This window comes from Melozone crissalis, unplaced genomic scaffold (assembly GCF_028551555.1).
Source record: "Melozone crissalis strain CALT ecotype California unplaced genomic scaffold, PUWL_Pcris_2 ptg000004l_1, whole genome shotgun sequence".
Classification (NCBI taxonomy): Eukaryota; Metazoa; Chordata; class Aves; order Passeriformes; family Passerellidae; genus Melozone; species Melozone crissalis.
Genome location: NW_026535782.1, coordinates 10,635,954 through 10,780,132, shown reverse-complemented (window position 1 = coordinate 10,780,132; position 144,179 = coordinate 10,635,954). Strand labels below are relative to the sequence as shown.

General features: G+C 39.7%; 3 protein-coding genes across 3 annotated transcripts; 1 reads left to right on the top strand and 2 right to left on the bottom strand.

Moving 5' to 3' along the window:
* Nucleotides 1-83,236: 83,236 nt before the first annotated feature.
* CRELD2 (cysteine rich with EGF like domains 2) lies at nt 83,237-96,309 on the bottom strand. Its single transcript, XM_054274930.1, has 10 exons — nt 96,096-96,309; nt 95,000-95,082; nt 93,712-93,822; nt 91,383-91,474; nt 90,169-90,345; nt 88,873-88,971; nt 87,190-87,267; nt 86,338-86,433; nt 85,359-85,499; nt 83,237-83,807 (listed from the first exon to the last, which is right to left on the bottom strand). The coding sequence occupies exons 1-10, from the start codon at nt 96,264-96,266 to the stop codon at nt 83,749-83,751; spliced, it is 1,107 nt and encodes a 368-aa protein (XP_054130905.1). The 5' UTR covers nt 96,267-96,309; the 3' UTR covers nt 83,237-83,748.
* Nucleotides 96,310-96,706: 397 nt separating this feature from the next.
* Nucleotides 96,707-111,761, top strand: ALG12 (ALG12 alpha-1,6-mannosyltransferase). The gene is made up of 10 exons (XM_054273802.1): nt 96,707-96,772; nt 100,500-100,689; nt 100,835-100,967; nt 101,486-101,659; nt 103,002-103,196; nt 104,522-104,625; nt 105,077-105,300; nt 106,023-106,192; nt 106,377-106,452; nt 110,450-111,761. The coding sequence occupies exons 2-10, from the start codon at nt 100,525-100,527 to the stop codon at nt 110,679-110,681; spliced, it is 1,473 nt and encodes a 490-aa protein (XP_054129777.1). The 5' UTR covers nt 96,707-96,772; nt 100,500-100,524; the 3' UTR covers nt 110,682-111,761.
* Nucleotides 111,762-118,888: 7,127 nt separating this feature from the next.
* Nucleotides 118,889-143,921, bottom strand: ZBED4 (zinc finger BED-type containing 4). The gene is made up of 3 exons (XM_054273288.1): nt 143,818-143,921; nt 137,175-137,251; nt 118,889-123,362 (listed from the first exon to the last, which is right to left on the bottom strand). The coding sequence occupies exon 3, from the start codon at nt 122,963-122,965 to the stop codon at nt 119,447-119,449; it is 3,519 nt and encodes a 1,172-aa protein (XP_054129263.1). The 5' UTR covers nt 122,966-123,362; nt 137,175-137,251; nt 143,818-143,921; the 3' UTR covers nt 118,889-119,446.
* Nucleotides 143,922-144,179: the final 258 nt, after the last annotated feature.

Here is a 144,179-nt window from a genome sequence, read left to right as displayed (position 1 = left end):
GTCACTTATTATTTCTCGTGATTGAACAGAACACCTCTGAACTTATAACGCCTGGAAGATGACAGTAATATTCTTCTGCAAATTATATACTTTGGATATCTGTACACTTCCTCCTTTAAAAGGAAATGTTCACAAAGACAACAAATCACAGGAATTTTCTGGTTTAAATGAAATACTCCATCTTCAGGATTCCAAGGAAAGTGCTGAGGTGAATCCATGGCTTCCCCAGAGCACTGCAATGATGAATAAAAACATATATAATCTAAACTCCCTGCCTTCACTCCATGGAAGGTTACATTTCTACTCCCAGTCCAAGAGATGTGAATAATTTTATTATCTGTGCATATGCAAAATCCCACTGGGAGTCAATGCAAACATAAATTTCCCCACGTTTTCCAGAACGTGAAGCTCTGCTCATATCCATGTGCAGCCAAAAAAGATTTTGGTAAAGAGGTAGTAATTTTAAATCAAAACTAGAAATTAATCCATCTGTTTCATATTTCCAATCAAGTGACAACTGTCCTTATTCACAAGGAGAGAAGCATTCCAGTGGCATTATACTCTGTGTCATGGACAAGATCTTGTTCTCCACTGTAATTTTCATTGAAAACTGTAAAAGATGCTGGGAAAAAAAATTTAAATGTGCTATTATGAAATACTTAATTTATTTAATGGCTAAAAAGTGCTTCTATAATTAAAACTAGATGTATTCATATTGACATGTTTTTAGTGTGAGAAGTATGCTTTGCCTAGTACTTCTTTTCAGACAAAAGGAATCCTAGTTTGACCCTCAGTTCAACATTCCCATGCCTTCATTGCTTACAGCAGGCCTTTGAAATTCAGCGAGAAGAAAGCCCTGAGGATGAATACCTGTAGTGTCTCATGAAATTCCATTTGTCTATGTCCCAGGTACATGTGTGGTGTCATTCCCATCTGTCAGCAAAGCCATGGCAGCATGCCAAAATAGCAACTGAACAGGAATCCTCGGACGCACAAGAAAATAACCAGAAACACCTGCTACACCAGGAGCTCTGTGCAGGAAACCTCCCTTGGTAAAGAGCTGGGAGGGAAATCTAAACCACCTTCCCTGCCTTGCAGAGTCTCCCTCAGATGTGTTGCATGGCCTCAGGGTCTCATTCTCAGCTCTGAAGGAACCATGTGAACAAAGAGCTTTCTCACCTTCTCCATATAAGCAGACACCCAAAGCAGGATTTTTCAAATATTTCACAAAGCCAGTACAAGGCACAAATATATCTTCCCTTGCTAAGATATTCCTCCAGACAGCTGCAGTAGTTATTCTGAGTTCAGGCTAACTGTGGATGCTCAGAGCTGATAAGACTGATAACATTTGATAATAACATTGCCACATGTACTAACAACAGAATTATTGCCAGCCCATGTGAGAGACCTAGGAGATGTATCTAACAACATTAAAATAAAACAATGGCACTTGTTGAAAACTCAAAAATCTGTCAGCTAAAAAAGGACAAAATTAAGATCATCTGATATTTTACTTCAGTCCTCTTATAGCTCTAGCTGAGACAATCCTTTATGACATGGCATGGTAAATTCAGGAGTCTTCAAGTCTCTGTCCTCTTACACAGGTGAGACAGTGCAAAGAATGTCTGAGATTGGGATGACCGTAGTTGGTTACCAAATGTTTCCCTGCCACACTTCTTCCAGAAGGCTGGAAGGATTCTCCAGGAGGAAATCATCACTTTTGTGGCTCCTGCAGATACTGCCATACAGAAGAGCTCAGTGTCTGGAGATCTACAAGCAGGCATGTGGAAGCTGGTCTGGCAAGGTCTTCACAAGGACCTCTTGCTGGGAAAAGCTCAGTAACAGTTGTTATTATTGAGCACTTAAGGATAAAATAACACATTCCCATAGTAAATGGCTGCAGAAGGAAGAAAATCTTAAAGAGGGCTGGGGGGTATGTTGAATTTTGCAGTTAATTTAAACAATTTTCTTCCTGCAGATACATTTGGAGTTGATTAAGGTATACAGAGATATTTGGCACCCTGACTGCAGTGAATTTCCCTTCAAGCAAAGTAACAGTTCTTTTACTTCTTTTCATTCACTGAGTTCCACCAGATATAAGAAAACAAAGTGTACCTGGAGCCTGAAAAGGGCCCCTGTGTCTTAAAACAGTGCAAAAGCCCTCTTCATTAGCACACATCATTAAACATTTCATACAGAAAGGCACCATCTGCTCTTGAAAACTCTGGGACCTCAGCACAGAAGGTACTGATTGCCCTCGGCAAAGAGGGAGAGCATTACTGACTGAACCTGATAGACTTGGAACTGGGGTTACTTTGCCAGTATTAGGGTTTTTCTTTGTTGTACTGACCACTTCTCCCCTGATCTTGCTGGATATCAAGAGCAGCCTCCAGTTGTTGCTGTGTTCCTGAGGATGGGAAGTCATGGACTAGTTGGACAGTAGTGTTTGAAATTCATCAATTGTGTGTATCCATTTTCCCCCTGTAATCTCACAGCATCAGGCAGCTGCACCCGTACACCAAAGCAGACGCTGGGCTTAGTTCTGGCACTGGTTTCCCATTCACCGCCCCTGATTGCTACCCCAAGAGCAAGAAGGGCAGGGCCAATGTCACCAACATTGGTGCCCCAGCTCTGAGCTGCATCGCTGTGGCCACGTCAGCAGGTGCTGCAGCTTTCAGGGTCACACTGCTCGTGAGCTGTGAGCTCACAACACCCTGAGAGCTCCTCAGAACTGACTGTATGTAAGAGTTGTAGCTGAGGGACGTGGCTACTGCCATCATTTTGTGCTGAATAAGTAAATGCCTGGTTTTTCAGGAAACTGATCACACAAAACAATTTCATTACACAGAAGAAAACACATTCATGAAGATTTTGTATTTCCTTAATGTCCAAGAAACCAATTATGATTAGGGATAAACCATAGTTCATAAAGATGTGAATGGATTTGTTTGGAATATTTGTATAATATTTAAATATCCATAAGCTTACATCAGATCCATAGTATATACTGGTAGTGCACACTACAGAATTCTGGGAGTTTGCCCTGTATTTCTGTAAAAAATAGTGTCATATTTTTAAGAAATTCCACCCAAAAAAGAAAACTCCTAATAAGGTTCACACTATTGTGTTTAATGGTGTACATTACTGAAATAATACTGTTTCAAAAATAAAATCAGTATTTGAAACTTGTAAATCTTTTATCCTAACAAAACAAGATAGTCTTAGTGAAAAAACTCTAAATTTATGAAAATAATTTTTCCATATTTTGTACAATCATGCTAGAATTACTCATTTTCACAACAAACTAAATATTTTATCAAAGATGTGATACTATTTGAAAACTAAGAGATATCATGTCTAATGCCATGAAAATTACCTTCTCTTATCACAATTTATAAAATTATCAACTAGGGGTTGTATATCTGGCAATGCCATCTAACCCACAGTTTTTTCCTATTTTCCAAATGTGATAATTTTAAGTTTGTTCATGGTTATCAGCCTAATTGTCCCTGTGTTTTGCTCTCTTCTTTAATGCAAGACCAAAAGATAGATAAAGCTTCTCAGCAGCTCTTTTGTTCTACCCTTCATCTGCCCAATTACTTGTTACAAACTCTGGGACTTATCTGAAATGCAGAGAATGTTTTTTCCTACATCATTAGTGTGAAACTGCTTTATATCCCTCAGAAATGCTTCATTTATATTGCTTTTAAAAAATCATTATTGTAGACTGAATTATTTCCATTTGTAATTCTGGAAGTACTTATTGACCACCAAATTACTGACATCCCTTTCTTCTGAGTGCTTTTGCCTGCCTAACATCTGATTGCAATGATTCCAGCACTGCTAGGCATTTCCAGTGTTTTATTCATAACAGTTCTTTATAAAATTGTGGGGCCATGTTTCACAATGTAATATTCATTTTTCTTATGTGCCTTTACTTACTAAAGTATATTAACACATTTGAAAAAAAAAGGTTCATAAACTTTCCTGTAAAAATAAGTTTCTTCAAGACACTTGGTATGTTGCTGTAGTGCATAGTCATTCCTCATCATTCCTGGTAAAGAGAGAATTAGCATTCCTTCAATCACTTATCTTTATAAGAATTAAAATTCTTTCCAGGATATTTGGTTCTTAGGGCATTTTATCACAGCACGTTTATGTTATAAACATGCGCTTTCTTGTTAGAAATGACATTAATTTTCCAGTTAGTTATCAAAGCAAATTACTTCTAAATTTACAGCAGTCTGACATAGATTTACAGAATTAGAGCATAAATCTTCCTTGCTATCTTCAAAAACATAGGATGAAACGTGCCTTTGCCCAGTCACAGTATGTAACCAGATGTGCTTGTTTTTTTAAGAAAAAAATATTCTCTCCCTATCTAAATCATATGTGTCTGTGATTTGATGAATATGTTCCTTCAATTGCTTCATCACCTTCCCAACAAAGTTATTTTCTAACAGGGAAGACAAGGCACTGACAATATTGAACTGTCACTCCCCAAATTTGCACTGCACACATGAAGTGACCTTGAATTAGCGTCCAAAGCAGCACTGCTGCTTCCTCAGAAGCACAGAACTAAGGAAGTTAAGCTGCCATGAGGATAAAGAGCATTCTACAGGGCAAGTCTAGTGCAGGAATAACACTCTTTATTATTTTAGTATCAAGATGTCTATCTCTTGATTCCCCATTTCTCTCACGAGGTTGATTTGGTATTTGCTGGTGATTCATTATTAGTTTTCTCTTGCTCAAAGCAAGGAAAGCTCTCTCACTCCAGGACAGAACAGAATTCAAGCAAAACACTTCTCCAGCTCTTCTGAGTCTCAGTTGCTCTTTTAGCTGCAGTGCATCTCTGGCACTGTGCTCACAGTCATGCCGCTGCTCTATTACTAATTTTAGCCTTTGGATACTTCAGCTGTGAGCCATAGCCTCTTTTTAACCACAAATTACTTTCTGGGTTCCTATGGGCCTGTTCATGTTCATGTTTTTCTCTTCTGACTCTCCTTTCTCCCAAAGGGGAGTGAACCTCTACTATCCTTTCATGCAATGGCCTTTCTTCCTTGATAATTGTTTTCTTATTTTCCTACCTCCATTTCAGCCTATTTTCACTCCTCAGTAATGTAAGTACTGACTTTTTTCCTTAAAAACATTTTTGCTAAAAATACCCTCCAGTGGATAGAATTGACTAGAGTTTTGACTGAAAATTTTCCCTATTAAAATTGAATTGGTAAACTCAGTAAAAAATTAGAGAGACAGAGAGAGGATACAGAAAGCAACATATGAGACACGTTATTTAATATTTTCAGGGGGATATTTCTTATGCTTACCTTAGAAATGTCTTTTGGAGAACATTTGTGCATGATATGAAGTCAAAGAAAAGTGAAGAGTTATTTCAAATACTGTAATGGTCATCTCCAATATTGATATTAAATAGACAATATTGATGATCAACTGGCCATGTCATACTGAAGCCTAACCCATAAACTTTTTTTTACATTTCTATTTTCTTTTTTCTATTTTCTTTTGCTTTTTTTCATAAAAATATCTGGTGCATCTCTGATTAGTGCTATAATAATACCTGTTATTGTGATTATATGAAAGCAAGGTTTATAAATAAATTATGATAAAGCCCAAACTCCAGCAATTATAGATATAATGTTTTGAAAAATGGAAGCAAGTCAAATATTTGACAAGAAGTTAATCAACTGGAATCTCTATGGGAAGATTTACTGTTCTATTATATGGAAGTACAGCCACACAAGCACCATACATACATGTGTGAGTAGGTATCTATGCAACATCTGAATATTTAGAACATTGAAATTCCAAACAAAACATAGAAGCCTCTTGATCTGTCATCTCAGGAAGCTCAGAGCTTAATGAGTGAAGCATGAGATGCAATGCAGAAAGTAATTACTCAGAAGAGGAAATCAAGTATCATTTCCCTTCCTGATGTAACCAAAGATAAACTGACAAATGTCACAAAACTTTACTAATGTATTAGGATAATTTGCTGCTCTTGAAGCATCATTATACTAGTGAGTCAAGGGGCATTCTAACATTAAAATACAAAATTTAATATAAAAGCTAAACTTTGCAGAGACTTAGCTTCCAACCAATTGTGGCAGTGTTAGCTTTATGGTTGTACACGATGGTCTTAAGGGTGTTTTCCAGTCAAAATGATTCAGTGACACTACTAGAGGTAAATAACTAAAATGGCATATCTGACATATTTAGAGAAGATTTGAGTGGTGAGCTAGCCAGCAATTTTTCATTAAGGTTATTTTCATTAAAACAGAAAATATCTGTTCCATGAAACTGAGATCTTCTAGTGGCTGTCTTCGTTTTTCTCTTCTATTACTGATGACACCTACAACTACCCATGCCACAGACCCCTGCATTTCATTTTGGGAAAAGCCGCAAAGCTAACAGAGCTCCCTGAATGGGCGTCAGCAGAGAGAGCAGAAGGGCAAAACATTTCACATTTAGCTGCTGGTAACCCCAGCTGAAGACTAATATTTTCACTTATGGAAAGAAAGAGGAAAGTGAGCAGTACCTTCTGGGCAGGCAGACAGCTACCAGGCCAAAACTCTCTCCAAATACTTTTTCTTTTTTTTTTCTTTTTTTTTAAATTTTTTTAAAAATATCCTTCTGTTGAAGTAAATAAAAATATAATATGTGATGTTGGAAGCTGGAGGAGGGAGGGAGATCTGTTCATCATACTTTTTACCCCAGTTCTGGAGGCCAATACATTTTAAACATTTTTATTAAGCCAAGTGGATTGCTGTTTTCCAAATATCTGGCTATTTGGTCAGATTTCCAACCACGTGCCAAACATATCTCATATACTTACATGGGGTTTCACTAGAGAAAGATTTGCATGGTTCACAAAAACCAGCCCCTCCCAGAAATCACGTCCCACCCAGTCAGGGTGCTGCTCTCCATCCTCCCTGCTCATTCCTAGCTCCAGGAGGACCTGACCCTGCTCTTCTCACTCTCCCATGCTCATGTGGCCCAGCCCCCCCATTCCTTCATTCCTCTGATCTTTCATAGGCATTTACTTGTGTTTCCCAGATATCACTGTTCTTTACTGATAGGGAAGGGTTACTCACTTTTTCCCTTTTGATTTTTAAGGGAATATCAGTGGTTAGATGGAAACCAGAAACGAGAATGTGGTTTATATGACTTTTATAACAGACTTTTCTTTATATACCAGTACCATTTCAGTGTTTCATATCGTGTTAAATTTTATTCTACTGAAAATTGTGATGCATTTTTTAAATATTTGTTTTATTTTATTTTATCTTATCAACATGTATATGAACTTAATGTAGATGAATTTCTGTCTGATCATTAGCTGTCAGAATTATTCTTTTGATAAATATAGTTTATTTTTGAAATCATATTTTTTAAAAGAATTAACAATGAGGAGAACACTGAGGGCAACTTATACAACTTTTTGGGCAAAATAAATCAGGGGGCTTGATGATTTTCCACAAATAACATTTTGTGTAGTACCCACTGGAACATGAGCTGAAAAGATGCCTTCCCTCAAAGTAGCTGCTGTGCTCTCCTCTCAGTGCAGGAAGAAAAGATCACCAGCTGCCAGAATCAAGCTACCACAGTAAGAAGTAAATTTTTCAGCACAAAGATGTTATTTATTTAGTTTATCACCAGGCATGTAGAAGAAAAGAAGATTGTCAGGAGTAGTTATCATGGATTCAGCAAGGAGGAAGCATGCTTGACCAGTCTGAGCCTTCCATGATGACTTGGCAGGATGGGTCAGTGAGGGGAGAGCAGTGGATGTTGTCTGCCTTGACTTCAGCAAGGATTTTGTCTCACACAACATCTTTGCAGGCAAGCTTAGGAAGTGTGGGTTAGCTGAATATACAGTGAAGTACATCAAGAACTGCCTGAATGACAGAGCTCAGGGGACTGAGATCAGTGGAACAGAATCCAGTTGGAGGCTGCAGTCTGTGGCATTTCCCAGGGATCAATACTGGGTCCAGTTTTACTCAATTTGTTTGGCAATGACCTGGATGAAGGGATGGAAAGAGCCCTCAGCAGGCTTGATGATGATGTGAGGCTGGGGAGAGTGGCTGATCCATCTGAATGCTCTGCTGCCATCCAGTGGGACCTTGGTAGGCTGGAGAGCTGGGCAGGGACAAAATGAGGTTCAACAAGGGCAAGTGCACCTGGGGAGGGATAACCCCAAAGATAAAATGAGGTTCAAAAAGAACAAGTGCCCCTGGGGAGGGATAAGCCCAAGCAGCAGCTGGGGGCTGACCTGCTGGGGAGCAGCTCTGCTGACAAGGACCTGGCAGCCTTGGTGGATGACAAACCCTCTGTGAGCCAGCAGTGTGCCCTTGCCACAGGAGGGCCAGTGACATCCTGGGGTGCATTGGGAAGAGTGTGGCCAGCAGGCTGAGGAAGGAGATCCCCCCCTGTACTCAGCCCTGGTGAGGCCACAGCTGGAGTGCTGTGTCCCCTTCTCGGCTCCTGAGTACAAGACAAGCTACTGGAGAGTTTCAGCAAAGGCCATAAAGATCATGGAGAAGTCTGGAGTATCTCTCCTGTGAGGAGAGGTTGCAGGAGCTGGCTTGCTTAGTCTATAGAATACTGAGAAGGAATCTCTTTAATGCATATAATATCTCAAAGGCAGGCACCAAGACAGTGGTGCCAGATTCTTTTCAGTGCTGCCCAGTCACAGGACAAGGAGCAATGGTCATAAACTAAAACACAAGAAGTTTTGCCTATCACAAGGAAGAACTTCTTTACATTGAGGTGGCAGAGCACTGGAAAAGGCTGACCAGGGTGACCACTTCATGACTCTCTGGAGCCATTCCAAACCCACCTGGATGTGCTCCCTGTGGCCTGCTCCAGGTGACCCTGCCTTGGCAGAGGGTTGGACCGGGTGACCTGCAGAGGTCCTCTCCAATCCTAACAATTCTGTGATTCTGCAGTTATTAGCACAAGCTTACTGTGATGACAGAGAAAGAACTATTAGAATTTCAGAGTGAAATGGTATTTCTACAATTTGTGGACAAAATATCAGTCAAAGAGCTTGACATTAAATGATTTTCCCCAAAGCTGAAACAAACACAAGGTCAGTTATGTTGATTCCATGGATGGGTGACAACATTTTGGTTTACTCAACTCTGTTTGGCTGTGAGCCTGGTCTTCCACTTATAGACATTGTGTTTCCACCTGTCCCACTCTTTGTATTACTAACTTTTCAGTGATGCTATTAATATTTGCTATTAATGTATGCTATTAATATTTTCACTATATAAACCTGCCACCCAAATAGTACTCACTCTATGGAGACAAACCATTCCAGTGTACTGGTGGAGAACATCAGTAGCTGTCACATTTTATGAGCTTCAAATTCATTATAAAGTGGGGTATTATTAGTTTATTTTATATGTATAAAATCACTAATTCAGAAAAACTAGTGATGTGCATTACTAATGCACATAATGTGCATTAGAAAAACCAGTAATGTGCATTACTGTGTGTTTACCAACACAAACAGATAGCTGCATCAATGTGCAAAAATAAACATTATGTCTTGAATTTTTTATGGAAATACAAAATTTTTATTCCATGTGTTTTATGTCACAATACCATCCTCAGAGAATCTGTTTCTTACAGATTTTAGTCATTCAGTTGAAGCTTAGAAAGCCTCATCAAAGGCTGTAAACTAATGAGTACACTCTTAAATAAGGCAAAACCAAACAAACATTGGCTTTTGCAGGGGGTGTGAATATATTCAGAAAATAATTATGCTTGACACTGCCAGAGTTTGACCTCCTGGAGCCCCCAAAGCAATCATGTACATGACAGAACAAGGGAATTCTGACATAATCTCATGAATATAACAGTTTAATAAATTATAACTTGTACAGCCACAGCACATGGGATTTAGCTGCCCTTGGTTATATATTTAGAGCAACTCAGGTTAAAAAAATACAGCTCAGCTATGAAAACACTCTTTATGTCTTGCTCCTGTGAATCAAAAAAAAAGGCTGATTTTCTCAGAACTTAAGGAAGAGCACACTACCAGGTAGGTTCACCTATCCTGAGCAAAGTACTTCCTAACCCATCTCATCTGATACTACTGTTATCATATTAACTGCCACAGTCAGATTCCAAGAAAAAGACAACTTCAAGCATGAATCTGTATTTAAAACATCATGTCCATTAACCCAGAAAGTAAAAAAGAGATACCAAAACAACTTTTGTAAAGTCATTATGTTCTGTATTTGCAATGTTAAGGCAGTCTATAATTAGAGCACACAGGGACCAGTGACCAATGCACATGAAGATACTGTGAATAAGCTGAAGTGTTGTCATTATTTTTGCTCATAGATGTGAATACCAGGCATTGTGATGCTGTTCTCAGAGTGCAAATATTGACACACCCTGCTCAAATACAACCACAGAAAGAAAACACAAAAGAAAGAAAAAAAACCTCCAAGTGTAGATGCCGTATCTTCTCTTAAAGTATTTACAATTAATATGTTCACACCCAGCATGACCATAATTGCAACATACACAAAAATTCCATGCCTCCTCTGCAGCAACACATTTATGTGTATGACCACTAACAAAAAGGCACCCATTTTTTACCTGCTCTTACATTGACTTTACTGCCCTCTCCCTTGACTTTCACATTTTCCCCATCTACAAGATCTTTTTGGTATCTTGGAGCAAGGGCTGAACATGGTAAGAAACATTGGATTGTTCTTATTATTATTCACTAAGACCTGAAAGAATGTCTTTAACTCTTGCTTTCCTCTTCAAACCAAACAGCACCAGCAGTACTAAACACTCAGCCACTGGACTGTCAGCTTCTTCTTGGTAAAAAAAAGCTGGAGTAAATATAATGTATTTGCAAAGAATATAGATACAAGTAATAATATGTACTTGCAAATAAGATGTTTTAACTAATTAAGTGGGAGGAGGGGACAGCTGGCTTGCAAATATAGTGCAAAATATGTGAACACAAGACAAAATAAATATACATTGTCCTAACAAAATCAAGATAGCTCCTGTGGATTGCTAAGTATGTCTGTATCAGAACACACTCTATTATTTTTACACAGATATATAAAATCTATCAGCTCTCATATGTTTTAGAGTTTGGTGAAATCCAGCTCAGTGCCAGGAGCCAGTTATAGGATCAATGCACCTTTGAAGTAGTGCCTAGGTTTGTGCTGACCTTTGATAAGAGGATAAATTTCACCCTGTGTCATTAGTGCTGCCCACAAACATAAAAGGGGTATGTTTGCCTTGCCTTAACATCTTTGATATTTACCCACTGCTTTGCTTGAGATATCAGGTATAAAGATGACCCTATCTTTCCTGACTGTGCTGAAAAAGAGAGATATTTGTATTTAAAATAAGGTTCAAACCTAGGCTGGAAAGATAGTGCCAGCTTTTGCTGAACTTTTCCCTAGCATAGTGCAAGAAGCCAGCAGAGGTGAGCTGATGCAACTTTGCTGTAATAAAAGACTTCAAAACCAGACATTATTTATCAACCTAGAGGCCAAAACTTAGCCCAAGAGAGAAGGTTATGATACCACAGAGGTCAGACATTACCCAGTGACCGTGATACCCCACCAAGAGGAGAGGAAAAGCTCAAAGCCAGCAGTTTTCCAGCCATTTGAGGGCGTGGGGCACAGTGGGTGAAGGCTAGCCCTGTCCATGGGTGCAAACCTCACTGTCCTGCTCTGGTCAGCCCACTGAAGCAGGTGGCTGGATTTGCCTGATGCAACTTTGGGCTGACACACTGAAATGGGGAGGAGAGGGAGTGGGCTACAGCTTAGGGAGTGGAAACACACAAAAAGAAACACACTTTAGATACAAACTCCTCTGCTGTCCAAAGGATACCTGGAAGTACTACCAGGCATCTCCACTGCTGTCCAAACAGGTAGGTCCCATCCCTTAATCTCAGCCCTGCCACTTCTGCTCCCTACACCTGCTCATAAGCCAAAGGACTTGGGAAGGCTGCCTGGTGTGCTGCAGGCAGTGCCAGCTGCCAGCAGAAGAGGAGTGACTGAGGCCAGCTCTGCTTGTCAACAAAACAGGCCTTGACCCATCCTTTCAGCCTGGCGTGTGTGGGGCTTCTGCATGTGACTGAGAGACACATAGACAGAGAGAGTGAAAAATTAAGCTGATTTGGGGAAATTGGTTCAAATTATGTTTGTGATCCTTAAGAAGGTGAATAAAGGCTAAGGTTCAAATTCCCAGTGTCCCACACACAAACACAGACCATGATCTTCTTAAATGTGGAGTCTTTTTTGACAGAAAATTAAATACAGGAATATGAAGGTACAACTCTACATGTTTCATAATGTGGTTCCTTAAAAACAGTTGCTGGTAAAACAAGATTTCTGCTACAAACAATGTGTCATATTGGTAGTCAGTTCTCTATTAATTTATCAGTCTCCAATTTCAAAAAGTAGGGGCTATGTAGGGCCTATGTCCCCAGGAGTTCCTCTGGCAAAGGGGTCCCTCAGAATCTGGAAGACTGCCCAATTACAATTTAAAGAAATTTACAGCAAGGGTGACTGACTACAGACAGAAGTCTCTAACAGCATCAGGAAAACAGAAAGGAAGGCTGTAAGAGGGCGATTGTGTGTGTCAGAGCACTTTGTTTTCTCATATGAGTGAAGTGAGGACAATTTTTCTTGTTAAGTTTTGGAGTGAGTGGAACCAAGGTCCTATTTGCTTTTTTTTTTTCTTTTTTCTTTTCTTCTCTCTCTCTTTTACTGGGTGCAGACTCTCTAGTAACATGAAAAACTTACATTGTTTATTATGGACTCTTTTTAGGCTTACATGTGGTAACAAAAAGGGGCCCTTAACTTAAAATTCTTCTTTGAGCAGAATGGGGAGAAAATACAACATTGCTATTAGATCTGGGCTTGGGAAGCTGTAGATGTCTTCTTCCCTTGGGAACTAAAAGGAGCTGCCAGAGAGCTGTTGCACTGGAAATTCCAGAATTATCAGAGAATTGTTTAGGTCAGAAAGGACCTCTAATAACACTGAGTCCCAGCCATTAACCCAGCACCAAGTCCACCACTAAACACTGTCCCTAAGTGCCACATCTACGTCTTTTAAATATCCTCAGGGATGTGATTCCAACACTTCCCCGTTCCAACACTTGATCACTATTTCAGTGGAGAAATTCTTGCTAATGTCTGATCTAAATCTCCACTGGTGCCACTTGAGGTCATTTTCTCTCATCCCATCACGTTTTACATGTGAACAAAATTCAACTCCACCTGGTAGAGCCTCCTTTCAGGTGGTTGTGGAGATGAGGGTGGGTGCTGCAGTAGGGTCACCCCTGAGCCTCCTTCCCTCCGGGCTGAGCACCCCCAGCTCCCTCAGCTGCTCCTCAGAGGATTTGTGCTTCAGACCCTGCACCAGCTCCGTTGCCCTTCTCTGGACACACTCAGCACCCCAATGTCATGTAGAGGAGACAGAACTGAACACAGGGTTTGAGGTGTGGCCTTACCAGTGCCAAGTACCAAGGGACAATAATTGCCCTGGTCCTGCTGGCCACACCATTTTTTCACCAAAGAAACCATGCACCTCTCCAAGTGCATCAGTTAGTTTGTCCAGGAGAATGCTTTGGGAGACAGCTTCAAAGGCTTGAATAAAGTGCAGGTAAACCCTCTTCCAAGGGTCAATTTGTCATAGAAGTACCTCCTTCCACACCTAAAGGGGGCTTGCTGGGAAATTGGGAAGGGACTTGTAGGGTCTAGGAGGGTCAGGTAGTGATAGGACAAGGAGAAATGGCCCCAAGATGAAGGAAAGTAGGTTTAGATCCAATATTTGGAAGAGATTCTCTACTGTAAGAGTGGTGAGACACTGGACTGGTTTGTCCTGAGAGGGTGTGGACTCCCCATCCCTGGAGGTGTTCAGGGCCAGGCTGGATGGGGCTCTGAGCACCTAGTCTAGTGGAAAGTGTTCTTGCTCATGGAAGGGGAGCTGGAACTAGATGATTTCTAAAGTCCCTTCCAACCCAAACCATTCAGTGGTTTTACAATAGCAGAGATCAAGATCAGAAGATCAGATCAAGTGTTAAAAACGTTTTCAGGATCCAAGTACTTTTCCTAGCTCTCTTTCTAGTTTCTGGGAGTTGTCCATAGAAAGAGGTTGTACCATTGTGCCTGGAACAAGGTTTGTTTGCTCATGCAATCCCATCCCGTGGCCATCATAAGTATTCCAATCCAGTATTGAACTGGAGCAGAGAGTGGCCAAATGATTCAGAAACATCTAAGATTGATCATAATCAAGTCTATTTGCTCTATTTTATTGCAAATATCTCCTGCCCGACTCACCTTCAAGTGTGGCTGAACCTTACTGTTCTGCCTTTGCAGCTTCCAATCTGACCTTGTGCCTCAGTGGTGTGGCTGTGAGTCAGTGCCCTGCCCAGGCATGCACTGGGAGCTCCTGGCCACCAGGCTGGGAGAAAACAGGGCAGCCCAGGGCATGGTGCACAGCCAGGAACCCTCACCACCCTAAACTGCATGGCCTCACCCATGAAGGGAATGGTCTTTGGCCTGTGCTGTCCCATGAAAGGCTTCTGGGTGTTATCCAAGGCAGTGTAAGTATGCCAAAACTCTGGCCTGGGACTTCAATAGTTACAGAAAAAGTTTGTTTTCAAGTATGCCAAAACCCTGGCATGAGACTTCAACAGTTACAGAAAGAGTTCATTTTCATCTAAATGGATTCCATAAATCCTCACAAAAGCACGTGAAAAATTGCTCAGTTAAAAAATTTATTTGATTTAGGACAGCTCCCATGATTTCTCAAACAGTAAGGGAGAAATTATGTAGAGCAGTTAATAAGCTGACCAAGTAGATAAATGAATAAATAGATATGTTCACACACTTCTCAAGTAATAATAATGTAACAAAGCTCAATACTCATTAGAAATATCTGAGCTATCTACAGGTCAAAGAAAAACAGGTCTTCAGGTTGAGTAATAACATTATTAGAACTTATCAACATCTTAAATATTAATCATAGAAATATGACACTAACATTATTTCTGGAAAAGGAGACTACATTTTATGTAAAGAATTCTGTAGCTTTATCTCTTTCTTCTTACATTCTCAATTATTTGCTCCCTAATTCTACCCTCCACCAAGTTCGACACCCGGACATGATTCTACATGTGATTAAAGCAATGATAGCTTGAATTGCTCTGCATATCTTCATTAGCATCAGATCAAAATAATTTCAGATCAGTGTCAATTCCCGAGCAGTATCGTCATGATGATCTCACTGCCTTGCAGGAGAACCTGAAGTGGTTGCAGCCAGGTCCAGCCCCCAGTGGAGTGGTGTCATTTTCTTCCTCTGGCTCACCTGCCCACCTTTCACCCTGTATTACCCAGGCTTCTTCATCTCTTCTAGGGCAATAAGCCCCCTGAGTCATACATGACAGAAATAGGCCATGGGTTATTCTTATGTTGGAAAATGGGTTATTCTTATAAAAGCGAATCCAAGTATTTCTGACACACTTTGGATACACACTAGCTAAGGCACCAAACATACTGTTTTTATGATATTGGCAAAATACATAATTAGAATTGTGCATGTCCATGTTTAATTGACTGCTACTAATTTCCTTTACAAAAACAACATTAAGAAAATTATTTTGTGGAGGAATTGGATGAAGTGTGTCATAATATTTAATGATCTTACTTGTTCCAGTGCCTGAATTAATGACATGTCACCTTACTGAAAGATGGATTTATGAGTGATTTAGCTTCAGCTCAGTTCCTCTGTTTATCATCTTTCACCACAATGGGAAATATACCATTCAAACAATTCCAAAATTAGAAAAATAAATAAAATTGATGATGACAGTTTCCCAATATAATTGTCCTGAATGTTTAATATTTTGACATCTGCATTATTAAACCAAATTGCTTCATTTTCATTCAGTGACTGCGAGTGGAGTTGCAAATCTTGCAAATGTCAGTGAACAGCATGCACATGAAACCTCCACTTCTTTGTGATGTACAAGCATCTCCTTGGGCAGATTAACTGTACCATGGGCATTGGCTGATTCAGCACCATGAAAACAGCTGTGCTGCTTCTTCAGCTGTCTTGGGTCTGCTATTAGTGTTATGGTTTTCAAATTATAACCTGTCTGAACTAATAATCTGTCCAGAGCTTTACTTGGCTTCAGGAAGGATGGGCAGACCTCATGTCCCTTCCCAGAACAAGGAGTCCATAAGAAAACAAGGTGCAGTGAACCAATGGCCTCCAGACTTAGTTACTACAGGTGAGCTTTGGTTTATTAATTTATTAACAGGAGCTGGATTTTGATCCTTGTGGGTACCTTCAGGAATCTCTGACTCCATGGTTATGGTTTGTATTAGACTTCAAGGATTTGGTGTTAGAGTGAGAGCTGCTGCTGGAAGCAAATGAAGGTGACAGCGTTGGTACCGTGTTGTTCAGGGTGCACCAACTCAGGTGGAGAGCAAATCTAGTGAGGAGCCTGACCTGGAAACCGATGCTGCACTCATCTCTGGAACTGGAAGCACTGGGAAACATGGGCATGTGGAATGCCACAGACATGGCTCTGCATAGTTATAGCTTTACAGTGAGCAGGAACACAAACTCAAACAATTCAGTTTAGAATTGTACCTGGAAACCTTTTGATCCAAACACCTCAAAGCAGGGCAGTTTGAAGACAGTCCAGGCTGCTGAAAGGCAGACATTGCATTGCACCAGTCAACACTGGTGGTGTCCAGAATTTTCCAATTTCTAGATGTCCAAGATTCTTTATATTGAATAAACCAGGAAAAGCACAGAACAAGTTCACTCTGTCTTTCAGTCTTATCACTGACAGACTGTTTCATGTTAAAATATAATCAAACTTTCCTTATTCCTATGGAAATCAGTAACAGATTCAGTAAGTCAATAGTACTTCCATAGTGTGAAATGGGTATAAGTAAAAAGAGAATCAAAGCCAGAAATATCTTACAGTGGTGATTTCATGGGAAGAAGACTTCTGCCCCATGACTTTTTTTTCAGTCCTCTTCCCTAAGGCAGAATCCAGTTTTCACTCTATAGCTCTCCAAGCCAAGAGTGGTGGGAAGGAGTCCACAGCAGTGTGTATTGATCCTTCCTGAATGAAGAAACTTTATGATAAGTTCATTCCTCTTGCTTCATTTTACTTCATCTGTCACCTTGTCAGGCCTGGGCAACACTTGATGAGCATCCTGGCTTTCAATGTCCTCAGGGAGAAGGTGTGCTGGTTCTTTTAGGATGCAACTTTCTCTATAATAGAGGTCTCAAAACACCTAAGTGTGTCCTGTCATAAAGAATAAACATAAAGAATAAACTACCTTTGTATAAACACCTACACAAAGGCATAACTGAATTCTAGGTTTGTGCAAAGTAGATCCAAGGGAAAGATTAAATCTCTAGTTAAAAAAAAAAAAACCAACAAAAAACAAAAAACCCCCACAACAACTACAACAACTTAACTTGATACAGTTAATTAGAAAAGAAATAAAACATTTACTAAATGATAGTTATGTGCAAGTGTATGTAAGTACAGCACACTAAGATAACCCTTGGTAAAAGAGCTGGGAGCAGTCTTACCACAGCAGCCTGGGGTACCACATAATGGAGCTTACTCCTTGCAGCAGCACAGCAAACCTGGCTATTCCTGTCCTCCTTACAAAACAGAATGCAGACAAAACATCCACCTGCATCCTTAAGTTTTTAAATCAAGACAGATTTATGAGGTGTGTAGACTTTCATTGTGAAGTGAAAGGCATCGTGACAATGCAATCCAGTCCTCATAAAATGAAAACTATACATAAAAGTAGCCCCAAATCCCCTCATAGTTAATTAAGGAGAGAGCTTCAAAAAAAAAGAAAAGAAAAGAAAAAAGAAAGAGTGGCAAAATACCAATAACTTCAATGGTGCAAACTAAATAACTCCAGTTTGAAGAACTACAAGTAACTCTATCGCAGGCAAAATTGAGATGAGGAAATCTGTTACGTCTGAGTCTGTATGCATTTATTATTATGTTTTCAAAGAAGTTTTGAGATCCTTCAGAGTCTGGTTTTGGCTCTCTTTTTGTCGCCTCACAAGTTACAGCAGCCAGGAAAAACTCTGACTTTCTTCTGGACAAGGGGTTTTCCAGATATTTGTTGAGGTTAAGAATCAGTTTTGCATGGATTTGGCCTAGAGAAAAGTGTTCAAGAATAGAATTTAAATAAGCTAGAATCCCCAAAGCAGAGATAATCAGAAGCTAAGAAAGTGTTGTGGTTTAAATAGAGAGTTTGAAAAATCCAGTGAGAGATGTCAGGCACATCACAAAGTCTCTCTGACTCCATTCTCCAGCTGTAAAATAGAGATAATATTTCTCCTCTAATTCTCCAGGAGGTTATAGCATAAATTCATTAACATTTTCAAGGCATTCAGATGTTGTGTGAATATCTGAGAGCAAAAGAGGAAACTGTTGTTGGTGAATGAAGGCCTTATAACTTGTTATATAGATAAGTCTTGATCCCTTTTATATTTCCCATGGAAATTTGAACTTAATTCTGGAAAAGAATGCAAGGATAGAAAATAGGTTCTTTGAGAACTAAAGCCAGGGATCATTAATATCTCTAAGGGTGAAAAGGACTAATAACCTCTTAATGTTTGCAATCTCAGCTCCTATGCCTGTTCACATTCATATTACTTCAGCCTTTTCTGTTGCTCTTCTATTCCCATTATCTATTATGAGTGGTAAAAGAACCCTTCTATGTAATATAATATCAGGTTATTTTAATGAGACTGTCTGAAATTTACTCTTGTTATTAATAAGGAAAGATAAGCAATGGAATATTGGTCTCATTGAGACCAAAAGGGTTTTGAGTTTTTTCCTTTGATCTCAGTAGAACCAGAACTTCATGCAGGAATCAATACTGACACCTTAGACACCTTGACGGCTCTGATATATCTTGGAGTGAAAGAGCATTGACTTTGTTGCAGATCCTAACAGGAGAACATGATTTCAATATAACCTTTTGGGGGTTTATTTTCTACCCAAGAGAAATAATTGGTACCCAGGATAAGCGTTCATTCAGCAGGAGAGTGGTCTCGTACACACTTGTGTTCTGATTCCCTCAGTACTCGAGTCAGAGATGAAGGCAAATTTGAGGTGACCTTTTGGTCTCTTTCCTTCTATGGTTGAATGACTGTTCATAGGCAAATAGTAGAACATATTAAGAACAAGGAGTATTGTCTGACTGTAAGAAAACATCTCAATGTAGCTGCGAAAGGTCTGCCTAGTCTTTTTAAATAATTATTTTAAAAGCTCAGAGATTCTTGTATTTGGTCTGAAGTGCTGGCTTATAAAACCATGTGACAGTCTGTAAGATATAAACAGTATCTACCATAATGAATAAGTATTTGTATCAGGTATTTACAAGGTCAACAACCAAAGGAAAAGAGGTATAACATCAAAACAATGAAACTGGAAAACAGTGACTAAAAGGTATTAACAGCTTTCCTTACATATTCTTCTTTCTTTTTTGCTTCTGTATCCAATAACATACATCAAGCAATGACTTATATAAATTATTGTTTACTGTGATGCCATTCTTTCAAATACAAGGAGCTATATGTACGGTCCACATCATAAAGGGCAAGCAGGTTATTGTTCTGCTTTTGATGGAGGTTCATTTCCCAGCAACTATTTGCTAGGAAAATTATTTAAATACAGACATTCTTTAAACTTGTCAGAATGAAAATGTCTCCAGCCTTCAAGCACCTATTGGATCAATTTGGAGATAAGTAGAACTCAGAGTTGTGACTGACACAAACCAAAAATGAAAAGTATTCATTTTGTGAATATATATTATTTACAAAATAAGAATGGATTGTAGGAGTTTTCATAATTGCAAAAATACCAGTTACACTCACAGGAAAGAGATAGTGTTATAGTACATTTGATGCTCAAATTTGATCTTTCCAGCACTGTAGATACCTGGGGCCCAAGGTATTTGCTGTCATTCCTTAGAAATGTTCCAGTAGAAGGACACACTTGTCACCTTACTGAACTCTTCTCTGTGTCTTGCAGGTTTTCTTCCTGATTTAAATGTAAAACTCTTTTTTCAAGAGTTTTACATTTAAATCAGGAAGAAAACCTGCAAGAAACATTTACATTTACATTTTTCATGTTCAAGAAATACATAACAACTCTGGCCCCTTTTATTACATCTAACTTTGTAAGCATATGAAAGAGTATGATCAGCTTTGTACAAATAAATATGTCAGTTTTATCTTTATTTGTTGACCACCAGAGATCCAGTGAAAAATATTGTATATTTTTTTAATGGATACTCCTTTGATTTCTTATTACTCAGATTAATTCAGAATAGAATTTCCTATCTTTTTTCTTTTTAACATAAGTGCATCTCTAAGTTCCTAGTGGTTTTGGGGACCTGATTTGCCAGCATTGATGATTATGAAATGAACTAAATTTTGCCAATAGAAATACAAGAGGAAAATTTAAAGGGTACTAAAGGGTACATTTACTAATGTGAAAGGGATTGGTGTAAGATTTGTCCCTGCTGGTGAAAGGCTGAGATCAACTCTATTTTGACAGATTTCCAGTGACTAAGTTTTGTAAGGCTTACTCACGAGTACCAGATGACCCCAGAAAAACCTAAAATCAGTTATGACATTCAAATCAGAACACAAAGTTCCCATGGATCTGTGCCCAGAAGCTGCTCCTGTGGATGCCCAGGAGTGTTTTGGTCTGGGGACCAAACAGTTGCCCAAGTTCTGTAATAGCACAATAATGCCTTGTTACACTGTAAAGCACAGTCATCGTGTTTTTGTGTACCAAAAATCTTGTTGCTAGCTCACTCACCATTTTGAAGTTTTGCCATAAATAATTTAGTGTTTATTAATCACTCTGCTCTGCTAACTGCTGCCACTATCCCACTCTTCTGTCCCTTACCTTAAATTTATTTAATTTGCCTTCCTAAGAAAAGAACTGATGATTAGGATAAAAATATAACAACTCATAAAGAGGCAAAAAGAACACATACACTAAAAGATGTCAAGTGTTCAATATTTTGTGAATTGATGAGCAATTGTAGAATGGTGGCCTACTCTAAGAAAGGCTGAAAGAACTGCCTGGGCACCACACGACTCAGTCCCAGCTTGCAAAGTGAGGTTCCAATCAAAACCTCATAGCAGTATGTAGATCATATCCTGAGCTGAGTTCTATAAGTCAAATGAGCATTTTAATTAGCATCTCAGCTGCTGAGAAGTCAGCTTCTCTCCCAGCTGATTGATCAGCCTGAGGATCTTGCTTCTCCCTCCCTGTGCTCCCCACCTGCAGTCCCTGAAGCCCCATCAATTTGGCTTGTGTTCCTTTCATGACTCACTAAGGGTGAGTCAGGAGAGGGCTTGTAGTGCCAGCAAGCACACTTGAGAGACCAAAACTGCTCCATGTCCTTCTTGCTAAAGCATGGTTATCTATCCTCTGAGAGAGACTAGAGGGGAAAATACCTTCTCTATGTTTCATGAGAATTCCTCCAGCACCAGGTAAGAGTCACTGGGAAAAATATATTGGCAGGAGTTAAAGAGGGAATTAGCTTCTGTCTGTCTCTTTCTCCCTCCTGCCCCTACACATGGCTGACTTTTCCTTGGTGGACACACAAGCCAACAAGGAGTTCTGGTATGCTCTAGCCAGGGCTATGATCTAGGTGAGACAGAAAATAGATCTGGAGGGTATAAGAAAGGTTGGTACAGCCATAACTTCCATAAACCATCTGTAGAAACTCTTCACATCTACAGCATGTGCTGGACAGGAGGGGAGAGCAGAGAGAAGTATAGAAAGGCATTGACAGCAGCCTTATCGTTTTTGGTTTTATTGGAAAACAGTTTGGCCAATCCCAGACAGTAGGAACACCAGAAGGAAGGGAGTAGCAAATCTATAAAGTCTGTCAACACAAAATAAAACTATACCTGGCAAGGAAGAGTAAATTTCCACATCCATACTTGAATTCAGTGTCATTTCAGCTTGCTGTGGTGGACATTGTCTGGGAAACAATAGGACATCTTAACATCCTTTACAGCAGATAGCTTAAAGCCAGTGAAGGATTCATTTATTTCAACTGGTATTTGCAAAGGACTATGAAGAGGCAAGTGAGATACTTGCTAGGGAGGCAGCACTTGGAGTGATGGTTCAGTGGGGGTAGTCCCTTGTGATTTTTAAAAATCATTTAGACAGCTAAGAGCAGCAGGTGCTCAGTGCTAGTGAGCAGACAGGTTAGATTGCACTGCAAGAAAATAAAATACACATCTGTGAGGCAAGGTCAAAGCAGACTGACAGCACACAGATGCCCAGTGCTGGTCCCAGCTCTTGCATCAGCTAAGCCAGGATTCATCCCTAGAGAATTCAGCAATTGTATCTTGTGACATTGGGCACTACACTTGACCTATTTAACATTACAAAATAGATGTAAATTGTATCTTTAGGAAATCCTCCCATTTGCTATTGACAAAGATCAAAACATGACTTCTGGGTCACATGTAAAAACCTCTAAACAGAACCTTAGACCAGTTAACACCAACATGAGCCAGCTGCTATTGCACTGTTTCAAACAAGCAAACAAAAGCCACTTCTAGTTACTTTTTTATAAGGGTTTAAATAAGAAACCATTTAAAACACAATATTTTACACTGAAAAAGCAAGAGAGCCATGTTTCATTAGGAGCATTACTTTTTGTAGTCAGAAACAGCACCAAACAGATCAAAGATACAGTTCTTTATTGATTAGTCCTGTGTGTGTTTAATCAGTGGCTGGCCTCTTCCAGGTAGGCTGACAATAAATTAACAGAGACACTCATCAGTTCTTGGAAATACCACTTTGCTGGACATCAGAAGGTTCTCTAACTAAGGCCAGTGTTTTTAGTGAATTCACGTGACCATAGTCGAAATTATCAGCACACAGAGGATTAAAGATGTGTTAGTTAGAGATCAATGAACAAGCAAACAAAAACTATTTGCATTATATTATGATACTCTTAACCTTGATAGTCACCTCAGTCTTTTTTTTTAGTTATTTTCCATAGCTGATGAAACCAAAGCATACCTTCAGCGGAATTTATTAGGCTCTGTATTGCTGTTTCTATTTTGTTTCAGCTATAGGAAGACCAAGAAGGGATTGTAAATGCTCAATCAGAAAAAAAAAAGAAAATAAAAGAAAATAAAAGAAAATAAAAGAAAATAAAATCCGGTCTGAGTCCCTTTTAAAAAGCTTTACTCTTAACAAGGTGTTCTCCATTCCACAAGTTTTGAAGACAGCTCCAGCCTCTATTTTCAAAGGCAGTGTAGCTGATCCACAGAAAATGTTCACCCACGTTTCATCGACCTGTGTTACTATTCTGATACCAGAAAGACGCTTTGACTACACTGGCCACCAGCAATCAGAGTACAGATGAGCACTCCCCACAAAGAGCAGAAGAGCCCTCTCTCCACGTGACAGCGTACCCAGGACTCGTGTTCCAGGAATCAGGCTTTCACTGCTGCATGGCACCAGGGCAGGTGGGCAGTGACCCAGGCTGGAGGGACACAGCACCCTGACCCTGTCCCCTGCAGCTCTGGAGGTGCCTGGCTCTCCCTTCACTGCTGCTGAGCTTGTGCTCATCATCCTGCCTGAGATAAGTCTGCACCTGATGATGTTCATGCTTACCTTGAAACCATTAGTCAAGCTGCAACAGGTGCTCTTATAGTGGTAAGGGAGATTATGGGTGGCACAGTCTCTTGTTATCCTACAAATGTAGAAAACACAATTTTCTATGAGCTGAAGGACAGGCCACAAGCCCATTTTACTGCTCTTAGCTATCCTGCATGCTCTCATCTGATGCAGCCTCACAAACTAACTGGAATTATATCATGTGTTTGCCATCGGCTGTGTTCTGCTTGTGTTTCAACTGCATATATTTGCAACTGAGGTATTTTTTCCCCCAAACTTTACAGAGTAGTTTTCTTTACAGAGTAAATTTTCTTCACACTTTTTAAATGTGAACTACCTCAAACTAGAAAGAAGTTTTGTAAAAGTTCCACCCAGTAAGGTCATAGATTTTCACATTCCAGTGAATAAGGCAGGGTCTTTGTGACCTTCTGGGTCAGAAATAGGAGCGAGGGGAGGATGCACATAAATGAGGCAAAAATACAATCTTTATCTGAAAATTAATTTGGTGCTTTTGAGACAAGAGTATTTTTTAATGTCCCTAGGGGGGTTTCAATCTTCAGGACATATTGCTGCTACTGCTACAGCAGTCCGCTCACCAGCTAGTCCCTGGAGGAGATGGCAACTGCTTCAACTGCTTCAACAAGAAACACCACCCAGACCATCCAACACCTCCTGGATCTGCACACAGCTTAATCAAGACACTGTGGGCTAATTTTTTGCTGTGATAGGGAAATCTACAGTGCATGAGCTGATATCACTCTTGCCCTTGCCACAGTTCCACTAGGGAAGGGTACCTGAACATTTCATAGCCTGACAAAAGTCTGCCAGGGAGGAGGGTATTACTCCCTGTTTTGCAGCTCAAGACCTAAGACAGAGACCATGTGGAATGGCCTGCATGACAGAAAATCTGAATCTGAGCAGGGATTCAACCTTCCATACCAGGCTTTCCTTGTGTTTTGGAGGGGGCTTTTTTCTTGCATGGTTGGATAGTAACATGGAATTCCATACATCAGACATAAAAAACCAGGAAAAGGTAATTAAAACACATCCCATAAGGAGATCATTATATTCTGATTGACCAAATCCTTTCTTGGGGAAAGAATACTACCTGGCTGCTAGAGAAGACACTCAAAGGGACAGTCATACTGACCCTGCCACACTGAGTGGTTTTCGGGAAATATTAAATGTAATATAATCATTTCTAGGGCACTGTTTTGGCTCAGGGCATAGGAAGATGAGAAAATCTGAAGTTGAAAAGCCAACCCTTCAAATGATATAAAACAGCCAGTTGAATTTGCATCAGTCAAGGTGACAGTACAATTAATAATATAGGCAGCACTTCATTTGAAAATCAAAGCAACTGTGGATGTATGATTAGCAAAATACCTGTAAATCCTGTTTGAATAGAGGAGGGAGCTATGTTTTGTCTTATAAATCAGGATTTTAGTTGCTGTGGTAATGTTCCTTGTATAACTTGTCTACATAAATGAAACTCAAGCCCTGTTGTCTCAAGCCACAGAGGATTATAGAGTAATGAAAAACAAAACTAAACCAAAGGAACCCAGTCAACTGCAGACTTAAAACTAAAATTTTAAGTAAAAGTTAAACAAAAAGTTACACCAACATATTAACTCTTTTTGATGTTTTCATTTCACTAAGAAAAACAAACTTTGGAAACACTTTACAACTGAAAAACACAGCACTGATGGTAAAACAATCCTGTGCAGCTGTGTCTGCCTCCTGCACCTGCCTCTTGGTGCACATTGGTCTTTCAGAAAAAACATAGAGGTGCTGACTAACAGCTGGGGATGGTCATGAACAAAGGCTGAGGGGGAGCATTATAAGATAATTGGGCAGATTTGAGGTCAGATAATAGCCCAATGTAACAGTAATCAATGAACACATAGTAATTTTATTTCTTATAAAACTTCAAGGCAGTTGAAATTCATTTATGCTCAACATTCTGGAAAGAGCAAAACATACTTTCATAGTTTACTAAATATAGCTACACCATGGCCTATGTTTTACTGGCTTTATCACTATATGCAAAGTGTTGTACAAACATTGAGCCAGTGCATAATAAAGCAACAAGTCTGGACTGAGCATAACTGCCACCCCACAGTAAACAACCCTGGTCTAATCACCAAATATTATGAAGCCCTGGGAACAGCTTTTGGAAGACACAGCATTGCACTTTTTCCAAGTGGCTGAAGCTGTTGGCTGTGGCAGGGCACTAGTTCAGGGTCCTCAGGGAAATCCATTTGCTTCCCAATGCTCACGTCTTACTAGCTAAAGAGGGGCCAAAAAAAGCAGCAGCAAGTGGACAAATGTCCGGATTGTGTAATCTACCACGTTATTTTTTCCCTCTTCAGGAAAAAACTAGAGAAATTAACATAATGTATGGAAGCCATGAGATAATGTATTATTTCTCTTGATAGAGGGCATGGATTTAACTGTCTCTTACTGTAGTAGGATTTCACAGGCCATAGAGCTATGCTGACATGTAACTGAATCTTTAAAAGAAAAGGAAAATCCCTCTACTGCACCCCTTTGTAAAACACAAAATCTCCTGTCCTCATAGTACTTACCCAGAATGCCTGGGGTGCACTGATCTGATTTTGCTATTAATCATTATCTCCCCACCTAATTACCTGCCTGTCTGACTAATTGCATCTGGGAGGCCAGTAACTGCAAGGCAGGGAGGTTTGTGTCTATTTATCTCATATTTGCACCTGACAAGTAGTTTAAACATGGGCTCCTCCCATGGCTGACCTAACATGGCATTATGTGCCTTGCCACAGGAATCACATCAAGAAGCTGGTTCCCTTCAGACTGGGTTATCAGTGTTGTACATGCTTTTTCCTTCTTTGAATTCAAAATTCTCCAGGTGTCCCTTGATGCTGGGATCACCTGGTGGCTCTGTCCAATGGTTCATGCAGATTTCCCAAGAGGAGCTGTGCACATAGGCAATGCTTGAACCCATATTTGAGCAGTTTTCAGCTATTTCCAGGTGAACTTCAGACTGTTGATCTTTGGTCTGCAACTTAGAGGCAACTTTAACTGCCAGCCACACAGCGAATAGAGAAGTGGAGGCAGAAAAGCACAGGGAATCCTTCTCTCCTCCCCCATCATTTAAATTGGATACATGGTATGGAAGAGCTGGAGCTGAGTTATACCCAAATTCTGACTGAATGGAAGAAATTAGTGTGCTGCAACATCTCACTGAGAGCTGGAGATAGTGCAGTGGGGCCAAAAAGAACAAGAAGAACATCTAGCAGAATTACCTCCATCTTTGGAGGCAATAAAACCTATACTGTAACCCCAGGCCCAACAGAGACTGGTCTGGCTGCTTGTTGAGGGGGAGGTGGGTGGCATTTCAGAGCTTGCTGTATGGAAACTTTTTTCATCTATTTTTGAGGCTGTTGAGGGAAGCATGAGCTAAAGGCAAAAGACTGTGGGGGGAAATATTTGTAGAAAATATTTTATAGGAGCTTACAGGATTTTTAAAAAATTTATGTGGCGAGCAAGCAGAGACTTATATAAGTGCCAAAGCTGCATTATCAAAATGTTAGTAGGTAAAACATATTAATAAAAATGCTGTGAAATGAAGAATCATCTGAATTTCTTTGAACACAGGAGAGATGTTAATAATGGTCCCTCAGCCCACTGCCAATATGCTTCAGGGCTCAGAGCTGCACATAGCTCTGAGCTCCACAACTCATCCCATTTGTCCTTGCTTCCAGACTGCCAGAGTGCAGGTCAGTTCATGGTCAACAGCACTGGAGGCAGCTGACACATCCAGAAGAATCAGAAATGACACCTCATCTTCATCCATCATTGACAAAGGATTATCAGCCAACACAAATATGTGCTGTGACTTCTGTTATCAAGTGGTTTGTAAACAATCATGTATTACAGACAGGATTTCAAGGGAGATCAGTGTTGCCCTCTCCAGAAAGAAAAACAGAACAAAAGTGTGCTTACATGAACTGATGCAAATTCAGTGCTCATAGCATACTGAGAGTGGGATTATCCAGCCATCTACTGAAGGATCTGGGATCTGACTGAAGGATTTGGGATCAGTTTCCTACAGAGAAGAGATATTTAAGGAAATAATGAAGATCAAATTGAAGTATATCCCTGTGTGGAAGAGTGTCTGGTTTAAAACTGGGATTTATTGGGTACTTTTTCTGTGTGAAACAAGTTTAGAAGCACTATGTTCCAATCTCTTAAACTGGCTGTCATGCAGAGAATTTTCATATGGTGCAATTACTCCACAGATCAGTCAGAATTCATGTCATTCTGACTTTAAAGGTAATCTCTGGATTGTTCTGTCCAAAATAGGGCTATTTTAATTTATAAAAACAGAGAAAAAGGGAAGGGCTTTGGACAAGGGCTTTGGGCCTTGTTCTTTGGACAAGGAGGCAGTTCTCTCTGTGCGTGCCTCTGACATTAGAGCCCAGAAAATAATATTCCCCCAAATTGGTAACCCTAACTTCTCTCTCACACCATACTTGTCCTCAGTCCCTTCTGTCCCAAGCCTTAAATTTCCCAGTCCTTCCTGCCTAAAAGCTCTTTCAAATGCCTTCTGTGTTGAGGCTTCCCTTCCACATTGTCCTTTCCCAAGGCCTCTGCTGTTTCAAATCGCCTTTCTCCCACACAAAAGCCACTCATGTTCCTCCCCATCTCTCCTTGCTTACATTTACTTCATCTCTGACAATTATTTTCCCATAACTTTCACTAACCCTGTTCCTCCAGAGGCAGTCCTTGCAATCCCCAAACCTCTAAAAGCAGATAAATAAGGCCTTCCCAATCCTTTTTGAAACCAAACTTTTCTTTCCCATCTGTCACCTTTCTTCTCCAAACCCTTTATCGAACAGCTCCTCAGACTTTTAGTTCCCCTTCTGTTCCCAGTTCCCATTTCCTCCCCTGCAGCCCCTGTGCTCCACATTCTTGGTACTCCCAGACTCATTCCCACCTCCTGAGCGGTGCCATTCATTTATAATTGTGTATATCAGCACAGCCTTCTCCTCCACCCCTGCCTCCAGCAGAGCCCTCGCGTTCCTTCTGTTGTCTCAGAGAAACTCTTTGGAGAGGCTGGGCACACAATTGGAGCCAGCTGCATTGGTTCCATCAGACATGAAGGAAACTTCCAGCAGCTTCTCACAGGACCAGCCCTGCAGCCCCCCAGCTACCAAAAGCTCGCCATGGAAAGCCAAGACAGAAGTAATTATTCAAGGTGTGCATCAAGTTTCATTTCTCTCCTCAGCCACTGGGAATTAAAACTCATTTTTCCTCCTGCACGGTGCTCTCCTTTTCATTTTGTTAGTCTTCTTTTTCCTGTGACTATTCCAATTTCAACTCAAGAAGATGCAGCAAAATATACAGAACAACCTGTATCTGAAGAGGTCTCATGCTCAATCAAGCAATGAAAGTCTTGAAATTGAACTTTCTCAGTCAAGCCAAGAAAGGCCTAGAGACAAAAATGCAGTTTTCCAAGTATTAGAAAAAGCTATTGTATCATATTATGAAGAAATTTTATAACCTTCTTTCTGCTAAAAAATTATCTTTAACTGTGTTTTTCAAGCAGCACACTGTTCTGTGTCTTTGCTATGAATGTTCTGAGAATATATTCCAATTTAAAGGGATACTTAGGAGAGAATGCCTATTTCTGAAACTTGATCAAGTGTTGAACCAGCTGCTGAACTTCTCATACCAGGGCAATTTGAGACGGGCTGCAGAGAACTGAATTCTCACAATAGTAGAGTTAAACATCAAAGAGGGGGGTCCCTGGTGAGTTTAGGTGTCTATGCTGGGTTAGCTGCAGCTGAGCAGGGGAATTCAGGATAATAATTACACTCAACTACACCCAAGTTTGTCCAGAACTTTCTCAGCCTTGAGTTCCTTTGCAGATATGACCTTGTTTTGACTTTTTTTTCCCTTTTAGTGCTCCAAAATCTCTTCCAGATCATTCTCAGAAACACAGGAGTTTGAAGTGGTTTTTCTGCTTTTTTCCTCCATACTTGGAAACAAGACAATGGTTAAATTACCTCAGAAAGCTTTATGGAAGGGATTATGAGATGTTGTCATAGCAAATTACCAGCTCCTGATCAACACTGGTGTTGGCTCCTCACAAAAGCAAGAAACTCACGAGACAGGAAAAGCCCCTCCAGCAGAAGGGAGAAAGGAGACTCCCCTGCCAGAGCACTTCCCATAGTGCAGAGAGGGTCACCAGCAGCTGGGCTGGCTCTGTCTGTTGTCCCCTGTGAGGGTGGCACATGAGGACACTCCAGCATCCCCTCCATGTGCCCAGGGCGCTGGGATTCCCTCATGTCCTCAGGCTGGGACCTGCAGCCTCTCTCTACAGAACTGTGTCAGAAGGGATGTGGGTTTGGCAGCTGGACTGACAACTGTCCTTCGGGAAGGGACTCAAATGGAGCATGTCAAAGTTGTCATGCAAAGGGTGACAACTGTCAGATAACCATTGTCACTGATTTCTGTAGTTATGTTTTTTACAGTTTACATAATATTTTGACTGTGAAATATCATCTAATTGCATACTTCCTAGTGGGAAAAATTGTTATTTTTTCTCACTTTTATTCCATGTGCTAGAATTTTTTTTCCCATAGTCTTTTCTTACACCTCCAAGCCTTGCTGTAGAAATTTAATAATTGATTAACAAGCACTGAAAACAGTAGAACAATTTATTCCAACTGTGACATCCACATTAGGGGGTTGACTTTGCGGGCAGATTTGTCTTTCCCATTTAAAGTTTTAAACTCAGTTTTTCGGTTGCAAAATAGACCTTTTAGAGCAGCCCCCATACTGTCTAGCAAACTTCTGAAATAAAGCTGCTAGTCTTTTAAAAATCTGTTTTTTCTAAATGGCATTTTTAATGAGGTAATTTTTTTTTTTTGAGACTAAAAGCAAGTGTGAGTAAAGAAACATTACACTGGGCTGTATCACTGAAGTCCCTATTTCTCTAATCTGCTTAAAGCCTAAAGAAAACTATTAAATTGAACCTCTCTGAAATAGAAACAAAATAATCTCAGCAACAATTATCACTCACTTCTGTGTTACTTTCAAAAATAAATAAGGAAATATCTACCAGAACCATGATGTGCTGCAAAGAACTTTTCCATTTGTTACCTCTCCAAACAGGATTCTGTTGCTTTTCTAGTCAAAGTTAAATTAAATGTTCTATAAATCCTTGCAAATGGTTTGCTTTTATTTCAGTACAAGAAAGATATCTATAGCAGCAGTCATGAGAATAGGCCTTATGTGCAGTGACCACTTCAGACAGCACTCAAATCTCTCACCTTTTGCTTCTGATTCAGGAAATGATGACATGAACTCCTAACTGCCTATCTGATTCCTATGCATGTGATTGACTAAAGAGCTTGATGCAAAGATGTGCCAGGGCCCATCAGTAATTTCTACACAAATTGCAGTCCTATCCAGAAACACCTGTTCTCACATCTGCCATTCATTCAGCAGAGCTCTGGGGTCAGAGGAACTGGGGATTCAGAGAAACCATTTAGCAGGTGAGTAAATTTGGTCATTTCAAACTAGCCTGTGCTTTGCCACACAGAAGATGCAGACTACCAACAGAACTGGAGAATTAAGGCTGGTTTATCAAGCCTCCCCCTATTTTACTACATGGCAGCCAAAGGTCTGCCCTGATGTATTGGTTATTTGCACTGACCAATGCACTCTGAAACTTATGTGGTGCCAATAGCTCTGCTGGCAATTAAAATGTTCCTCATATGGACCCTGGAGTCTCCTATTTTGAGCTGGTGGCAGGCAGACACTGGGCCAGCAGCGTGATGAAATGGGAGGCAGGAATGGGAAGGCTGTAGACAGAATTCATCATGAACTGAGTGTGTCATTCTGTGCAAAGCACAACCACACATGCAAAATGCTGATTCCATCCAAACCCATAAAGCCTGACTGTAGGCTGATTTAGCTCTGCCTTTTCTGCTCCTTGTTGAGTCATCACAAGGCTTTCTTGTTCAGGATTAGACCTAATCCTTGTGTGACATCACCCTTTACACCCACTAATGTATAAAGTGAGGGCTGGACCCTGGCCACAATAGCTCCCAGATATTTGTAAGTCACAGCATACATGAGACAGCTTTTTCCTGTCTGTGTTATAAAGATCAGGTTTCTTTTTTCCTTTTCTAATTTCTGCACAACGTCTTGATGTAATTTGTTCTACTTTGGTGTTTTTTACAAAGTGATATATAGCACAACCCAACATTTACAAAAATCACAATGATTTGTATTTTCTACAAAATATTTGCATTTCAGCTATAACCTCAAAGTTAAAAAGAAATGTTTTTTTTTCACATCTTACACTGGGGTTCATCTACCTTAATTCTAACATCTAGAAGTCTATCACTTCATGTAGAGGCCCTTTGTTCTTCTTCCTCTTTTCATGCTTCCATTGCTCATTTTCTCATTTTACATTGTTCTTTTTCTGTGACTGCTTCCATTTCTCCATAAATTCTCTTTAGAATTCTCTCATTCCTGTTCTGGTTCTACCATATCTTTTTCTCTTCTTTCTTTCTTTCTTTCTTTCTTTCTTTCTTTCTTTCTTTCTTTCTTTCTTTCTTTCTTTCCCTTTGGTCTTCTTCCTCCTCCATTTCCCTCTTCTCCTCTGATGTACCAGCTCCCTTATTATCCCTCTTTGTCACATTCCTACTTCTTCCTGTCTTTCTCCTTTTCTGCAAGATACTCCTTCCCCTTTTCTTCTTCCTCCATTACCACCTGCTCCTCTGTGTGTCAGTTTTCCACTTTGATGTCTTCTCACTCTCACTGCTCTCATTCCCTCATTTCAACCTGCCTCCTCTAAGTCCCTGTGTCTCCCAGCATTTCTGTGTGCTCTTGCTCTACCAGTTGAATTTGCTTGTTTTTTTTAATGGCTTATTTTCTTCTTTCTTTCCTTCCCATTTATAAGTGATTCTCCAGTGTTACAGGTTTTACCAATTCTGTGTGAGCACAAAAAATAAAAATACCTGTCCTCGAAATTTCAGCTACCCAAAGCTCCTGAGAGGACATCTTGAATGGTGCCAAAGCTCTTTGGCTTCACTAGGCCAATACATCACTAGGCCAAAACAGAATTTTGAGTTTAGGTGGAAGGATAGTCCTTCCTTGTTCCTGGTCTTCAGATCAGGAAGGACCTTGTTGTGTGATCTCCCACCTGTGCACTCAGGTTTTCTTTGGAAGGAGTGCTCATTGTGCTCCAGCCTGGACAACAGACTAGGACTGCATCCATTCAGCAGAACACATGGACACAGCAGGATTTCCAGTTTCCCCAGGCTGGGGGATAGGAGGGTGTAGAACTCAGGTAAGTTGTGCTTTGAGTTTCTCTGAGATGTACAATAAATTCTGCTTGTTTCACACCATATTGTCCATGTCCTAGGCAGTGTACAGGACACAGGAGACATCACAGCTCTTGCTTGAGAATATTCAGGTGTTTCAAAAGTAATTTCTCTGAAGAATAGGAAAGGGAGAATCAAGAGGTACTCTGGGTTATGTGAGTCTGAAATTGAGCAGTTTTCCTTTTTGAATGGGCCAAACAAGTCAAGAAGCAGACCTGTAAATCCTGGAAAGACTGGAAGGCTGCAAAACCCAAAAGTCTAGAGCAACATTGGCTTTGCATTTTACTGCTGTGGAAAACAATGCAGTAATAGAGGGGTTTCAGCTCCTAGGGCCACTTTCCACTCTCTTCCTACATTTGGAAGCTCAAACTGCTCTATCCATTCAACAGTCAGTCTTCTATCAGTAGGGAAAATACTCTTGGTTTTATTTGCTGCAGCCTTATGTGAGAAAGAACAGAGTCTCACTTCCAGCAACCATTAGGAGCTGCTGCCTGTCCTTGGGTTAAGTGTTCTCAGCCAGCAAAGAGAACTGAGCTCCTCTGTCAAGGCCCACTCTTGCTAACTGCTAGGTTATTGCAATCTGCAGGAAGAATCTGATTCTTAGAAACAACCAAAAAGCAATTTGTCATCCCGTTAGAGTTTTAAGACAAGTTTCTTAAGCCAGTTTTGCATATCACCCAAAAGCAATAAGACATAGATAGACATAGATCTTCAAATATATTTAAATTCCTAAATCCCATTTGTTTTGGTATAAACTTCATATATAATGGAAAGGACCCAATCTGCCCAATTTTTAACAATTCCAGATCTATTAAAGAGTAAATAGATGCAGATAAGTAATTCCATTATAGCAATGGGAAAAGGAAGGGCTTAAAGGATAAGGCTAAGGTCTGAGACATGAAAATTTCTAGTCACTGGAACAGGATCAATTCAACTTATCCAGGGAAAAACCAATGAAAGAAGAATTGTTGTGCAAAGAAAGAATCAAAGAGGAGTCTCAGGCTAGAAAAGAGAGCAATGTATGTGGCATGGCAAAACTCACTATTTTCATACTACACAAAAAGCCAAGGTAGCACTAGAAGAGGACAAACAGAATAAAAGGCCAAACTACAGATCCTGCACTAGCAGTCAGTAGGAATTTCTTCTCAAGACAATCTTCTATCTTTCACCCTGTCAGTTCTTGGCATAAAGACTGCAAACACAGTCTACAATGCTCAGGGCTGATGAGCTTCCAGGCTGGAGACAACAGCTGAGGAGTGAGCTGCAGATTGTCCAAATGACACCGGAGACTTCTGAACTGAAAGGCCTCAGCACCTCTTCAGCACAGTATGACCACTTTGAACTGAAAAACTCTCAAAACTGATCAGACAACTGACAGCTCTGATCACGCAGACAGGTCTAAGGAGGCAGAGCAGTTCCCAACAGCAACCAGCACACCCAGAAAAAAGCAGCCAGGAAAGCTTGGGACCAGAGAGCTGGTGATCCTGTATTACTGCCAGGTATCTCGGGTGGATGCATGTGCTGCCCCTTTCAATAACAGCTTAGATGCTCCTCTGGGCAGATGGAGTCGCTTCTTCGGACAAAAGAATGAGCACATTCCTTTTGCTGTTTGATTTTATTATTGAAATACTACTGGATTTTGTCTGAATTTCTCGTGTAAATACATTTAGCTGTGCTCAGCAAATTCCTTTTTGCAGCCCTTCTAAACGAGCCCTCGTTAACGCCTGGGCCTCCCAAGAATGGTGATAATGCAGCTGATTAAGTAATAGCAATACTGAAGCAAATTCTTCTGGAATTACCTTACTTTAGAGCCTACTGCTACTCCTCAGCATGTCTCTCCTAAAGAGTTATTTGGACTTTCACTCAATTAACTCAGCATCCCCCGAAGTGAGTAAGCCTCCAGATGGTCTCTTCTTTTGAGGTGGCTAAGATATTTTTACTGGGAGGGGGATGCAATTTCTTTCAGACTGCATCTGTGAGACATTTAGGAATTTATATTGGTACTCACAAAATAACGATGCCTGTCCTGAAAAATCATCCTGCTCTTTTATGACAGTCTGTTTTAATTGGCTGCCTACCTAGTGTAGCTGTCTTCTTGGCCCACACTTCTGCCTGCTCTGGGCTGAGATGTCAAAAATGGAAGAAGAAAATGAATTATTTAAACCTTCATGTAAAAAAGCACCCAATTCTTTTTGTCATTACACTCATTTTACATTACTTTGTAAAGTTTACCATTTATATTAGTGCATTTTACGAAATCACTTTTAATTGACAGCACTGTGAGATGTCAAATTAGGAGGTTGCAGTAGGTCAAGCATTAGGAGGTTGCTCAAACTTAAAGATGGCTCTTTATTCTAATATTTCTAATATTTGGATTTAGCACTAAACCTTTTTGAACCTCGATGTATTTGAATTCATGGCAAAGCTGATTCTGCATCATGGAATTCGGATCTGAATCAGAACCCTCAGTATCTACTGAAACTGCAGACTCAGTAACTATTGAAAAGCATTGCTCATTTTTCTAGAGGGTCTTCTGAAAGCTGTCAACAATTTTGTTTTTTTTGGGTAATTGAAAGCAGCCTCCAATATGGTTCCATCCTTTATTTTATTTTGGTTTTTTTTTTTTAATTTTTTTTTAGGAGGGAACATTAATTAAGATTGACAAAATTCCTAAAAAAATCCTAAAATTCTCTACAACAGCCTTTGGCATATTTTAAAATATCACATAATATAATTTCCCACAAAACAGTTAAATTTACACTGATATTTACAAATGTCAATAACTCTTGAAAATGTGTATGTAAAACTCAATTCATTCTGGCTTTCTGCCAAAAGTTTGAAGTAATTTTTTGTTACACTAACTCAAATGACAAAATTTGAATTGTTTGAATAATTTAAAATATTTCAGTTTGAATATTTTAAAATGTGAACTCTTTCAGTTGAGATTGACAACAGAGAGAACTAAGTGGAAATGCTTTTAAAAAGTTTCCAGGTGTATAATATTATTTTAGTTAGATAATATTCTTTTTCAAAGTATCTTAGTTTACCAGTCCCTCCATCCTCTATTTCAGAGCAACATCACTTTAGTATCACCTTGGTACTAATGAAAAGAATTACAAAAGGTATCTTAAATACTCTGATTCATAATTTAGAATATTTGTCAAACTCCAGTATGGCCCCCATATTTTACACTGAAACCTGCACTAAATTTACACCAAACAATCTTTCTACATTCTTATTTCTGTGTTCTTTCATTTTTCTTTTTTCTTTTTCTTTTTTTTTTTTTCCTAATTTATTCATCTCTTTGCTCTTACCTGTACTCAGGCTCCTCACCCTTGTTCACAGAGGCATTAAGAGCTGTTCTGACATTTCCTGACTGTTCTGGTTATTGTGGCTGCCTTCTGGTATATCAAGGACATATAGAGATATATTAGGACAGAGTATTTGGCTTGAAAGCAGAAGTTTCATCATCAGTGTGAAGAGTAGCACACTGACTTCCTCCACCTTTCCAATTGTAATGATACCATGATTGCCAATTTGAGAATCACAGGAACTATTTTGAAAATATAATCCTCTGCTGAAAATATACCTGGCTCTTTTTTTGGCTAATTGCAACACAGAAACAGAGGAATAGGTTGAGTATTCCATCTCATTTTCAGTTGCATAGCATTTTCTCCCACACTGCAATTTTCCCAGGTAATAATATCACCCTCACTTTGAAAGGGAGAGAAATATTTATAAATGTGTCAGAGCCCTAAAAGACAATTCTTTATTGAAAGCTAAAATTTGCTCAAGTAAGAACTTCAGTCATCAAATTTTCTGTGCCTTCTGCTACAGCACACTATTATTAAACTTCACCAGTGAGTATGAGAAACGTGACACAGTAAGCAGTTACATAAACCATACAGATGCTCCCGATGAAAGAGCTAATCACAAGCCCTGGTAAAGTATGCTGAGGTGAGGGTGTTAGGATCCCTATCACTGATATAGAACTCTTCTTGCCGTGGGGATTGTGATTGTAACCTTTGCTGTAGTTTTCTGAGTGGATAACTGGTAATGATGGTCCCTACATGATGGCAGCAGGATCCTGTCCCCACAGAGCCTGTGAGACAGGGGGGATCTGCTCCACTCTGAGTCTCAGGGGACACTCTGAATGCCTACCATGATGCTAAGGTGGATACAGGTGGAATTTAATATCCACTCCCAAAGGAGAGAGGGATGTCAGAAACCTCTATCCCAACATCAAGCTTTCTCACACCAAACAAATCATGGAAATTCAGTACTGAGTTGATTGAAAAGCATTTCCTAATACTGCAGGCAGCAAGTTACTCAAAGGCTTTTCACTGGAGAAGTTCAAACCATCACTGTAACACTAAATCTTCAACTCCCTCATCTTATACTATAATTAATGGAATAATACAAAAATTGTTATTTTGCTTCCTCTTCTATCCATGTACAAAAAGAAAATTTTTCATCTCCAGGGTAATTTAGTTTGTATTTTTAGAAAAGCAGAATAAAGGTCTAGATTAAAACATGCTCCCATCCTCAGCATGCTCTTTTGGTTAGTGATGGGTAGCAGAGCATTTAATGTATTTGTGGGTTTGGAATTCTCTCCACAGCAGTTAAATGCCTAACTGTGAGTTAAAGTATCCATTCAGAAGGCCAAGCATTTGTCTGTGAGCTCCTTTAGCTCCTTTTGCTTATCTGGCCTGATGAATTTCATGGTGTTTTTTAGGGAGATAGAGAGGTAGGAATCTCACAGGGATCACTGGGAACTCAGCATTCCTGCAAGCCATACCAATTACCAGAGCAAACCCATTTCCTCACTAATGCAGAGCTGCTATTCACTTGTTTCAAATAAACATACTCTCCTGCCCTTCCAAACACTTTGCATTATTCCGCCCAATTTTGCTGTACTTCTCCAGGAGGCACATATTCTGCTCTTTCACCTATAGACCTGAAAGGTAGAGCTGTGTGACTCCAGACATGGATGATAAAAGAACGGGCTGTTAGTTTCAGATTTTTGTTGTTGTTTGTCAGGGGCTCTGCAGTGACAGTGCATCTGTCTTTGGTTTGACACTGCTCTCTGTAATCTAGCCTGAATCCCACAGCTCTAAACCCCAGCAATTTGTCATAAGCAAGTCCTTCATATTTGTCTTCTCATGGAAATTTGCATCATTCCATACCAGTTCTCCCCTACAGATGATCTTTGGATGTGATATCTAGAATCATCACTGTGTACTGGAGAGAGAACACAGTTCATTAGAACAAAATATCAATAACCATCACCTCATGGACTGGAGTGACAGACTGTAAATTCTGGAGTTGTCTACTTGCAGACAGGAATTGGTGGAATTACCTTCATGTCCGTCTTTCACCCAAACAGTAAGGGATGCTGATATGTTTGGAAGGAAGGTGTCATATTGAAAATAAATAGCTGTGTGTTCTTGCAATGGAGCTTTTGAAGAACCACTCAGTCAGGTGCAGGCTACACAGAACTCTGAGGAATGCATGGGAGCAGTGCTCTGAGCTCAGCATGGGAGGGCAAATGGGACAGAGGGTCACATATCCCACTCTGCCTGGATAAACCCTACCTGGTGCAGGTCCCTGGAGGTGGATCAGTGGGTGCACCAGCTGACATGCTCAAGGCACCCAGAGTGCAAACCAGAGCTTATTTTCCTTAGATATTGTGTTAAGGAATTTGTGCCCAGTGTGCCACTGGAAGCATTGCAACAGGACAGGCCAGAGGAAGATCTCTTGGTCAACAAGGTAAGAACCCCAGAATTACTGTGTGAAGAGAATCGACACTGCACTCATGTCCCATCTAGTGAGCGGGAAACAAGGCTTCTCCTGCAAAATTTTCCTGTGCTGACTTTACCAGGAAGACTGCACTAAGCGGCAGTGTGATCACTTGGCAGAGAGTACACTATTCCTTCTATCCTTTCCAGGTCTCATAAAAATAAGAGTGACTTGTTGGTTCGGGTTGTCATTGCTCAACCATCCCTAAAAGTTGGGAAAACCTACCCATAGGGGAGATACCAAGAAAAAACTTTGAAAAAACCCAACCTTAAAATAACTTGCACCATTATCACAAGCAAATACTTAATAAAAGCAAGGATGCTTTTCTTACTTTTTGTGTAAGTACCAAGCAAAATGCATGCCCATTACCTTGTCTTCCAAAAGCAATGAAAGAAATTCAGAATAAAAACATGTCCATTCTTTTAGATTAAAAACACTGTATCATTTACTATATCTTTGAAAAGGTCTGGTTTCCTGGAGATTCCTGGTAATTCCAAGGCTATAAATTTACATGTAACGAAATAATTTATAAAAACATGAGAAGACATAAGGTATCTTTTTTTCCAAAGAAACCATCAATTCCAGCTAGATTTTTTACTTTAAAAATGGAAAATTAAACCAAACCACAGTCATTTAAGGTCATTAGGCTGAAAAATTACATTTTCTTGGAAGTACTTCCAAGTGTAGTAGCACAAGATATGAGGCTCTTTCCTTGGCTGTTTCCATCAAGTGCTCAAAGGAGCTCTGCAGTAGCAAAGGAGAGGAAACTTCCTGCAGCTTGCTTGTTCAAGGGGTTGCTCTGTGCTGATTCCATGCCCATTGTGACCTGGATGCATCTCAGGGCTGTTTCACCCAAGCTGAATGGCCAGGGCACCTCATCACAGCTCCTTACAGAAACTGCCCCAGAACTCACAGGCAAATCCTCTGTCCACAAAAGGATGCAGCCAAAGGCAAAGTGTAGCCTCAAAAAATCCCCAGTAGCTGCTCATGGCAGCCTCTGGCACCCTCTGCAAAGCCAGCAGAGCACACAGGGCTCCAAATGTGGCTGCAGTTGCTGCCTGCAGATTTTTTTATAGCAATGGTTGTGGAAACAAAAACCCAGAACTAACTTCATAGAAATAAAATTCTCTCTCTCATTCTCTCTCTCTCTCTCTGTCATTTACTTTACAAATCTTCTGGAATGTGGTAGGATCCAAGTATTAGTCGTGCATCACTATCAAGCTGAGAGCTTGAGTAAACATGAAAATAAAAATCACAGATAAGCTCATTCTGACTTGTGAAAGCCAAAAGTGAGCTGGGCTGTAACAAGGGCTAAGTGTGGCATGTCCTGTGATAAGGAGGAGCTTAATCAGGGAAGGGCCCTTGTTTTCAATTTGCTAATTTCCTTTTTCTACAACATTGACAATAACAAGGGCATAGAGGGCCTTTTTAACTGGAAAATGTCTTATGTCTTCACTGATTCAGGTACTTGCAGGGTGTGGGTGGGACTTTCACCATAAGCACTACCCAATACTGTCCCAGTGTTTCAAAGCTTTCTGTCTCTCTGTATCCTGCATTGAGAGGTAAGGCAATCTCATCATGTCACCCCATATTGCCTCCAGGGAATATAGAATAAAGTACTAAAAAGGAGATTAACTTGGAAGAGAGCTGGCTGAATCTCTAAGCATGGGGAATGACTAATGCCAGTGTGTAAACCAGCTTCATTCTTAGTGGCCAAATTCTGGTCTGATTTACACCTATGTGGATCCAGATAAACTCTGTGAAAGTGAAAGGAGGTCCTGTGGAGCTGCATCACAATAAGACAGAAACAGAAAACCCCTTTGCTTAAATCCATCATGGTTTCAGGACTACAAAGAATTTGGGAAGACCCTTTTTTTAGGCTTATGAACTAATGAAAAAGTTAATCCAGAAAGAAAAATTTTTCTTAGGACTCTTAGCCAGTGACCAGAAACACAAATAGGGTGCTACTAGATTACTAATCTCAGAGTTGCACTCCTGGGAGAACAAATCAAAATAAAATAATTTTTAAAAAAATCAAACTCTGAAAGAGAAAAAGAGAAAATCAGAATAATAAAGTTTTCATTCTGTATAATGTAAACTTTTTATTTGTTTGCATTTTTTTTCCACTTGGAAACAAGGTGTGCTTTATAACATGTAAAGAACACATTAAAATCATTTGTGTGAGAGACAGTTTCCTTCCCCACATTCTGCATGGCAAGAAGCATGATAAACTGAGAGCTACCCACTGGAAGCGACACTTTGCATCACCAAATTCATAAAGTATCACTTTTTTTTTTTTTCTATGTGCAACACAGTACCAGCTTTCACTGCTTGTTTCATCATACTTCCAGTGGGACAGAAGACCAAAGAGCAGAATGCCAGGGCTGGTATAATGTTTTTAGCATAGAAGGATGGGGGAACAAAGGTCATTGCTACTGGAAAAGAACAACCTACTTCACAGAAGCAAGACAGAACAGGGAGAACTGGAAACCAGTGGCTTTGTCTCTGGCTCCCATGCCGCACACACTGATGCTGCCTGTGAATTGTCAGTGACTGGAAGTCCCCCCTGATATCAGGATGTGAAGAGAGAGATGTCACCATCTTTTCCAGGGAAATAAAATGAGAAAGCTAAATCCAGACTAGTGTAGAGATTCTCTTCAGCAGGAGGAGGAAAGGAACTGCAGTGTTTCAGAGGGATCATATGTTTCTGTGAATTCAAGCTGTGACAGCACAGCAGAATGACCTGCTCAGTCACAAAATGGCCCCAAAATCCCTGGCTGTTAGACAGAGCTGACAGATCTCAGCTTTCCTGCAGAAACCAGCCAGATGCTGCAGTCTCTCATATGGCTAGCTATGTCAGGCAGAACAGGGTATGTAATCCATGAGCCAGGAAAAATTTTGCAGTGTCTTCCTCTGCCCCACTTGTCTTGGTTTCCAAGGACTGAAATAGCTTCTTGTGACAGAAACAAGTACAATCCTGAGACATAGGACACAACCACAAGAATTTGATATTCCCAGCTTAGTTTCAATGCCAGTTCTCTTTCTGCTCCCAAAATTTAGACATAATCAGTTCTGGAGAAGTCACGTCCACTCAGCTTCGCTCTCTGCCCCTCCACAGCAGAGCAGTCCCATCCTTGATGTCCCAGTTCCAGGATCACTCTGTCCCTGGAAACAAGGCCAGGTGCTTGTTGGTAGAGTCCTGGGTGGGCTGACACACACCAGAGGCTGGGCTGTCACAGGAGGGACCCCAACCCTCCCTGCAGCTCTGATCCTTCCACCAGTTACTCACGGCCTCCAGAAGGCCAAAGGAGCAGGAGACTGCAGCACTCAGCAGCAATGGCACTGACCTGTGGTCACCCTCTGTTCCCTGCAGCTTCTCCTCTGTCCAGTCACTGCAGTGCAGACCAGACTGGCACACAAAGTTACTGTGCTCAGAGGAGCTTTGGCTGCCAATGTGATTGACTTTCCATAAAACAGTCCCAGTCAAAATATTTAAGATGAACACAAAAGACAGACAACAAAAAAATTCCTGTTCCAGAGGATCCAGTCCAGGGGTAACCTTCCAAAGAAGATGAACCAAATTTTCTTAAGACACCTTCCTAAACATCCTGTCCAAAAAACAACAATGCTGCCACAACAAAAGCCTTTGCCCAACCCCATGGGAGAATGGCCAAGGGACCCTGTAAAATCTGCTTCTGGAGAAAGAACATGCTCAGATCTGATGCAGTGTACAGACTTCTATAGATTGCTGAATAGTTTTGAAAATTCAACTAAGTTTAAATTCAACTAAGAAAAAGACACATAACATATATTTCTTGAACCCTCTTACCAATTTCCTTGCTTTATTCATTCAGGGCTCAGCTAACCAATTTCCTTTGTATTGCCAGCAGTTTCAGGATTTCAGCATCAATAGTAAATGCCAAGACTTTCATGGTATCTGATATTTGAAACAGAGCTTTGGTTATGAGCATTTGTTTATAGAGTGCTGTCACTCCAAACTCCCAAATCACTGACCACCACAGAAATCCCTGCTCTGGTACTAACAGGAATCCCTTCACTGGTCCTTGGCTTGTTAAAACCTCTGGCAAGGCAGCAGCAGCCCTTAATACAGCAGCTCTGTGCTGCAGTCTGAGGCAAGAAAGGAATAATAATTTATCTAACTAAATTACATGCAAAAGTCAGCTAGACAAAATATAGTTACCCACATGGAATTTGGACAGAGCACTCGTGTTAACACCCTAGCTCCTGGCCAAAGTGCCAAAGCACTTCTGGAAGTTAAGAGTGGCCAAGAACTTGGTTTTACAGCTCATCCAAAAGCCCATAATGTTTGCATTAATTAATGGATTATAGAAGAATTACCATTTTAGTGACAAGTTACAGCTCTTCATATGATGATTTTTTTATTTTGGTGCTGGTGGTGGTAATGGTGCCTGACTTAAAATGATCTGTTATTCACTGCTGTTGGTTTTTCCCATCCTGAGTGGGTTTAGTCCATTTAAAGTCCTGCAAGCATTCTTTCTTTTCTGTGTCTCTGTTGATAAGAATTCCTACAGGAGTTGTTAATTCTGACAAAAAAAATCAAGACATACAGGTCAGGTAATTTTTCAGAGAGGAACTCTAAGATTTAAGGGAAATGCAGATTTTGCACTCATCCGCAAAAGTTCACTGCAGCTCAAGGAGATTCTGTGTGACCTGCTTGTCGCAGATTTTAGCAAGTCACCCTTCCTTCCTTCCTTCCTTCCTTCCTTCCTTCCTTCCTTCCTTCCTTCCTTCCTTCCTTCCTTCCTTCCTTCTCTTTCTTTGTTATCAGGCAAGTACAGGTGAAAAAAATATGTGAGCAGCAGAATTTATTAGAATCTATTGAGCACCAGGAGAGACTAATTATACAGCTTCAATACAAGGCTGACACCATCTGGCTACTACAAGAGTTTGCAGGACTTAGAACGTTTGTTTGAAATATTCCTTTTATACCTGGAAAACGACAGTATTTTGAGATCCAGTTCCAAGTGGCAATCCCCAGTGAGCAGTCAGCACCACCTGTGTGCCCCCCATGGAAGCTGGAAAAGCAGAGCACCCTCCCGCTGGTCCTGCTGCTCCTCCATCACTGCTCTCAGGGCAGGTGCAGGTATTTTATCACCACAGCTCTGCAATGTTGCCAAGTAAAGCTGTCCTCTAGTGTAAGCAGTTTCTAGTAAAGAAATTGATTTAGCTTTTTTTATAACTGCAGGGTGAACCTCTAGCTTTTGTAGTACTTTCCCAGGAGCACAGAAGAAAATGAGGTGAGAAGCCAGAGTGTTCTTTGAGAAACTGCTGCGTTTCTCCCAGTAAATCACCGGAGGCTTAAGCCAATGCACTTGAACAATGTACCAAAGTCAATGAAATTGTTCATGCTCTTAAACTGAAATTACTGGATAAGCACCTCTGAACAACAGCTTGAAAAACAAATTTAACTAAATGCGACCCATTATTTACCCAATTCCTGTACTGAGCCTGGATTCACAACCTACAAACTTGATTCCCTCCATCAGGAAAGAAAAATAAGATAATGATCAAAATTACACTGCAGTTGAATATGAGATGACAAGAAGTAATTTCTCACTTCTCTAACTGCTTTTCCCCAGATACTTGCAGCTGACTTATTTGCATTTATTTGGAGCAGAATTGCTTTTTCTTTGCACTTTCCCAGAAAGGAGTAACACTGGCTGCTTTCTTGAGCTGAGTGAGTCAGAATGAGTCAGACCACAAGGCGAGAGAAGGGTCCCTGGCACAGAGCTCCCTGCAGAGGGTTTCAGGAAGAAGGGAGTTTCAAACCATACATGGAGCTCCCTTCGTGGAGCTTTTGCCAGGATGCCACAACTGCAGCACATTTCCCCAGTCAGATCAGAGCAAGGGGAAATGGAATTAAATCCTTGCCGACTGACAAGGTGAACAATTGCGCTTTTGAGGAAGGAGCAGAGTTATGCAATAAACAATAAAGAATATGATCCAAAAAAACCATCATTGCAATTATACAGAGAAACACTTCAAAGATATTGCAAGCAGATGGAGAAATAGGATTTTCAAAAGTACGATGTTTCCTTAATAAGAACTCCATCTGGGATTTAAAGTCTCCAGCTTTTTCTAGTTTCCATAGAAAACTATTTGCGTATCTTAACATACTATAGATTATTACCGTGTGTCCACCAAATTTACTAAAGGAGTGTTCAAACTCTACCCAGAAAAGGAATTTTCATTCTTCACATTGCGTGTTAGGTTCAAATTTGTGTGTTCAAATCAAAAAGAGATTAATTTTTTTTTCCTTCCATGCAATCCTGAAAACTGCATACAAGGGTAAATAAGCAGGAAAGAATTGTGAAATCTCAAATATACTTCCCTTCCTAATAAATGGTCTAGCTTCCCAAATACGGCTTGGAAAACAGCCATCACCAGAACTACAAGCCAAAGCTATGTGAATATCTGTTTGTATCGTTTGGTTGCCAAAAAATGATTAAATAATGAAAAAAAACTACTTTGACCTAAAATGAACTTTTGCTAATTCCTTGGAAAAAACAGACAAATCAGTGAAAACTATTTGAGGACAACAAATTAAAAAAACCCTTTTTTTAAACTTTATGTTTTCTTCGTATACTGAACCTACTACAAATGTTTACATTTGTTAGTATAGGAATTTTTTTCTGAAAATGAGGTAACTACTTTTTAATCAGGTTACCAGATTAAATACAAATGCTTCTCCCAGAGTTTGCTGTTCTGTGTCCTGTCCTTAAGAGACTTCAGTGCTTCTGACCGTGCCCCATTATTGAGATTTCAGCAGCTCTGAGATGGAGTTAAATGCTGCTGTGGGGAGCTGTTATTCTGCACTTTGCTGGAGAGCACTGGGCTGGCCTGCACTCTGCTAGGGAAGCATCTCTTTTCTGTCTGGCAGTTCCTTGCTGCATTTATGTGCTGTTTTCTACCTTGTATCAAAATGGTTAGTGACAATTTATTAAAAATTCACACAAGTGTTTCCATGAGTTCACACTCTGTTCTTATCACAGATGGACCCAAATTGCAAAATCTGGATCCTGAATTAAATATTCTTTTGCTTTGGTATGCCAGATGCAAGGTCTTGCCTTCATTAAGGTAAAAAAAAAAAAAAAAAAGGAAAATAAAAAGAAAAGGAAAGGGTGTGTTCTCATTTTGAATGAGTTAACTAAAGGTTAAATCCTAGCAAAGGCATAGAAACTCAGATTTTATTTGGTTTCTCTACAGTCATCAGCTCAATGTGTCACTTATTTGAAGCCTATAAACTGCCCTGTCTTCAGTGGAGTATTGCTATGCATCAACTGCTCTGAGTTATGAGTACCTATTATTTATCTTTAGTGAGAAAAATACCCAGGTACCTGAGCAAGGCCCAGTTCCAACCTCAAAACACCAGAAACACTAAAGCACTGGATGCTAAGGTATTTATCATTTAGTTGTGCTGCCAGCACACTGCACATTGTCAGAGTCTGTGGTGAGGAAGGATCCCAGGATGAGAGACATCACTCACATCTCCAGCACCACAGGAGAGAGAAGGAATTCTGCAGCAGATGTAGGGATTGTGCTGCTTTGTATGCAGTGATAGGATAGCATCACGTTTTGCTTATGCTGGTTTGTGACCAGGACCACAAGTAATAGCATTTTTCACACTGTTACTTTTGGCTGGTCTGTGTGTTATAACACAAGGAAGAGAAAATGAGGACCAGTCAAAATGTAGCATGAATTAGATTATTATGATGAAAACACTTAAATTTTGCCATGCGCTCAACAGTTCTTCTGCACCCAGCAATGCTGGAAATAAGATGAGCATGTTTTTCAGTGATGCCAGATCCCATAATATCACCCAGGATCAGTCATGAGAAGGGCTGCTCTCTCTGAAGATTACTGCAATCACATCTTTCCACGGAAGGTTTAATGCTCAGCAGTCTGTTAGGAAGAAAACTGTTTTAAAACAGAGTTGGAAATAGAAAAGATGATTATGACACAATTATACAGGAAGAGAATGGCACAGAAGACTTCATAGAGAGCAGTCTGGGAGAAGTCAAAACAAACAAACAAATAAAAAATGAAGCCTTTTTTTCTGTGTTGCACCCAGCTTCTTAACAGATACCTCAGTGGGACTGCTACAGCTACTTCTCTGTATTGGTGTTTCTTCAGTCACTTTAAAAGATCCTTCTGTCCCATTCTGAACCTTTCAAATGGTAAAATACATAATGCTGTGTACAGCTAAAATTCAGTGGTTCAGAAATATTGCAGCCAAGGCCAAAATCTTTGGATTGCAGTGTCAGCTTTACGACAGTACTTTGTAGCACCAAAGTTATCTCTTTCCACTTCATAAGCATTTTCTTATTTGTTATGCTTTTTTGTATGCCTTTTGAAGTCCAGAAAATATTACAGCACAGCATGCTGCACCACCAGACAATTTTTCCTTTAGAATTCTCTTTAGATATTTCTTGGAATATTGTCATCATGAAATTTGCACTGTTCTATGATTTATGCTTTTTCCCTGTGCCAAATAGTTACATACTAATATATTACAATATATGCTGTTAGTATCACCAAGCAGAAACACACAATCTATTAAATGTTGACTAAGTTTACTACATGAGATCATTTAAATTATGTTTAAGTGACTTCAATCCTCCAAATTCATTTAAAACCCAAAGAGCAGGCATAAGTCCAGAAGCAATCAAGGAATCCAAGACCTACAGGAGATCGAGATAAAATTTAAAATTTAGAGTCTCTGAATCCAAACTGCTGACAAAGAACTCAAGCTCAAAAAGAAAAAAAAAAAAAGTAAGGCAGTTAATAGCTTTTCTAAGTAAACATCTAACATTTTTTATCATGCAATGAAGCTTTTTGATATATGCAACCTTTGCTCTTTTCCAGCTACTATCTGTCAATGGAAATGTAATCTTTTATATACAAACAGATTAATGTTCTCAAAAGAAATTTTGAAAAGGCAAAGGAATGCGCTACAGCAATCACTTTTTAGAAACACAGTTAACTAAACATTGAACATTTGACAGAGGATACCGTGAGGACAGACTTTGTGTCAGGACACCTTTTCCTTGTTTTTGTTTTTCAGCAGTGACTAACTATAGAAGCAGCACTGCATCTATGCTACCACAGTTAATGTTGTGACAGCTTTTCCACTATAAATTTCTGTTTTCAGGGGTTTGTAACTCATCTGTGGAAGACTGATTCCACAGTTCCAGGCAAAGAAAAAAATCTTTTTGAAGTGCAAAGATCAAAGATCACATTAAACTACATGTTTAAAAGAAAACTGTACCTTTTTTCCTCAGCACAGCAAGCCAAAAGTTCAAAACAGCAGCAAAAGGATAAATGGATCTGGTCTGCTTTATTTTGACTTCACACTGGAAGAAGGGATTGAATTTATATGTCTAATAGTAAATATCCATACTAGAAGAACATTACACTGATTTTGAAGTAGCCTGGAGGTTGGCATGCACTATCACAATTTAAATTATTACAATTAATTGCAAGACAAGAATGTGTCCTAGGAGTTTCAGAAAAAAATATTTTAATTTAAATTGGGGTAACCCTTGATTTAAATTTAGTTTAAATTTAAATCAAGGGTTACCCCAAATTTCATTTGAATTTAATTTAAATTAAATTTGGGGTAACCCTTGATTTCATAAGACTAACTATTTTGCCCCCTGCAGATTGTACACAGCAAAAATTCAGTTTCATCAAGGGAATGTTTGGGAAATAGGGATAAATAATGTGAAGGTTTATTTAAGTGTTGAGAAGAATAAAAATACTAAATCAAGCAGAAAATTTTAAAAAAAAATTACCTGAAGTATATTACCTGAATCTTGTCACAAAAAGCAAAACAACCCTTCTAAAGCACTTCTATGTGTTGGTATTTCCATCAAAGTCTGTACTTTTACAAGGTAAAACTGAAATACAAGGATAGCTTGAAAACAAAATCAGACAGGCATGAATACCAGAGAGACAAACTATCAGAGATCTCTGGCACTAAAAAAGCATCATCAACCCATCACACTATGCTATTTAGTCACTAATATTTTTATAAGCTTTTTTTATTTGCTTTTTAAATATGTGCAGTAGTTTTGATGTTACATGGTATATATTAAATAATAGGTTATGAATCATTAAGCCTGATGATAGTTTTTCACTTAGCATTTATGTTTTATTGGTGTGATGGAATTTTTTTGCAGTCTGTCTCTAATTATAGGAAGATTTTTTTTTTCTGTAGTATATTTGTATTCATTCAACACTTCTCAACATATGCCCTATTTAGGATGTGATATAACTAAAATTTTGTGTGAAACCATGCCAGTTCTTCCATTTTAAGGCCAACTAAGGAGTGTATCTCTTTTAAGTAAGTGTTTAAACGTCCTTTGGTTAAATATCATAATTAAAATAAGTCCAAGAAGACCACCTCTGTGGAGGTAAAATTGATGCTGCTTGTAGGATAGGGCTTGGGCAGGTCATAGGATACAGACCACTGAGGGAATTCCTTCAGGGTGGGCATCATTGCTGGGCTTTGCAGAAGAAACTCAGGAACCTTGCACACCAATTTTCTGTGTGTCCAAACTAATCCTGCATCTCTCCTTCTAGAGTGTGTCACTTTAGACATTATTTATTTATATATTATCTATTAATATGTGAACTTTAGACACTATATATTTGGCTCTTGTTGGTATTCATTTCTAAGATATGATCAGAAAAGCACAAATAAAACCATTTTAATATTTTTTAAAAATTATATTAGCTCTAGAAAATTCTTGGGTGGAAAATCCATATTTAATTTTGGCTGTTTCTTCCCCTCTTTCTGGCTGATAAATTTATGAAATATATGAAAATTCTGCATCCCACCTGTGTTTTATAAGCACAAAAGAAATCCACCCTCCAGATGCACACAAGCCAAACCCTACCACATCACTTTCCTGCCAAAGACTCATGCACTTCTTGGGAATCAGAAGCAGAGCCCAGAACAAATCTAAACCATTCACTTGAACAATAATGATAATAATAATAAATATATACAGAGTTTGTAACTCCTCTTGTTCAATTGAAAAGGTCAGATTACCTAGTCTGTGCTCTGACACATTTCATGTCATTGCATTTTATCAATTTACCCTTCTCAAATGTTTAAATATCTAAATTTAGGACTCTGAAAGAAATGCTCAAAGGCCCTGAGTCAAGTTAATCTATTTTTCACATAAAATCTTCTGCTCTCTCCTTATCCCAAAGTTTCCTGCTCCTGTAGCCAGGCAAAGGGGTAATTGTCACAGCCTGCATCCTGTTGCTCCACCTCTAAACAAGAAAGAGGAGGTGGGAATACACAGCTGAATGTACTGTCACCTCCAAAACCAGAAACTGGATCCAAATCTGAGCTCATCTTTTCACCACTTGGGTCAAAATGCCCTGAAGCTAATCAGTGATCCTGTTTACAACAATATCAAAGACTTACCAGTGTCCAAGGCTCTTTATATGATACAATACTGAAATTATTTCTATTGCTAATCTTGATGTTATTCTCTGCATTTCCTGTGTATACAATAGTGGTTTCAAATACAATTCAAATGTAAATAGAAGACTCTTTTATCTCTGGAGTAAGGCTATTTTCCCAGAATACTGCAGAAGTCAGTAGGAGAATTTGCACCAAGAATAATTTTTGGTCTTTCCATTGTTTTTGATACCTCAAACATATGCAATTATTTTTTTCATGTGGAGCATGTGAACCATCTTCAAGATAAAATGGTCACAGAAGGCCACTGAAGCAAGTCCTCCACTGGTACGTGCCTTCCTGTGACTGGAGCAGTGCTGTCTCTGCTGCCTGCCCTCCTTCAGCTGCCTGATTTTTGGCAGGTGATGCTTTGGGAGGCAGGATCCGAAAGGCATCAAGTGGGAGGTAATGTAACTTGGCAAATCTGGTTTTTCTAAATTCATGTGGAAACTTTTCTTCAGCAGGTACCCATTAAAGACTCCTGTTTTAGCTTACACTGGGACCAGCCATCCTGAAATCAGTGCTCTGTCAATCCCTGCAGCACAACAGCCTGTTTGTGTAAAGCCATGAGGCACAGCACACGGGCCAGCCTGGGTAATCACTGCCTAATACTGAGTTTCCAGGCATGAATCAGGGACCCAGACACCTTGGGGTTTGCTCATGGCAGGATGGTCAATGTCATCTTCTCTTTGCCTCCTCTTAGGTTCTTGAGGAAAGTTCTCTATGAAAAGCCACCAGGAAGAGTTATTCCTGTGAGAAGGCTGGGTGATGTAAACTCCTGATGTCATGGCAACAGGCTAGTGAAGTTTTATGCTATTTTTGCTTTATTTCAGGACACATGTCAATGCAAATGAGGATTTGCTCCCACTGATTAACACTGTCTGATTTTTGTTGAGTCACCTCACAATAAAACTACTGATTTCTACTGGCTTAGTAGAAAAATAAAAGACGAAGCAAAATTCCCATAAAAGTCATTTATATTAGCCCTGTGATTGAGGGTGGCGCACAGAGATTACAGAAATTCAACTAAAATGTTTTGAACCAACTTAGTCAAAATCCATGACATTTCCATATCCTTAGAGAAATTTATTTGACTAGATGTGTATTCATTTTAGGCACTGGGACAGATTGATAAGTTTTTACAAAAGGAGTGAGTCCCAGATTATCCAAATGAATTTACAAATTGAAAAACTCTATTTTCACATTGGGACTGAATCTTACAAATGTCTTTTTCTCATATATTAACTGAAATGATTACATGAAAGTTACTGAAATTAAAGTCATGTATCCCTGATTACTATAGAGAAAACAAACAGCTTCTATGTTTACAGTGCCAAAGAGCAGAAGTATGGTGAGGCCATTTCTAAAAGATTTCTCATAAATTACCACACAACTTTCTCACAAATCCAGAAATTATTTCTCTTATCAACCCAGGATTATCTTGGCATTAGGTCCGAGATTAACTCAAGCCCTTCAAAAGTAAAAAGCTGGAAGAGAAGGGAAATGTCTGGAAAAGTAAATCTGGTTGACTCCTGCTAAGTTTCTGGAATGTCAACTATTGTTATAGTTGTACTTTGTAATGTGTGTCTCATAGGTGCCACTGTTCTACATTCTAAATGGAAGATGTGATCCCTGACCCAACAAGTTTATATCTGCTTTTCTGTGTTGGAGCACAGAACACACATAAGAAGAGGCCAAAATACAGAGCCTAAAAATCTACAGCAACCAGTCACACCTTACTTTGATCATAACAAAGAACATCAAAGATTAGGTTTGGTTTTTTCCTAACTAAGAAAAGAAACTGTTGGAGTTTTTAACTCAGGTGTTAGACCAGGTGAATTAACAAGCTCAGATAAAGCACTTGCTCTCCTGTATCCTATGTCAGAAGGATACATGAGCATTGCAAGAGCTTGCAATCTAAAAGACCACTTCTTTCTTTGGCCCTGAAGCTGTACTGTACATTATTACCAACTTAATGGACATTGTAATGGTAAGAAATTGATGTTGTAATGGTAAGAAAGAAATGCAAACCTGGAAGGTCCATCCTTTCTGATTAGTGATCTGCTTGTGTCCTTCCCTTTACACTAATGCTGCATGGACTCCCATGTCAGTGACTGCTTTTGATGATAGCAGATATTGTAGTTTGTGTTTAATTGCTTATTACTGTCAGTAGAGGAAAACATGTGTCACCTTGTTTTTTTAAGATTTTCTAAGTCTTCTGATGTTGACATTCTTGTAGTGAGCTTTCTCACACACTTTCTGTAAATAACTCATTGTTTTGCATTCCTTTATGGAAGCGGAGAATGTTGATAGACTGTTGGTTTGACCAGTGTCACTGGAGAGGTGGCACTGTCAGCCTCCAATTCGCTGTCACTTTTAGAAAACTATAAATGTTAGAGTCAGAAAATAAACTTCCCTTTTTTCTTCACCTTGAGAACAGTGATGTGAGTTTGTGTTCTTTCGTGTCCTATAGTGACAAACATGGGAGAGATGAGTTTCATAATATGAAACTGGGATAGTTTCAACCCATCACTGTGATGGTGGGTTTGTTTAAGCCAAAAGGTTATACCCAACTAGGACACCCTTAGGCAGTAACAGCTTCAAGTCTGTGCTCGATATTTAGATCCCCATCTTCCATCTTCTTCCCTAGGTGTGAAGGCATTGGACTCTCTTAATTACTTCAGTGGTGTTAAGGATTTACCAGCTCTGAGGAGAGACCAGAAGAGATGTCTTACATGCAGATATGGTGTCTCACCACTCAGGCCATAGACTAATCACAGAGGCATGGGAACGTGCACATCTGGGTGTGTGAACACAGGCACATTTGCAAGTGTTTAGGGAAGTCACATCTGTACACCATCAGGAGTCAGTGCCTCACTTTGAAACCACTTCGAAAATCCATGAGCCTGTCTCACGAGGGTGGAGGACTAGCTGGGACCCCAGGGAATGTGATATGTGAGTATTTGTTCATCATTCTCCTCATAGACTGTCTGCATTTATTTGTTTATTCTGCTGGCATTGCTCATGGAGGTCTTAAATCATCCTAAATGAAACATTTGAATAAAAATGCCTAAGATCTGTCAGCATGTAATTCCACTCTGTATTCTTTTCTAAGCTTTGCATCCAGCCTTCACAGTACAGATGCTTGCAGTCTGGTGTGTTATAACTTGCTTTTATTTTCAAATAGTGCATTTTTCAACATTTCAGAGCCACACAACCTCCATCAGGACGTAATGACAGCTGAACACAGGTTTTAAATAGCTACCTGATATTTAGAAATACAGCTTTCTAGGTGTCCAAGATTAACTCAGTGATTCATTCAAGGTTGAAAGAAGGAAGGTAGTGACTCTTCTCCGATGCACCGTGGTTATGGAGAGGATCTATTTTTTAAAAATCTCTGACTAACCAAATTGTAAAGCAAGGGAGAACAGCTAGTGTGCTAAAGAATGACCACTACATTGGCAGGTCAGTATTGACATACAGACAGAGAGCCATGGAGTTGTCCTTCACCAGTGCTCTCCATAAGCTAAGGCTGCATTGTCTACAAAACCTTCAAAGAGCGTTGGCAAAAAAAGACCAAAACAAAGCCCAGCAAATCTCTCTTTCTTGTCCATTCTTTGGCCCACAACCAGAGGCAAGTGGAGCTGTACAGACTTGCAGCAGCAAGGTCTGAGGCCAGCAGAGCACCCAGGGTGTGCTGGCAGTCCCTCAGGACACTCAGCACAGAGCTGCTGCGCAGCTGATCCTCACAGGCAAGAGCACCAGCACTGCTGGCTCTGCAGCCCTGCCTGGACCAGGCTGCAGGCAGAGTTAGTGCAGGCTCAGAGCAGTGCTCACAGCAATTCACTGCTGCTGTGGCCACGTCAGCCTCTGCATGTAGTGCAGCTGTGGGCAAAGCCGTCACTCAGAGCTGGCTTAGGGCTCTCCTGACAGCCCACCAGTGCAAAATTTTGTCTTGCCTCAATAGTGGCAGGTTAAAGATCAAGAGTCAGGAATTAAATGCTTTGTTATGTCTGACTTACTGCTTCAGTGACTCACTGCTCACTGCTGAATCTACTGGAGTCTCCCTCACTGGAGATATTCAAGAACCATCTGGACACAATTCTGTGCCATGTGCTCTGGGATGACCCTGCTTGAGTGGGGAGGTTGGTTCAGATGACCCACTGTGGTCCTTTCCAACCTTATCCATACTGTGATTCTGTATGATAACTTGATTTAGTTCCACAATATTTTTTACAGAGGCAATTTTTAAAGAAGGAGCATAAAAGTAGATATTGAAATCAAATTTCCTAGTAAGCTTTGAAAATGGAGGTAACGTTACTGAAGCAAATGCAGTGCTTTTTTCTATGAAACTATTGTGAAATGTAGCTATTTTTTATAATTGACTACTTAAGAAATGTAGTACAAACAATCATAGCTGGCCACCTGAGACAATAAATATCAATCAAGTTTATTGTAAAACTCAATGAGTCAAAATAGTTGGTCTGTCGTATTTTAACTGAGGTATTGTAACTAATTTCAAGTGTGGTGGTAAGGAAAAACACTGCTTATATAACTTTTCTAAACCAACTACTCTGTTTATTCTTTACATAAATTATATCTGAGGTCAAGTCCTAATGCTTCATTACATTTCAGCTTCACTTTTTTTTTAAATTTAGAATGGTTTTAATAACTGGCAGGATGACCCATTATCATGTTGCTCATTTACGCTTTGGTGGTCACTGAAAAGAAGGTTTTGGTGCCCATCAACCAGGAGAAAACTGGCTTAAATTTTGTTTAACCAATCACTGGCAGTTTAGAGACAGGAGCTTCTAGTCATCATGCACATCTCTGCCCTTAATTCCTAGATTTAACAGGAATTGGTACCAATAATACATTGGTACTGTATCTCTCACCCAACTTAAATATCTTTCTAATGTCCTCTGAAAGTGTCTAGAATGCCAAGAAAAACTTGTCAAGTTGCTATGATCATAGATAATAAATGACAGCTGACTGTAACTCCAGATACTGTCAAAATCCTTTATTAAAATCTCCTAATTTAGCAAGCAGTATTATCCATATAAAGAGAAACACCAGCATATCCTGCACTATTCCCTGAACTAAGGGAAGACCATTCATTTGTAATATTTGCCAGGATGTTTTTGGATTGGTTTTCTACCAGAGAAGGACACTAGCCATTTGATTCACTGACTGATTTCACTGACTCCAGTTTTCAATAGATCCCATGGAATACATGAGTAGCACCATGAGTATGGTTTGGCAGGGACATAATTAATGTTAAGCATCACTTGCCTTGATTGCTGAAACCTCTTGAGTCTTTCCAAGAGGAGATTCTGTTTTGAAGGACTTCTATCCATGCTGAAATGTGGACAGGCCCAAGGAAAACTCTCCTACCTGGAGATGAGAAATCCGTTCAGTTTCATGCAGCCCCATGGCATATCCAGCTCTACAGGCTGAAAACCCTGTGTGTAGAGCCCACCTGCCCCCGCTGCCTCCAGCACACAGGGACAAAGCTTCTTGCATGATTTCAGAGTGGCTGTGGGGTGCAGAGACAAGCACTACCATTATATGACCCAGCCTGAGATATGCAGCTCCCAAATGAAATGCTATATATATTAAAAAAGAAAGATAAAACAAAGATTAGTTGTCTCCTCAGACATCTGCAAGGTCAGTGTTCTCATTTCTTACCTATAAAACCAGTTCCCACTGTGCTGTTCCTCATGTTAGCACAGGCCATTCCCTCTGCAAACACCTGGGCTGACATAGCTCCATCTTTGCTTTGCCTTCCTATTTGTCCAGTGCCTCTTCATCCAGCAAGAGTAGCTCTCTCTTCCAGCATTCTCAGCACCAGCCTACATGTGCTAACCCTTTGTTCTCACCCCATTCTTATGTCTGAACACTCTTAACTTACGTCTTCCCAGATTCTTCCCATCTGGGAAGGACCTATCAGCAGTAATTTAACACCAATCTCCAATCTCACCGGTCTCTGGCTGAGAGAAACAATTTAGGAGCCGTGGTGACTATTGATTAACATCACAGCTCTCCACACTTTGCCATGACTGCCTCATCCAACATAAAACCCCTGCCAAGTGTGTTGAATTTACCTCATTATAGGTCACTGGATCAAGCACACAGACCGGTGTGGAAGCAGGAAGCAGAAACGAGGATTTCTGCTTGCTGAGAATGTATCTATAAATAGTAGCCTGTAGATTTAGACACTTTTCTGCTTTCTGTTCTCTCATCAGTTTCACATTCTGCCTGTAGAATAAATGACCATCACCACAGTCTTGTCTGTAGGCTGCCAAGGAGTGCAATATCCTGGGAAGGACAATCTGAAGCTCACCAGGATGAGAGGCATATTAAACCAGATCTCCCCCTTTCTGATTAAAATCTATAGTCTTGCAGTACTATCTGTTTTCCTTAGCTGTTATTTGGAAAATTCTGGGGTTTTTTTCTGTGCTGAACTCAATACTGTGTGATATACAGGTGTAATTTGCTGCAAAATTTTCCTAGATTTAAGACAGGTGCCAGCAAGCTCCCACTAGGTATCACAGCCAGCCTCAAGGCACAAGCCACAGAGCCCTGACCACCCCTGCAAGTGCACTGTCACCTGGAGAGCCCAGGGACACTGAGCAGCCTGGCTGAGCTCTGCAGTCCCTGTGCTCTGTGTGGGCCAGCTGGCATTGCTCAGAATTAGCTGAGGCTGAAGCCTGTGAGCAGGGCTGAGCAGACACACCAGTCTGGGGGGCTGCTGATGGTGTCAGGAGAATGTAGCCCCTCCTGGACGCTTCCTTCCCCTGCAGCAGGGAGGGCAAGGGGGCACAGCTCACACGGCTGGGCCTCAGCAGCTTGAGTGCTGGGACAAACCCAGAGACAAGCTCAGATGTTCAAGTGCAGTGCTTTGGTCTTTGTCCAGCAGTGCTTTGAATGTCGTTCTGTCTCTCTGTTCGCATTCTCTCCTTAGCAGGGATGGTATGAGAAAAAACACTGATTATTGTGAAGCTTGTAGACATTTGTATAATGGGGCTGTGCAGCATCCTCAGATGCATTGTTAGAAATTATATAGCACACTGGTGATTTCTTAGAAAATATTAGGTTTTCATTATTTTGTCTACATAGGTACATAAGTATATAGGGGTTAACACCCCTGAATCTCACAACAGGCTAAATCTTTCTTTTCTATTTTCTGTCCCAAGGTGAAACCTTTTTTAAAGATGCTTCAGTAAATTACTTCATCCATCCCAAAGTTCTGTCAAGGTAAAAATTACATTTTGTTTCTCTCTTTTACAGAATTAGAAGAGTAGTTTTATCATGACAATAACTCAGGAACATTTAGAGAGGAAGAGACAGACTGCCACCTACTAAACACACCACGCAAAATAAAAATACATACCCTATACCTCATAGCTAGAAATATGGGGGTTTTTAGTTAAAGGTTTAACTCCATATAAGCAATAGCATCAGTTACTATAGACTAAATGGCCTAAATTAAAATGGCAGTATCAGACTATGAAGTGCTCTCAAATAAGGTAAAAACCAGTGTGAAATACTCTTTCATCTGTGTATATGGTTGAATGAACAAACAATGAGCTTTGTTAGAGTCTGGCTACACCCAAGTAACTGGTCTGGATGAGTGCTTTTGTATACAAATGAGGTCCATCCTAAGAAACCATCTGCTTCACAAAAACCACCATTAGTTACCTGACAGCATCCTGATAAAACCCAAGACAATAAAAGGATGAGGGGTAAAGGCATAAGACTCTTCTCATGTCAAAGGATTGGAGTTACCAATGGTCAAATGATGAAGTAGAAGCAAAAGTGTCACAATGGACACCATGAAGCCTATTTCATGTGTGGTTCCCCTGAACATCCAGAACAGACTTAATAGATGAACTGTGGCGTTCAATGGTGATATGGCGGTGAGAAGTTTATTAACAATGTTTATTAACAAATTAAACTTCTTAAACCATATTTAGCTCAAGCTAAATATAATCATCACAAAGCAGTGAGGTGACCCCCAGCAGCCGTGTTCATGTGCACATTTGGGGAACAGGACACCTTGAGGTGCTCCTCTCCTTTGTACTTCCCAATGGAACCCAAGCCTATGTCTGTGTCTGAGACCTGTGCCTGGGCAGTTCTGTGCCACACTGAATTCTTACAGCACAGCAGATTTTACAGATTTAAAAATCTTTTAGGGGTAGTTGATCACCTGGCAGTACTATGAAAAAGGATATTATGAATGCCACGGTAACGCAATGAGCAGTGCAGAAAAAACTAACTAAAAGCTCTTCTGCATCAAAGACTAACAAGATGCCACTATTCTGGAAGAAGCGTTTGAGAGTTTGAGAGCTGGTTAAAAGACAGAAAGCAAAAAGTAGGGCTTCAGTTTCACTTATAGGATGGAGAAAATACTGGACTATCTCCAGGTAGAGATGCTGGAACTAGTTTTATTTAATATCTTCATAAATAACCTGGAAAAGCAAGTATGCAGTGAAACCCCCAATTACCCAGACCTTACTACCACATGTAGTGAAATGCCACACCAATGGAGAGGAGACACAGAAGGGCTTCCCTGACCTGAGCAAAAGTGTAAACTTCCCCTTACAAGAAAAAATCCCCTTCAGAACCAACTTTATCCACACTAGTGCTCTGTACTGACACAGCTGTGCAGGAGAGGACTTCTCACGTGGGCAAGGATTTATGCCTTCATTGGAGAGGCCATTATCCATGAGATTGTAGCAATAGATGTTCTTTTTTTCCAGGGAAAAATATCAGCCTTCATTTTGCTATCAATCACCAATTGCCATACTTCAGAAAGAAACTTAAAACTCAAAGAGAACCTGCAGGTCTTTCTTCCTTACTGGATGAAACTGAACGAAAAGAGGTTCCAGAGAGGACTCCAGTAACATCTCCAGCTTCCAGACTGGATTCAGTAAGTGATGACATCTTATTAGGTGTGAGAATACTGTGTTGTTCCATTCATCATTATAAATAAAGCAATATTTTTTACTTTCCAAATTTGAAGAGTTATGAGGCTCTTTTTTTCCTTCGCCATTCAAGGAAGCAAAAATCTAACACCTTCATATTTTCAAAGAATAATGAGATCAGTTGTCTTCCATCTTAGTTCAAGGCTACTACAAGTTACTCCTGCCCAAAGCCTTCATCACTACTAACCCAGTGTGATGCTGGTAGCTATTAGTGCAGAGCTGAGGCCTTGAAGTCAACATGTTTTATTTGGAACGGATGTCACTGAATTTTCAGGAGTAGGATTTAGCTTTGGTCATGGTGTTGAAATTGTGCAAAGTATTCAAAGAATACTTGTAAGTTCTTGTGCTACTTTGGAGAACTTAGGTACTTCAAGCCATTTGGCAGTAGCACAGGGCTTGCATATGACGCCGAATTTGCAAAATATTTGACGTTTCTTGGAACAGCAGGTGGTATGTCTCACAAGCATTTAAAATTACACAGGATCTACATTCAGATAACTGAATCCAGATGCACATGAGTCTACTCTAGAATGAAATAAACTTGAATTTTGGCAGCTTAGATTTAAACAGCTAACTTCTTGAGCAACTGGCTTCAGATGAACTTTGTTTCTATCATATTTGTTCATGTAATGAATATAGGTTTCTTCCACATTTTCTTATCACCTCACACTCATTACACTATGACTTTAGCTGTCAGTGATCTCCTGTTCCCAAGTGCCCAGGCAGAGCATGAGATCACAGCCCTCAGATTCGCAAGCATTAAACATACACACCCTGTATGTACCTCCAGCATGGATAGCAGTTGCATGACTGCGTCTGCAGATATCTTTAGTCAGATCAGCCATTGCACTGAAATAAATTCACAGCAATGTTATCTTGGCTCTGGGCTGGGCACATGCTTACCCCAGCTGCTGCCCCAGCCTCCTCCCACCCAGCAGAGGCTCCACGAGTGGGCACGACCAGGCTGGCCGGTGGCAGCTGGCATTGCACTCACACAGCAGAAGGAGGCTGCTGGTAGGGTTTAAAATACGTGTTCTACAGCATGCCAGTGCAAGGCAGGAGCCAGTTTTATGACATTTGGCTGGTATGAAATGTCTATCCTCGATGCTTTAGGGAACGAGAAAATAAACAGCGCCAAATATGCAAATTGAAATCATTCTATTCCATACACGCATTTTACTAGTGTGAGAGCGTGCCTGGCAGCTATGTCCTCAGCTAACCCTATAGCTAGGTAATTTCTCACTCCCCAGGCCGAACCTTTCTGATTTTCAGTTATGAAATTTGTGTTTTGCACTCTGCCTTGAAAATTTTTAAGTTGGGTGTTGCTTATGCATGCCTGCAACTCACTGCAAGCAACTTGGAGAAACACAGTAAGCAAGAGAAACCCTGTCTTTCCACAGTGGTATGACTTGGCTACAATATCACTCGTAAATTGACATTTATATTTCAATAATGAACTTTGTGTTGATCTTTCTTGAACTCTTGCACTATAAAATATGTATACAGGAGCACTTATGTGCAATGACTTTTTTATAGTTTTAAACTTTCAACCTGCTAAAAAACCTGCTGTAAACAAGTTCTTGGACTCCTGCATTTTTCAGTACTACATGATTTCCGCAATACTATTAAATGAAGTCTTTCATACTTTTATCTGAACTAAAAGTAATATTTACTGGAGCATACCTCTGTGGAATTTTTCAGCAAAAACCTCTTTTGCAAAGACTCTGAAATCCACTTCACACAGAGATGCTTCAGCAGCTTGGTACTTCACTATCGGATGTAAGAGGGATGTTGTGTGACATCTGAGGTCATGAAGCAGCTTACAGGCAGCATTCAAAAGCATGTATGAACAAATCCAAACTGTATGAACACAAGCACCCTCCATTTACTTGTGAGGCCTGACTGTGAAAGAGTTCATTGTATCTGTGTGTGTACGTGTGTGCAGATACAATCACTGGCAACTGGCCCTTCATGGCAGACTAAATTCAAACAGCAAGTGAAAATGAGGTCATGAAAAACAACCTGCTCTGCAGTCACCTCAGTTCTTCCTTTTTTCAATGACGGAGATCAATTATGCCAAACAAGCAAGAAACCAACCATGGCAATTATTCACAGTCCAACACAAATATGTAACCAAGCAGCAGAGAAATCACCCCAATAAAAAGGCACAAAGATAAATAAGTGAAAAAAGGGAAATGGTTCCTGTTGTTTAGCGTGGATATGAGTAGGATGGGGTAGGATGTGCATAGCACAGGCTATAAAGCACCTGCTCAAAGACAGGGGTTGGGATTTCTACCATATGCTGGTTACTCAGAAGTTGTTTTGTAGTGTGGCTGGTGTAAACTTAAAGCCACCATGACACCTGATGGTGACTCTGAAGCCCTGTCAGGAAAGAGAAATGACGATATCTGGGACTCCCTGGAAGTGGAAGTAGCACATTTCCAGCTGGACTCAAGAGGCCAGGATGTGGCCTGCAAGAATGGAGATTTCATTCCCCTTCTACCTGGGGTGATTCACCTCAATCCCCATCAGTGAGAGACAGGGTTTATTAGAGAGATGTGACAGCTTAAAAGAGTAAACCTACGTGGATGAAATCCACTGACTGTGGTCATCTAGAGTGACTTAAAATGTCGAGTCACCCTAGGTGACCACAGAAAGCCACAGAAGCCCTGTTTCTCACTGTGGCTGGACCACAGTGCTTGCTTCCTGCCTTCTGGAATTTCCTTATATAAATTGGAGCTCAGGGGATTCCCTCTCCTATTGCTTTCATAAGAACTGATCCTAGGCTGTCCTCACTTTCCCCTTCCTGGACACACTGCTGCCTATTATGACACTGCACTTTTGACCTGCAATCCCCTGCCTTTTTTTTTTCCTTTTCTTAAGAAAAGGAATTTCCAGCTGATTTTCTTATATCATCTGGCTCATAAGAAGCTTCTAAGCAATCTTGCAGATTTCTCCAGTACCTTTGTTTCTCTGAATATAGCCCACAGATTAGAACTGCACAACCAGAGAGAGTGGGAGTCCCTGTTTGTTGGTCCCTTACCCCATCTGAGAGGCTCCCACCCATCAGCCAGCTCCTGACTGGGAGCCTCCAGCCCAGGACCACTGTACACTCTGAGCTCCCATAGCTATGCCAGACCCTTTGAAAGCTTCACAGCCAGACACCTCACCCATCACACAGGTCAAACTCAGCCAGAGCTCAGATGAAGAAACCTTCCAGTTGATTTATACAAACAAACAAATCTCCAGTATGATCTGAGGGCAGGGAGGGTGCTCTTGGAGCCTGGCCCTTGGCTTTGCTGCTCAGCTGAGATTTTGAGAGTGCTGAGGCAGTTAAATACTTTAAAGCCATCAGCATGATTCTCCATCTCACAAATGCTTGAAAAACATAGGACAAAGATTACAAGTTTTAAAGCAGGATGGAAGGTTTACTCAGGTTAACTTAAATCAGTGAAACATTCCTCAGTGACTCACTGGTTTGTAAGCTGGACTATTCCCAAAAGTTTTCAAGGCAGTTTTAGAGCTTTGGGGAGCTATAGGGAACAATACACCAAAAAAGTACAGTAAAGCAAGCTGTGAGGAATTAGGAAGGTGACAAGATTTCGGGCATTTTGGACCATGTGCCAGGGACTTGGCACTATACTCAGCCATAATAAAATATCCCACAAACAAAAAAGGAGGAAGATGGTAGCATTTACCCTGAAATAAATGGCAAAGGTATTGTTGTTTTTACTACTCTATCTCTGTGCTCAGTGCCCTTCTCCTGTCCCCAAGGGAAGCAAAGGATTTCATCCACGTGGGTTTACTCTTCTAAGCTGTCACATCTCTCCAATAAACGTACGGGACATGAAAACAACAGTGGACACAAACCAGGTGTCCCAGCTCTATCCAGAGCCCACTGGATTAAAGTAAAGCTTACTTTATCCACTGTTTCTGAATAAATATCATAACTGCACGAGGGAATGCTGTATCCCAAATATATCCAGATAATGAATACAATTTTAAGCTTTCTCCTTTCCATAAAAACCAAATTAGCAGTTTCTTTACCATTTAAAGAAGCATCATTGGATGGGCCCTTCGTGAAGCTAATTGTGCGTATACTTGTCTTGGCATTATGGAAATGATGGGGATGTGCACGGGTTAAACTTTGCCTGACCAGATTTCATGTTCTCAGCAGGTTTTCCCGTGAACTCCACTGGAGCACTTGCAGGTCTCTGGAGCCAGGTGCCGAGGGGACAGGAGGGGACAGGAGGGGTTTTGGGGCCCCCCTGCCCTCCAGCTGTGCAGGAGGAGCTCCCACCGGGATCCCCGTCCGTGCCCTCCGCTCTCCAGCTGGGGCAAAGGGAAAGCTCCAGGCACAACCTGCTCCTGCCTGTGCCGGCTTACCACGGACACAGGCCAGGCCTGGCAACGCAACATTAAACAAACGCGAATTAGCAACAAAACTCCGTGCCCGTGAGCCCCTGAATGCCGCTGCTGGGCACGGAGCCGCGCTCCCCTCTGGCGGCTGCACCGCTCCCTGGGCACCTCAGCATCAGCTCGAAAACATCAAAAATCGGGTCCCCTCCCCGCAGGAGTGTGTGACACAGCTGTACGGGCAGATACACCCATGTGTGTGCCGTGCAGAGAGAGGTAAAGATAGCCACGCGCAAGAAATCTTCAGTCAGGAATGTAAATGGTTTTGGCCCGAAGGATGATTATTTTAGGATCCGTCACACACAATGTTTAATACATTTATACACATGCATATACTTGCATCTACATACAAACTTCTCAGTGCTGTTCCATCTGTGTTGGTTTTTAAATCAGCACCCTACTAGATAGCTTTTCCTTTTTATTTAGGCACTTGCTGTTCATAGACAGACATGAGCCAGAAAGAGATCAGAACAGATAAACATTGCATTCCCAGACTTCTTTCACTTTGCAAAGGGAAGTCCAAAAGCTCCCCAATAACAGGATGTAGGTTTCTCTGATGGAAAACACCCAGGGAAGTCCCTGAGCCTTTCAGTAAGCCAAAAGCTAAAAATGACCTGATGAGCAAGTGGCACCTTCAGTAAGGGAAATGGCAGCAGGGGTGCCTTGATGCGGCCCACACAGTATATTTTAAGCATGGATTTGTGCATGATGTGAAAGCCATGCCAGGGAAACTCATCAGCCTTGATTTCTCCCACCCCCTGGATGCCACAGGTCCCCGATAGCAGATGCTGAAACATTCGAGGATGACACGTCATACCTTCCTGGCACTGCTCAGCAAGTGCTTTTCAGGTAAAAGCACATAAAGGAAATAACACATAAACACTGGCTTTTCCTCTAGTTGAAGAGAAGGAACAGAAAGAAATTTAACTGGGAAACTGAAGTAAAAAATTAGATTTGTGCCTGTGTAGTGACTTTGTGTCAAAATAAGCAGTTTAGAAGGTGGACTCCACCCATCAATTAAAAATGTAGCACTGCTTTCTGTTTGCTTACAACACAAAAAGGTTTTGTGCCTTGCTGTCTTGGAAGGCTGCTGCATTTCACATTATTTGTGAGTTACATACTTTTAATAGCAGCTAATGAGACATCTTGTGCAGAATCCTCTGTTCATAAATGTGATCCATTCCTTGCATGTGTAGTATTACATACCAAAAATAGCTCACAGCTCCTACCCATATTCTGAATATATCACACAATAGAAGCAGCACAAAAATAGAACTCGTGGGCAAAGTGAAAATGATTCTTGTAATTCAGGCTCCTGTAAGTGCATTGGCATTGTCTTTCCTTACACGGTGTCATCCTATTTTTAGTAAGATTCATATCTTATTTAGTACTTGCAGTTTGAATGAGATGGAGACAGGTGAGAAAAATTGTTTTTCCAAAATGGCTGTAAGCTTCCAAAGGAAAAAAAATCTCTTGCAATTGAAATTAACCCTCACACTTTTACTAAGACTAATGTGGGGGCTTAATATAAAACCTAATTCCCTAAATTTATAGAAGAGAGCGAGAGATTTTCATGAGATTTCAAGAAACGGGACCAATTCGTACTACAAAAAGTGGTGAGGATGCATGGTGAAGGTCAGGAGAGTAGTCATATGGTGAAGAATGTTTTTAGTGGTCACCGCTTCTCACCCATTTTTGCTAGGGCTCCCAGTCCATCTGGGCTGGCCTCAGTCTTGTCTTTTCCACATCCCAGCCTCTGAAGTTTGTTCCTGATTTCTCCCTGGGCTGGTCCTGTTCTCCGTCCTAGAAGGCTGGGCAGCAAGGGGTTAAGTTACCCCTGCCTTGGCGTGTTGAGGAAGCCTGGCTCCACTCTCACCTCCCATCCCTCCTCCTCACCCACAGGTCTGGATCCCAGGAGCACAGATTCCTGATTTCTTCTCCAAACTCCTCAGCCAGTTCCAACACCCTGGCTGGGGGCACCTCAGTCCTTCCCCTCGTGCCCCTGCCCAGCCCATGTCAGAGTTCCACCTCCTGCCTTGGTTCTGCTGCCCCTGCTCCCCCTCTGTCCAACCTTATCTTGCACTTTCTTGGTCTTTCACTTTCTTACTGTTTGTTTTCTTCCTTCAGAATTCATGAGCCTCTCTACTATCCATTATTTCCTTTCTTACTTTACAGTCCCAGATTCCTTATGCAACAAATTCCAGGTAAAGCAGTAAATTAATCCAGCCATCATAGCAACCTTTATCCAAGCTTTTAAGTCCTTAGGAAAGCCAGGAGAAGAATGTCAAAGAAAAAACTCCTAGAGATCCAGTGGAGACCTTGTTTAGCCTCTTTAGTTTTATTAGGAGAGAGTTTTATATGTCTCAGGGGAGCCTGCCAAAGAACCCCTATGAAGAGGAATCACTTCTCTCTGCAGTCCTGGAGCAGAGTTGTGGAAGAATGAGTCATTTTGCAGATCAAAAGGTCTGGGAATTGTTCATGTTTACAAGAGACATGGATTCCAGATCTAAGCTGAAAACACACTGATTAGACAGGAGATCAAAGTAAGAACATCAAATACATCTGACCCAGATGTAACATGGCTACAAGGGCCTTTATGTTTTGTCATGTTATGCCAAGCCATATTTCCATTTAAAAACAAACAGTACCTTATCTGAGTGGAATGGGACATCACAGACAAATGCAAGTTTCACCATTTTGCTTAATATATGTAGTTTCATTTCTTTACCCAGGTGCTTGAATGCATAACATCTGTTGCTTTCATCCCTAATTCCCAAATGATCCACTGCCAAGCCACTAAGGATGGAAGTTTTACTGGTGCCATGTGCTCCTAGTTCAAGTATATGTCGTTTCACTGTTGTTGCTGAACTGCTTTGTCCCCCAGGGAAAGCTGACCAGAACTGCACAGAGACACCAAACAAACACACCCTGCAAAGCTGTGCTGGCCACACTCACTCACCTGAGCACTCACCTGAGAGCCACAGGAGGATGAAGGGAAACCATCTCTGGAGAATCAAATCACAAACTCATTCTACCCAGTACAACAGGCTCCAATGCCACAGCTATGAAGCAAGAGGGATAGCTGTGGTTTTAAAGCAGATATGAAAAGCAGATTTTGTAACATTAATGCTTAGGTAACTATGCATGCTTCAGAGTGACAACATGAATGTCAATCAAAAGGAAAGATCAAGAAATGCGAATGTGTAACATTTTTGATGATTTCTAAATTGCTAATCAAAATTTTTGAATGATCAATTAGAAGATACTGTATAACAAACAATTACATACATAATGTAAGTAGCATAAAGTCTTCTCAGAGGTAATTTCTCCAGCATCTAAAGGCCTCATCCTATAAACTGATGCAACCTTGCTGCAGTTTTGCCAGCTGATGATCCACCCAATGGCAGTGAAAAGGGGTTTATGTTTTTATTTTACTTACTCCATTCCATTAGGTTAATTAAAATAACAAAGTATAATCAGTCTAAGTTATGAGGTCTCGATATTTGGAGACATAGTGGTTTCAAATATTAGGGCAAGAATCAGCTGCAGCTTTAGGAGCAGCTAATTCTATCTGTTAGAGAGAATTAATGTCTCCTATCAGAGACATCTAATACATGTAAGGCACAAACCGCAATGTGCAACATCTGAACCTGGCATTTATGAAAACTAGTGCTTGAATCATCCTGGTAAGGACAGCAGTAATAATGACAGCTACCTATCAAATACCTGAAAATGTTTTTATAGTATTTTAAAGGATGTGAGGAGAATAAAGTTTCAAAACACCTCAGTATCAGTCAAGAGAGGAGAACACAGAGGATGAATGCATCATCTGCTGACCAGAGGCACTAATTACCCAGTCAGTACAGATGAGATCAACAAGCACTGGTGGGGCACTCACAAGGTAAAGCACCATTTAACAACAGTATTAAGTTTGTACCTAAGCAGGAGACCACAAGAAAGTAAAGCTCTTGTCATGGTCATTACCTACCCAGCTGAGTGAGAATGAAATTTATTTTGAGCTCTTCAGTGATAACCCATTACCATTTTCATCATTAGATTCCAAACCAAACACAACCCAGTTAATATAAAGCCTGGAAGGAATCCTAAAACCTAACAAAATTCTACAGATAATCTGACTCCAGGTTGCAGTAGGTGAGGCTTATCATCTAACAGGCTGAAGTTATACAAAAGATAATGAACACAAATGCTTGGATTCAAAGTGGAAAAGAGAGGGATATGCCATTTCCTGCTAAAAGTGTTTTGTCTGACTCATTTGCTGAGAGTCATCTGCAGGACTTGCTGCACTCACTGTTTCGTGTTTCAAACAATGTAGATCTCCCTTTTCTTAGGGAGGAAGTGGAAACAGATGGCTTCAGTTACTTTTGTGGGTTACATTTGATGAATTGATGTATTCTGCAAAAATCTAAGTATTGTATGTATGTTATAACATAACATACAATGTATACAATACAATACAGACATACATAGATACATACATACAATACAACAATGATGTATTCTAAAAATATAAGCTTTTCTTTCTGTTCCTTTTTTTAAATGAACACTCAGCAAGTGCTGGATGACAAGAACATGGTATTTTTCCAGTGTAGCTTAATTACTCTGAATTCTGATAGAACAAGGACTCTCCTTTTCTCCTGTAATTTCAGCAATTTCTTGTCTCACTGAGCAGACACACCTACCATGGCTTTGCCTAGTTCTAAGTGCAGGAGAGGAGCATATCCTAGGAAGAAAGTAATTTCCTGCTCTGATTCAATATAAGCAATGAGTCTCTAACACTTCACAGGTGGTTTTTATTGGTTAAACTATTCCTAAATCTGCCCTGAAAACAGCTCTGCGATACAGAGGTCTATTTCTGACTGAAAATGCCTGTGTGGGTAGGGGCCATTTATGGGGTTTGGCTGACTCATCCAGGGCCTTGTGAGGAAAAGTTCCACTTGCCATGAGCGAGGAGTGGGCAGACTTGGAGCATGTGGAGAACAGGGGTGTGCTTCTCCCACCACCTTTACCCAGCCAGAGGTCAAAGTGGCTCCTACCAGAGTTTATAACAGCACACAGATTACTTCCAACTCAGCAGGGCAGGACCTGCTAAGTAAGTAATGGTTATGTTTCCAGTTAAGGAACAAACTTCTCCTGCTGCTATGCTGTATTAATGCAGTTTTGGTGGTTTCTGTGCAAAGGGAATCACTGTCTACCCTGATGGGTAAATCAACACCCACTTGTCCTGGCCTGAGTGCAACACAGACAACAGAAGTGCCTAGGGCTTCTGAACCCAAGGTTTTGGTTTTGAGTGAGGTCACAAACACTCAGGTGAAGATTTCTCAGACTCAGCTGCTGTGCACAGATCAAGCTGACTTGAGGTCCCCATGGGTCAATGCCAAACACAAGTGCTGACCCAGGGCCAACACATGTACACTGAGGAGTCCCTGGGCACCTCTTGACCCTTTCAAACAGCCCTGGCAGGGTGGCTGTGGGCTGTGGCAGTGGGCAGCTCATCACACAGTGCACCCAAGATATTGTAAACTGGATAGGACAGCAACACTTCAATCCTTTTTGGAGAGACTTGATAGAGGAACAGGTAATTCCTAAATAGTCCTAAAAGCCATCACTCCTGGACACCACAGATTTTGTAGACACAAAGCTGAACAAAGAAAATTCATACTTTTTATTTAGAAGACTTGGAAGATATTGAGCAGGTGTTATCAAAAATACCAAAGAATTTAATTGCAACATATAGGTCTGATCCCAAAGGATATTCAAGGCATTTATCATCTTGTCATAAACTATCCTATTGTAATTACATTTTTTGTTGGTTTTGGAGAAACTACTAATCTGGTCCAGAAAGCAGATTCTCAGAGACAATTATTACCATTGATAATTGAATAGAAAATTATTTCATTAATAATAATGGAAAATTATTAATACAGTTTACTGAATTGAGAGACATAACCAATATAACAATAGAATCTTATACTGAAAATATACTCCTTGCATGAGAAGCTTCACCCTAGAGAAATGGCATGTTATTTATTAATAACATAGCACAACACTAAAACTACTGTACAACTGATGTGATTGGGGATTAATTATCATTGCTATGAACCATAAAACTTCAGCAAGCATAAATTTTTATCAATGTGATAAAATAGGTGTTATAAAATATGTCTGTCAGTTGCCTGAGGGACATTCAGTGTCAGAAAAAACATTTTCCAATTAAAAAAGGACACATTTTTCTGATTTTTTTCCTTGGTGAAACTGCAATGCAGATCTGCCTTGAAAAATGTATGCTGATCCAAGCCTCATTTGTATCCTCAGTCTGTGGTTACCTGCATTCAAAATGGTGCAGTACTTCAGAGCCAGACTTGATTTCCATCATGGCATACCCATTTCAATGACATTTCTGCTAATTCAGGCCAAATTAAGCCTCCCTGTAGGACAAAAGACTATTAATTCCTACACCAGGAGGGACTGACTTTGTTTGCTGAGTGATATTGTTTTCTCAGCTTCACTGGGGATATAATAGTCTGACTTTGCATTAAGTCTCCTGACACATCCAGAACAAGAATAACCATCAAGATAGCAGCATTTTCTTCACAAGGGGTACTAGCTTTTGTATTCAGAAATATTATCGGTGTTTTACTTGGGCAGCTGCTTCATAAATATTTCTACTTGCAATTTTACTCAGCAGACACCCAGGCTTTGGTAAAGGTATATAAACATGTTACCAGCCCCACTCAGTACTGCTTACCTCTTGAGGAGAAATCTGCAGTCATAATAAACAACTTGGGATATCTGTGTGGAGCACCTACTGTGGACTGGCACCGTACCAAGAGATTTTCAGCCACCCCAGCCCAGTGCAGTGCTCTGGAAGGAGCTTTCTGAGAGGCATTTGGCACCAGCAGGCCCAGGGATGGAGCTACCAGTGTCACCCAAATTACTGCTCCCCTCACACTCAGTCCTTATTTGCGAGAACTTCCCACATGAGGGACTGGCTTATAAAGGTATTTTGCTTTTTCTTACATGTGAGCAAGCAAACCCATCTGCTATTCAATTTATCCCTCTGTTTAGCCTCTACTCTTGTGTATCTTTGGAGTTGAGATTTCTCTTTGCGACAGAGCCAGAATAAATAAAGTTTTATCTGTTATGCTATTGTCCAATTATCTAATTCAAGTATTCAGACAGAATGCATTTATGTTTCTTCTCTTTTGATCTTTTGTTCCTTTCTGACAGCTCATTCACTCCAATACAAGGAGTGGTACCCACCCAATGACTAGGGTATTCTCCTTGCAAGAGACCTCTTTAGAACTTTGGCAGAAAGGTTTCTGTTTTCACCCATTCATTTTCAGTGCTCTGCTTCACCCATTTCAGTGCTCTAAGGTCTCAGCCATGGTCCAGTTAAAAACCCTGGGTAAGTCTCCCACTGACTCACAGCAATGGCAACTCCTGACTTACAGAGACAGCCCCAAGTGACAGGGTTGGCTGACTAGTTCCATCCTTCAGGGGTGTTGAATTGCTGTGGATCACCCCAGTTTTTACTGGCAAGGGGAAGCATCCCATGCCTCTCTTTAGACACCAACAGAAGTGAGGTAAAACAACACCTAGTGTAGGAAAAAAAGTAAGCAGCAAGCAAAGGCCTTTGGACAGCTGTGGTCTGAGGAAGGAGACTGGCAGCAGATAAAACCAAGAAGGGAGAAAGGAGAAATGCAGCAGGTGGGGAAGGGAGGGGCAGAGAAAGCCAAGGAGTTAGCCAGAAAAAAATTATCCTCAGCATCAGTTAATCAGTATAACCTGCCATTTCCAAAAATCTGTTCTGTGTTGGAAGGCATTCTTGAACTCCTCCCTGCCTGCATGCACAACTTAAATAATCAGCTAAATGTTTGTCACTCACTTTGAAACTGGTGAAGGCCATGTGATTTTGATAACTTAAGCTGTGTTTGCAGCTGGAGAAGAATAATATTTTCATTTGTCTGGTTTCATTGATTTCCACTACAATATCAATTCTGAAAATCAGTTCCTACTCTAAACACTAATCCCTGTCTCTAAGAGCTTTTAGGTGGGAAAATATGTTGTGACTCCTGCTAGTACTAGAAACAAGTGTTCTAGAAAATTGTTCATGACTTGTCACCACGAGATACATCCTAGCTGTGGAAGAATGAGAAGTTAAAGAAGTTTTTTGAAGTTTAGCATTTCTTAACAGGTCCTCATAAGAAAAGTTGGCTCTGTGAAGAAGAAAGTATATTTTATCCTGCTGTTATTGCCATCCCCTAAAAAGTTTTGGTTTTTCTTAGAATTGGTACTTTTTAGGTAAAATAAAGTGAAAAATTTTAAAATTTCCTTTGGAAAAAAGAAGAGATTGAGACAATATGCATTCATCATGTTGTATTTTATAATTTTCTGTTGATCTATTCTGTTCTTGCTGTGGGTATACAGCAGCACTAATTCCCTGAATAAGAGTCTGTCTAAATTCCAGTTATGACCATACAACCAAACCTCATATAATCAAAACCAACTTTTTCTCCCTGCCTGTTATTTTCCTTGAATTCTGGCCAAAATTGCAGCTGCCTGTCCTCACAAAGTTTACATTAATTTTGAGATTTGTTTGAACTGATGTGTGTTATGCTCCACAGTCCAAAGCCTGGAGTTGTTTCATCATTTTGGACACTTCACACTGGAGTTTTTGAGTGGTTCTCCCACTTCTGTGGTGATACAAATTTCACAGAAGCACTAGGAAGCACAAAAGCACAATGATTCCTGTGCTCACTAGAGATGTTTGGTTTGCACCAGATACCACTGAGTTCATCCAAAGCCCAGGCTGCCACAGGCCTGTCAGGTTCTCCAGAGCAAGTCAGATAACCTACCGATTGAATAACAATGACTACGAGTGGCCACTTCATGCATTAAATTTCCTAACTAAGGTCAATGCTTTTAATTCCTAAGTCTGGCCATCAAATTCAATGAGAGGCACCAGAGACATTCCACCCTCTGCATGAAGAGACGTGCTCTCCTACCTCATTGGGATAACACTGCCCAGGCCAGTTCATTAAGTACAGGCCGGCACAAAGGATAAAGCTCAATGAAGAAAACGATTCAAAAATCACAGAAATAATTTACAGGAAGGCTACATCTAGAACTCATGTCTGCACTCCACCATGGATTTGTTTATGGATATGCTATCTGAACATCCTATGCTTTAAAAAAGGTACCTCAAAGGTGGACCTGGAGAAACTCAGAGCAATCTTTGTTGAAATCTCGCAGGATGCAACTGACTGATGCCTTGGTGTGCTGCCATTACACACATCAGTCATCTGTCCTTGCTGACAGGTGTCAGTCCAGAAGCTTTGGAGACATGTTCCACAGCTCTTACTGTGGAAGAACTAAAGTAAAATGTCAGTGTGCTTACTGGAGTGACTTTGGTGGCAAGGGCCTGCTCATTCCATTTCACTGGTGCCACCTTTACCTTATATTCTGGACTATCCTGGTTTTCAGAAGGTTCTGTATTTTGTTCTACATGTCATCACATCTATTTTTTCCTATAGTCCTATTCAGTTTTAAAAAAAAAGTATTGTTGAAACTCACCTAGTTTGGATGCTTTGGCAAAAATCTTCTGCTTGGTTCTTATTCATAGAGAACAGCAGGATTAAAAGTGATATTAGCAGTGACAAAACTCACCAGTGAATATCTCCCACAACTTCTTATTTTAACAAATTCCCATCATCTCTTCCTTCAACCTGCTACTAGGAATTGTAAGAGGATTAAGGCTTTCCTGTATTTCCTTAAATACAGTTGTCATGCTTATTTTGCAGAATTATGACTTTTCTCCTCCTTCTTTATATTTGTAAATACAAGGACTCAAGAAGTGTTGCTTGCCCATTGTTTTACTGGTAAACTCAGAAGCCCGTGATTCCGTGATAAAATCCCTGCCTAGTCCAAAGAGCAGTGAAACCTTTTGTCCCAGCATGAGTATTTCCTGGAACCATTTTTAAGTTCAGAAATAAACAAATTTCCCATGAAAGTTTATTCAACTGCTATTCAAAGAACACTAACTCATAGGGCTGCTTCTTTCCAGTACCATGCTTCTAACTCATATAAACACTGTGTTCTTACTTCATATCGAGGGAAGTCCAAATATTATTACAATACAGAATGCAAGCCAATATGGAGCATGTACCTCCACTGGTGATGCTTTCCCTGGTAAATATCAGACTATTTTCAGAGTAATAGCAGATAACTCTTCAGAAGTACTACATATTCTTGTTTATAGAATTCTTTGAAAGCTGGCAGGTTTTTAAATTGCTGTTAACAGACACATAAGTTTACAGGATTTGGAACACATGCTCTGATATAGCTAAACTCAACAACCATGGATGTTTCCCATGGAAGTGTGAGATGTAGAACAGGGGTCAGCATCTTTTCAAGTGCACTGTGCCAGACTAGTTTTTTTCTCCAACTAGAGGCTAAGTGCACTTGAAGAAGCTCAGTGGCAGCTAGAAAATACTGCATCTGAGGGATGACCTCTCCTCCACTTCTGTCAGTTTATGTTGTTGATCCTTGCCTTAGATGGAAACATTTCAGCCACATGCAGGCCTCTCTCTGCAGTGAACCCTCCAGGCTGATGCTGAACCCACTCCTATTAAATTTAAACCCATCAGTTACAGATTGAGATTATTAATAACCTTAAAATGAAACAAGTAACAGAAAACTAACCTCACCTTTCTTCAGGTAACAAGTGTGGTAACTGCCTGGTCTATACATACTCCAGCACCTAATTTCGTCTTTGCTAATCTCTTACTTTTTCCAACCACGAAATCATAAAAAATGAAATGAAAAGAGAAGTACACTAGACTGTGACCTTCACAAAACCACTTTATTTTTTTGCTGACCCTGTACATTTTCACAAGGTTTTGGGAAGAAATAGGTATAATTTAATTGACTGTAGTGTAAGGTGAAGGGTCTTGTACAAAACACTGCTATACTGCCCCTAATGAGTCCCCAGCTTTCATCAACTCATCTGGCTCATGTGGTGCCAGGTTGCAGACTGATCATAAAAGTGATTCCATTAGTTTCAGTGCTCTGACAGTCCTGGGAGCTCCAGATGAACCAGCAAGAATTCTGAAAAGGTCCCAGGTATTTCTTGCCACCTCATTGCTGTGCCTTGTGATCTGCAGAAAACATACAGCTGTAGACAGCAGGAGTAACTGGTGATATAGCTGACTGGCAGAGGAGAAGACTGAAGAACAGTGAGGGAGCAACAGTTATGCTTTAATAATCTCTGTTTCTACACGAGTAATGACATAAATATATTTGATTTTTAGAGAAAGATTATGAGCCTTTAAAAATATAAAAGTAATACTTATAAGTAAGGTTTTCATCACTCTGTCAAGTTAAATGTGCATTTGTGCCTTGTACCTTGACTATCATATCACACAAGAGATATGTAAGTTATATATATGAAAGACTATTTTTCTTCTTGACATATTATTTTTCAAAGAAAAGATAAAACTCTGTTCCTCTGTCATTTTCTGAATAGACTAGAAATCCATGATCTAGTTTTGTAGTTTAACTTGTAGTTACATTGTGTACAAATCTGTAATCCACAAACCTACAAACTTTAAGCTTCCTACATGATTCTAGTAAATTCATTCCATTAAAGTCAGCAGAACTATTGATTTGAATGAAAATGGAGCGTAAATATAAGAATTCATAGAAAAATGGGATCTAGCTGAGATGGAGGAGTGGGCTGACAGTGCCTTACGAAACTCAAAAATGACAAGCCCAAATTGCTGCCCTTTGGAAGGAAGATCCTCTTGGAGTGACACCATCTGGGGACTGAGAGCTGGAGAGCAACTCTGTGTTCAACAGCCCTGGGGGTCCAGTGGGCAGTGAGATGAATGTGAGCCAGCAGTGCCCTGGCAGCAGAGATGGCCAGCAGCCTTTTGGATGCATTAGAAGGAGCAGAGCCACTAGATCAAGGACTCCCAGCAGTGCATGGCAAAAGGGCAAGAAAGAGCACGTGTAAGTTGAAACACAGCAGGTTCAACCTGGACACACAGATGAACATTTTGCCTGTGAGAGCAGCTGCCAAAAGAGGATGTGCAGTCTACATCCTTATGGGCTTTCAAAAGTGGGTGAGGCAACTAGTCAGCTCTCACAGCAACCCTGCCTCTGCACTTGTTTGGATGAGAAACAACCTGGAGTACCTTCAAGCCTGAATTTCCCCATTTTTAAGATTGTATTATACTGACAAGGTCTTGGTTTGCTGTGTTTTTGGAAAAACAGCAGTGTAGGTTTATTCAGCCTATTCAACACTTTTACTTAAGTACAACGAGGCCCATATAACTAAGGGCTCACATTTTCAGCCCCTCCCCTCAGTATAGTAACTCTGAGGCAGGAGCCTCCTGAGGCATCCCATGTAACCTATTCTGGGAAGCTTAAGAGTACCCTCTGCTGGCTTAACACTGAAATTGTGAAAATCTGCAGCACAGTATACTGAAACGGCATGGCAGAGAAAAACTCCTGTTTCTGAGCAGCACAGCTGTGCATCTCTGCATGGGACAAACAACTGTGCTGTAGCATTTATCAGCTATAAAGGGAATGCCTGAAGCAACATTGCACCACAGGCCACAGAGCTCTTTCCCAAACAACTGGAATTCCAGAACTGTCCCATTAGAATGGCTGTCTTGTCAAATAGCCTGTAAAGTGCCATCTGTGTGAAAAGTTTAGCCTAAACCAAAACTTATTCTAGGGACACTCTGCTTGGAACATGAACAGTGTGCAATTAATTGACAACAGAATTATGTCCTAGAAGACACAGCTTGTGTCTTAATGACTCATCTTTTCTCCCTTGCAAGCTCATGGGAAGAGTTTATCTAGTTTCGACAGGCCACACTGAAATAAAATTTCTTGTTGCAAAAGTTGACATCAGGTAGGAAGAATTTATTTTAATCACTGCATATCTTATGATGCATAATGAAAAAAACCCCAAAACTATGAAGTACTTCAATTGGCCGTTGTTTATCTATGGCACACAGGTCTATATATACCTACCTATGAAAGTGTTTCTTTATGAACATAAGCATTTCAATGTAAGATGAGTAAATGAAAAAAGGGAATAGAGACAATTCTTTATTTCCTAACCTAAATACTAAGAGCTTGCTGCTTCAGTCAAGGCTCTTGGCCCCATTATTAAACAGCTCCAAGAGATTGTAACTGAAGGCGGATACCTCACCATCCCTTTCTGGTGGTAGTTTCTGATCTTCTTTGCTTTAGTGCTTAAAAATGTGACACTGCTTATTCCAGAAACAAAACAAACAGAAAAACCTGAAAACCAACTAAAAGGCTGCATATTTCTTATGCTAAAGGTCAAAGATGAGTCTCAGTTCCCTGAACAGGTTCCTCTTCCACCTTTTGCAAAGGACTATCCTTTGTGTCTGTGCATTACCTCAAACAAATGAGGCATAATCACAGCTGCATGTGGAAGAGTTCTTCTTTATTGTGCTAATAATTAAAAATAATTACTATCAAATGATAATATATTCTGATAGATAAAATAATGTGGAATGATAGAAAATACATTACCTCAGCAAATTTTTAATTAGATACTGCATTTCCAAATGGCACAGAGAGAATAATTCCACACTGGCGAGGGAAGAGTAAGATGACCCACAAGGTCTTGCTTGTTAGAATAGTGACTAATTGATTCACATATCCCTTTTTTGGGCAGCCATTTTTATATATGAAGAAAGAAACAAATAACAAAACAAAACAAAAACAACCCAAAGAACAAAAAACCAAACCAAACAAAACAAACCTCCCCTTCCCCAAATAAGTAGGACACTTTATTTCTTAGTCTTAAAGTATGTATTCCTTCTTCCTCCATATCATTAAAAAAACAAAAATAATTTTTTTTAAACTAAGAAATACTAAAGAAAAACAATGTTTGTTTGGTTTCTATTTACAGAGAATTTCTTACAGGTACGCAACATGGGAAAGAATAACAAGAACTGGTCCAAATTCCTAGAAGCCGCTGAAAAAATCAGTTTGAACCAGAACTGATTTTATTTAAGGAACTTTTTCTTTTTCCTCAAGGAAGATAAATTTGCCTAGTCCAAGTATGATATCTATCAAAACTCTCTCAGAGATACAGAAAGATTTATGAAGTTACCAAATACACAATCTACCAAAATGATACACTATGTGGACATCACAATTTGCAAAACATGAAGCACCACCACCAAAGTATCCATAATTTCTCAATATGGTTAAAAATACTGACATAGCAGCCCCAATAAGTATTTAAAGATCAAACTGGATTTACTGTGCACTGTGAATACAGAACTCAGCAACAGAAACATATTTTTCTAGCTGCACAACTTTCCAGCTACTGCTCATGCAGTTGCTGCACTGGTGGATGCAGTGCTAGATGTGAATCCTACACATCAAATGCTGTGATGCAAACTGGGGGACAAGATAGGGCATATCTAGTCACCCCACTGACTAAGACTCAATAAGAAGGGCTGGATTCAACAAAAAGCACCACTAAGTAGAGAGACAATATTTTTACCTCAGCAGTAGATCAAGAAATGTAATAAAGTACTATTTTGCCTTCAAAGCAGTAGCAGGACTGCTTTGCCATAACCCTTTATATCAGAATGGTAGACCTGGGCAGTTCAGGCATCAGTATGAGAGGAAAGCTAGGCAGACAGCCCTAGACAGAAGAGTCCAAGGCAGTTGGCTGATTTTCAGTGATCACTTTCCCTAATCCTGATGTGTGGGAAATCAAGCAAAGGTGGCAGGAAGCTGACAAGCTGACAAGAATGAACAATGAGCTCCTGACTAAAGCCATAAAAAGGAACACACAAGGTGGAAACAGTGGCAAGTGACCCAGTGTGACCATGGTCACAAGGGTTTGCAGGATGAGAGAGAGATGAGAATGTTGATTCTATGATCAGAAGGCTTGATTTATTATTTTATTATATATATATATATACTACATTATAACTACACTAAAAAGAAATAGAAGGAAAAGTTTTCAGAAGGCTAGCTAAGCTAAGAATAGAATAGAAAAGAATGAATAACAAAGGAGCTCTCTCCGACTCTGTTTGAGAGGGCTCAGTCCTTGATTGGCCATTAATTGTAAACATCCAAGATGGGCCAATCACAGGGTGCACCTGTTGCATTCCACAGCAGCAGATAACCATTGTTTACATTCTTCTTCTGGGGCTTCAGCTTCCTAGAAGGGACAATCCTAAAGAAAGGACTTTTAGTGAAAAGGATGTCTGCAACATCCCAGAAGGAATACAGAGCCACTGCCTTAGCATGAAGGAATGGAATCAAGAAAGCCAAAGCCTGCTTGGAGAAGAACTGGCAAGACTTGAAGAATATTAAGGGCTGCTATAGGTATGCCTGCAGCAAATGAAAACTTGAAATTAGACAAGGTGTGAAGCTGCTGAAACGGATGAGAAAAACGGAATTTTGATGCAAGGAAGGCGGGGGGGAAGCAGAGGCAGTTGCTTTGAATAACCTCAGAAGATTGCTTTCAGAACAGATAAATTACAATCTTAGGCAACAATCCATAGCAGTCTGACAGACAGAGGGCAGGGAGGGGTATCAGGAGGTCAGCTAGGACTATTATGGACAACTGTCCTCTATATTATTTCTACATATGATCCAAAACTTCTTGGATTTTTGAAGGCTTTTTGTTGATGGGGGTTTTGTTGTTTATTTTTCTCTCGACATATTTTTTTCAGTTGGTCACTCGTTAAGGCAAATTTGAATTATTTGTGTGCCTAACTTTGTGCAGTATTAAGGATGGTCTGAAAGTAACCTGAAGGGCAGGGTGTACCCTGATCATCAGGGAGAATTGTCTCCATATATCCACATAGTGCCATATACACCAAGAACTAGAAGTATGATTTGGTGATTTTCACATTCTTGGTGTTTTGGAAGTTGCAAATGTCATTGTTTGACTCTTCAAGTGACAACTGCCTGACTGAGTAGCACCTCTCCCATACATGTTAGGATGATGTATGATCAGTTCTCATCATCCATTAAAGGTCCTGTGTTTATACAGTATATCCCATATATTTTACAGTCACCTGTGTCCTGGTCTTGTATATAACTTACAGACTTTGGCACCTTTCCTGAGAAAGATTATGATTTGAACCCTTCCAGGTGATCTCTGACTTCCTGAATTACCTAAGTCATCAAGGTGTTCTGCAAAAGAGAATTCATTTGCCATATTTAGGAATGGATAGTATTACACTTGAAGAGAACTCAGTGTCTATTACAGACATGCTGGGAATTCACATCAAAGAAAATATCCAGTATTATCTACTAATGTTCAGCTGAAAACATTTCAGCACATACCTTGACTTCCAAGTTTAGGCACTGCAGGATTGTTGTATACTTGAGACTGCTTTCCTGGTCTTATTTAGAGCCTTAATTGGAACATGAAGCTCTCTAAGTTTGCTTGCTCCTGGAAAGTGTTTCTGGACCTTCTGTGGAGTCCAGCTATCACAGACAAGAGAATCTTGTCCTTTCAAGTGCCTAGATACACTGTTGAGTACTACTTCCCATGGCAAAAAACCACTTAGTTTTAGGTCAAGAAACTCCAAAGTAGTAGTAAAACAATTTAGGAAAAGGGACGCTGCTTCCAGTTTGATACCACAGTATGAAGTTTACAAAATAAATCATAGGTGTGGGTTTAGAAATTCACTTTGGTACTCATGACAGAAGTACCTAACCAACACTTCACTGAGGCAGGCACAAATCTTGTTTGTTGGATTATCTCAGATCACTTCTGAAGTATTTACCAACATACTTGTATAGCTGGGCATGAGACCTCTACTTCCAGACAACCCTAAGTCTAAAGTCTTGTATCACATAACCAGATGTCCTTACAATGCAATGAAAAATTTAATGGAAACAGCTTTCTTTCAGCACCAAAATATTAACAAATACAGAAGAAAGCACTGGTAGTCTGGACTGGCTTGGTTAACAAAATGCACTCTACCTTCATGGCCAGTTTCTGCTAATCAGTTCAAATCTTACTCTTCCACCCTCTCCACTGATTATAAAGGGCAAAACCCAAGACAACTCAGAATCCAATCCCTGCTGTATTCAAGCAGAGAGGGGAAAAAAAGATTTAAGTTCAGTCAAAAAAATTTTTTGTTCCAACTTCTAAAATGAAGCAGTAATTACAATCTGAAGAAGTAAAAGGAGAATACAGAACAAAACAAGGGAACTAACTCTTTCAAAACTCAGCATCAAGAGGGCAGAAGACAGCAGCATAGTACTAAATATTTATCACATACATACCTTGGCCTATATTCCTTCAGTGGAAGCTCTAAATAGTTGAATTCACCTTTCTGGACTCCACAATAATTTAATGCAGAGCAATATGTGCCTATATTTGATGGCAGGAGAATGGGAGAATTGAGGAAAATAGAATATTAGTGACTCCTAATATCCAGGTACTACATCTGTATGTTTTTTAGGGAACAACAGTCTGATTGATGGCTCTACTCTGGTAATGGAAAGCTGCAAGCATTTTTCTCCAGAACTGAAAAACAGTCTGGTTGTATCAGACTACTCATTACTTTTGCAGGTCAGGCAAGGAAGAATTTCTCCTCTTTATCACCACAGAAAACCAAAATTTTTGGTTTTTATCAGTTCATCTCAGAGTTGGGCTTAACTTAGACAATTTAGTTAAGGCTTTCTATCCAAAGCTTTGGCAGGTGGGAAGCAAATGCTTCCACAATGCAGTTAAGAACCTCATCAGGTATCCCCCAGAGCCCCAAGTCAGTTGAAAGGTACTTAAGAGTAGCAAGTTCTTCTTCATAGGGAAGCGCTATTTTGGGCTTGGAACACTAATAAGGAGTTTACATTGGACAGACAATTCCCTTGAGTATGAGCTGATGGTAGTTGCTAAACCAACATTTCCTGCTATGATTAACAACCATTCATAGCACAACCTGCAACACCTGGGAGTTAAATGTGAGTGAGTAACACAGAGAAGCTACACTCCTGCAGGATCCCTAGGGCCCAATACTACTGTAACTGGCTATACCTGTACTAAAACTCCCTAAAGATCCTTGAGTTGTATTCCATGTGCTTCCCAAACTGTCTACTTTTTCCTCCCTTTGATTTACTACTCATTAAATACAATGCCTACCCTTCAACTTGCAAGATTTTGTAGCAAATAAGCCCATCTTAGACAATTACAGCTGAGAAAGCACTGAATATTTCATACTCTGACTGGCAAGTTAAGAAACATCTAGGTAAAACAGTTAAAGAAAACTGTTACAGATACTTTAATATCACTAGGTATTTAAACTACCATGCACAAGATCAGCTTAGACAGCTTTTAACCTAAGAATCCAACAGAATCGGATTTTGTACAATATTCACCTAGGTGAATCTATCTATCTATCTATCTATCTATCACACATACAAATCCTCCATGCACTGTTCACAAACTGAACTGAGACTTAGCTTGAACAAGTTTTCAGAAGTATATGGAAGATGTCTGACCTTTACTGCCCAACAGAGTAGATCAATCCTATTCATAGCCTTTTTATGTCCCCTTACCTCAGAGTTTGTAACCTCTTCATAGTCAAGCCTAAACTTGATCTTCTTAGCTGTATTCTACAACCCCTTGTATCCACCACAACAATGTATTCTAAATTTTACTCACTTCCACCAGAGACTGTTTGTGGATGGTCCTTGTTTTAGTTACAACTGTAAATAAAAATAGTCCTACAGGATATATCCATTTTAGCTCTTATACTTGCCTTTAGGCTTAGAGACAACACATAGGAAGTTGTGTCTATGCTATGCTTATAAGCTTTCCCTCTGAAATGGCACAAGAGACAAGATGAAAAATTTATTGTAGTATGCTTGCTCTGCAGTAGACAGGAAGCCATTACACACAGCAGTAGGTTGTAGTCAAAGTCCTGTATTAATCAATCCCAGACAGCACTCACATAATAACTATGAGCCATTGCAGGCATGTGTTAGCCAAACCCACTTTTCATCACCTTCTAAACTAGTATACATAGTTGATGCAAATATCTGTCAGAAAGACCTGTTTACCTGCCTTTGAAAAGTTAAATTGACATAATTCTTCCTTTAGAGGAAAGTGTGTGTGAGAGAAAAGATGTTGTTGGGTTGGGGTTTTTATGTCATGTATATTCCAGTACAACTGTTTGAATTCAGTGCTGAACTGAAATATGGTTTACAGGGTTCTGGGGTTTTGTTTTTTTGGGGGCTGCTTGGGTTGCTTTTGTGGTTTTGGTGTTTTTTCACTGACTTAAAAGAAAAATAGCCATGACAACACATCAAGGTATTAACATCTTAAAAATTTTAAGGCACATTCCAACAAAATACACTTTTATTGAATGCAATATTAGGCATTCTATTTTGTTTAAGGGAACAGTGCTTCCCTCCCCCCCATAGAGATTCCCTTTGACAATTTCCAAAAGCTGTATTTCAATTACAGAAATATTTCTCATGATTAGAAACAACAAACTTCAGTCTAAATTTTCCTTAAATTATGAAGTGCAACTAAATTCTTCCAGAAGATAAGAGTTTTCAGTAGGCACTAGAATGAGAAGCCTGCAAGTTGTTTACAGTTGCTGGGTACAGTGTTATGTTCAGTCAAATTTTATACTAACCCATCTAGAGTGTTGTTTTTGAAGAATTATATAAAAAGTGGGATTTAAGAATAAAGAAATGCAGCTTAAAGAGCAGGTTGTCACCATTTAAAAAAAAGTCTTAATGGCAACCTGTGTATTTCATACCACTTCCACAGTATGTCAGCTAGCAGAGGCTTAGTCCAATAATTTAAAACTTCAGATAGGAATGTCTTTTGGTTCTGAATGCAGATCATAAGTCAACATGTTCAGTATGTGAAGGCTCAGCTGTTTCACTCTCTACTTCCTCTCCTGTGAAGTTAAATACCACAGTTAGAATACAGATCTTCTATCAATTATACATATATAATTAATTATATATATATAATTCTGATTTTGGAAATTAGGATTTTTTTTAAATAGACACCCAAATTAACATATTTATCAAGACCAGAGAAGCAATTAAGTCATATATATATAACACCTATTTGCACCATTCTCCTAACCTAAGCCTGTATTTATTTTTTTTACTATATGAAAACAAAATTTTTCAAATAAATTGATATTATACTATTAGTGGAAGGAAAAAAAATCAGCACAGGCACTTCTATTCTAGGCTTTTGTTTTCAGCTATTCACAGTGAATTTCCTCCTTTCCACACAACCTGTCAGTAGCAGTTTTGGTATTTGAAAAAGTAGGGCAAGTCTTAATCAAAATTGTTTTTATACTACAAACTGCTCAGTTCAAATGTTAAAACAACTTTTAAAAAAACAGAGCAATTTTATTATTATTATATTGGGAAAAGCATTATCTAAACAAAAAAACCTAAGTCAATTTGTCTACCTTTTATTTTACTTTTAGTTTAAAAATGTCAGATCACATTAACAAAGGTAGTAACTTTGTTATACCCTGCACATCTGTATTAGAGAAGATTCTAAAGGACTAATAATGGTGAGCACTGAGAGTAAAAGGAATGAACTGAGTGGCCTTGAGCAGCAATACAACATCCATCATTACACCGTTTTAGTACAAGATGAAAAATCAGCCTTGGGGATGGAAATGGGGGGGTAAAAAAAACAACCAAAGAAGCTAAGAAGTAGAAAGAAAAGATATGAAATTAGGTGTCTCTCATCTATTCTCCTACCACTCCTGCAAAATAATCCCACCTTTCTCTTTGGAATTGTAAAAGAGGCCTAGATGGAGTAATGGAACATTTAATGTATGTAGTTCTGTCCATATGGCTCAACACATCCTAGAAAAAATGACAGCTGAATTTTTTTGACAAAGTTATAATTTAAGTGAAGCTGAACAGTTCCCTATGACTGATAGATGGATGTCTTCCCCATTTTCATCTTAACACCAGCTCTGGCACTTACATGATCACAAAATAAACAAATTCAGCATTTTTATCCAGCAAAAAGAATTTGTAATTCTTTTTTCAATTTGTAATTTTCAGAGATTTCAATGAATTGAAGATTGCATGCAATCAGATAAACCCTTAAGTCACTATAATTAATGATAAAGGAAAGAAGTGGGGAGGACATGCTCATTTTTATGACATCAGAAATTTGCTACCTCATTTTATGTAACAAAGCCAAACTCTTAAGTGACTTAAAAACACAACCTTGACTTAAGCAAAAATGTAGCAACACAAAAACAGAATGTTTAAAAACAAACTATCTTTAGGCAAAAAAACACACATCAGAGTGTGGCCTGCACTATAAACTATTGATACAGACCAGTTGTGTGAAGATGAGAAATAATATAGAGGGATTTACAAGTAACTAGATCCTTAGACTTATATAAAACTTCAAGTTGTTGATACAGTATATTTTTTTAAGTTGTCCCTGAAAAGCTACTTACCTGATTTTACAGTTTGAACACATGTTCCATCCTTATCTTCAAACCCTTCTGAACATACACATTTGTAACTACCTGACGTATTAACACAGTCTTGATTCTCTTCTGTGCAGACCTTTTCAGGAAGGCTACATTCATCTATATCTAGAGACAGCACAGGGAAAGAAAGAGTCCACTGCTGTTATTTTGTTATAAACCATATTTGTGCTCAGTCATATAAACCAAACTCTATTCAAATATGAAAAACACTGAGGAGCAGAATGCTGCTGCAACAAATGTAACATCTGTTAAAATAATCTAATTGTTAATATTTGGACTGTTTCAAAGTTATTCAGATAACACCTAGTACTGCTGTTTTATTATGTTTTGCAAGTCCCTGTACAGAGAAATGTATTAAGTAGTTATGTTTGTCACAATTAGGCAATTCGTCTGAACCTACTGAACATTTCCCCCACAGTCATTTTCTATTTATGCCATCAAAGTATAGCTAAAGGGAACAGAGCTTGTAAACACTACACCATCACAGTTAATAGCTACTTCAGATTATGCATGTGTCTTGTGCTTTTCCACAGAGGAAGTCTAATTTCACATTTTAATTCACTAAGAATGAATATAATTTGAACTTGGACATTGATGGATTATCACAATGCCTGCCTTTCTGCTACAAAATGAATAGAAACACAGATCTGATGAAATGGTAAGTAACTGACAAAGACTCATGTAGCTGTTTCCTGAAGCTACTACAAAATACCTTGTTCCTTTGTACCAGTGATTCACTTTAAGTCTTGTCAAGCATATCAGCTCAGTAATATAAAGTAATTTATTGAGAATGTCTTTGCAGCTAATATCAGAACGACTGGGCTCACTTTGACAGGCATGAAAGCTGAAGCACACAAATGTGAATGCACCCATGAGCTCCTCAGCATGGCTAACCAAGAGTGAGCTAACCAGCATTCTACCAGGTACTGCTAAATCCACCAACCTGTACACTTCTCATCTTCCTTCACGTATCCAGATGCGCAGGTCTTACATTTTTCAGAACCTTCTCCTGTGCAACCTACACAGCTGGCATCACATGCTAAAGATAAAATATTTTATGCATAAAAAAAATTGTCTATCTGGGGTTTAAAATACCACCCTAAAGTCAGATGGCTTAGCCACACAAGGAATCACAGAATGGCTTGGGCTGGAAGTTGACCTTAAAGATCATCTAGTTCCAACCCCCCTGCCACAGGTTGGACACCTTTCACTACACCAGGTAGATCAGGGCTCCAGCCAACTGGTCTTTGAACACATTCAGGGACAGGGCATTCATAACTTCTCAGGTTCAGTGGCTCAACACCCTCATGGTAAAGATTTTCTTCCTAATATATAATCTAATCTATTTCAGCCTGAATCCATTCCCCCTTGTCTTGTCCACTACATGCCCTTGTAAAGAGTCCTTCTCCACCTTTGTTGCAGAACTCTTTAGGTACTGAAAGGCTCTAGAGCCTTCTCTTGCTCAGAATGGACAATGCCAGCTCTCTCAGCCTGTCCTCATAGGGGAGGTGACCCTCTTGATCAAGACTTTCACAGCTGTCCTCTGCACCCACTCAGGCAGGTCCATGCCTGCCTTACCCTGGAGGCCCCAGAGCTGGAGTGTCTCACAAAAGCCAAGCAGAAATAACCAGAAATCTCTTTATTTGCTCATACAATCGGTCTAAAGCCTCATCCCATGCCCAGTGAGGATCAGACCACACTGTACCAAATACCTATCAGGCACTTTCTAAGCATTACCTCTAGCATTAGTTTAGGATTCTAGACAGTAAAATACAACAGAAGACTGAAAAGAAACCTTTGCATGAGAAAGATCCATCTGTGTTCAAACAATATTGGTGATCTTTGCAAGGAGAAGCAACACATTCATCTAAATCTGAAAGATAAAAAGTGACAAGTTACCTAACATAGTAGTTATGATTAAATAGACAGATTAATACTTGAATGCCATGAACTGACTGCACTGAGAATAGTTGTTGCAATGAGTTTGGGGTCAGGTGCAACATGGGAGACACAGAACTAGCATGGTAACAGACACAGTTTTGTTCAGCTTAAACCTGAATTAGAAAATCTAAACTGATCCTCATACACTTTGTGATGACAATAAGAGATGTATTAGAAATTCAAGAGGTCAAATTAAATAACTTTCAGGATACCTGCAATCCCTGCCATTTTCAAGTCATGCATTTATGCAGATATCATAACAAACAAGCAGACACACTATTGTTGTGGAACATTATTTTCTTCTGTACTCCTACACTACCAAGTTACAGAGCTTTTTATATGACTAAAAATGTGTACTATTGCACATACATGCACCTCTTAGTATTCTACAGAAAGCAAACTGGAACAAACCAAGTTATGATTAGGACCAGTCAAGCTGAAAACCAATTCTACTGCAGAGTTAAAACATGCAAGCCTTATGATTTTGAGGAAAGGCTGCAACAGTATTTCATTAAAAAATTCAAAGACAGAAAGGCTATTTTTAGTCCCTCTCTTCCTGTCACTGCTGTCACTCTCCTCCTGTTGCTGCACCCATCATTCCTACTGATTACTCAATTGATTAATAGTTCATTAGTGGCAATAACTATCTGTAAAAACCTCAGCTGTACAGAAGACAGTACCAGAGCATCTTAAAACTGCCCTGGGAGTGCTCAGTAGTTGCCTAAGCAGGTATTGCAAGAGCTGTAATTTAAAACCAGCTCTCACTGGAACTTTGAAAAGGAAGCACTGTTCACATAATTTCTAAGACACTGTTTCCAGGCATTATGTTAGAGGTCTTTAAAGGGTCAAATTCAACCACTTAAACAGAATGTGTTACTCTGCCCTAGTGTATTCCTGCATTGGGAGTGTTCTTAGTGTTTGAATTTTTCCTGAAGTATTTCACACTTATCTCGTAACCCAACTTAAATGCTAAGACAGAAACAGGTAAGAAATTAATGGAAGACATGAACTGATCTTGATGTCTCCTGGTACTTCTCTCCAGCAATAGGAAAAGTCAGCATGCATGGCTTTTAGTGAAGTGTTTGAACTCTATTAGGGTTGAGCATTTATGACAGTTATGTGAAGGAAAATGTGCAATTAGTACAAAATATGTAATAAAGTCTATATAAATCTTCTACTAATTGACAAAAGAGCTTAAGTCAGAAGCAGGATATTGTTTAGCATACAAATAAACACCAAGAAAACTCAGGTCTAAAAAGAAACACCCCACTTGCTGCTCTATGAATCCCATTAAACTAAAAAGACATGCAGAACAGTATGATAAAGGTAACTATCATCACCAGGCAATCAGTGGTGAGAAAATACTGCTTTCCTGCAATATGAAATAAGTGAGGAAGAGAGAGACTAATAAAACTGTAGAAATCTAAACTGACAGATCATTTCCATAAAATACAATAAAACTTGGACGTGATGCCATCTAATCTTACTAGCCAGTGTTACTACAAAACCTGTTTGAAGTCTGCCAAGCATTACTCACCCACACAAGCTCCATTTTCATTTTTAATCCAGCCTTCTTTACAATCTTGGCAGTCCTTGTTACTCGAACCAGTACAAGTCTTACAGGCAGCATGGCAGGCTGAGAGGAGAAAACTTCAACCTGAGTTTTGTTGAGAGATCCCAAGACAAGTTCGGGCACACAAACTCTCACAGAACACTTTATTTAGGATTCAGTGGAAGCCATCATTTTTTAGGGACTTGAAACTCCCATTCACAGGCAGTATACCTCCATAAGATCAAGATTTAATTTAGAAACATGCAGCTATCTGACCAAAACAACTGCAAAATCCCAAAATACCACTGGAAACCAAACCTAGCAATTACAGTTATTTTCACCACTGAAAACACTGCCATGAAATTCTAGTGACTAGCAGTGGAAGGTCCAATTTCTAAAATATCTGGAAAGAGGAGATCAGGAAGGCAAACTTAGCTCAGCCCCTCAAGGCTGGGACATGAGTTTAAACATCAAACTCTGAACTTCTCCACCTAATGAATCCTCACACAACTTACATTTGCAACTAGCTATGAGAGAAATGTATGAAGTGATTTAATTCTGAAGAATTCAGAAGGAACTATACTAGAAATCCAGCTGCATATTGTATACATATATATATAATATACATAAATAACACACCTATGTAACATTTGTATGTTATATATTGTCATCTAAAACAAATCATAAAGAATTACTACACAACCAGATTAAAAAAAACCAAACAACAACAATATAGACTATTTAAAAACAATCTTGTTAGACCCCAGGATCAGGATGTAGCTGTTGCAGAATCTCATCAAGGGTCTAAGAAGAATTGAAAAACTGACCAATACATAATTTTATTCCTATGATCTGACTTTGTTTCAAAACTAAACTTAGGCATATCTAACTGGAATCTAAGTAGTCTGCAGTACAGATCAACTGTTTCCATTTATTCCATTTAAGCTTATCTGAGACTTGAGGAAAATCTAGCTCTTAAAGCAGTCCAGTATGTAGTCATTTCAGCTCAAAATTTTAACAGTACTTTGGAAGCAGAGAAGAAAAGATTTTTATGAATTCTTGTTAAAGCAGAAAAAAACAATTTAAAAATCAAGGGCAGTGTGGAAAGATGACTTAGCAAAATCTCAGAATTCCACTAAAGTGATGGACATGTCTTTTATGCTTAAAGCCGGCCAAACCGTGTTTTGTTTCTGCATTTGTTAGTTTCAAATGTTTCTAGTTTTGCTTGCAAAAACTGAAGCAGTAACACAAAGATATAAGCATGTGTTAAGACTTTGTTACCTGTACAAACAGAATGTGTCTCGTTTCTCAAGGAACTGAAGTACCCGCTAGAACAGTCCAAACAAAACTGTCCTGTGTACTCCTTCTTACAGCTGCATGAGCCATCCCCACCTCGGGTACCATCCCCATCACAGTGGCCATTTCCATGGCAAGGTCTTTCTGATCCACCACGACAAGCTAAAAAAGGATCAAAGGTATTTTTAAATCAGATGTTTAAGGAAATAGCTTTCTACTCTCAGACACAAAGACCCAAAGTCCCTCCCTCTTCACAAAAAATAAAATAAGAATTAATTTTAAATTGTCACATTAAAGTAAGATATAATTTCCAAGAGTCTTTTTCACCCTTGAGAATAACTAAAAGTTTTGCAGTAAGGCAATGCTTAATAATATATTCAAGCATAAGGGAAACTCAAAGCAATCTCCAGGAAAGTTCAGTTATCAATTTGATTTTGGATAAAGACCATGGCTCAAAATTTTATTTATTTTCCGAGCTTCCTGGATAAAATTGGTATCTTTATTTTTTCTGTATCTCTGAGAAGGCTCATATTACATTTGTAAAAATCTACCAGCTATCGTTTAGATCAATATAGGGAATGGAGACTTAGTTTTTACCAATATATTACGTGGCCAAAATCAATCTCTTAATAAGGTGTGAAGTTTTAGAGATTTATAAATATTAGCAGCTTCAGAGGCCAAGACATCTCTCATCACTTTTGCAAAGACCTTACTTTTATCTCCCACCAACTTTTATCCAATTTTTCTCATTGCCTTTTTATCTGATCCTCAGTTGCAAGTTCATTTAAACCCCAGCAGCATTTGGGTTGTTTTACTCTTGAAACTGGCCAAGGATTCTTGTCTACACAGATTCTGCAAGGCCACCTTAATGACAGACTTCACGTGACAGAGAGCCTTTAAGGATGGATCAGGTGTAGATATTAGCATCAGACTGATTGTTTCTGCACATCTTGGTACCCCTGACAGCTCAGTACATTACTACATGCCCAGAAGAGTTTTAATCAGGCAGGATATTCCCAAGGCAGCCAATCAACCATGAGGCAGCAAGCAGGTACATACTACACAGCAGCCTGTGTCTCATGCAAAATATCATACATCATGTGTTTGTCTGTGACATTAAAGACTGAAACAAACAGTAAAAAAACTGTACAACAGATACAAACTGTATCTGCTACTGAATTTTTCAGAAGACAAATTACCAAGACAATCGGGTCCATAAGTTCCAGCAGGGCAGCAAACTTCTATTGTTTCAATGCAAAACCACTTAAACAAATCTGGATACTTCTTCTTTCTGTATATGAAAGATATTCATTTACAAACAAAAAGAACAAAGATTCTTTAAAAGCCAGCTCACACAACTGACCCAGCACAACACAGGAGAGAAACCTATTTCACATGACAGATTAGAAATGTAATTCTTCTGAAGATTTCAGGAATCAATTTCTAGAAGTCCTCCAATTTGAAAATGTCCCTTTTAAAATACAATACTATTATCAAGCTCTACTCAAATTTTACAAATTATATTTAGGAAAAAAGTTAAATAACAGCAACAAATAAAATCAATTCTTCATACATACACACACATCTTTTTTTAAACACCTTACTTTTAGGGAAGGTTTAGATACAGTTTAGACAGTCTTAGTTAAGTCTTTCTCTTATAAATACTTGCTGTATTTTTATCTCAAGTATACAGAAGACAGCCTGGAAGAGATGTTATTATCTGTTCAAATTATTGGCTACTTGATGACTGGGTTAAAATTTCTCATTTTTTTAGCATTGATCAAGTATTATTTTAGAAGGCATGTTTAAAACTAAGAAGTTAGTTATGTGCTACTTGAGCACCAGCATACAACCCCAATTAATTGAGTCCAGCTCCCTGCTCCTCACAGGACTTCCTACACTAAACTGTGTGAGCAAGAGTGTCCTCCAGATGATTCCTGAACTCTGACAGGCTTGGTGCTGTGGGGAACCTGTTCCAGTGATCGATCACCCTCTATGGAACAACTTAGGCAAAAAATGCCTAAGGTATTCATGGGCAAAGAAACTGTATTTGGAAACTACCACAGAAACTGAATGACATTTGGATACTGCAGGTTAAAGAAAGGAAGGCAAACAATCAATTGCATGCACTCAAATGGTCTATTAAAGACAGACACTTTCCAAACCCAATGTATTTTATTAATTGTTTTTATTATTTTAGGAAGTTTACTATGCCAAATTTTCTAGTTATGTTCTGCAAATTTTCGCCCAATTAAAGACTCTGGGTTGCATAGTTTACCTTTGTGGAAGGCATGTCCTATGAGGAGGACCTAAGGACTCTGTGCTTGTCTAGGAGGAGGTGGAGGGGGTGGCCTCATTGCCCTCTGCAGCTTCCTGAGGAGGGAAAGGGGAGAAGGAGGTGCCGATCTCTGCTGTGTTTGATGACAGGACACAGGGGAAGGTTCACAGCTGCACCAGAAGAGGTTCAGACTGGACATCAGGAAACATTTTTTTACCAAGAGGGCGATCAAACACTGGGACAGGTTTCCCAGAGAGGTGGGGGAGGCCCCAAGCCTATCAGTGCTTTAGGAGTGGTTACACAATGACCTTAACAAGATGCTTTAGCTTTTCATCAGCCCTGAAGCAGTCAGGCACTGGGACTAAGTGATCCTTTTAGGTTCCTTCCAACAGAAATATTCTATTTCCTGCTCTGCTATTCTACTCTATTCCCTTCACTACGTGTTAACATATATACAATCCTGTATAGTTAGGTAAAAGGCTAAAGCAGTCATTTAGAAGAAAGCAGAGTATCAAAAAGCCTTATCCAGTTATGAAACATTATAATGGCAGTTTACCCTATTGAATTCTAGCTAATTAGGAGTGCTGACAGTTTAAATTAGTGAAAAATACTTAGAAGAAATGTGATTTGGAACTAAAAATCTCAAACATTAAGAAATCTAAATGTTACACTGCCATCCATGCACTAATTATATTTAAGACTGGTATACAAAAAGCTTAGCTATAACACAAATCCCAGTCTAACTTAAATTGCAGGTAGAAAAGTCAGCTGCTACTCCACCATCTGCAAGAGATTCAACTTCTACCCTGATTAGCACCAACTATTCTTTTGATTGCCAGAACAAAATGTAGTTTCAGGGAAAAAAAGCAAGCAAACAAAAACCCCACAAGAACCAAAGAGCCCTTTGCAGTTTTGCAACAAAGAAAAACATAAGGAACTAAACTTCAAAATTTTCCAATGTTAGTTTGCCTTGACACCCTACTGTCTACTACTAAGTGGACAGTGTATAAGAAACAAGTGTAGATGCTTTGGTGCAGCACTGCTGTAACTGAAAATCCAAAAGAACACAGGACAGCAGCACATGATACTAAAAGTTAGCCTGAAAGCAGCTGTGCCCAATGGCAACTCTTGAAAGACAATGAATAAATTACCCATACTGCTGTTGTTCAGGCACAAGATTTAACATTATTAGCTCATCCTCTTAGGTAATTTATTCACACAAAGATCTTCACCAAGAAAATGATACTTACAATTTGAACCACCATTTCTCTATCAGCTCTTCATGTTCTTCTACCATGTTGTTACATTCAAAGTTACTACTGTCACACAGATTCTCTATGATCTCCACAAGACGAATTTCACTACAAGCAGAGAAGGAAAACTGTAAATTTAATTTAAATGTTCAATACAACTCAAGACCTGACAGAGCAGCCAGACTTCAGTGAGAATATTTCATCAGTTTATGGGGTGGCCTGAATTAATTTCAAAACATCAGAGTAAAGAACTAATAAACATTACTTCAGTCAAAAAAGAAACCCAAACCCAAAATAACAACCACAAGACTGTTGTGACTTGCTTGCATTTACTACATTTCTAGATTGTAGATTTGAGAGATTTTTTTAGCTTCCCAGAAAACTGGAATACAGTATTTTAATGTTCAACAATAAATTTAATGTATTTTTATTTAACACAAGCATGTGAATCTCACAGCAACATCTCAGTGCTCCAACTAAGATAAAAAAATTAATTTGAAATGCAGGAGAAAGGTATCAGGTTACTTTTCTCCATGGCTAACCAGGTACGCGTACAGTAATCTGCCTTCTCTTTGGCAGTGCAACAGTGACAACTCTAGGGAGAAGATACTGCCTTCAATTCCAAATCAAGTATTTCAGTACTCTGTACCTTTTATGACTAGCAATAAAAAATTGACCATTATTAGATTCATTATTTTATTACTTTAATAGGTAAACAGAAAAAAACCCCTACTATAACTAATAACGTGGAGGAATAGAATGTAAGAAAATAAAGAAAGTGCAGAAGGCAATGCCACACCTGAGGAGCTGCAGCTGTACCAATCACCAAAGATTAGGAACAGGCTGCCCTTAATAGGCCACAGCTGTGTCCAATACGAAGACGAGTACTACAAAAGAGTGGGTTAGCTGGGTGAGGAGAGAGCTGGAGTTTGTTGGTTGTGCTGTGAAGAGAATTGGAGTTTGTTGTCTGTGCTGTGAGGAGCTGCACATGAGAAATCACAGAGAAGGTATGGGAGCTTTGCAATAAGATGACAACAATAATATAATTAACTTTTGTAGCTTTCAGAAACAAGATGAATGGAGGAAATAATAAGGCATTGAGTCTTTGCTATAATCTTTAGATTACAATGTTCTGTAACACTATAATCATTAAGAATTTAAGGTTTGGACAAGAGAAACCTTAGCTGCCAAGTTCAATACTTAGTTCCAAACAAACATTGCTATAGTGAAGTTACACACAGTGAACACAAAAAGCAGCTAAATGAGAAGCACTGAGACAGCTCACCTGGACTCGTACTTTGACAGCGTCTTCTCTTCCCAAGCAGTGTTTCCACCACCAAAGTTTTTTTTAGCTGTATCTGCTAAACCCTATAAATAAAAGGTACCAGGAATTACATAGGGTTTGTTTCTAACCAAAAATAAGGGCAATAACAAATGCTTATATCGAAATTATGGAAAGTGCCATGCATAAACTACAGTAGAGCTCTCAAGCTGCAGCTCAAATTCCTGAGTGAAAGCAACAGCTAATGACAACACGAAAAGTGAGAAAGCGTATGTTATAAGACAACATGATTAAATTTTCTTAATGTATAAACAAAGCCATGTTACAGTCTTGATTTACAAAAAAAAAGCCCCACACATGTGAAACTTTACACCCTTCTTCTTCAAGTTCTCCGGAAATTTATTATTTGTTATCATTTGAACAGAACCTCTACTTCATTCAGTTTTGATAACAGCCCGGTCTGCACCAAGTTGTAAGTTAAGCACACAACCGTACAAGAGGGCGATCAGCACAGCTGTCCCCAGCCACAGCCGATGCCACCAGACGACACCTGGCAGCACACCCCACGGCTCAAGTGCCCTGGCGAGCCTGCAGCAGCCGACACGCGTGCGGAGAGCACAAAGCACCGCTCACCAGGGGCAGCAGCCCTCGCTGCCGGCGCACAATTACTCTGCCACACGTAAGGCTGCTGCAAGTGGCAACAAATAGTGAATGTTTGGGAACGAAGCTTCCCATCAGCACTTCCTATGGAGCTGGACACGCTGCAGCGGAGCCAGCCTTTTGACACGAAAACACCTTTGGCGTCAGAGATGAAGGAGCTTTGCCACCCATCCGCCTCCGCACCGCGACCGCTGCCGGAGCGGGACCCGCCGCTGCCCCATCACCGGGCCGGGCGCCGCCCCGAACGCGGCTCCGGTGGAGGCGCTCCCGTAGCGCGGCCTCTGGGCTCGGAGTCGGCCGGCGTTGCCCGGCTATAGGGCCAGCAATGCCCCTCGACGCCGCAGGCGCGGAACCACCTACGCCGCTGCTCGACCCCGTCGGGAGCCCCCGCGAACCCCAGACCCACCGCGGGGCTGTCTGCCCGCACCCCGTGGCCCACCTGGTTGAACCTGTCCACGATGCCCCGGCAGGTGGAGCACGCCAAGCGCCGCCGCTCGCCGGCGCCGCGAACAGGCAGCGACAGCAACACGGCGGCACAGAGCAGCACGGCCAAGGCCGCGCGTGTCGGTCGTGGCGCGGGGCCCGGTGGCGGAGAGGGGCCGGGCCCCATGGCGAGGCCGCGGGACCCCTGGACGCGGAGCGGGGCCGCCCCAGCCGAGCCCCCTCAGCAGCGGCGGCCGCGCTGGCCCCGCCCCGGCCCCGCCGGCCCGCGAGCTCCATTCAGATTTCCGCGTCAGCCCCACGCGCGCACCCGCCGCGGGCGCTCGTTGGTCGAGGCGGCGGAGCGAAGGGACGTGGTCCAATCAGCGCCCGCCACGCTCCGGACCAATGGGAGCCCCCCGCGTGCCCTGAGAGACGGGCGGGGGGCGGGGCAGAGCTGTCGGAGCGAGCTCCGCCGCCATCGTGAGAAAGGGCAAACACGGGCTCCGTAGGGGCTTCAGAGCCGCCCGCCATTTGTATTCGGCGGCCGCCTCCGAGACCTTCTGCTGCCGGGGGCGTGCCCTGCCCTCACCCAAGATGGCCGGCGGGGGAGGCGGTCACGTGCTCGCGGGGCTGGCGCTGCCGCTCCCGCGCTGCCGGCGCCCTCTGCGGGGCGGCCACGTGGGCGCGCGCGCGGTGAGTGCGGGAGCGGCGGCGGGCGCTGCCCGGGCGGGCGGGCGGGCGGGGAGGGAGGGACGGGGCAGCGGGAGAGCGGCCAGCTGCCCGTGCCTCTGCTGCAGCCGGCCAGAGGGCGTTCCCGGGAGCGCCGCCGGGCGCTGCTGGGCGGCCGCCCCAGCTCTCCGCCTCTCGGGCGCGGGAGTTGTGGCGCGGCGGGAGGGAGGGAGCGCGGCCGGGCAGGGCTGGGCAGGGCAGGGCAGCCGCTTCCTGAGGGTGTGCGCGGGGCGCGGTGCCTGTCCCTGCCGCGGGGGCCCGGCGGCCGCAGGAGCGGCGCGTGCTGTTGGGCTCGGCCCGCAGCCCTCATGGAGCCCCCTCACAGGAGCGACCGGACACGGGCGGCGCTTCAAACCCGCCCCGGCGCTCACCTGTGGGGCCGGGCTGGGCTGAGCTCGGCTGGGCTGGTGGGGGTCCGGGTGCCCCTGCTGGGACCGGGAGCGGTGGGGGCGCGGGGAGGGTGGTTGGGCTGGATATGGAGAGGTTTCACTCGGGAGCATTCTGCAGGTTTCTTCCCCGGCCCCAAGAGTGCTATTTCTTTCTCTATCGCCTCGTCGTAGCTTTGTGTCTGGTAGCGTCCCACCATGTATTTCCTGCCTCAGCCTTCTCTTCTGTTTTTCCCCTCTTAGTTTTTTGTGGTTTTGTTTTTCCTTGTTTTTTTTTTAATCTAATCTCGAAACTCATGTGGAAGTGTATATAAGAATAGTAACTGCAGTTTTTTCCCAATACAAGGAAAAGCAGTCTCAGCAACTAAAAGGTTTAAATCTGACCTCATTGATGTATCAGCTCTAGATCATACTTGGAAGAGCTATTAAGACATAGGAAAAAAAGCCATGGAAATTTAGGATAATACAAAATGGGTTTTGCCGAAGCTAGATCAAGCCCGAGAGGGAAGAGCTTGTGCTGGGGTGTGCTTGGTGGTTCTGCTTAGATTCCTCCGTGTGAGGAAGTGAAATGACTCTGCAGACAGATTTAACACACAATTTGACTGCCAGACTCTATCACAGCTCTTCTGAAGCGTATGTGAAAAATGTAAGTGGGCTAAATGTGGTAGGTTTTTCACGGGAAGAGTAAAAAATCTATGTGAACTAATGATACTTCCATTGAAAAAGTATAAAACCATTTTTGATGAAAGTTCCTCAGCTTTTTTTTTTTTTTTAATGAAAATCCAATTTTTTTCCCACCCAGTTTAGTCCCAGGAAGAGATGAATCCTTTGTGTTAAAGACCTCTGCTCTTGTATGATTCAGTCTTGATGCAGATTCCTGGAGGGAGTCAATGTGACTGTGTTTTGGAGGCCTGAGGAAGATTCTTCTGAAGTTTTCAGAATGTAATCAATGGACAAACCTATGTGTATTGCTCATAATTATCCTCTAAGCTTCGTTATTAAATTATTTTTATTAAGTGAAAAGCTGTTTCTGTGCTTTTGGCGTTTAAAAAAATAAAAAAAACTGTAATTGCAAGTATTTGCCTTTATATAGCAAATTTATTTTAATCATCAAATTCAGTGTCTACCTGTCTTGGTAAATTCCACTTGAATTTTGATGCTTGTCAGCATCAATTTTCAGCAGAGCAAGTTATCTTGATTCTTGACAAGACCACTGAATTTATAAGGCTTTATCTCAGAAACCTGGGTGTTGTCTTCAGGCTTTGGTTTTTTATCTTCTAGCATGTTTCCCTTCAGGGAATTTCAGTATTTATAATGCATATAATTATCTCCAGGATATACAAGTATGCTGTCGTGCTTACTTGTTTCAGGCATACAAAAGGATTGGAGTCAACAAGATAAAAAAAAAAAAAAAAAAAAAAAAAGCTTGTGATAAACTGTGTGTGGGCTCTGTAACTTCACTTCCATTCTGATTTAGGAAGCTGGGGACTGATTACTCATGTGGTTATCAGCTAAAGATACCAGGAGCAGGCTGTGTTGTAGATCGGTCAGAGGATAATGAGTGCAGTATTTATAGGGGATGGTAACAGCTCATTGTTATGCAGATGATGTCGTTAAAAATGAATAAAAATAGAGCTTCTTGGCACTTGGGTTCTTTTATAAGGATTTATTGGGTCCTAAAATACCTGCAGTGTTAAGAAGCTGAGAATTTGGAGTCAGGAATACCTACCTTGCAGGTCACTATGCTGCTTCTTCACCTGATGCTTGGGCTGCTCAAGTGCCGCTGTGTGCAGCTGTGGATTGACCCTGCAGTGTCCATTTTTCTCTTCAGTTAAGTTTGACCAGAATCATGAAATTCTTCTGCATTTATTGGGAGAATTCAGCAAGAATTTGTGCAATGTAAATTGCCAGACACTTTTTGAGGTATCCTGGTGTCAATCCCATGCCTCTTTTCCTGCTCCTGTGGGATGAGGGTTCTCTTGCAGCACAAACCACAGTTATCCATTCTTGTAAAGAAGTAATACTAGGCACAGGTTAAAGAGGCTGTTCCTACTTCCTGGAGTGAAGGGTTTGTTTAGGCTCCTCACTCTTTGAGCTCAGGCTTAGAGCTTCAGTTGCAGCCTGCAGCAGAAGCAATCATCAGAAAAAGAGATGCAGTCAGTGAGGTGTTTAAAATGATATGCAGATACATGCAATTTACAGGGAGTACCCAAATTTCAGGATTTATTGGTGCTCATTGTGAATACAAAGAATATGAGCTCACTCATTTTTACTAATGAGCAGCACAAACATCAGTTCAGCAAAAGTTAGCTCTAGGAGGCAGTTGCTAAGTGATCCCAGGAAATCTGCCAACTATCTTACATCTGTTTGATGGACATATTTAGACCAAAACACAGGAGAAAACACCTCTAACCAAAACCCCAGTTGGATCTTAAAAGTGCTGGTTTAGAATTTTTTTTTCTGTGAAAACAGAGCAAGAAAAAGCAAAATCTCTTGTCTTTTATTAAAATGTAAACTTATAAAAATTGGGAAGCCTAGATTGAAAGAACACGAAATAGATTTGCTCTGGCATCACCTGGACACATGATTTTATTGTAATGATAAAATACAACATAAATACTTCCGTAAGAATGGCTCAGCAGTGTTGTGAAATGAAGCACCACGGAGAGGGGCCCTTCATTTCTGGTAGAAGTGTGAAGCAGGGGCACAGAACGTCTCCTGCCATGGTGACATGTGTGGGTGCCGGGGGGATTTGTCCTTCTCTGGCCAAGTCCAGCCCGAGCTGCTGGCAAACTCGAGAGATCAGAGTACTCTGTTCTCAACAATTTCTCATCCTCCTGGATCCTCTCCCACTGGTTTTGGAGCCCTGAACAAATGAGAGAGTGTTCTAGAGACCATCTGTAAATCCAGTGTGCAGTTCAAGTGAGGGGGGATTACAGGGCTGTCTGTCCCACTAATCACAGACACAGCTGAGGTGACACTCAGCAGCGGGGCAGTATGGGATGCAAAGGGTTGTACTTTCTTAGGGTCTATGTTGTCTTGAGGTTTTGTAGGTGAACATTAAAACAATTATATTTATAGATGGTGGCGTAAATTATGAAATGCTTCTGAATATATTTTTGACCTTAATTCATTGAATTTAGTAAAAAATTTCCTGGATTTTTTGACTTACTAGTCTTTGTTAGAACTTTTTGACTGCTGTAATACATTTTTCCTTGCACCGTCAGTCTTTTTTTTCTGGTTGTCCACTTCATGCCATGTTATTTATATAATTTCATTTTATTTTCTTTTTATAATAATAATAGAATATATCTGAATTTCAAACCCAAGATGGCTCAGAAGAGGAGCTCGAGTGGGCGGTCATTCCCATTGCTGCTGCTGCTGATTGTGGTGGCCTTTGTTCATTTAACTGTCTGTCCTTTTACAAAAGTGGAGGAAAGCTTTAACCTACAAGCTATCCATGATGTGGTGTACCACCAGCTGGATTTGGATAAGGTAAATTTAAAATAATAACTTCATTTTTGGACAGTGTTAAAGATGGCAGTTCCCTGCAGTATCTGTAGGATAAATGCGGTCTGAATATGATTTATTTTCCCTTGTTTCTAATTTGCTTATTTTAAGTAGATTCTCCTTTTTGCAGTATGACCATCATGAATTTCCTGGCGTTGTCCCAAGAACGTTCCTTGGACCAATTTTTATTGCTGCTCTATCCAGCCCGGCTATCTACATACTCTCTGTGCTAAGAATGTCCAAGTTTTATTCCCAGCTGATAGGTATGAGAACTTCAAATCCTCAGAGATGTCACCCATTGGAGCACCAGTTAAAACATAGCTGCTACATTTGGACCAATAGTTCAATTGTGATATTTGTTTCCTCAGTGAAGGAAAATCCATGCTGTGGTACTTGGGGCAGCATCGCCATTCAGCTCCCTCTTTGGGAGTAACTAACAGCACCCAGAAAGTGTGTGCTAACAAATGTCAGGCAGTGTAGAAAAAACAAGTGTCTCAAGTCTCTTCAGAGAGTTCCCCCCCATGTACACTTCAGAAAGGATTGTTAACTTTGGCATGGAAGCATTGACCTCTGTGCAGAACTACCAGACAGGTTAAAAGTGGATTAGAACAGATAAACTAAATGGAATTTTGTTTGGCTTTTTGTTTCTTTGAAGGTAGTTATATTGTGGTATTTTAAGTGTTAATCTTCAGAATGTCTTTCATTACATTATATAACATGGCTGTTCATCAGTGATCCATCTGACACTACTCTTTGATTCCTGTTTTTATTCTCCTGATAGTCCGAGGAAGTTTGGGGCTCAGTGTGATTTACACCTTATGGAGGCTGCAGAAAGAAGTTAGAAAACAGTTTGGAGCAACTACAGCATCAATCTTCTGTCTCATCACTGTTACTCAGTTTCATTTGATGTTTTACTGTACAAGAACTCTCCCTAATGTGTTTGCACTTCCATTTGGTAGGTATTTCATAGGAAAAAATTTAAAATTTAAAACTTCTTTTCAAATGTATCAGTAGTTAAAGCACAGGAAAAGTGTGGTCAGACCAAATTGACATATCTACTTGATTGATTTGTGTGATAACAAGACTAAAAAGCTTGAGATTTCATTCTCTTTTTACCATCTGTGCTTACGGTGACTGTTCAGTCAAGTTTTATTGAATCTGAGTACATGTAGGTTTTGTCAGATGGCTTTGATTAGCTAGAGGTTTGTGTTCACATGTCTAATGCATAAAGCATAGAGCTATGAAAAGGGATGAGGTATACCTGCAGTTCAAAAAAACCCTGTGAACTTGGTCTGCACAGGAAAGGACTTTCAAATGGGATTGTAGAAGAAACTCCTACTGCACCATCTTCACTTTCCTCTTCTGAAGCTGTGTACAAATGCAGCAATTTCTATACTTACATTTAAAAAAAAACTAAAAAACCAATGTCAAGCCCTTCTTTAGATACACAGTTTTCCCCCAGAGCTGATAAAGAGGAAAATTAATCACATGTGACAGATATTTACTGAGTCACTAAATGCTTCAGTGCAAGTTGTTCAGCTAATAACATTGTGAGGTTGATGTAAGAACCTGTACAGATGAGAAATGATAAATAAAAGCAGATGAATTGTCAGATAAAGTGTCTAGTAATGTCTCAGGTAATTTTTGCATATTAAGAAATACAAGTTGTTTCATGATTTTGTACCTTAGTATTTCACGTTTTCCTTAGGATCCTGAGCACGTTACTATGTCGAGATTTAAGCTAAAGGAGACAACTTCATCTGTAGAGATAGGCTGTGTCCCACCTAATCATGTGAATGAATTTATAGATCTTTCTCCCTCAGCAGTAGTCTGTAGTCTCATTTATGTGTTTGAAATGGGTTTGTGTTATCATGAATATAGAATATACTTAGCCAAGAGAATAAACTAAACTGCCCAGCTGATATTGAGCAATAATAACTATGAATCGTAGTTTGAGAAGCTTTTAATTCTCCCTTAAGGTTTGTTTTTCTTCCTCCCCACCAACAGCTATTAAATATACTGCCTAGAAGGAGTTTCCATTTGTTCCTTCTGTGGTTATACTTTTCCTGATTACTTTAGCATCAACAGTATAAAGCTGTGCATTATTCCAAATTACATTTCTCTAACAAAGGAAGAATTTCTGGGCTAGAAATGCTGGGAAGACCAAGAGGGGATTGCTGGGAAGTTAGAGGAACAAGAAGATAGCATTGATTGTTACCCTTTAGGAAATAAATAGTTCAGTATGTTGAGTGATGTGTTTTGGGGTTTTTTTGTTTGTTTTGTTGTTTTTTTTGCAGTGCTCCTGGCATTGACATTTTGGATACAGCAGAAGCAAAGGCCATTCATTTGGTTCTCAGCTTTGGCAATTATAGTCTTCAGATCAGAGCTCTGCATATTCTTAGGCCTCATGCTCCTGGTGACGTTATTAACTAAAAGAATCTCCATTTTCAAGGTGCTTTCCCATGCTGTTCCTGCTGGAATGTTTTGTTTGGGTAAGTGTTTGCTTGGGAGAAAGCAAATGGCATTAAGTTCAAGAGAAGACTGGAGTTTTCACTGATTCATCTGTTGAGAGGCCCTTAAGGGTTCTTTTTGGGGGGTGGCAGTGGAGAGAGGGTCAGTGGGGTGTTGTGAGTTATTGTTTTAGTTTGATTCTGTTTCCTAATATGATGAGATTTTCTATTTCTTTGGAAATTTCAGTGTGAGGAAATAGAAGTGTGCAGAGCAGAGAAAGCTACTGTGGCCTCTGTTTTTAAATGCTCACAGTATAATGTCCTGATCTTAAAGAGGCTGAGATGTGCAAGTTGACTTCAGTACAATTAGTACCTGGCTATAGCTACTTGTGCATATTATCACTTGTAGTATCTATTGCCATGGTGATAAGCTGAGTCCCAGGATAAAATACAACTGTGTGACAGGGATACCAAGCAGGAGGGTTGTGGGGAGAGTTGCAGTTCAGCTCTATTTCAATATTAAATTAAATTTAACAGCTTAAGTGGTCTCCATGCTGGAGAGGTTGAAAACTTCCCTTGTCTCTACCAATCCATGGAAGACCCATGTGTGTATGCACATAAATAATCTAAGCTGCTCCAGCAGCCTCCCTAATTAAAAATGCTGCTGTCAGATATGTGATGGGGACCCCTGGCAGCGTGCTGTCCCTTGCACAGAGTGCACAGTAGAAACATTAAACAATTATGCCAGGTGCATTTGGAGGCATCTCATGATGTAAGAGTTGGGAGATCCAATGTGAATTAATCACTGGCACTCCCCTTTCCTATTTGAGCAAAATCCTTAAATACTAGAGCAGTTTGCACAGAACTGTGTAGAGGAGATGGGGCTGACGGTTTTGCTGCTTTCTTTTTGCCTTTCATCCCTAATTCTCATTCTCCCTCCAATAGTAGCAAACTTTGTGGTTGTTTTTTTAACTTAACAAAAAACAATTGTAGCTTTACAATAAAAATCTATTTAGTACTATTTGAAGTTCACATGAGCTTCTTATCGTTCGTTACATTTAATGCTCTTAGTGCTTTTCTAAAACAAACCTCAATTAAACCTTTTTTTTCAAATCTGGGGTTGGAGTGGGGTGAATCTTAATTGGATTCAGGTCTAACATGCTTCTTTAAAGGCTTCTGTTCAGAAGTGCCTCCCTTCCCTGCACAACACACATATTCAGCCTTCTCTGTGGTTTTGGGTGAGGCTTAGAATGCGTGTTTCAGTTTATGTTGGTCTCAGTGTGCTGTATGTGTTCTATTTGGATGTGTTAGTTTGCTTTTCCCTGGTTTTTAGTTCATGCAGATTTCTATCTCTTTAATTCTTTTAGGGCTAACAGTTGCTGTGGATTCTCTGTTTTGGAGGCAGCTTGTGTGGCCTGAGGGGAAAGTGCTCTGGTATAACACAGTTTTAAACAAAAGTTCCAACTGGGGAGTATCCTTTGAAACATCCAGAGAAAAAGAACACTACCAGACAAAGCAAAGACTTGATGTGACTTACTCCTGAGACTCAGGGTGTTAGATTCTACTTTTCATTATTTAAAACTTATGAGACAGTGTCTGTCCCTTAGGTGTTTCTGCAAATTTTAAGTCTCCTCTGCTTTTTCTTGCCTCTTTGTCTTCCACCAGTATAAAGCCAGGTTTCTTCCCCTTGGTATTTCATGTTGCCCATCATTAGTGCCATTTGATGTGTCTCTGTTGGGTAATGAGAATGTAATTAAGCAACTGCTTTTAGTTCTCCAAAGATGAGACAGAAAATGAAAGGCTGGAAGAATGTGTATACAAAAAGTATACTGCATATTTGTAAAATTTGTGGATACTAATGTAAAGAATAGTTACTTTACTTGTTAGCAGTGAAAGCATCCTTAACTCTTTTCACCTTGAAGACCTCTCCCTTCCTGTGGTATTTCTATTCAGCCCTGCCTCGTGCTTTGGGATGCAGCATAATATTTGTACCTTTAGGGGTAACAGAGAAGAGAACTCGGATTTTACTTTTGCCAGCACTGGGCTTTATTTTCTTGTACTCGTTTCTCCCACACAAGGAGCTGCGTTTCATCATCTACACTTTCCCTGTTTTCAACATAGTGGCTGCTAAAATGTGCTCACGAATGTAAGTTCAAAATCCTGTTTGTTGGTTTTTCCCCTCTGAAAATGCAAAAGGAAAACTATTAGTACTGTTTTTATGCACTTTTTTCATCTTGACCTCTGGATCATATTGAAATATTCATATGCTGTAGAAAGGAGTTCAAGGTCTTTGTACCCATTTGACTGCAGAGAGAAGTGGAAACACAGAAAAGCAAATGCTTTGGTGGGACTATTTGGGAAGTCTGGAGGAGAATTGAGAGTAGAGCCCTAATTTTACTGTTAGGTTATTACAATGTACTTTATTTACCAGAAAAGAAGACATATTCCAGTACTCCTGAGCTGTTAGCACAGTTTACTTCAGGAGTTGGTTCAATACACAAGGGAGGCTTGTGAAACATGGAGTTAAATATTTCTGTTTGGGTATATTGAGTAAACAAATTAAAGTTCAGAGTTAAACTTCTTTAAAAGAGAATATATTCATAGCTGAAGTTTTTAAACACAGAAATACTTAGCTTTATTGATAAGTTTGTCTTAGTTTTATTAATGAGAATATTCTAATTTAAATGTCACTAGAAGTTAATCTTCTAGAAATTGGTAATAAATATATGCCATACAGAGTTAATAAAATTTCTATTAATCTTTATTATCTAGAAGTGGAGTTTCTGTAACAATTGTGTCACAGTAGTCAGTGACCAGTGTGAAAGAAAATAACAGTTTATTCTTCCTTGTTTTTCTCTTCCTCAACAGTCTGAATAACTACCGGAGATCCTGGCTGTACAAACTTGGATCATTCTTTATTGTAATCCATCTTCTACTCAATGCTGTTTATTCAGGAACATCTTTATATGTTTCACATTTCAATTATCCTGGAGGAGTGGCAATTCAGAAGTTGCATGAGCTGGTACCTTCAACGGCAGGTATGTAAGGCTGGCTTTGAGGTATGTTCACCTAATCTTAATTTCAGTATAGCTTTTCATGTATTGCATACTACTTCTTCAAACTAGGCACACACATCTTTGTTAATGTTTTGTTAATTTATTATTAATCAGAGTGTACTTGGAAGAATTTTGAAACCGTATTCTATTTTCTTTATTTATGTAGATGTCTCTGTTCACATTGATGTGGCTGCAGCACAAACAGGAGTTTCTCGGTTTCTAGAAATCAATTCTGATTGGAGGTATGTCCTGAATGAGGTATTTTCATCTGAGGCCAGTAGCCTGCTTTTTCTTTTTTTGCATATGCACAGGGACAAGTATTGCAAACACAATTTCTGGTACAGCATATTTATTAAACCAGTTTAAGAACAGTATTAATCTTCAGGGAATTTTTGATGTCTGCAGTGCTGCCATTTCAGAAATAAAGCACTGCAGGGTTTTTTCATTGTTTTGGTTGATTATGATTTGCCTGTATAGCATAGAATATTTTGAAGGACAAGAGGAAATGGCCTCAAGTTGTGCCAGGCGAGGTTTAGGTGTGATACTAAGAAAAAATCTTTCATGGCAAGGGTTGTCAAGCATTGGAAAATGCTGCCCAGGGAAGTGGTGGAGTCACCATCCCTGGAAGTGTTAAAAGTTTGGATATGGCTCTTGGGGCCATGGTTTAATGGTGAATGTGGTGGTGGTGCTAAGGTGACAATTTAGCTTGATGCTCCTTAGACATCTTTCCCAACCTTAGTAATTCTGGTATTCTAAAGACATCAGAAACAGCACAAAAATTGTTAGCTTACCAAACTTAATGCCAATATGTTTAATGCAGCTAAATCTGATACCCCACTAGACCTTGTGAAACAGAGCTTTCTTGGCAGAACAGTGTACATAATTATTTGTCTGAATGATGTGTGGCAATGTGAGGCTTGTGTACACTTTAATATTGAAAGTCTGGTTTTATGTGGAACATCCCTCATATAGATGGCATTGAAGCTGCTGCTGTGAACACATTCATTAGCTCTGAGGGAAGGCTGTTGAGTGCTTTGTTACTATGACCAGCAGTGATATACAGACACTTTTTTTAAAAAGAGTTAGAATATTGGAATGAATAGTAGGAGACATTGTGAGGTGGCATAATTTGCTTTTCAGGATGAAAACCAAAAAGTAGGCACCTTTCTGATTTTTTAACTTACCTCTTCAGCTGAAGCATAAGTTTTTAATTTAAATGAAAATTAACTTAATGAAAATGATTCATTAGAAGGTGACACAAAGCCTCCCTTCATACTACACAGAACAAAAGCAACACAAACAGATTTTGATTTAAGAAGTATTCTGAGCATAGAGTTCTTTTTCCCCAGTCATAGTATTCAGGATCAGATGAACATAATTTAATTACTGGTATGTTTAGAGATAAAAGTACTTTGGAAGTGAAGAAGGGGAGAATGCTTCCAGGGGAATTAGAAAAATCATCGCTCTTGCTATGCCTTTTTATTTCCAAGCACTCTCATGATGATGGTACAGACTGCTAAAAGCCTTCACAATTACCTATCCACTGTTTATTTCAAATTGACTTTTTTGTATGCTGAATCTAGAGAAAGTCTTAAACCATTAATTGGGAGGAGACATTAAGCTGCTAGAGTACAAGGGGTAGAATGTGCATGCTAGCTGAAATGTTTCAGTATTCGGGGTTTTGAAATGTACTTAAATACACACGCACTACTCTGAATACAACTCTCCTCTCTCAGTAGTGCTTCATTCCAATGAACTTTTTGAGTTGGTGAGTGTTGGATTGCTTGGGGTTTGCAAGGCCTGGTGGGATTGGAAGGTGAATGAATAATATCCCTGTCACGGATAAATGTTTCATGGTGTTACAGCTACAGAGCAGTTTCTCTCTCACTTTTATCTGTACTCAGCAAAACAAAGGCTTAAGGAAGGGCTGATTCAGCATAAAGTTTCATATTAAAAAAATCAGGCAAAATCCACAACTGAGCATCATACACAGGACTGCCACTTGGTCTGACAGCCCAGTAGTGCAAAATTTATTGGCACCAACTGTCCATTTTCTCATTGTCCAAGAAACTGACATCCTTTCAGATGGGTGAAAACTAGCTTAACCTCTTCATTGACAGTATATGTCAGGTGGAAACAGATTAGGGATGGGGTGGCTGTAAAGGCTGATGATTCATCAGATAACTGCAGTCTATAAATAAAAGTGTCTTAAAGTTATCAGCTTTCAGTAGTGTGCTCAGATTAGATCTATTTGCCTCAAGAAAAATGCAAGCAATCTATTATTTTTCTTCAAAGGGTGATTGAAAGGAGCTTGATGCAGGTTCTTACACGGAACAGGTGTTACAATCTCGTCTTCAATTAGTGCAGTCTCTTTGAACCCTGAATAAATATGCTGTGTAAGCTTAAAGTATTTAAAAATAATAAAATTCAGAAATGCATGCAGCCAGATGAAAGGCCTTTTACTTGCTGATGAAGAAAATGTGAAATTAGTAGTTGGTAAGGTTGTTACACAGTAATGCTGTTCCTTCTGCCAGTTTGGATGTATCTACCAACCTAAGGGGTATTGTGATATTTTTGGAAATAGCAGGTGAAATTAGCATGCAATTGTTTTAAAACAATTCAAAACAATTCAAAACTGTTCAGTGTGCAGTCTAATTCTGCATTGTATGGTATATTTAGTGACACATATGAAGTCTGTCAGCCTGGGATCCTTCCTGAGTTGCCAAAATTTTAGTTAACAATTCACACAAAATCTCTGGTTTTCTGTAAAGTACTTCCTTCAAATATCTTAAATGTTAATGACTTCCCTGTCAGGCAGCATTATAAAAATATAGCAGATCAATAGAGATTTTTTTCAGTGAATTCAGGCAGATGAGAGGCCAGGCCTGTAAAGATGCAGGGTAGATTTAATCCTGGTGCATTTAAGAGTATGTAGGGCTGGGACTGCACTGCTTTCTTACCTGTGTCCACGTTTGCAAGGAAAGTCACAGCCTGAGTAAGATGCCTTTGAAATGTATGGAAGGATTCAGGGGCCTAAGAATGGGAGCTCCAAGTGCTGGAGCTCTTGGAGCTCCCAAGAGTTCCCAAACAGTTCACAGAACAGAAAAGGTGAAGAAGGGGCACTGCTCTTCTCTGAGGTTACAGAGCCTAACAGTGCTTTATGGAGTGTTTTAGAATGAACTTGCCTCTTTCTTCTCCTTTGAAGTTGGTGGATCGAGGACTCGAACAGGCTGCCATGTCCAGTATGAATATCCTAAGCTTTAAGCTATAAATTGCACCTGACTCTCCTCAGTGAATGAACAAATAACTATTGCAAAGTAGAACCATGTCCTCATGAGACAGTGAGGGAGATCTGTCTCAATTCCTAGAAGATTAAAGGAGCTCATACAGCTCTTAAGAGATAATGAACTTCAGTTTTGGGCTTAGATCAGATGAAAACTGGCTGAAACTAGATCTTTCAAATCACTGCCAAAAGCTATATTGAACATAAATCCTTTTAAGAAATAACCCTAAATGTACATAATGAATAGTCCTAGAACTCAGTACTTTTTTAAAATTACATATATAATTTATATGTATTTTTGTACTTTAACAGTTTATAAAAGCTGACCCAAAGTGACCTGCCCAAACATGCAGTAGATCAGGGGACTGAACTTAGAAATAACAAGTGCCAAATTAGTACTGTAATTGCCAGACTCCTCCTTTCCTCCAGCGTTCAAGGAGGTCTTCTCCCTGCTATTCTCTGAGGCTCCTACTCTAATGTATTACTACCAGAAGAAAAAGGTTTCTGCTTAAGTACCACATAAGGTATTTTTTAGCATGACTAAAAAACCCCACAAACAAAAAAAAAAGCAGGGAAAAACCCAAACGAAAACAAAACAAAACCACCTCCACGTTTCTCCAAATGCAATTCTTGTAGAGTAAAACTTAAAAATTGGTCCAGTTTCCTACAATCTTAGGCTTTGGAGTCCTTGCTCCACTGAATTCAAGTGGAGAACTAGTAAGAAATTTTCTAGGAGTCATGATTTATATCACAATAGCAGCAGAAAGACTTGCATGGAATGACTGAGTCCCTACATTCTTCAAAAATACTATTTCCTCCTCTAGTACTATTTAATCAGGAGATGTAACTGAGAATGTTAGTTCATTTTTGTGTTTCATCTTGGATGCCTCTGCAATAATAGCCATCTTTAATAGGTAAAGCAAGGAATAAAAATAAATCTTCTTTGTTCTTTACAGGTATGACAAAAGAGAAGATGTTAAACCAGGAGACCAGTTGATGTTTTCTTACACACACATACTGATGGAAACAAATCCTCTTCAAATATCACATTACAAGACAACCCACAGGCCACTGGCAAATATACCTGGCATCAGTAAAATTGGGTTGAACCTTACTGCACTACCTCCTTTTACTTTAAACTTGAAACCAAAATTAGTACTGTTGGAAAAACTTCCTCTATCATCTTGACTGTGAATTTTAAGTAAGTTTTTTGATGTGCTTTTGCTGATGATTGAACTATATAAGACAGCAGCAAATTGTCATTCCAGCACTGCAACTCAGCTTCTGTGGAGAGGCACAGAAAATCTCTGTACCAATTGGTATTTAGCTCCGTCCTGTTTCTTACAAATAATTCAGTGCATTCCTAGTCAGTATATGCTCAGCATGCTGAGTTGTATTGTTAGATATGTTTGAGAGAGGTTGCCTACAAGTTTAGTGGTATTAAGTAAAACCTGTCTACTTGGTTTGGTAGTCTGTTTCATCATGTAGCACAGGTATGTCCTAATTGTCCTGTGTAAGATACAAAACCAGCAGGTTTGTGCTAGGGCAATAATTTGGTATGTAATCTGTGTGTGCAAAGATGTATTACTTTATGTATCTGCAGGATTGTAACCCCCTCAGCTGTCAGATTGCCAGTGTGAAACCCAATGGTGTTATAAACATAGGAAAGCCATATTCATCCTTGCTTCGTCCTAATACCTAAGTGTGCCCTGTAGGCTACCAAACTAATGAAACATTCACTTAAAAAGCAGTTGGACCTCTTGACAAGCACTGCTCCATAACAGATTTGAGTACTGAGGATGATTATCTTCATTCCAGCAGTTCATGAAAAAGCAGTAACTTGGATTTCCTGGGAAAAATAATCTTTAAAATATTTTTTCCCCTCTTCTGCTGTAATGGTATCTTAATTTTCAGTGTAAAAATTACCTATGAAAATGCCCACTTTAAGATACGTGCTGTTTTCCTTTTTTTTGTTAAGTTTGGAAAGGAGTACTCTAATGTGCCATGTGCTGCATTATATAAACTAGGGTAAGATTGCATGCTCTGTAGTTTCTTTATTAGATGTTTTTGTTAAGGATGTCTGCATAGATTGCTGAATGGAACAAACAAAAAAGGTTAGAATTCTGGTTAGCGCCAGTTGTAATATGCCAGAATTTCCATTAGTGTAAAATGTCAGAATCATTGAAAGTATCATGGGCAGAAAACTATTCCTTGCTGACTGAAAACTTGAGTAAAATATAATTATGGAATAAAGTGGTTTGGTTTTTTTTTTGGTTTGTTTGTTTTCTTTTTATTCTTAAATTTGCTTGATTCAGGAACTACCTTTACCTGTGTAGTTTCAGTTTTTAGGACCATGTTTTCTTTTTGTAGTCTAGATTATGTATCAGTGGAACTGATCTGGTGGGGTGGGGCCTGCTCCCTCGAGGGTGGCTGTTGTTGCCCAGGCTTCCTTGGCCTGAGCAGATCTGGCAAAAGCAACCTGCAGAACTTGTTGGTCCAGTCTCTGGCCGCTCTTGAAATTTAAATCATTCAAGTATTATCTATTTGACTTGTCTTTGGAAGAAAACCTAGCTTCCTCCAGAGCCAGTTTGAACATCAAACAATTCACTAGACAGAAGGAAATACATGTGCAAATCGCTGCAAATTTGGAACCACACAAAGGCAAACTTTTAAGGATGTAGGTAAGCCTTCATGTTAAGGCTAATCATTTACTTCATGTAACTCCCCCACATGGAATCCACAACTCAAGAACCCAAACTAAAATTTATCTTGCCCAGGTGTATACAAATGTCTGTGTGGTTGCTCCAGCTTTCCAAATCCCTGGCTGTCAGACTCTCTGCAGGAACTTGCTTCTATCAACTACAGAGAAAAAACCTAGGGCCATTGTGCTTGCAGAATAGGCATCTCAAGCTGTTGTCTGAAGTGGCAGTGAAGATGTACACACGAGGCATTTGAAGAGTTTCATCTTGCTGAATTTCATACTTACATCATAGAATCCTTCCACAGACTTTGGTGTGTGGGTGCTACCTGTGGGACTTAAACCGGTGATGGTGTTCAGCTGTGGAGCTCAGGTTTTCTGCTGTTCACAGCCTCATCACCCATGGAAATAGAAGCAATCAGCTCAAACTGGGCTTTTACTCTGTTTAGAGAAAGATAAAATACCTACAAGGAAACAGGAAAGAGATACTGGATTGCAGTTTTGAAGAGTGTCTGAAGTTTATTTGTGTCCTGTTACATCTTGTACCTCCATCTGTGGTTATTGAGAGTGCTTAGTTTAAAAATCTGCAACTTGAGTTTTGTAGTTAAAAGGGGTAGATTGTGACCCAGGCAGTGCATGGAGCAGCACAGTACCTGTGGCTGTATGACCTCTGTAACAGCATGTATCAGGGCAGGTTTAAGCTGGATTATGGGAAAAGGTTCTTCACCCAAAGGGTGGCTGGGCACTGAACAGGCTCCCCAGGGACGTGGTCACAGTGCGAAGCCTGACAGAGTTCAAGGAGTGTTTGGACAGCACTCTCAGACACATGGTGTGCCTCTTGGAGATGTCCTGTGCAGGACCAGGAGTGAACTTTGATGATCCTTGTGTGTCCTTTCCAACTCATGTATTCCTTCCTGGCTATGATTCTATGGGTAACTGCCTCAGACACAGGCCATGAATATCATGGTGGCCCTCACTTGGAATAAGCAGAGGCAGCTGGCAAACTGGGATGAAGATTACTGCAGTTTTTCCCTAAAGGCTGCTTGAATAAAACAAGCAATCCATGCAATAGAAACTAAAACCCTCTCTCCTTAAATTAATTTTCTCGTCTCCAACATCTGTGTTGCCTTTCTTTAGCTCCGCAAGAACAACAGAGCTTATTTTCTCCTTTCATATAAATTAATATTCAGAGTACTTGCATGGAAGAAAAAGGTGAGTTTAAGTTCCCTTAAATACAACAAGGCATAAAGGAAGTCTCCTGCTCCTTCTACAAACTTGGAATTGAGGTAGTACAAGTTCTGCATTTGGGTGACTGCATTAGGAGGAAGCGTCAGGTTAGAGAATGAATGGGGCAGGTAGGAGGACAGTGACTGAACACTTGGGATTTTTGAAGGGACTTTAAAGTAATAAATTTCTCATGCTTATTTAAGTTCTTAAAAGAAAAATACCTTTTGACTTGACTGATTACAATAAAATTCAGCTTAACAAAAACAGAAATAAGGTGAGCATGTTGAATTAACTGAAGGTTGAATTAACCTGAATAAAGCATAAAGACAGATAGTACAGTTAATCTATAATGCTGATATAGAATGAGATTTATTTCAGGGTGTCTTGTTTAAACTCCCCCAGGGTCAAATGTTGTGTAGCATCATACATTGCTCTTTAATTTTGACTTAATTTCTTGGAAGCAATGCTTGTTCCTGTAAAAAGTCCAACATATTATTTGGACAAAAATATGTCACCATGCCATTTCACTTGAAGAAGGTGAATAATCAGTATCTTACAGCCTGAGATGTAGGACATTCTTGTTATAAAACTAAATAAAGTAATTGCATGAAAAAAATGTTGTGGAATTGCCAATAGAGGACATTTCTGGAAGCTGAAAGTAAAAGCTGCTTCAAAATAAAGGTGAACAGATGACTTGCATCAAGAATCAAAATAACTAAAGATCAAGGAGCAACTTCCAGTTCACAAAGTCTCTTAATATCAAGAGCTGGAAAAAATCAGACTATATTGATCTTACAGCTGCCCTAAGTACTTGCTATGGGTCTTTTCTCTTGATCTAAATTGGGATGAGGAGACACGGAGAATGGTTGTATTGGATCTGACATCAAATACATTTTTCTGCTACCACTGAGGGAAAAACAGAGCACATCTCAGGTTCTAACCTTGTTCATCCATCAGAACACAACCTCAATGCAATCTATTTGTGCAGTGCATTCTGAAACACTGAGCACACTCCTTTTTCTTGCTCCCTGGCTGTTTCACACATCCCCTTAGTGAGACAGGTTACACATTCAGAACAAAGCTTGAGATTGTGCCGCTGCTCCTGCAGTTACAGTTGTTCCAGGACCATTCTTATTTTCCTGGATATTTCTAGTTCTTCTAATGTTAAGAAACTTGGAAATGGATATGAGTTCTTAGCATTGGTTTGCTGTATCAATTTCAATGCAAGAGAGAGTGTTTCCCTTGCATCTGACAGCCTTTTTTAGTAACTTACACAGAAATCCCAGAAATCATAGCCTAATGTTGCTTGCCTTTACTACATGTGCTCAGACTTACATACTCCCATTCTAGCACCACCCTCAAAGAGCATTCCTTCATAGCATTCGAAGGCTCTTTCTTGTACAAGCGACTTCACTTTCTGTTTGCAAGAAAAGAAGAAAACTTTTCATCAAGCTGAGCTTATCATTGATGTAAGCAAGAGTGTTTAGCCACAACTGTCTCAGTGAGCTGCTTACATAATTAGTCTCAACTATGCCAAAACTAATGTGAAGAGGCTGTTAAACAGTGAGACATGAAATGCATCGCTATCTGCTGAACACATGACACCAAAGATTAAAAGGATATTTGCAAAAATTCCTTATACTAAATAACAAATATCTCTACAAAGGTTTTCTTCATTTCCTATTTATATATGTAGGATTTCAAAGTGTAACTGGTCCATTTTGTATGCAGCTACTTATTTTAGATCAGCTCTTTAGATAACCATAAGCAACTACAACTACTTTTTGGTTGCTGATTTCAGACCTTTATGATAGAAAGGGAAGCCAGTGTTTCTTTTGAAATTCTACATCCTACTGTTATAGGCAGTCTTTCACCAATTCTGCTTTATTTCAGCTACAGCTGCCCGTGGTTCTGTACCAAGGCTTCATCTGTCAGTTTGTGCCAAGTATAAGGTAAAAATGCTGCCTGAAATGGAGTCCACCTTTTCCTTTAAAACTGCCAACTTAGGAAGCTGGAAGAAGGCACTGGTTCATAGATTAAATAAAAGAGTCAGGGACAGCTTAAGCAAAGATCCAGTCCTTAGAACCCAAGTTGATACCTGAGTCGGGGATATCACTGTGGTTACTATTTCTGGTTGGCATACTCATTTTATGAAATCACTTTTGGGTCAGCTTTGCAATAAAACCAGGAAGGTAAAGAATCACTGTTTCTTGTTGCTAAGAATAAAGTAAAAGATGAATATGTTTGTGTAACAGTAAAATGCTTAGTTTATAAAATATAAGTAATCTAAAACTAGAAAGTATAATTTGTTAATTGTATATTATATATGTGTGTGTGTCTGTGTGTATTTAGTTTTCTTATGTTTGGAGGTAATGAAATGAAAATTTAATATGGTCAGGTCTGAATAATAGCAGGAAAAAAAAAGCTACTTTAAGGGAGAAATCTCAAAAACTGTAAACACCTACTCTGAGCTGTCATCAATTCAATCAATTACATCCTTACGCTGGTCTTGACACTGCTCTAGTTGAGATTTCAGTTCTTCATAAATTCAGAAGCTGATTTTGGAAAGCAAGGGGTTTTGGCAGTAAATGCTCACGGACTAAATTCTGCAAACACGTTTTCTTCCCTTGGACTTGGTGAGCAGGGAAAGAGGCCCCATATAAAAAGAAGCAAACGTGGGGGAAGCATTATCTTAGGTTTCTGAAGCATAATATACATCTCAATGCATACTTTCCATTATAAACCCTTCACAAGACCTGAGTTCTTTGAAAAGGCTGTTGCAGATCTCAACTTCTTCCCCTTCTGACCTTTATTACTACAAACTATTTTTTGTGTATAGTTGCCACACCTGTCTACTTTTAAAAGGAGCAAAAGCTTTAAGATTTTTATGATGACCAAGTATCATCTACACTTTACTTTCTATACTAACACTGAAAAAAAGTCTGCTTACTAAATTTATTTCTGAAGTTGCTAATGTACTGAAAGTATCTGTTTAAGTATCACTGTGGCAGGGTCACCATGTTATGCATCAGAGAACTGTTTGCTGTCACAGGGATTGGTGCAGGGCAATCTCAGGTTGATGAGAACTCCCACTATTTACAGCTTTGTCAGTCTAAGGGTAAGCACTGTAAAAATTGCTTTTTACAATTTTTAAAATTTTGGGGGGGTCTTCTCTATTACAAATATGAGAAGGGTTGTAAAACCCTAAAATTTTAGCAATCACTGAGAATTTACATTAAAAATAATAAGGCAAACCCAACATAAAACACAGTCACTCAATAACTTACCTCAAGCTTCAATGAAAGCTTTCAGCCCTTCTTTTGGAACCATTCTTTTCTGACAGGCAGCAATGCCTGATCTGAAGGACATGCTCCTATAATTCCTATAGAAGGATCAAGGCTTACAACTGAAAACAGCAGCTTTATGTTCTCAGTTTCCCTTATTTTTATTTATGAATTAAGTGCTTCAATTTTAAGGTCTTTTGGGCCTGCATATAATCTTAAAAAATTCTAACATAAGTCTTTAATTCATTCTTACCAAGCTGACACTGAAACAGTGTGGTCTTAGGAACTAAACCCTTTAAAAATCCAAATGCAACCAAAATGAAAAAGGGAAATCACAGGTATAAATAGCCTAACTTGATGAAATTTTACTTTTAAAAATAGTGACTAGTTCTTGTGTTCTCAGGATGTTTTGACAAAAAGCATGACTATACAATTAATTATCTGTATGACTAAGAAGCAGATTTTGGACTACAAAATGCCATCAGTACAACTCTCCACACAGGGAGTTTGATAGGAGCTACAGCAAAGACTCCCTTCAGAGGAGCCAAGATTCTTGAGTCCAGAGAGCTGTGATTTTCAGGTGAGCTTGTTCACTGCCAGCATTCCTCCTTGTTTGATGTGACTCCACAATGCTTTAAGTCACAGCCTGTATTTATGTTCAAGCCTTGAGTGAAAATTGTATCACTTGTTTATAAAGAAAAAATGTTTTTTTATCCTCTCTCCTCTCCACTGGTTTGGAGAGATTAAAAATCTCCTCTACACAGGTCAAGGTTATATTCACAGTTAAAATGTAGAAGAAAAAAACTGAGATAATAATTAACCACTAACCATTTAAACATGTTTCCCAATAAGCTGCTTCAAACTCACCTACTTCCAGCTACATATAAACTAGACCAAATTGTTTTATTACTGCAGGAAAAATGTGTGCTGTTCTCATTCAACTCTAGAAGAACAAAGAGATGCTGGCTGTTGATAGAAGTAAACATTATCTTTTAAAATACTGCAGGGAAAAAAGCAGTATTAGTCTTTCCCAAGTGCACTATGTAGTCATTTACTTAAATTGTATAGATATAAACATAACATGATGGAATAACACTTGAAATACCTGAAACTGTAAAATGTTTAGAGAAACAACACATGGAAACCAGAGCCACTTGGGAAGTAATTCAACCAATGTTCCTGAAGTTAAAACAGTTTTGGAAAATGAAAAGAAGCAGAATCCAGGCTCAAGTCCAAAGAGCTGAATGGAAAACCTGTCTTTTCAAATAGCTTGTTCTGTGGTATATTTATGATTACAATTGTTTGAATTAATTTTTAGTCAATTTAGTCTTAAATCCATCTGAAAATAAAAGGCAGTGTTGACTACCACTGGAAAATTGCAAATAAAATGTTTAATTTCAGAAACTGAGTTCACCATTTATAAATACACTAAAACATAGTAAATGCAAAATTAGATTAGGCATAGGTAGAGTATTTTAACAAAGCTACAACTTTTCTAAAAGGTCATAGGCAAATGATGACTTGTTTCCCAAAAATGTATTCAATGAAAACTGAAATTAAAAGATAAGTCTTTCTAGAGAAAAACTAAGGAGAATGTTCCTTTCAAATTAAAATGCTGGCTATTTTTTCCACCTTATTTGAAGCTTTAAGGGCTTTATATCCCACTTGCCTGATGGACACAACAGTCAGGAATCAACCCTACTACATAAAGTTCTAAGCAGTGCACCATATCCATAAGGCTATTACTGAAAACCAGAAGATCAGTTATTTCTGTACTAAGAGCTTTAAGAAAGGCTGTTCTACACAATTGAAATTACATTAGGAGTAAGGGCTCAATTTTTACAATAGGGACCTTATAGTTTTGATGCACTAAAGATTAGAAAAGGCTTCAGAATGACATTTAGAGTCTTCCTGGTAAGTTTCTTGCCTTTTTTGTACACAGCATTAAATAACAAGCATTAATTCACAAACTTTGAGAGAACTTCCAAAGACCTTTTATAAATACCCAGAATATTTCTGTAATTCACTTAAAATGTAAAGCCTGAACAGGAGAACCCAGAATGGGAAGTTTTACTACCGAGTGCTGTATAAGTGACTTTCCATCTCATGTTAAATTTAAGATTTATTTTCAGATATTAAGTCAACAGTCTCCTGTAAACACATCTTCCTCAATAACTCTTCTTAATCCTTTAAGTACTTTAGGGCTTGCAGTTAAAAACATCGTATGATAAAAAGACAGCTTGAACCCCATCTTTCACGTACAGCTTTCTTTTGACAACTACAAAACCTGTTTTCTTGCAATTAAAGCAATGTTCAACTAAAATACAGTACCTGGTTTATGGTTTTTACATAATAATTGAATAAAAAACTACAGAATAGAACTGTTTACATCTTTTTTTTTCTTTTTTTTTTTTTGCCATTCTATTAAAACAAATGACTGAGCTTTTAAAAGTTCATTTACAATTATGGATTAAAACCTACATAATTTTGTATAATTTGACGAGACAGGCTATCTCTAGTGTGAACTTTTAAAAAACATATATACAATATCTGGCCTGAAGTACTATGAATAAGGCACATGTAGACATATTGAAAGCTGAAAAAAATGAATCTAAAATTTGGAATTATAGTCACTGATTAGATGTCATACATGGCCCCTACTGGAGCAATTTAAAAATCCAAGTTATAGATATTAATATCCAGTGAGCAACAATAGATTTAGTCTAGCAGTTTGTTCATTAGTTTCAATACTGGAAGTATATTAAAGGAAGATTCACTTTCAAAAAGATAAGCTTTTCGAAGTGTTCAATCATTAACCTTGACTGACTAAAGTTGTTGCTTTCATTGGATGTATTGAACAATCTCTCTGAAGGAACAATGCTAGGTGGACAACCCAAGAACCTGACAGCCAATTTTGACAGTACTGGCCAAGATGACTTTTTAAAGTTCCAGTAAGTTAGAGGATCACAGTTATGCTCAAGCACTTCTTCCTCCAAATAAGAAAGCACCATTTCCTCTGGTAACTTTGCTCTCTCTTTCAGGTCTTTTGTTTTCTTCATGTCACCCATGAGTGACCAGAGATTATCTTCCCCATAAGAATTTGTAGATGGTGAACCTATATCACATCCATTGGAAACAGGTTTATCATCATCTGAGGTAGAACTCATTATTTCCAGCTCCCTGATTAAGTCTTGTTTATATTGTTCAGCCTCCTCTTCTGTAAATAACGATGTTTTATACCGGGGATCCAGAAGTGTAGCAAAAATGTACCTTGGATCATGAAGTGTGGAGGACAATCTGCTCACCATAGCTTCTTTCAAAGATTTCAGCATAGTATCTATGCCCATAGTTTCCTCAAAAAGCATTTCTATTTTCCTGTTAAGTATATGAATCATTGGAATCACTTGGCTTAGAGTAGACATGTGTGTACTCATCTCCCTACTTGCAGCTTCGAAAGGTTTGAGAGCGTGACACACTGACTGCATGACTTCCCACTGATCACAGCTTATCAGCTCCCGGAAGCTGCACTCTATTGACATTTCATCAATTGCTCTTTTCTGTTCAATAAGGCGTTCAAGCATATGGAATGATGTATTCCACTTGGATGGAACATCTTGTATTAGCTGATGCTGAGGCAACTCATACTCTTTTTGCAGCTCAGCTAACTTCTCTTTTGCTTTTGCTGACCGATGGACGCGTTCACAGATCTTCCTTGCAATACTAAGCAAATTCTGAACCATTCTCTGGCTTTTAATAGCCTCATTTACAATTACATTAACAGTGTGACTAAAACATTGTACACTTGAGTGATCACCTTCATTTAAAGTTTTCTCTATGCTCTGATTATCAGTAACAGTAATCCCAATCTGAAGTCCACTTGAAGTAATCCACGTTTCCCACCAGTATTCTAGCTGCTTTTGAATACTGATTCCATTGTAGTCGCAGTCGATCTGTGATACATTTAATAGCGCTGAACAATGGTAATCCTCACACTGTGGTCGAAATGAAGACTCAAATGTTACCCAGTGAGCAGTCAGGGTTAGATATTCTCGTGTTTGGTTGCTCATCCATATTCCAGATGTAAAATGGATCACTCCACTTTCAGCTTCTTTAAGATGTGAAATAATTATTTGTTTTACGTTATCATACATATCTGGAATTGCTGTCCTAGAAAAGTAAGATGGAGAAGGTAAAGAATACTGAGGTTGCAAATATTCAAGCAGCCTGTTAAAGCCAATGTTGTCTACAAAAGAATATGGCTGAAGGTCAAGTGCAATCATTTCGGCTACAAGACTTGTGATTTTTTTGGCAACTGGATGAGAGTCACAAAACTTTTCATTGGTTTCGTCAAAATTTGAAGATGCTAGTAATTCTGTGCGGAGTGGCATGTGATTATCCGTAGATGAGGATAACACTGGCTCTGGGACATCAGTTTTCAATACATTGTTATGGAACCGCTGCAAATGTCTTAGAAGGCAACTCGTGCCTAGGTTTGTTGGCTTTTTCCCCCTACTTATTATACGTCCACAGTGTGTACATATTACTTTTGTTGAATCTGCAGAACAAATTGAAAAGTGATTCCACAGTTTTGAGGTCTTCTTACTATTAACAGGAAATATAATTTGATTATCATGTGTAACCATTGTAGGCAAGTCAGTCAACTTTGAGGATGAACATTCTGCAGAAGCCAAGGTGGCATAAGGTGAATTTGCCAAACTCACATCGAGAAAGCTCTTTTGGTTTCCGATTACATCAGGATGGCGTCTATATAGGTGTCTCATTAAGCAGCTTGTGCCCACATCTCCTTTCTTACCACGACTTATCATACAACTGCAGTATCTACATACTGCTTTTAGACTGTCTGCAGGTGAGAGTGAAAAGTGGTGCCAGACTTCTGACTTAAGCCTTTTCATAATCCTTTTATTTTGCTGAAACACAGCAGTAGGTTCAAATATTAGTGGACCTAATCCCTCACACTGTTTTTCAGGAGATGAAACAAAGGAGACTTCCCCTATATCATCAGAAGATGACAGCATTGAGTCTTCCACTAGAGTATCTCCAGAAGTGAGATTAGTATGGATGTCCTCGGAGATTCTGTCTGGAGAAGAGGAAACAGAAGTTGGTTCTTTCATTAGTTTTCCAGGAGAGGATGACATAGAATTCAGATCACTGTCTGATGGTAGTAAAGAAGGCAAGAGAGTAGGTGGTGCAGTGTAGAGAGGTGGTATGCTGGTACCACCTCCATTCTCTTGCAGGACAATGGAACGATGGGCTCTCCACATGTGTCTTATTAAACAACTCGTTCCTAGGTCTTTTCCATTTTTTCCTCTACTGAATTCATTCATGCAGTGGATGCAAACAGCTTTAGAATTATCTAGAGGTGACAAATAGAAGTGTTTCCAGACAGCGGATCTCCTTCTAGAACCTGATGCACTCTTTGGAATTACAACTGTTTTTTCTGCTACATTCTCAACAGTGTCATCATATTGGTTGTTGGCTTGCTGTGGAGATGAACCAACCATGGCTTCTTCTTTGCTGCACTTTTCAGAGACTGAGAGGTCTGATATTTCTTCAGAAGAAACAATAGAAACAGATTCCTCAATTATTCGATCTGGAGATGGTATTTTAGAAGCCATTTTCTTGACCAGTTTTATGGGGGATAACATAGAACTCAGATCTCCAACATCTGCAGACTGAGGTGGCAGCAATAATGTAGATGAAGAAAAGGAAGATATACCTGGCATAGTTCCATTTTCTTGAATTAGTACAGTGGGATGTGCTCTCCTCACGTGTCTCATGAGACAACTTGTACTCAGGTCCTTTTCATTTTTACCCCTGCTAAATTCTTTCATACAGTACATACATATTGCTTTAGTGCTATCTCTAGGAGATATAAAAAAATGGTTCCAAGCAGGTGACTTTTTTCTGGAGCTTATGTTTCTGCTAGAAAGGAGGCTTTGTGTCACAGCTTCCATTGCTACATCATACAGCGTATTACTATACTGAGAAAAAAGAGATCCATAATCATCTTCATTTTCTGTAGACAAATATTTGCCAGAGTTGTTTGTAATGAAGTTCTTTTCTTTGTCTTCCTGTTCATCACTACTGTCTGCATGTTTGAAATCATCTTGTTCTGTCTTTATATCCGTTCTTTCAAGAGTACAGTTAATGCTGTTGTCTTCTTGCTCTACTTTCAAGTTATTGATTTTACCCAATACAAAAGTATCATCCATTCCGGGGCAATCTGCTTTACTCATGTCCATGGATGACAAATTCTTGCCAAGACTTCATTTATTAATAAATATAGATAATTTAAAAGATTATTTAAAATTTGATTAAAATTATGTATCTTGTATACTGAATGTAAAACAAAATGTGTGCATATGTTAAAATAATCTCTAGTTTATGAATTCCATGTTGTGCATAAGCAAATATAATTAGTGATGAAAATGCATTTAAAAATTATAGACTTAATTAATGGAATCCCATTTTTTTTCCCAGGATCAGGACATTTCAGGTCATAGATGAATGTTCTCAAAGACAGCTACTGCTAAATGCTTCATGTTGTAGATATAATCCTAAAAATGGATGTTCTATTTTCTTGTTGAAGAAAGCCATTCTGTTCATCTTGATTGGGCAACTGAGATTCTTTCACACCATCTACAAAAAAAAAAAAAAAAAAATCAGAAGACAAAGTTGACTAAGGCACATTAAAGAACTACAGTAAAAGTGACATTAAAGCAGGCACTAGGTATTCTGCATGTTTTGATTTTTCTTCTCTTTTGAGATAAAAACAATTCAATGTACTATTGAAAAAAAAAAGGAAAAAGCCCAACATTTATTCGATACATTTATTGTGGGAAAATATGTGTCTACATATGCAGCTTTGGTTCACCTTGGACAAAGAGAGTCCAAGCATCACTTTCATATTTGCTCACACATACCTGTGCCTATCCTACATCATCATTCAACCACTGCACGCACACATATACCAAAGTACACACGCATCTAAACCCAAATACTGCATAGGTGTCTATATCTACTGATATATATGAACACAAGCAGGCATTTAATTACACTAACACAGAAATATGTCCTTAAATTCAAATGTGGTATCACAGTCCTGTACATGTGAGCCCACCATTACTGACAGCAGTCTTTAAAAAGAAAACAAGTAACTTCTATAAGGTTGTTCAGCATTGTCACACTAATCACTCTGCTTCTGACTATAGTCACGCATTTGTGTTCATGCCATAACACTGCCAGACAACAATATGCTATAGACACAAGCTCCTTTTAAAGTTTCCTGATTAAAAACTGAAAAGTTTAATTTAGGACAACCAAGCGGTATAAACGCCATACAGACAGAGGTCTTCCAAAAGTGTAGCAACATCACTCAGAAGCAGACACACAGAGCTGCATATGCTGGTGCCTCGTGCTGCACTGCCAGCTCAAGTCCCTCACATGCCCAAAGGTTGCACTAGAAAGCCCCTTTACAACAAGACAGCTAATTTCAGTTGTGAGTAAACATTATTCACTACCAATTCCAGTACAAAGAGTAGGTTTTTGCATATAAAGTTGCATACAAAGGGGCAACAGCTGCCTCAAAAACTGGAACAGAGTAGTCCCTCACAAATATGAAGAAGCTGTCTGCATTTATCAGTCACTTTGTTTTGCACTGAACTATATTAGAATTTTAAATGTTGCCAAACCCTTTCTCATTTATTCTTCTGTGTCATTAATGCAGCTATTGATGCCTTCATTCAAGATAACAAACATTTCTGGCCATTACATTGGTGATGCTACACTACGCACTGCAATTTTTGCAAACTAAATTTTATGGAAGTCTGTCTCCACAGCTGAAGCCAAAACAGAATTTTAAATTATTTTAAACATTTTCCACAACTTTTATGTGTTCCTAAGACACAGGCAGAATTGGGGTGATTCTTGGGGTGTCTTGTGTAGGGCTAGGAGTTGGACTTGATAATCCTCATGGGTCCCTTCCAAATCAGCATATTCTATGATTTCAGCAATGGTAAAATGAGCCACAGCCACAAAACACATTAAAAAGGCTGTTTTTCACACTGACATTTCCCCCCCTGTATCAAGATCAATGTCATGTTAGCTTTGTAACCTATTTTAACTAATTTTTCTCTGAAGTTTGTTAGCAAGAGAAACTAGAAACATTCACTTTCTGTGGATTTCTGATGTATGGAAAGCCTATCATTGTGATAACTTCCTTTTTTTTTCCAGTGCAAGGGAAGGGGCAGGGAAAAGGAGGGGCAATGGTCTTACTGCAGCTGTTTTAAGAGAAGGGAGATGAAGCAGTCAGAACACGCTAACAGGTAGGGAGCAATTCTGCTTTTCTTTCTGTGCGAGTTTTAGTACTTGTGCCTTTCTTTCTTATTCTCAGGGGAAAAAAAAAAAAATCTGTTCTCAGTACCAAAAGACATGAGGGTTGAGCATGAAAAATAATGAAGGGAAAGACTTGAAGAAAAACCTTAGATTTCTACAAGAAATTTACATTACACAGGACTTTCCCTTGGCTTGTGAAATCACATCAGAGAACAATTCTGGCAGCCAGACTAAATTTACATGACTCAACATAAAATTGAATGAAACAGAAATTAGTGATCACGCACATACTGATGATATGGGACGTATGTGGATCTGGGACAAGAGACAGAGTGTAACAGTCAACTTTTTAAAACAGCAATCAATTCAAGATGATTTTTTTGTTTCATCTTTACTTTGATCTAATCTGTGAATTTGGAGCTTGTACTGCAAACAGGAAAAGCAAGAAAATATAATAAGATGTTGTGACTTAAGATCACAGAATAGAAAGCAAGTGGCTTGATGCAGAGCTTACAGAACATAAATTATGCATGGAGTGCCAAGTTACAATAAGGACATGACAGATTTCTAGCTAGATACACACAAAATAAATGTATATATCCACTGGCATTGGGTTCTAATGAAGCTGTGTGCAATTTCTTTGCTCAAAACAGGTAATCACATCTTTATCCTGTGATTCCTGTAATTTCTTAACAACGAAAAACCAATTCTAGGCTTTAAACAGAAAAATCTGCAGAACCGATTTAACTGTCCCTGTCCTGATAAGCAGTTACTGCTTAACACAGTGAAGCTTAAAGTAGCTGTGATGGGAAGATCTGAAAACCTGATAAATAACACCAGTTGCAAACTTTATAACCAAGCGTAACTAGATTGACATTCATTAACAACACATTGCCGGTGGTTAAGTTCTTAATCATTATCAGCCATTATCACTACATATTCAAGCACTTAGGCCCTAATCACCTTATCCTAAATTAGCTTTGAGTACACAATACCACTGAGCTGATGCCATGTAGTTAAATACTGATGGCTGTGGTCTTTGACAGTGTTATTTACTGAGGTGAGGGAGCTGTTGGGACTCTGAAGCAGGAACAACGGCGATAGACTTCTTTCTTCTGTATGTCTCCTTGCTGTCACTGTGTCTTTTTAATAGTCATACTCTCCTCCACCAAAAAAATGTGGGAAGCAATCTCATTTGCTCCTGACCCTATTATCTTCATTTCTTTAGGACAAAAAATTGTTCTTGGTCCACCAGAAATCTTTCCTCATTATTCTGTATCCTTGGTTTCTGATTGCAATTTTTACTGCTTGAATTGTTGATTCACATGGTTTTTGTCCTCCTTTGTGCAATTAAACCTAGGTCTCCCTTTGCAGCTACATGTTATTTCTATATATATGCTTAGCTGTGAAAATGCCTGCAGGCTGTTAACAGAGTTATGCTATTAGCAGTGTTAAAAAGCACTTACAGATGGTGGTCAGTTACACTATTTTAGTGTACTTATGACTGAATGTAAGACAAGAAAAAACTATTTATATCCTGTCCACTCTATGGCTGTTATTAGTCTCTGGCTACATAGTATGTATTTTTCTCGACCTTGTTGCTGCCTTCTAGAAATAAACAGAAATAGCTGAGATTAGAGGAGACAATCACTTCCTGGGAAATCCCCAAAGCTGAATGCCCCTTAGAAGATTCTGAATGTATTTATTTTCCATTTTCTTTCAAACAACTAAGAATTATTTTTTTTTTGCTTTGAGAACTGGCCAAATGGCAGAACTCAGAGGGCTGCAATCAGCAGAGCAGCCTGGTTAGAGGAAACCTAACTAGAACCAACCTGAAACACAGCAGGGACCATCTGAAAACAACGAAAAACTTTTCTTTTGACAGTGACAGAGCATTGGAAGTGGCTGCCCAGAGAGGTTGTGGAGGCTCCTATGGAGATATTCAAAACCAGACTGGACAAAGATCTTGTCCAGCCTGCTCCAGCTGAACCTGCTTTAGCAGGGAAGTTGGAGTAGATTACCTCCAGAGGTGCCTTCCAACCCCCATCATTCTCTGATTCTGTTATGGTGTTACATCATGTAAAATTCAGTAAAGCTCCTTCCCTTCAAACACCCTTGCATGTCCAACTGAAAGATTCTTTAGAATACAGTCCCCAGAATACTAAGGGTCAGAAACATAAGGATGTTTTTCATCTCCTCCTCCCATGCCAACTCTATTCAGAGAGTCAGTCTGTTTTAATAAGAAACAAAAAAGGATGTTTTAAAATTTTATAGTCACCTAGAAGGAAGTATGAATTTGATTATGACCACATTTACATAGCTTATTTACACTCGGACCCAAGCTACTCAAAATTAAGGACTGCTGCTAAACAAACAGGATATTCAAGAAGGAAAATGTTTTCAAGGGTACAAAAAGCTATAGGCAGTCAGCTCAAAGTGATTTATGCTTTTCAAACCTCCACAATGAGATACAGAGACACCCTGCAACAAAACAATCTTCAAAGAAAATAAACACAACTAAAGAACAACTATCTACTCAAATGCACTACACTGGACTATTAGCTCCTGAGCAGCAGTTTGCTGTGGTAAGAAGCCTACACAACATTTTATAGGATTTTCCATTCAAAATGAGATTACTGAAAGCGTGCAGTGGTTGACAAGAAATGTCTGGAGAATGTGACTGATTCCAAGTGCCACAACAAACTGCCATGACCAGAAGAAATCACTGCTGAAGGAAGGAGGCAAAAAGTGAAACACTGTTTCAGAATTGCAGAGACATACGTTAACACACGGAGAAGTATGAAAACTATGCAAGAACACCCAACCATAAGCTGATTATTTTTTGTAAAGCAGAGAGTGGCCTGTAAGTTTCAAACCATTTTAGATTGAATAGTCAGGCAATAATCATGAACTTGATTATATCACAGAATCTTGATGGAAATAATGGTCTAGAAAAAATTGTTTAAAACAAAAAAAAAACTTACATTATTATTGAAGAGCATGTAGTGTAAATACAAAGACACACTTGCAAAATGCAAGGACAGTTTTTTTCAAAAAAGATGTGAAATGTGAAGACAGTGCAACTAAAAGCATTTACTAGTTTGAAAAAAAAATCAAAAGTAGTGACAGATTTTGAGCATAAGATCTACATAAAAACTCATTAACAGTAATTTGCACAAATGGATGTCAGTTTTATAATAGCATTAATCTTGTTTATTTTTGGAAATGTACAAGCATCATTAGAAATACCTCAGATCAAGCAATACAAGCAATAAGAAATACATACTTTAAGAAATTATTTGCTTCAAGTGCAATGGTAGGTACTTTGCTAATAAAGGAATATTTGCTAAAGCAAAATAATGAAACAAAACAGAAACACACACACAAAAAAACCCCTCAAGAATCCAGAGAATACACATCCAAAATCATAAACAAATCAGCAGAATATATTCGTATAAATTTCTAGTCCAGATGAACCTTACTGCTTTTCAAAGTTTTAAGTCCCTTGAAGAAGGAAAACTAAAACCAGTGCATTTTATCTATAGAAATTTCCTATGATAAAACATCAGTACAAGCTCACGTGTATGAAACTAGAGAGATTTGCAAGATACTGATCATTAAAAATGCAGAATTAGAAACGCAAAACTGGCATGTCAGTCACACTGAAACAAGGTGGGTCCTAGTCTCAAGGCTCACAGAAGCTCACAGGAATTGGCACAGATGTACAAGCATGAAGTAGAGGCATGCAACGGTTTAATCTTGAATAAAGTACAGAAAGCCAGGCTTAATAGAAGACACAAGTCATTCTGGACTTCATGGGAAGCATGATTTGTAGAGAACTGCTGGAAGAGAAAAGCATTACTTTTAAGTCACCTGAAAGGCAGTAACTGTTGTGGTTTTACAAAGGTTTCCTCTCTAACTTGTAAAACAATCTCTCACATCCACAACCCCAAATGCTCCATCTGGACTCAAAGGAATGAAGTGTGGAAACAGCATCACCACAATTGAACACTGCTCCTTGTTGACATGAACAGTCTTCTGTGAGCTCCCCCGTGCACTCATGCTACTTGTCAGGACACAACTCAGAGACCTCTGATTTGCTGAGGTATAAAGATCGCTCATGTCCCTTCATGCTACTGGAAAACTCAGGGCTTGGTGTAAGCTGGGGCCTAAGTCAGTCATTGCAGGCAGAGAAAAAAAACAAGGTGTATAACAGTCACCATCACACTCTGAGTACTCTAATTACAAATGGAGGAATTTAGCTGAAGCAGAGACTGAAAAGATAAAAATAGACACTAAATCTAAATATTCCCCTTTTTCTTGCCTCCTGCCCCTTGCCCCACAAAACATCAAATAATTTTATGGTGAGCACAAATTATTTTAAGCAGTAAAACAGATCTGCTAGGGCAAAGTTATACTTTTCTAGTTTAGTGGACTCTTCTCTATGTTTTCTATTTTCCCCACCACCTCTAAATTTATAATACTTCAAGAAGGTAACAGCTCAGAAGTGAAAACTTTAGTAATTTGACTATTGTTAAACGGACAGTGTTGAGTTAAAATGAAACCAGCACACAGAAAACACTGGACAAACTCAAACTCCTCAAATTTAGCTTCTTACTCTTGAAAGATGTCTTTATTTGTACAGCTGTTTTCTTCTCTTGTTGCTGTAAACATGGGAAGTCAATGGGATGCTGTTTACTAATAATTTTCAAATAGTCCCTGAAACCTCAGAAAAGATTAAAAACTAAAAGATCCAGCTTTGTACCAGTATCACGACTCAAACTCTACATCATCTTGCAACCCAGTGTGCATGCCAGCTCTGCCTGCACAAAACTACACTGGCTCATACTCCAGTGTGTAAAAGGTTGAGATTAATTCATGACAATGGTAAAACTGAAGACAAACAATATGATTTCCAAATTAACATAATTAAAAAAAAACACTTTGGAACAGAGACAAAGTGGAAATGAAGATATATTTTTTAAAGCAATATTTATTTAAAAAAAGAAGATCCAGTTCTTTATTCAGTTCTTACACTCGCATATCCTCAGTCATAAAACTTCTTAAAAGAATTGAGATAATGCTTTTAAAATATAGCACATTACTATTATACAATATTATACATTTCACATTAATTAAAGTGTGATAGAAATAAGGATGTTCAAGTTAGCATGTATGTTATTTAGACTGGGCTGACAGTTCTGGTATCCCTGTTTAGTGGTGTAGAGCAGGATGCTCAGCCTGGAATGTTGTGAACCAACTTGAACAATGCCCTTTGCAAACCTACAAGTGGTAAATGAAGAAGGGACCACCATGCTGCTTTTGGTGTTGAATAACGCTGAAACCAGCCTGACTCATCAGTCCCAAAGCTAAACATCCTGATAGTGAGATGAAGGTGTGGTAGATCTGTTCCTGGATAAACGAACAAACAAGTGATACTACTGATAACTTGTCCAAAGCTGCTGAGCTGACACAGATGGAAACTTCTGACCTGACATCTTACCATCATCAGTCACTTTATAATATAAAAGCTCAGTCCCAATTTTTAATGCAGGGTTTTCTGACATAAGACTTCTTGGAGTGTATGTATGGAGATTCTTCCCCTAAACAGGTAATATCCCTCTAGGTTACTCCTCTTACTCCTTGAGGCTGAGCTAAAGAGATTTGCCCAAGGTCATTGTTATGGGTGAGTAACATCAATCTACTTAATTGTTTTGCCAGCTTTGTTACAACTGCTTCAGTACAGCTGCTTCATAGTGCACTATATTATAATAGTTGTTACAGTTCCTGCACTGTGTAGGAAATAATTCTGTAAATTATTTATATCTAATCATTATCATAATACATCATATATGTTTATATAAATATATATGGTTTGCCATCTTTAATCCTGCAGGACAAAGTTGTGCGAAGGTTCAATTACACCTCTGTGATCCTTTAGACAAAACCAGTTGAAAAGTCTGGGGCTAGACCGGATCCAGCCACACCCCAGCTCCTCTCTGAGAAGGCGTTTGGAAAGCATGGAGGTCCTTCCTGCACCCTGTGACCCCACAGGAGGGCTTCTTTAACAAACTTTGAAGCTCCCATTCAGCTCAATGGGTTTTGTAAGCAAGCTCAGTACTCAAACGTTTTATCAGACTCAGCGATGCAGGCTCACTGCACAGCATGTGTAAGAATAAAGCAGGTGTCTGACACAGGTTACTGAGCCAAAGCTCAACCTTATTTCTGCAGAAATCAATCTTCATCACTTATCTGCCAATGTATTAAGCATATATCTATTTGAAGCATCATCCTCCACCACCTGGACTTAAGTAACACTCTTAAACATGTTAAAGCCCATAGCACAGAAATCCCCATTCCACACAGTTTTGAGCAGCATTTATCTTAAAAGTAAAATAAAAATGTAAAGCTACAACAACAAAACAATAACCCTGGTCAAAACAATATTACTCCAAACTTTTAGTAAGAAAACTAAGAAGAATGTTGCATTACCACCACACATAACATTATGTATCACTGGAATTAGTAGCACTATTCACACCTACAACCACCTGATAAGCCTTTAATTGTTGCTATTTTTTTTCCTTAGTGCACTAAAAATACCATCAGATCTCAAATGGGGCTATATTCCTTCTCATGTCCTTTACTAACTTCCCATTGCAGCACTCTGTAATGAAGGACAAAAAAAAACCACCCAGGTTCTACACATGCTAATAATTTGTCCCAGCTTCTACTAAGAAATTACTCATAAAAATCAGATCTATCACACTAAGTAAATCATGTCAACATTTGTCTAGGATCCAAACTGTCTCAAGTGTTGAAGTGTTACTAGTCATTATGAGGCATGCAATACTTGCAGGATATGTTTCTGAGCTATTGTTCACACCTACCAAATGTCAGATCTTTCATTTGTTAAAATGCCAATGTTTTAAGCAATAGTTTCATGAAAACTTTAAGCAGTATTTTCCCAAGCCTTACTCATCAGTTCAATGTTGTTACAGCAAATTATACATTTATTTTGATATTTTTATCCTTTATAATTTTGACAAATATCATATGCTGATATGATGGGGAAAATCTTAATGTTACAAGAAATAAGCTGGTTTTCTTAAGGAAAAAAAAGGGTTTTTTTACACAGCTGAAGCATGTATTGTTTGGTTTAGAGCATTTTTAGAGCAGGACATCAAAGCTGCTTTTAGTATCACATGCTGTACAATTTGGGGCTGACAGGAGACAAATGAAGGTTGCAGTAACACAGCACAAGGGTAAAATAGAGAAGATAAAAGTAAGAACAGAGTAGGAAAGATGCATCAGTATTACCACAGAACAGGAAAAGCACACAACCAAAACAGCAGTAACAACAAGTAAGTCAGAAAAGAATGAAAGGCAAAAGACTAAAGATTTACTCCACATTGCTAGAGAGCACAGCCTGCTTTCAGAAAAGCATCAGAAAATTCAAAGCAAAGCTCCTCTAACAACTCTCCTCTCCAAGTGACCAATTCTCTGCCCAGCCCATTAGACTCTTCTCTTTCTCTTCCCATGCAGCCCACAGCTGACCAAGTAAAAGGGACAGGATTAGGATAAGTGATTTTTCTACTGACTACTCTACCTTCCTAGCTTGCAACACAATAAAAACCATACACTTTTGTAGGTTTTATTTTTGTTAAATATCCATCTTTAAATCCAGTAAGACTGAAACTCCAAGCACTTTAAGGATTATTACAGTAAGAAATGAGGCACTTGTGAAGAGGAAAGCTGAATAGACAGGATGATGAAAAACATAAAAAACCAGGTAGGAGAGACACACCATGTTTTGGGTAGTTAGTTTTCTTGGAACTCTTGCTGAAAACATCCATGTAAGTAGAAAGTAGAAAAAGACCTCACAGAATGTAAACTGAGTCCTTTGCAGAATATCTTACATTAACCTGTTACAACTATAATTTTTCTGATATACAAAATGGAACTATTCAGAACTGTTAAACTGCTAAGACTACCATACAGCAGAATTTATTTTCATGCTAAAGTCTGAAGATATCTGTTTTAAAAACTTCTCAAAGCTACCAATCAACCAAATTCTGTGCTCACATTGATGTCAATTAGTTCTATGCCCTCACATAGTTTCAACAGTGCTATTGAGAGGCTTTCCATGATCTATATAAATAATATCTGTATATGTGTAACATGATATAATACTACGCTTCTATTAAAACATTTATATTCTGGAATGCTTGTGAACTCAAAGGAAGGTTAGAAAGAAAATGCAATTCATAGTACCCAAAACCACAAAAACATATTTTCAAGACTATGAACAGTATGAACAGAACTTCAGAGGGATTTTTTTAAACCTAACCTTAATCTTTCTTTTGTCACAAAACTTTATTTCAAGTCAGAAGACACTCAATATGGAAAAGAAAAATTCCTTTGGAAAACCATTTGCAACTGAGGGTACCTTCTTTCTTCCTCATGTAATAAACTGAAGAAGCATGTCTAGATTTTTTCTGAAGTAAGGAAAAGAACATCCCTTTACTAAATATACTAAATAAAATAGAAAACAACTTTCACAATACTATCCAAGGTAATTAAGAGTTCAGAAACACTCAGTTTCACCATCCTGCCAATGACTACAAGAACTGTAACAAAAAACAAGAGGTAACCTTTAAAACCAAGCTTCCATATCACATGCAGGCATAAGGCACATGCCCACAATAGGGGACAACATCTTATGCTTCTCTCAAGTATTTTTTGTCATTCTCTATTTTCTAAGTAAAGTGTACCTTCATCAGTAGCATCTGACAGTTTCACCTGAAATCACAGTTTAAAAAAACCAATTATCAGATCTCTCTCCCTCTCAAAACAAACCTTCCTATTCATGGAACAGGGGAGAGGGAGGGAGGGAGAAATGAGTGTGCACACCTCTGTATTCACTTGTCAGCCAGCCTGTTCCTAGCCTCCATGACAAGAGGTATTGTCCTTTTAACCTCTTTCAGAGATAAATTCTCTTTGTCTTCTTCAAGGTAAGGTGAGATTTTGCAAATACTTAACTGACTCAGACAACCAAGCTAAGGGAAGCCAACACTGTTTCCAGCAGCATCACACTGAGCACTAGCAGGAAGTACACTCTCCACCCCAAGGAGATAAATAGCTCCAATAGCTTCTTCTCCCAAAAGAAATTATTTATAGAAGAACCATCCTACTGCCATAGACAGATCTTAATTTGACCAAATAAGGTTTTACTCAAGGAGCAAAAAATACAAGAAATTTTAAATTAAGAATAAAAGTTTTTGTAGTACTTATTCTAACCAGTGCAGTTCATAAACTTTAATTAATGCAATGCAATTTGATTTTTAAGTAAGTTTTACGTAGTACATCTACATGGGTGTCCTATTCAGAGCAGGATCCACAACACTATTAGTACAAGAAAAGGTAAAGAAATGGATAACCCTTTTCATTCACTTTATTTCCATTATTATAATTATTTTAATAAACCTAATTTTTTCTGAGGAATAGAAAAAGGAAATAAAAACATTTAGAGAAAAGGATGAGGAATCTTCCTCTTCTTTATGAGCATCATTGTATTGCCTGTCAGAAATGGATTATGGTCTCCCCACAGTTTAGTAAGCCACCAAAGACAACTCAAAATCACTAAAAAAGGAAATGAACAAAACCTCAATTTCTCCTGTTTCCCAGTACCAAAGCAAGATTGCTGCTGACAGCACAATCTGCACACTGTTTGGCTCCTGAGCCACTCTTCCCACTGTTTCAGCAGCTATTAATGCAAGTCACAGCAAGTGACAACCTCCCAAGAAATGAGTTTTATATTCTTGTCTTTCAGGTTTTTTTTTTCTTCCCATCTGTACATACGCTCCCATATCATGCTTATCATGCTTCCACCTTTGATGAAGAATAAATAAGGGGAACCACAGAGTAAAAAAACCACAAAGTTTATATGATTGCCACAAGCTATGCCACATTTTAGCACTGGGATTTGCAGTCTTGACTCTTATATTAAGAAAAATTGTTGTGAGCTAGGAGCCAGTAGTTGGGTGTGAGACAAACAGGCAGCAGTGTTCACACTGCTTTGTTCTCTCCCAGGGCACATCTAGCACTACTAGATCCCTTTAACCAGCAATTAGATTTTCTTCAATGATCTAACTGCACATAAAAATTACTGTATAGCATATGCACTGAAAGATGAATTCTTACAGTGGATGCTAGAGGACTTAGAAAGGTAACACTGCTGACCTACCAAAATTCAAAATTTTGACAGAAAAGGTAACAGCAGAATCTTTGTTCTTAGGAGACTGCAGCTCTAGATAAGTATCTGTTTTTAGGGTACCCACTGTCAAGAGAGTGCTGCTTAAATCACAGATTAAGAAAGGATCTATCAGAACACTGAGCTTGCAGTCAACAATTATTTCATATACGACTATAAATGAAGAAATAGTTCTTGGAGGTACAAAGACCAGATACTCATTTTCATTAGACAGGTAGTACTAAGGTGGATTATTTTCATGGAAGGCATTTAACCTTGAAAGTCACAATGGAAAGGCACTTCAAGTATAATACACTACAGTGCTTGACATCATATAATGAAACCCTCAATGCATTCAGTGACCTTGAGATGAGTATAGTAGAATACAGCATTAACTACATGGAGAGTGAACTTTTGGATATTCTGGAAAAAAAACATTGTCCCTTTTGTCAGATTTCTTTACAGTGGTCTTAAACTGGCCTGGGAGGCTGGTACAAACAACTACTCTCTCCTGCTCTTCAGCTCTCCTCTGTTTGGAAAGCACTAGCAGCTCATTTTTGCTTGGACTGATGAAGAACAATCCACAGGCAGATTCAGTATGTAACAAAATCTCCCACTTCTTTTAGGTATGTGTCACCCTAAGAAAAGTTTCCTTCAAGGAATTAATCTAAATCATACTTTTAATATTCTCTTCCTACAGAGACCACAGTCTTACAGGGAAAGACTGTGTTAGGGTTGTTCAAAAGAGAAAGCTCCAGCGAGACTTTGGACTAGCTTTTCAAGAAGAGGAATTTGTAAGAAGGATGTGGACAAACTTTTTAATAGGGTCTATAATGACAGAAAAAGGGGTGTGGTTTCAAATGAAAAGAGACTAGGGTCAAACTAGATATAAGAAACAGATTTTTTACAATGAGGGTGGTTAAATGCTGGAACAGGTTTTCCAGAGATGCAGTAGATGCCCCATGTCTGGCAACACTCAAGGCCAGAGTGAATATTCAGCTCACTCTTGGGGTATGGGGCTCTGAGTGATATGGTCTAGCTGAAGATGTCCCTTCTCATGGCAAGGGGTTGGACTAGGTGGTCTTTAGAGGTCCCCTATTCTGATTCTATGACCCCAACAAGACTTCCAAGCTCAACATTTTCTCCATCTTAAACATTTTGTCCATCTCTTGCTTGCATGCATGTTAACCAACAATACATATGGTTTAAAAATTGAACTATTTTATTCAGGGCACAGAGAGGATGCGATAAGAAATGAAAACAAAGTTCTGAAACACTATACAAGAACAACATTTACTGTTACTTCACATACAAATGCTTATCTTCATAAGGACAATTTTTTCTTTATGGCATCTTACTCAGGAATCTCAGGCTTCCAAAAAATCTTTATTCAGAAGCTCAAACAGAATATATAATGTTTTAATATTTTCAGATGAAATCCCTAGAAGAAAATATTAAAACTAACTTGCTCAGTGAAGACAAAATCCGATTAAGACACCGGTAATTTGAGTACAGCATGAATGCAGCATCTAAGTTATCTCTCCTTTTGAAACGGTGTAATTCAGGGTAAGGATGTATATGTGCCAGCTGATACCACAGAGTAAGAGATGCCCCATAAATCATAAAATAGTTACTATTTCTGTACCATTCTAAAGATATCCAGGCTTCCAAACTTAATTTTTAAGGCTCAGGCACTCATACAAACCTCCTGCTGAATTATTAAGCTTCATACAAGTCACTGCACAAGTATACAATTATTCATTGCCTTTTTCCATTGTCTTCCTTTAAATTAATAAAAATAATGATACAAGACTCAAAACAAACAAGCTGCTCACTAGTTTATTGAGAAAAACAAACAAACTTACACATCTGTTCCACTGCAGGCAGGCGGCTTCATTTGAGGTTAAATACTTGCTACTCAAACTTAATGAGATGATTGTATCTAAGGAAAAGAAGAAAGTAATTACTTTTATTATTTTTTAAACACATTAACTGTCACAGTGGCGACTCATGGGATGTTTCAAATTTCTCTTTAGGTGACGGCTCCAGGAGCTGCACTTACATGACTCTCACCTTTTTTCAAATCTCTAGCCCTCACAGCTATCAAGAAAAACGAGACATTATCACTTCTAGAGCTCCAAAGCAAAATAAAAATTAAAAACATAATAAAAACCCCTCAGATGATTGCTAAGACAAAATTTAGAAGTAAAATTTTTGTATTTATTTTAGCACTACTCCATTTTTTATGCTTATGCTGAATGAAACAGAGTCTACATTACGTGCAAGATTTCAAAGGAGCTTGCTGGCACCTTTCCATGCACTACAGGATTCACCTTGTTGCACCTTCTCTTCCTAAGCTAAACATATTGCTTATACACTGCACCAACCACGTGTATGAATCAACATGCAATAGCACAGAATCAACACAAGATTATCATTCCCCACGTATGAGAAAGGAGCGATTGCAAGTGGAGCATATTAGATCACGTATTTTGACTTAGCAACTAAACAGACCAAAGCAGTCTATTGCAGGACACCTTTTCTGAATTTTGCAACTTCAGTCCCACTGATCTCATCAATGTACAGACATGAGTGCCATAGTGCAGAGGACCCAGTACACTGAAAAAAACCCAACCCAACAAACCAAGAAAACATTTTGCCACCTTAGAAAATCCATAATCTACAAGCATTCTCTCTGATATTACAGTGATTACTCTTCTTAACCAGACTGAGATGTTTAACACTACATAAATATACGCACACACATGCATATATATACCCACACTTAGGGGTTTTTTTTCTTCAGGAAGGAGATCACCTCTCAGAGGGCAAACAGTCCTGATGACTGGCCTAGTGTGCCTTATGAAGTGAACTAGGTGTCACTTCTCTTACTGACATTTTTTACTTAAAAACACTCCTATAGTGCCTCTTAAGCAACTGAACACCTCCAGAGCTGTGCTGCTGGCTAATTTGACTGTTGAGATCCTGTAGCTATCCCTATTACAGCAACATTTAAATAATGTATGCAGAGGGGAAGGTGCCAGCCAGGGAGACACAGACCCACCAGGGGCACGGTGCTCAGCGGAGCAGTTAGGGAACTCTCCTCAGATGTGGATTAAGCTCCTCAGGCAAAGCAGGGAAAGGAACCTGCCTCTCCCACATTCCTTGCAAGTGCCAGAGCCATCAGACTACAGGCAAAATAAAGTACAAATATGCATCTCTATGCTCCTTGATGTCTTTAAAAAATACCAGAACCCCTCAACTCTTCCATTTTCCCCCTCTCTAATTTGTTAAAGATGACTATAGTTTCAAGCCCAGCCATACATTCTGTTCAATTCAAATTAATGTTTGGGTTTTCTTGATTGCTTATTTTTGTGAGAAGAATAACAAAGAAAAAGTAATTTTTTTCTGGATCACAGATTACTTTATTTAGAGGCAGACACTGATTCAGCATATAGAATTACAGCAACAGGTAAGCAGAATTACTGAAAAGCCACTTAACCTATTTGGAGTAAAACAGGCACAAATTCTTTGATCATTGTCACATGAGAGAAATACATTATTAAATATCTTGTCCCATGTATTTTGCAAATAATTGCAAAAAAGTATTGCTAAAATGTTTAACTGTTAAAAATTCTATTTTCAACCTTGATTTTCAAGCTAATGAGTAAACCCCAGAACTGGCTTTTATATTAAATATACAGAAATTCTGAACAGTCACTGCAAAAATTACTTTAACATATCACAGGAAAAACGTATCTGTAGGACACCAGTGAATGCAAACTAGAAGAAAAGGAAAAAAACCCCAAAAATCCAACAACCTTTCACACAGCTGTAACAAAAAAACTAGTAACCTTCTAAACCTTCAGAAAGGGATTGTCCAACCCTACATGTCTTTAAACAACAAAGGGGGAAGGGAAAGAGCTGAGAGATGGAAAGGACGCAACCGCGCAGTAATTGCTAAAGAGAGCACACAGGTTGTTAGTTTACATAAAGATTATAGTAATATAATAATATTTCTTATGTCAACATCCACTGGAAACCAGTCTTAGACTATAGAAAATACTCATACCTCACCTTCCAATATGTTTTTCAATATAAAAAAAAATCACTATGTATCCTGAATCATCATACTGGAATGAAAAGAAGGGCCTTAAAAGCCAAGTTATTTCCCTGTTGTTGCTTTAACAGCCAATCATATTGAGTTCTATCTCATCACAAAAAAAAACCCAAACAACCAAACCACAACCCCAAACCTAAACCAATACTACCATGATTAAACTATATATCACACTAATTTGGGACAGAATTCCTTTGCTTCAGCAAACAAACAAACAAAGAAACAAACCCAACCAAACAAACAAACACACAAAAAAATTATGAAAAAAGTTTCAGTTTTTCTTACTTCTTGACCTGAGAGCTTTAAACTGTAGATTTCATTTGAAAGCTACCATTAGGCCACATATAAAGCTACCATTACGCTACATATAAATTTTTCACTAATTGGCTGAAATGAAACAATTCCATAGCTGTAAATTGACCAGTACTGAGGATGTCAACAACAAATACAAAATAAAATAGTCAAGGATGTGCAGAAAACAAGGCACCTCTGTCATATAAGATCTCTTTCTTTGTGAAGTCTGTTTTGAAAGTATACACTACAACAGGTAGCTCTATGTAAATTACATTAACTTATGTTGATACTACTAAAATACAAAGATCATCCCTGCTTCAGAAAAAATGTCAGTCACAATGAGTTAAACACACTGCTCCATACAGTGCAAAATTCCCCACTAAACTATCTATAATATTCTTTTCTATATAAAACTAAGCCAATACACATGTATCATCATGTTATTTACATACGGCTGATTATTTTAACTGCTCATTACAGGGGCAACCACACAGCAAAACATGCTCCCTTTGAAGACTAAACTCTTTTAAAATTAAAAGCAAACTGCAAAAAAACAGGATTTACAAACCCCCCCTGTAAATATTCTTCACTGTGAATGGCAATAACATGCAGCAAGTTGTTGGGAAATACAACATGTACATTCTTTAATTCAAACTTCCTCAGAGGAAAAAAAAAATCTCTCAGAAGTTAATGTATTTAGGAGTCTAAAAACGAAAAGACAACAAATTCCAAGAAAAAGGGAGAAGCAGACAGAAAGATCCAGCAGGCTCAAAGGCTACTTCTTTCTGTAATACCCAGTTTTTGAAAGTATTTGATAGGATATTCTACTTTAGTGGATGGACAGTTTTAAAAAACATATAAAACTTTGTTGCCCTCCTGTATTTTCCAAGGCCCTGTTATAAGTCTTAGTGATGTGCTAATACTTATTGAAGAAGACCCCCTCTGCACTAACCACCAGTGACACTGGCTGTTCTGCACACACAGATTCTTGCTCTGAACATTTACTGTCTCAGTACAAAATCAGCCATAGCAAGGGGAAGCAGTAGATAGAGAGGCTGCAGCAGACAAGGTAACAGAAAGACAGCAAACATTGCTCTAAGCTCATCACCTGTCCAGCCTTCTGCTGTTCTACACTTTGCCTCTCACATTATCAATGAGGATGCTGTACCTGTTACAATTGTGCCTTATACAGACCTCACCAATGAGTGGTTTGGCTGCTTAAAGAAACACTCAAAGGTACTGGCAAAAGCAGGGTTTAATATAGATATGTGAAAATGCAACTTTACAGAGTTCAATGGCAAGGTTCACTCTACTACTTACTACACAGACTAAAGCATGCAAAGGAAGATCAAATAAGAAGCAATTTGGAATGATTTACACAAAAGCAGTAAGACTGCAAAGGATATGGGGTGGAAAGATAAGGGTGCAGAAGGATTTAGCAGCACTTAATACTTGAGTACTTTGACAATTACAAAGTGGTTTGATAATTTTCACAACAACTATAACAATGACTTAACTATGCATTCAAAATATTAACATTGGTACCACAATCAATTCACATACACAGAGGTAAATGGTGTATACATCTATTTATATGTACGTAAAGGCTAATATGAAAAATTCCTTTTGAATTCACTACAATATGTCAAATCCCTTTGCATTTCTCAACAGGCAATGGTTGCATCTTGAGGAACACCTAGATGGAGGGAGAGGGACTGACAGTGCTTGAGTACCACAAACTTAAGGGTTTGTGAGCTCTGGGAGGTGCTGGTCCAGGCAAGCCCAAACAACATCACTTAGGATTGCTGTTTAGAGGGACAGAGGATGACTGACTTTGGCCATCAGTAACCCTCCTTCCCGACCATAAATCCAGTCAGTAACTAGTGAGCTTTTCTCCCCAAAGTGCAGTAACAATGGTACCGTTCCACTCGGGCTACAGCCAGGTAAATGGTTTACCAAGGCTACAAGAGGTAATTGCTTATCCTTTGTTTCCCACCTTCATCATGCCAGAGCTGCTGGTGTGATCAGGGAGTGCCCTGCAGCCCAACTGGTACAGTCAAGGGACACTTCACCACTCAGCTGGCTTGGTCAGGGCTCACCAGGAGCTTCCAAGAAGGCAGAGTAGTCACAAGGATGGGGGTGTTACACCACAAGAAGTAAAATAGTTATTGTTATGTAACAGTACAAATGTTTAGAAAACTTTTATCCGAGATGCTTAGTTTAGATACTTAATTTTACTTATTCTCAATCAATTCTTACATTTGACTGCTCTGGAGAACTCTTATGGAATAAATTCCTCAACATCTGTCAAAGCTGCAATGTACTAGCAACATAAAAGTACCAAAGCAGACACACATCCAACTGTACAAAAACTGTCAGCACCTTGCCTGTTGGTCTTATACCTAGTGGACAGCACCCAAATTCTTAAAATACACAAAAGAGTTTATTTTGTTTTGAACAAATTTTTTTCCTCTGCAAAACCAGTCTCCATAGTGAATAATAACAAGAATGCCCTTGCCCAGTATTTGCACAAACACAGGCGTCCCAGCAGCAGCACAGTATTTTGGGGATAGTTGATAAAGTCTTCCAGACTTCACTCCCCCCAGTATGTAAGCCACTAATGTCCTCTCAAGGGTGCATGCCTGCTCTTAAAGTGAAACACTGCATTAGTGGAGATAACCTTTAGAAGAAAAGTGCTGTGCTCATGCTCTTGAAAAGCAACAGATACACATGTATAGTGGGCCATAAAGACAACAACATGCAAAGAAAGTCTGGAAAGTACATTCACATTATGGGGGCTTGAAATACTTTATTTGCTTAGTGTTATAGGTGTAGCATGACAGCTCATGCTAAATTACTGAAATTTCTCTAAGGACCCACCCCCAGAAACAGGACTGCTTCTAACACATAAGCAGTACAGAGAAAGGTCTCTACACTGCAAAGCCTAACTCTACTAAACTTAGCAATGATAAATACAATCACCATTAATGCAAAAGACTCGTCAACCTTTCAGTACAATAATACATGTTTTTATACTTCTAATAGTCTGTATATGCAGCAGACAACTTTAACTGCATCGGACACCCTGAGAACTCCAGTAAGCATTCTAACCCAAGCTCTCTAACATCAGCAGCTGTCTCAGTGTAGATCTAGACTCTGCAAAAGACATTTTTAAGCAAAAATTACCACGCCTCAAGCAGAAAACGAGAGCAGCACTGCATGAAAGCTAAATTCTGCACTTTTCCGAGACACCATTCTTGAGCGACTGTGCCCAGGAGGGATGGCTGGAACTTCACCGCACACACACAAGCACAGACGCGGTGCCCGTACCGCGGCCGAAGCCGCTGGCGGGCGCCTGTCCACCTCGTGTCCTGTTTCTCGGGGGGGAAAGGCTTTTTAGGAATTCCCGTGCTTTCCGGTCCCGGCACCCGTCCCGGGACCCCGTACCCGAGGCGGTCTCCGGTCCCGGGCTCGCACCCTGAGGAGGGGAACGGGTTCTGCACGCCGGGGCTGCCTGGGCCATCTTGGGTCGGGACACCAGCGGCCACATGGTCAGCGCTCCCTCCGCGGGCCCGGCTCCTGCGGCCCCGCCAGGTGGGCGCGGGCGCTGAGCGCCGCCGGGTCCCGCCGCCCCGGCCCGGCCCGGCCCGGCCCGCGCACAGCCCGGGGGTTCGAGGCGCTCCCGGCGCCGCGGCGGGCACCCCTCCTCGGGCGGGGGGCGGCGGGGTCTGCCGGGCGGCCCGGGACAACACCGAACCCCCGGGCACCGGCGACCTCCGTTCACCGGGCCGTCCGGGCCCCCTGCGGGGCCCCGCAGACAATAGAGCCGGCACCGCGGGCCTGGTTCCCGGCTTCCTGCACTACCCCGCCGCCACACGCCCCCTCCCCGGCCTAGCGGCGCTGTCCCGCGGGCGTTCCCGGGAGGGACAAGGCGCCGCCGGGCCCGGGACGCAGGTCCCGAGCCGCGCAAGGCACCGAGGCCGCCGAGGCCAAACGCGGCGGTGGCGGGCACGGGAGGGGGAGGGGGGGTGCGGGACCAGAGAGCCGTACCGCCCAGCCCGGCGCCCTCCCGGTGCCGGAACAGTGCCACTCACCTCCCCGGGCGGCCACCGCGGGGGAAACCGGAGGTCGCCGCTGCCGCCGCCCGGCCGGGCCCGAAGGAGTTAAGAGGAAGGGCCGGGCGGGCCCGTCCCATTCATTACCCGGCGCTTTGTCTCCGCCGCCGCCGCGGCGCTGAGCAGCTGCCCCGGCTCGGCCGCCGCGGGCGCGGGGCGCAGGCGCGGGGGGCGGCGCCACGCACGGCGCGCGACATGTCAGCGCGCCGGGCCGCAAAATGGCGGCAGCGGGGCGCTGTGCTCAGGGGGCGCGGGGTCCCCTCGCATCCGCGTCTCGGCGGTGCCCCGGGCGGGCCGGGGCCCGACACCGGCCTTCTCCGCAAGGGTGCGGCCGCTGGTCG

Excerpts from the sequence above, each read along its gene's own strand:
- CRELD2 (XM_054274930.1), bottom strand. The coding sequence starts at position 96,266 with ATGGGGCCCGGCCCCTCTCCGCCACCGGGCCCCGCGCCACGACCGACA. Across the intron at positions 91,475-93,711 it reads GAGAAATGGTGGTTCAAATT|AAAGAAGAAGTATCCAGATT; the intron begins GTAAGTATCATT and ends TTTCATATACAG. Across the intron at positions 85,500-86,337 it reads GGAAGATGAGAAGTGTACAG|ATATAGATGAATGTAGCCTT; the intron begins GTTGGTGGATTT and ends TGCTGTCTCTAG.
- ZBED4 (XM_054273288.1), bottom strand. The coding sequence starts at position 122,965 with ATGGACATGAGTAAAGCAGATTGCCCCGGAATGGATGATACTTTTGTA.
- ALG12 (XM_054273802.1), top strand. The coding sequence starts at position 100,525 with ATGGCTCAGAAGAGGAGCTCGAGTGGGCGGTCATTCCCATTGCTGCTG. Across the intron at positions 100,690-100,834 it reads ACCAGCTGGATTTGGATAAG|TATGACCATCATGAATTTCC; the intron begins GTAAATTTAAAA and ends TCCTTTTTGCAG. Across the intron at positions 100,968-101,485 it reads GTTTTATTCCCAGCTGATAG|TCCGAGGAAGTTTGGGGCTC; the intron begins GTATGAGAACTT and ends TTCTCCTGATAG.